We start from the raw sequence: 144,179 nt of genomic DNA, 5'->3' as shown, positions 1-144,179 counted from the left end.
CATACAAATTTGACAAGGTGCTCTGGCGCGCTAAAAATACATACCGCTTCCCTCTCATCGCCTGCAAACGTTAAGGGAAGACACCCCCCCCCCTCTCTCTCTCTCTCTCTCTTACTATTTCTCTGTTGCACTGAAAACGTCTTGTTTCCCCAGTGGTTTGTAAGCGACTCATGCGTGTTGTTTCAGTGAGGGCAGATATGTTTCACTCTAGAGAGCAGTGTATATTTCTTGCTCATGATACACGTGTATTTCCTGACGCAATGTCCGGGAAGTAAAGAACATCTTACCAATATTGAGCAAAATATACACTTATAACGACATCATTACAGTAGGTACAATATAGTTTAATCGTGTATATATTCTATATTCTATATATAATAAAGAATTCTACGTTTTTGCCTCGCTGTTGAAATATCAAAATCATCGGTCTCCCTGTCGGCACAATATTTTGTTGATTAACATATTCCATAATGACATCTCTAGGTTGGTCACTATCCTAGATATAGTATCTCATGGCGACATTTTAGCGTAATGTGTGTATATTCTCTGAAGATGAACTGGTGTACAATATCAAAATGATAAATTATATCATTGTTATAACTGCTTTATTATTATTATCAAGTATATGTATTATTAATAAGTAAAGTATAAGTCAGTTCAGGAATATAATATTCGACTCTCAAAAGTAACTCATAAAAGCAAATAAACGTGTGTTGAGTTTAGTAAACTGATATCGCAGTCAATTTCAAGTAAACTTTAAGTACGATTGAGCCTTTTCCATTTTATTCAAAGGGACGTTATCTAGATAAGATGTTAAGTTCTTAAGAAAAGAAGATATGATCAATAGTTCTTTAAACACGTGTAAGACCATGTCTATGTTTGCGGAATTGTTCAGACCAAGTAAAACAGATTATCATTCCCGAATCATTGAAAATACAATGTCAGAACTGCGTATTTCAGAAAGGTATAACACAACAGCGTTATGATTGGAAAAAGTGCACCATGGTTCTTGAATGAAAGAAAGAGATTTTTTAATTTAGAAGTATGAATACGTGTGTAACATAGTATTTTCCTGTTTGCATTTTCACCCTTTTTACCTGTTTATCAGAATAAAGATCAGCAGAGGGTGAAAATTGATTTAGAATTATGTCATACCACCCTATACGTTATTGCAGCTCCATCACAATAGCATTAAGTGCCCATTTCTTTCGATGATCTGTGGAATCTTTTCGGGCTTAAGATCCCTCCCTAAGATTTTGCACTCTCATTGTATTCCTTGAATGCAATAAGCATTGATTTTGTATGTCTATATAGATTCTTTCCCAGAATACTTCAAGAATCCTACAGGTTATGAAAAGAATTATGATGACAGAATCCGAGGAAAAGATCACATTAAGAAAAAAAAAAGATAGCGATATGATGCGTATTTTCCCCATGGCTAATACTAATTGTTTTCAGTTCCCATGCCGACTGAATGACGCGAGAGTTCCAAAGTGCCAGCAAAACCTTCTCTCCGGGACACAGTCAGAGCCAAATCTTCACCTTCCGAAGCTTGATTCAAACAAGAGACAAGATCACTATGAAGACAGACCCTGAAACCATGTTACGCCGCACGTCTACGCCGACTAATCGCATCAGACATTGAAGGTACGATAAGAGTCTTACGGCCAACCGGTGTCCAAGGTGCGCCCCAGGAAGTTCCCTTGGCGGGGAATATAGTGATGGGCGAAGGTGTTCGGTGAGCAGTCATCGATCGCGGACCCTCCCCTCAAGCACGGCTCTCCTTTCTCATCGCGGCCCTTGAAATTAATTTGAACCAGAGACCGAATTTCGCCATCAGCCGTCAGACATAAATGGAGGATAAGTGTTTGTTTCTATTTAATTGTTTTTGCTGTTGATGTGGGAAGCGGCTGGATGACGCACTCTTCTCATATCTTATCTGATGTTCCAGCGCACCGGCAGCCGTCAAAAATTACCCGAGAATTGTGACCTTTTTCGTCGCTGGCTGCAGTCGCTCCGAGCGACGACACTCAATAGTCACGTGCTAATTTCAAAATGGCGCATTTTCTTCCCTCCCGTTTCCCCGGTATCCTGGTCGGCAACAGGTGGCGTCAGATTCGTCTGTGTCATTAGCCGCTTAGGATGATCATAAACACACCAGAACTAAAGGGAAAGCAAAATTCTTCCCAGCCCTCACTCATCTTCTCCTTGTTTCCTATTCAAGTCTTCCCTCCCTCTTACTTTCTCTTCTTTGTCCCTACCGACGCTTTCACTGTTTGCTTTCTTTAACTCTTCACCCCTTCTTATTCACCATCTTCTTCCTCCTCCGTCTCTTCCTCCTCTTCCTGTCTTCATCTTCGCTGCCTGTCTCTTTCTCACTCTGTCTACCTAAACACGCCTAGTTCCATGAACCCGCGCGCTTCATCGAATTGCATGCACTTCGCACGTCCAGCTGTCGTTTGCCAACGCACTTCATTTTGTATTCGATTTCGCGCGCGGGATTAAACCCTTCCTCCCGAGAATTAAGAATTTCTAGTCGTGTGCTGGCCAGCAAAATGTGCATGAACTTTTATCAACCTTTCAAGCAGTATAGAGCACCTTACCCTTCCACCTTCGTAGACATACTTTTTATAATCTTTCTCTATCCCATTACATGCGAGTATAAATCATATTTACAAGGTATATAGAGTCTAGATGTAATATACAGTACAACAAGATATGAAGAACATAAACGTGAAATCTATGAAGATTTCCCAGATTCCTCTTGAATGAATGGCTATGTTCATAAACAAAAATAACTATAAAGGCATAAACCAAAGACAGCTCAAAAGAACTTTCAAGATCCTTTCCAAACATCGAGTTTCAGTTTCAAAGGACAAAAACAAATTCAGAATTACTTTTGGCATATCATTGCTCCCCTTGCCCCACACCATCTTATTCTATTTCAAATAATAATTAAGACAGAAAGTTACAATTCATTGTGATCTTTGTACTCAACACGTAGGTTCTATAAGTGATTTAGAAAACACATTTTGTTAACTTGTTGCTCCTAATCTTAAACGTGGTATCGAATGCATTTAGAAGTACGCAGCAATCCCCTCTCCCAACCCGAAATAAGATAGCTTACAGTCATACAACCCACCCACACATACACACATACCGCACACACATAGTCAAACGCACAATGTCAATACGTGTAATGCGAGATTGCGCGAAGGAGGATGATAATATGTTTCTATTCCCCGGGGTAAGAATGATCAAAATAGAGAGCATTCTTTGTTTTCTGCTTCCTCGATCACAAGAATACGAGCAGCTGTTTTTTGAATGAGAAATTGAATCCCTCAATCAATTCTTCCTGTCTCATTTACCTCTACTTCAATTCTTTTTCGTTTTGTCATCACCAAGCCGGTAATAATGCGTACGCGCTGCGGAAGTGTAAGAAACAGTGTTTTGATGTTCCTATAATTATGTTGTTGGTGGGTGAATCGTGAAGTAGCAAGCACATTGGCAAATCAATCGTTTGATTTCTGCGAAATGAGCACACCCAGCAGTTGCCCAGGATAAGTAAGACTGTTATTTTAACTGCGAATAAGAGGTGTCAACATGTAGCTCACTTCCTGCCCACAAAAAAAAAGTGCGAAATATAGCACCCAGTATTTAACCATGACAGATGTGTGTAGTGGATGCCTACAAGGATGTATAACACTGGCTCTCCGTAAGAAATGAGATATCCATACCAATTTTTACCACAATTACAGAGCCTGACCACAGTTCCCGTCCTTTGGAATAATACAATTAAGGATTAACATTGATAAGGACCATCATTAATATTATTTTGATTGATGTTGCTTCCAACAAGCAATATCCTTGATGTAACGAAAGTATACGATGTACAGTTGATGAGATCCTGGTTGGTTTGGAGAATCGCAATCATGTTACAGAGGGATGTTGCCTCTCTTTAAGTTTGCTATTCCAAGCTCTTAGTTTACCAGCTCATGCAGTGTTTATTCTGTGGAATTTACTGTATGCAGATTTACAAAGTGTCATGTGTGTTTGAGAAAATGTTTAGAAGTGCATTTTCCTCCCCTCTTTCCCCTTCCCATGCCGTCCTATCGTCTCTGTATGACTTTAACTACTGATTATTACGTTTTATACGAGAATATAGTAATAGTAGGTATGTGTGTGCGTGTGGCGTATGTGTGTGTGTGTGTGTGTGTGTGTGTGTGCGTGTGTGTGTGTGTGTGTGTGTGTGTGTCATATCATCCCGTTGCTTTCTTTGGACCTCCTCCTCTTCTTTCTTCTGAAGTGGAGTGCCTGGTATACATGCATGTTTTCTGAGCAGTACCTATAGTCACTATAGTCATACTGTATGAGTGACAAAATGAATGATACATTACAGAAAAAGAACACTCTCATAACATCATAAACAGGATATTCCTGAGAGATGTACCACGACTTAATTGTCTTCAGGCTTTTTATACAAAACAGTCCTCTATTTTATCACCTAATTCACCCCACCCCCCCCAAAAAAAAAAAAGAATAGTGCGAACCACATTGTTTAATTCCTGAGTAAATTATCATCTTGCGGTCCCTTATTGATTCATTAGAAATCATTTAAATTTGAAAAGGTCAAGGCATCCATGTATCCAAATATATGAGTAAAGAAACTTAAAAGAGAAGTACGTCTAGATTGCTGACGTTCATACTACCGCTTTTCCTCATGTATATGATATGCGGCTCGTTTGTCTGGGTGTAATTGCCAGCGCAGACTTTTATTGCATGTTTCCCCCATCGGTTTAACTGCAGAGGAAATTTGATTGCAACATCCATTCGCGGTGGAGCCCTCAGGTGAACTGGGGTGGGGGTGGGAGACGGATGTTGGTGATTCAATGCCATGGTATATTACAACAGATTACGACACCAACAACAACCACCGCAACGATAAAAAGTCGAGGAAACCTTTCCTATGAAGAGCAGTTGCGACATTGATATGAACAGCAGAAGTAATAAGGATTAATGAGGTTTGCTTTGCTAATGATCTAGTTTCGACGATGATGGCGCTTTCTTTCCTTCATTTCTCCTCTGTATTTTTCTTCCTAGCAGGTATTATTACATCATTAAGATATCGCCATTACAATGTCAGCGAAATGTGAATTGCTAGCCCTGGCACACAAAAAAAAAAAAAGCAAGCAAGCAAGCAAGCAAGAAAGAAAGATAGATAGAAAGAAAGAAAATAGATCACCCTTGTGTACACACGACCTATATACCACGAGTGAACTGGAGGGCAAATCTGAGGTATTGTTACATATATATCGCGTCTCGCCTCCTTCAGAATCATATCCTCAAGAAATAAGTTGGAATTACTTCTCCACCGATTGATAGCACGCACGCATGTATATATATCTCAAGCTTTCTTCCTTGTTCTAGATATATTCACGGAATCAAGGTTCGGAAGTTCATCAAATATATTAGATTTTATGAATGAATTCATTATTGTGTGCTTCTAATTGTAATTTTTTTTATTGCCTTCTTCCTCGAAATAATGTTATGGTATACTAAGTGAACTAATCTGTCTTAAAACTATTAGTTAGGGTTGAATAGGTGTTCAGAATGGGGTTAATGATCAGAACTTTTTGAACATGGTCAGTATCCTACTGATTCCGAAACATCCGCGAGGGTTTTGAAAGTGACTGGAGTAGTTCTAACTTTTATGCACAGGGTAAAGATGGCCCGACATTTAGCATGATCATGCAGGGAATCTATAACGCCCATTTCATTATGTAGACCCTCTTTCCGTGTAGGTGGACTTCACAATACTATACACTCTGAATAAACTGCAGGAAAGCTACCGACTACTGAGTACTATGCTTCAAAATGCTGCACACGTAGCAAAGCTTGGAATGAGAATAAGTCTTTTACGGCCCTCCTGATATAATCTTCAGCCCTCACAATGGTCCGTAATGGGTCTTGAACCCCTTAAAACAAAGACGATCATCTAGCTCAGAAATGAAGCGTCATGATTTATATCATTACCATCACATTGTGTGTGTGTGTGTGTTTGTGTGTAAAAGTCTCTCAAAGTATTTTCAAAATCTCGGCAGTTGTCCAGATTCTTTTTGGAACTTTGCACCGAGGAACGTCAGGAGCAAAGGAGAATCAGTGAACCGCTGACAAATGGGGTACAGGTTTAAACAGGCGCCAGTGTAGAGACTGGTGTACACCTCATGAATGAAACGGAGTATGAAAGCAGATACATACCAAGCGAGTCATTTCACTTCTGTAATTGATCCACTGCCACAAATGGAACGCCCCTCTTCATCCCGACTCATGCCCCCCCCCCCCCCACTCCCCCATCCTCCCTTCCCTTCAAAGTTTATCCCGAAGGAAATGATGATGATAATATTCCATGACAACAGCCCGATGCTCTGGCTAACTCCGCGGGAGACACAAAGTCTCGACCAAAATATACGGCGAGGCAGAATTGAGCGCGGGAAAAAGCGCCAACGGGCTGAAGCGGTATTACATTGCTGCAAAGACGGTAGACTGTTCAGCCAGAGGAGGTGGTATAACTTTTCCAAGCAACACCGCGAAATAACCAAAAAAAGAAAAGTAGGAGGAAGAAAGAGCAGAAAACGAACTCATAGAGAAAGAGAGAAAGAGAGAGAGAGAGAGAGAGAGAGAGTGGAAGGAAGGTGTGTGTGGGGGGGAGGGGGTGACAAAACAGCAATATTGAATGTTATTGTCATTACTCGTTTCATGATTCTTCGTACTTCCATGAACCGCCAGGGCGATGTCTTACGTCTTTCACCTGTAGGGCAGGAAAGCAGATGGGATGCTTGAGGGTCTGTGGGAAATGAAAACGCGTTTTCAACTCTCTATTGTATACATGGAGCATAATAAACCGTTTTACCGTTAAGCTTCGGGAATGCCTGCACGCTTCTCTTCATTCAATAATGATCGTGATTGCTATGTTGTGTATATCTTCTCCGTTTTTAGTGTGACTGACTTGTAAGAGTGACTAAGGCTTTCCAAATTTAGTCCAATGCCCATAGTTGCTAACAGCCATGAAACTTGATAGATAGTATCAAGGTATCATCCTTTGGTATCTACAAAATCACTATATGCATTATGTGCACGCATTGACGTCACAAGTTGGCTCTTCCCCCGGTTTCTCCTTGACCCTTCTAGTATTACATCCCATTTTTATTCTCAGTACTTTCGCTTAATCTTTGATGTTAGAGTTTTGGTCATAAATTTAACTGAATGAACACAAGAAACTTTACATATTCAAGCATATTAGTCTCTTCTCAAGGCCCATTCTCCACACACACAAAAATGACATTGACTCACAACGACAAGGAGTCATCCCTCTACATGCAAATGACTCACTTCCGCTATACCGCTCGAAGGAAAAATCTTTGGGCACTAAACATAACAAGTCTTAGTGGGGGCATGCTCTGTCGTATATAGAGCAAGTTTCGGGGTCTCAAACACGAGACCATTGGTTCGAATCCCCTGGTTGTGTATGTGCACATCCGTTATCAAAGTATTTTACCTATACGGTGTACAACTGGATACCCGACAATCCTTGGGCACTAACAACCACATGACAGTCTGTAGAAACTTAGAGAGTGTATTTTTTCGAGCATGCAGCAAGTTCGAGCAAGTGCGTCAAAACAGTTACATCAGTTTGTTCGTCATAATGCGAAATTGTTGCTGTGCAGACACTGTATTCAGGAAACAGCATTGTTTCATTCATGAGTCTGTAGATGCCTTTCCTTTTTTTTAAAATCCAAGCAACGCATTATGGAAGAAAAAGTCCTCCCATGTCCACCAAAGGTCTACCACATTTGCTATAATCCTGTAGTTGCAGGTCAATCAAGATCCGCACTACTGTATGTCTTCATATCTACCCCTGAAAGTGAAACACCGACATGACATGGTAAAGCCAGATGCGTGCGTGTGCGCCGCAGGCGAGACATACCAGCCAATCGTTCGTCTTTCCCTCGTCCGTACGTATTGCAGTGCATCTGTAAGATGTTTCGCGTCTGTATCGGAATACTCTTTATCCTTTTCTTCAAGGGATTATCAGTGAGATGTTCTTCAGGATAGCATCTAAACAATGTGGAGAATAGAGAAGACACTCTCCCAGTGTGCTAAAGCAAGCTATTTACAGGGTATATCAAGATACGAGAAACAGCTCTTAGATTACCAGCATGGATTTTAATTTATTTCAGTGCATTTCAATTAAACTTTATTTCCATCCAACAAAAGGTAATACATACAAAAGTATACATTGGACAAATTACATGTTACTTTACAAATTTGTAAGAAGTATAAATCATAAAGTATAATACAATATATATTTCTTAATCTAGATATAAAAAGGATGCGGCGACAACGGTACATTAGAGCACACAGCACGTGAGGGATATACTTCATCAGGATCAACTTCATAAGGTTACAGGTCACTGACCATAATTCTTTCTGACCACATTTCAGGGAAAACGAACACGACTTCACGTAATAGTCAGAATGACTATCCATTTAAACAGGAAGGAGAGGCTGAAATCAATTCTTAAAAGCAACTAACCATTGAAACAACAGTAAGCTCCTTCACATTATATGAAGATACGTCACGACTGTATTTTTGTGTGCAATAGAAACAAAGATTATCCTGTATCACTGTAGTGTTTGTTGTGTGTGTGTGTGTGTGTGTGTGTGTGTGTGTGTGTGTGTGTGTGTGTGTGTGTGTTGTCTTCATGAAAAATCAATAACAAGAAAGATCTCGCAGTGGGGGTGAGTCTTCCAGGGTTTGACCAATTGTGACTACGACGGATGAGGGGAGAGGAGGATTGGTTAAAGAAGAGCTTATCAAAGACGTTTTTCTCATCATGCTTGGGTGGTGCGAAGCCGCATCATTTCTGTCCGTTTCCGTGGTAACAGCTGAATTTGTCTTCAAACCCAGGACTTTCAATCAGAGTGCTTTGGGATGATTAAGAGTGTCTCCCTTTGGGCGACGCAACTTTGATTAGCGGAATGGAAGATTCGAAGAATAAATCGAGGCATGAATATATATATATATTTTTTTTACCCTCCATCTCTTTCCTTTGATGCTGATGGTATGCCAGCAGTCATCCAAAGACACCAGTTCTCTTTCATCCCTTCGACATAAGCATCATCCACATTTCAATCGTAAGCCACAAGGCAAGCCCTGGAAGTAATCCCCCGAGTTGAGATGCTGCGTGAGAAAGGAGGAGGAAGAGAAATGAACTGAGATGGAGTGGAAGAGGAGGGGGAAGGACGGGAGGAGATGTGAGGTCAAACAAAGGACATCGTGCTTCTCTATCAATGTAATACCCGGTATAAAGTGAAAGTTTGTGAGGTTGATTTTCATCCGACATACTGTTATACTTCTCCTCATGGGTAATCTTTGAGGGAAACAGGTGTTAGATTGGGATTAAGGTAAATGATCCTTTGTGGTCCTTTCACAAATTTGAAATGACTACAGATGTCGTGAATACTGTGATGTCAGCCCTCCATTTTATATCATAGAGGCTTGTGTCACCACCAGAATTATTTTCCTATATGTGTGTGGAAAGGCTATATACATGAATGTCGCCCGGCATGCCTGTATTTAAAACAAAGAGTTCTCAATATTCACATCCCCCTTAATCCCCCTCGAATTCCGCCTTTATTTAAGAGATGAATACACTTAGATGTTTCCTTGGTTATTATTCTGCCAAATTTTTGGACCTCGGTCTAAACTAACTATCCTTGTTTAGACTACTGTGGACTTTGTACAAGAGTGTCTGGTAGAAGAATATCCTTACTCGTTCTTCTTTTTTTTTCATGCAGCATCGCGTAATTTCTAGAGTAAGATTTGGTAATACAAAGTGCGCATTTGAACCCAGAAAATTATTTCTACACGACTTCTGGATACGGGACAATATCTCACGGGTGCATGGGACGCCTACACTTACAGGGGTGTCTTGTATGCGGGTGAGCAACCACCGTGTAAATGATCCCACTTCGTAGCTCCTAAAAAAAAAAAAAAAAAAAGATAAGAAGAAGAAGAAGAAGAGGCAAACGAAGTGAAGTGGTTAGTGAAGCACACAATGTTATCACGCGCCGGAAAACCGGTTTCAGATTACGAACTCTCGTGCCTCAAAAACCCCGGAGCGACTAGGGGTTTGGTATCAACCAGATGCGCTCTGACACGGGAGAAATAGAAAAGGACCGTACATCCTGGAAGTACATAGCAGAAGTGGGTTTGAAGTTGGCCCAGTATACATCAGTCTACATAGTTCATGTCCCAACATCGCTTGTCGTTTAACTTATATGTCATGTTCGTCCCTACTTTGAATACATGCTTTTTTATTCTTATGTATCCCTTGTGAAAGCTGGTTCTTATCTATTATGAAAGAGAGCAAAGATAAAAATGAAAAGAATTTAAAATCTGTCTGACTAGACCTACTCAGGAATAACAAGATGATTTTGTTCTCTTTTCTCGAGAACCCACTGTCCAGACTCTTCGTTTACTCCGCCACCATGAGTGATGCTAAGCTTTAGATTACACTTTAAGAACCCGTCGGCTAGTGGGTGTAAAAAAAGTCGGATCTTTCATCGCCACAGCCAACATGGTATTCTTCAAAGAATGCCACAATTCTAGAAGAATTCGACAATCGATTGGGCTGTATTCATTGCTTATTTTCCGTATATTCGACAATGCCGTAAGAAGGGAGGTAAAATGATAAACGAACGAACGAACAAACGAAGACAGAAACAAGGGAAAGCATATAATACTGTTGTAGGTGTCCTATGACTGTGCTACCTTTCTTTCTTCGCAAAACAAAAAACATGAAGAATTCCTAAACTCCGTTGCTGTTCTGACAATTGGTTCATTCATAAAGTGAATCTCCCTCCAGGCTTGCAAAAAGCCAATCCGTTTAAAGCCGGTGATAACCTCCGCATCATTTTCTCCCCGGCCCCACCCATCCCTCCAAAGGGGTTCCCTCTCCCTTTCTCTCTCCCCCTTCTTCCTGCCTCTCTACCCCCCCCCCTCCTCTTTCTCTCTTCCTCTCTCTCCCTCTCTCTGTCTGTGTGTCTTTCTCTTGGCTTCAGTGATCATTTCCGTGTTTCTTTGAGCGGATTACTCGAATGGGGATATTAAATGGTTTTCTCGAGTTCGACGCTCGCTATATTGAGAGTGAGTTATCAAACGATTCGCGAGACCGTTCCCATGATATTCTCTGGTTTTCGCGCGAGATTATCCATAATAGCGCATTGCTGAATCACGCGATAATAATATGCGGACTCTTGCATCTTAAACAAACGCCATCAGAAAATGGGAAAACCCCCAAAGGAAGGGGAGGGGATTAAAATCTCCTCAAAGAAAGGCAAAAATAAACTAACTAACAAAAAGCAGCAACAACCCAAATGTGATGTCATTAAATTTACCGGCGCCTCCTGTTCTACTGCCTTTGAGCGAATGTGCAGCAAGGAGGCATAAATATCGAGCACCCTGTAATCTAATATCCTCTATATAATTCAGCCGGTTGGAATCGGAGCGAGCTGCTAGCTATATTCTCATATCTGGAAGGCAAATTTGCTAATATCTCCATACTGATCATTAGTCCCACTTAAAGGTCTTTTCCCATTATTTGTTTAAAATTCTGTTCGGAAGAGACGGGGGGGGGGGGGGAGGGGTGAGGGAAGGAGTTAAGGGAGGGAAAGACCAAAAAGGGGCGAGGAAGCATGAAACCTTCGAGTTCAAACATAGAGGCACAAGTTCCTCGCAGCAAGATACTCGACGGCAAAACGATCAATAAAATCCGTTCCAGTACTTGCCTTTGCAGATAGCGCTGGGGATGGGTATCGAACCATCTTTCTTGATTTATGCCAACGAAAGACATGAAAGAAAAAGTTTGTTCAACGTTCGTCCAAGGCCCTATTATCATAAAGATGACAGGAAGTGACCAACAAATCTTGAATCTTGATTTGATTTTGACAGGTGTCTTTTTTTTTACATATTGACAGGCATTCGAAGCTTGCAGAATTTGACGTACATTTTGCGTAATGTATGAAGCACTGTAAAGGTAAACAGAAATCATTGGGTGTGCAGTCTTTAAACCCTTGTTGGTACGTCTTGTTTGTGCTTCACGTTTGTGTAGGAGGCACTGTGATTCACTCTATTTGTGACAGTAGCACAGCCTAACAATGAAAATGTGAGAAAACGAGAAAATCCACGAAGTAAAATCAAATTCGACAATGTCATGCTCTTTTTGAAATAGAAAAAAAAAACTGATATGAATGATAGATAAGTAAATTCATTTATCAAACCTAATAGGTTAACCGATTCTAATATCTTAAATTGGAATCTAGCCGTCTTTATAAAGTTAAAAACATGAGTTTCTACTTGTATAGAAAAAGTAGGAAAACTAAGTTGTGAAGTTGATAATCGCATAATCATCATAATGTTCTGGTGGCAAATGATTTTACTTCCCCTTCACGAGACAGAAAAAAAAAATCGTTTACTCCTTGCTAAGCCTTGGACAATAGATTTCGTTAAATGATATTGAAATGGCACGAACCAAAATGAAGAATGAGATACCCGGGCCACGCATTTTTCAATCACTGCAGCATTCTTCACCTCCATTTTTCGTCCGGGGAAAGAAAAATCTCCCTAACCACGTGTGCGTGTGTGTGTGTGTGTGTGTGTGTGTTTTAGAATACGCTTTGCAGTATCAAATTTAACCAATTCAACTGTTACATGATATGACATCATGATGAGTGTAATCACACAGTGGCAGACTATTAAGATATTGCTCTTCCTCGTGCCTCGCTGTGATATCGAGTTTCAAATCTAACATACGGTGTCCTTCTGTGTAGTCCACAAGGGCTCAATTCATCTAAAGTTGGTTGGGGACCTTCTTAAGGGCTTCTTCATTAACATTCAGGACACTGGTCAACACTACGGGGCACTCACTCGTTCCGGTCACTCACTAGTCTTAATGATATACTGTAGGGAGATAGAATGACAACTGTCCAGCAGTGAAACCAATGACAAGCTTTTACCTCGCGGCTCATCAAGATTTAAGGGGCGCACGTGACTTCAATGACGAATCCCAAAGTCTGTGGATGACTGCTCGTATCTTAGAGATGCTGAAAGGAATAAATATTCATCTGCCATTGCGTTCTTTATCTTGTTTTGTCGTTGTTGTTGTTTTTTAATCACGACTCAGTCGTGGATTTCGTGACTTTTAGAGCCAATTAGAATTCCACGCGCCAACTCGAATGGACCGTCGACGGAATAACTACAAACCCCGTGGCATAGTTAGGAAGGCAGTTTGGGTCATTGTCCGGCTGACGTGGAAAATCGTACGTAATGTCCAACGACATGCAACATGGCTTCACCGGGGGCATTCAGGTAACCGCATTCTACCAAAAAAAAAAGAAGAAGAAGAACAAAATCACCCCTCTCTTCTTTCATACGATAGGGTCATAGGCAAAAAAAAAAAAAAACAAAACAAAACAAACAAAGGAAAAAGTGGTGCCGGATTGGTGCAACCTGTAATGTCGCAAGTCTGGATGGCAGATAGACATATCATTATCAAATAGTACTTACATATCCAGTAACAGAATAGAGATGGTAAGGTTATGGTTGTAAATGGAGAATATACAAGTAGGAGGAAATTGTTGTCGAAACATTTGGGTTTCATTGACAGAGACAATAAGGCTGTGGAGAGGTGGTTTATATATGGATTTACGATTAGACTAGAAGGGGGAGAGAGATACAGACAGACAGACAGACAGACAGACAGAGAGAGGGGAGGACGGATAGAGAAAGAGATAGATGGGGAGAGAGGAGGAGATATAAAGGGAAGAGAAAGTGTGACAAACTAAATGGGCAGCGGGAAGGGGCGGGAGACTTGTCAAATTTCATCTTCTCCGATTGATTGGTCACCCGAGTGCGCAGCTCCCCGTGTACCATTAATGTTATATTGCATTCTTGTTGCAGCTCATCACTGAACTCAAAGTCCGCCGTAACGAAACGAATATTGACTTATAAGGCTCTCACTCTGCTCAGGGTATATGATTTTTCCTTCTGATGTGGATTGAATTGGCGTTGTAACGTGGAATGTTGAACTCGGCGGGGATCGATGGGGACATTCAGTTCTCATGTTTCCTACCCATAGCAATGCTCATTCTGAATGCACGCCATGCATCAGGTCAGTTATAACAAAAATGAAAAAAATGCACGCTGTGAACGACCCCATACCTTTCTGCTGGTTGTTAGTGTCTGTTTGTTCTTTTGTTGTTGTCGTTGTTCTTTACGCGGACGTGTCTTTCTTTTTTTCTGACAAGAGCGTCCCAAACAGATTTTCCATCTTGTTTCTTTATTTGATTTCGCTTATTGATAACATGTGTGCGTTGTCAGAAATTTTGATGTAACTTGTCTGGGCGATTCAAGGTCAAATGAGAAATCCTTCGGAATCATTAAAACACATCTTTTTCTTTCCTAAATTTCATCATCAACCAACTTATTGTATATCTCTCATAAAGTAGAATCTACAGTGCTCTATAAAGAGTAGTCTGTTATCATCATCAGTACTGAAGAATATGAAATATGCTGAGACGGTGCATGAAGTAAACATGTCAAACAAAGTATAGAATCAGCATATGTTGCTTTCCACAAAAGACAAAGATACAAAGCCTCTGTACTTTGTTTGAATCCAGGGATTGATCATCTCACCTCCAGATATTCTTGCTCAGAGAAGGAATACACGCGAGAGAAAAAAAATGATGGGGTTGTGTCCCATAACGGTCGACTCTTTACTATCTACCAATGAGTAGGCCTACTAGCAAGAGTTGAGTTGCAGAAGCATGTATGCACATACATGGACAAGACACTAATAAGGAAGCGGAATTTTACACAGAGAGCTTATAATGCGTCATAAAGAAGGGGAGTAGGAATTGGAGGAGGAGGAGGAGGAAGAAGAAGAAGAGGATTATCATATAGTTTAGTCATCACCATATTTGGCAAGTGAAGGCGATTTTTCTCAGAAGTCGATGATATTTCAATCATCCCTACAACAGACTGACGGGAGCCCCGAGTGATAAAATTTTGACGACGCAGTAAAGCACATAACGACACACGTAATTGGCCAACATTTTGAGAATATCTATTTGCCTAAAGTTTTTAGTTCATCACCCCGCCAACATATTAACTTGATATCAGCCCTTTAAAAAGTTCGATGACATTTAATATTTTTGAAAATTTAAAATAAAAAGCACATTTTTATACTGCCAACACTAGTGCCTTTTTTAAATTATTATTATTTTTTTTTTTTTTGGGGGGGGGGTTGTAAACATTATATAGGTTGTATCATCCACCAAAGATCGTTTACATGAGTATAATTATATATGGTTATATAAAATTTATTCATGTTCATCATTCTTCATTCGTATACATTAAACAAATTCTGAGAATTATCATACCATATACGGTTTAAAAAAGAACAATGTGAGTACTCATGGAGATATAAATATAGTAGAGATTACTAAGAAATGTTCGGTGAATTTTCATATATTATAAGGGGAGTTTATGTTGCAGTCAATAATGAACGCAAAAACCTTGCATCCATGAATCTCGTATTATATCTTCACGAGCTATATTCAAACTGTGTGATGTTGTATAAGACTTTCAACATTTCTAGCCTGAAAACGTGTTGGTTGACTTCTTTTCATGTCGGATTTGTGTTCGTGTGTGGATGCAGTGTGTATGTGTGTGTGTGTGTGTGTGTGTTTGCGTGTGTGTGTGTGTGTATGTGTGTGTGTGTGCCGCCAAATTTATAGTCTGCGGCTTTCGATCTTGTTTATCAAATTCGAAAAACGCCGTACCGTATTCCATGTCCCAGTGTAATAAAAGACAATAAACACGACCTTTTTTTCAATCAAGTCAACAATTTTCCAAGAGCCATGGTTGTCGTTCAAAACGCTGCCACTTCCCATTTGCCTCGTTTTTACTGCGGGAAAGAAAAAAATACAAAATTACATGCATATTGCAAACTGATCTGCGTCCAAAAATATTGCTTTTTTTCGATAAAGAAATTCTCCCTGTCCTCCTCCATGCACCCCACCCTCTCTCTCTTTCCCTCACTAGTTTTTCTTGAGAAATTGACGTTCTCCCCGGCGTTAGTGGTATGATGTGACTAACTCACAGGGTGAAACTTTCCTAAATTGGAGGGAAAATATACAGCGAACTCAGGTTTAGGGAAGTAAAAGCGGTTGCTGAAAAAAAAAAATAAAGAGGAAATTGAAACGGAGCTGGGCAGCTGAACAAGTATGGGACATAATGTCTGCCATAGTTGATGGTTAGCATGAAGAGGCAGTAATGAATTGCATGCATGTAAAGTATTTATATACGAGGGTGATGCATCTTTTCTTTGATAAAACAACAGCAACAACATCAGGACATCGAAAAAAGATGATCGATTAAATGTACGCCGAAACGAAAGCCTTCTATCAATAAACTATTTTAAAAGTAGCTGCCAGATGAAGCTCTATGCAGCTCTGAAACATAAAGAGCTTTTCCCTTCCATGCGTGCATGTGTCTTTAATACTGCAGACACACATTTAAATAATGGGACTACTGTTGATGATCATGTTGTTTACAAGGCTTCAAAAGCTCTTCATGCAAAAACAAAACAAATTTGCAATCCGCAGAGATACAATCATGACATAGACCGTAGCGTAGGCAAAATGTAAAAGTATAAGTCTCCCCGTTAAGTTTTCGTCTCTCCTTTTATGGGCGTAAAGAGTTTGATGGCAAAACGAATTCTTGTCAATTTGAGATATTTCCAATCAAGAATGCTAAAAAACAAGGAAAATTACAAGAAGATATGGGACTTTTTCGATCATAGCTTCAAAGATTCTTGTTTATTACACATACGTATAATGTGCAACAAGTGACGTATTATTGGAAAGGTTTTATTTTGTTTTATGTGATGGTGAGCTTTACTTGTTTATAAAAATGTTTATAAAAATGGTGGTTAAACCATTTTCTTAATAAACATTCACTCTTCATAATATACAGTACCACATAGGCATATATATATATATATATATATATATATATATATATATATGCATATATAATGTATTCAATAATGCATTCATATTTCCTTGAAGAAGCAGAAGTAGGGGCGCCGTTGTAATTCGTCATGTTGGTGAGAATATTCATTAGATGGAGCGGAAAAGCGATCCTCCGGGCATGGTATACGTTCTTTTACTTCTTCTTCTTCTTTCGCCCCCCATTGGTTAGTCTTCGATGAGAGCCCGGGGAATAGCGGCCGCGAAAGCGAGACGTAAGCGAGAATAAGGCGTATAAGATTTCTGACGTAATCGCATCTCGAGTGGCCAGCCCGGGAGAGCCGTGTCAATGGCAATGGCGGAAGAAAACTCCTCCTCCAACCCCCTTCTGCTGATTTTGCTATCCTGTAAAAATGTCACGATTGCGCGCAACCTGATATTCCGACTTTCATACGATATTTGACTCACGTCATATTCACAAATCTCGCTCACTCTCTCTCTCTCTTTCATTATATATCTCCCTCTCCCTCTCTATCTAATTTTCTCTCCCTTTCTATGTTTATTCTATAACAGTTTACGGTACTGTATTCATATGATTTTTTTTTTTCTCTTTAGGCTACCTATTTTTCTTATTTTGCTTGTTATTAATATTTTTATAATATCCAAATCTTTCTATTTGTTCTATGATTCATTCATGAGGGGTCCACAACTTAAACGACAAACTTTTTAGATGACCCCTCCATAATCATGAACTTGTACTTTACTTTCCTATATCACTTCTGTTGTTCTCAGTTCACGAAAAATACTGTTTTTATTTGTCTTCTGTGTGTCATTTTGTTAAATGCTTGTAAAAGAAGTAAAACAATGTTTTTAAATGGAAATTTATTAATGAAATTCATTTCAATTCTTATATCTGTCTATCTTTTATAATTATTATCTATTAATTTACACACACAAAATGCATATGAATATATAGCGTATAGGCAGCAGTGATAGCTAAACGATAATGGAAAATTGTGTGCTTGAATTACAAAGTAAAAACAAAAAGAATGTGTATATCTTTGGAGTCCCGATTAACTTAGAAATTTGCAAACGATGGCAATTTATCATCATTTGGGTCAAGCATCCAACAGACGCCAGAAAATTCGAAGGATGCTCGATGTGACTGTTGGATGGATTGCTCCGAAAGTGGACCACTTCAGCGATACTCAACCGTATCCCTCGAGTATAATGTCCGTATCCTTGCAAATGTTATAGTTCGATGTTTCATTTCAGTCTCTGAAATGTCAGTATCAGAGTATAGCGCAGGCCTAGAAGTAAGTAAAGTACAAGTACGGTACTAGATAGGTGACCATATAGCGCTGCGTTGAAGAGCCCAAAATATGGTTTCTGTCTAGCCGGAACTTGACTGTGTGATAGGACTAGAGCAGTCTTGGTCATTCTCTTGCTAAAATTAAAAAAAAGAGAAGAAATTGATGGCTTTGGAAAAGACAGGAGGGATGAACTGGAGCCGCTTTCAAAGCCACGAAATCAAATATGGCGGAAGCTTATAAGATTTCGACTGCAGAAAAAAAAAAACCACACAGAATGTGGTATGAGGTGTTTGGGAAAAAGTTAAACAAAAGGAAAGATTGATCAAAAATCGTTTATATGACATTTATGTATACAGGTTTAACCTGTCATGAAAAGGGCTAGGTAGGAGTCGTATCTTCAGTGGTTGTAGTACAGGCAGTTCTTGCCCCAGCCGTAGTTGTATCAAATGGCTGTATTCATCTTCCGTATGAATCTTTAATGAAGCTCCTTGCGACATACTCGCCACCAGCTGTTCGGCCATGCTTCCTTTGCCACTCGTTGCATGGCGCTCCTTGCGGAGCCATAACGGCGCGATTAGAACCCCGTGTATTACAGAAATCGAGCAGACGACGGATGAGGCGGATTCCCATCTAAATCCCACGCACGTTTGATATGGAGACGAGTGTCCTCTGATTCGAATTATGAATGTTTGATAAAGAAGAAGCCGTTAGCGAGGATGTTAGGAAACTATATAAGGGCGTGTATGACCGCCTGCCCTACAATGCGCGCCATTTAGTTATGAGCAAAACGTCACGGATCACAGGCTCATCATGAAAGGACCTCTCCCTGTGGAATATTTAGTTACCATATCTAGGACGTCCTTTTTCAACGTGTTTTTATATAAATAGACGTAACCCGTCCCCTTTTCTAAACCTAAGCAGTACTAGACTGGGCTATCTGTATTGGTTAAACATGCATTTAGAAAAACGATGAAAATGATGGCATGCAGATACCCTAATCTCACATACCACAAAGTTTAGGAAACCACTTTACATAAATATTGTGGTCCGGTTATTGTGGTCCAGTGATCGCATATATTCGCTGCATCTGTGACACACACACACACAAAAACCCAACAACAACAAACAAACAAAACGAAACAAAACAAATGGCAAACACCAGGTGAGAATGTCACAAACTGACAAAGATAACTATTTTACAGTAATCACTTGTGGAGATCGTTAGTTTTCAGAAGCAGCCTTAACGCTTCTCTGCACCTGTATTCTGTGCCTCAGATCAGCAGTCAAGGAGAAACACTGCCATCAACGGTGAGCATGTCAATTATTCCACGCATAGACTGACGCGGGGTAGAAAGTGGCACGTTCTCATCATTAAACCTGGAAATACACATTTACATTTTTTTGCATACTACCTGGAAATGCAGCAGTGCATTTCTGATAACACTATGGAAATTATTACGTAATGCACCATTTCTGAAGTTCTTCTGAGAACGGCTTGAGCGCTTAGCTAAAAAAAAGGACCACCAAGTTTTCAACAACTCTCTTTAAAGGGGAATGAAACACAAAAATATGTGAATTGAGTGAAGTTTGAGGAGAATCGGACAGTGAGTTCAAAAGTTCTGAAATGTTAAAGTTTTGGTGCAGCCACAGCTGCAAGGGAAGACCACAACACTCTGTGACGTCATGTATGAACAACGAATGAAAAGACAATATATATATTAAAAGCATTTCCCAGAATTTCGTGTTTTTTTTTTATGAAAGGCACTCATTCCATGGACTTGTTTCTGACATAATTATGTATTATGCTTAGTGTATTATTATTCCTCTGTTCCCTGCGTTATGAAAGAGGTCAGTTAAGTGCTTTTTTTCATCATGTCAGAAAAGTATATTTTGGTTTCATTTTCCTTTAATGTCTTCATTATATATGGAATAGGATCCAAGAGTGGTGATTGCTTGATTTGAATAGCATGATTTTGAAATGAGTCAACTGAACGGGAATTGTAAGCTTTGCGGATTCCAGATATTGTATTCAGACTTGCACTAATTAATTGGTTCCGAGTATCTACTCTCGGCTCCTACTCAGAACCATGATATCATGACCCATCCTGCCTGGATTATGCTGCTCATCATCGATCACGTGTTCTCATCACGTGATTGATTCACCACGTGGCGCACACGTCACAGCAATTTGCGGTTTCAGCAACCTGCATCGATTCTCCAGCAGAAGCTAAATATGTTCTCAACACCATGTTATTGCAATCAAGACTTTTTCCTTATTGCCTTATCATACAATGAGAGGTGAACGTTGCACGCACGGACCCCCTCACCCCTTCCCGGGCAATATCAATGGCAAAATGATTTTTATTTAATCCTAAGGGTGAAATAAACGGCTGCATACGCAATCAAAATTATAATCACTGACGTTACGCGAGAATGCGACTCATTGATTCATAATTAGTGACATGGACTCGGCATTTGAATTGAACACCGTACAACACTAATGAAAGTGATGTTTAATGACCTGTTTAGCACCAGTAAGGCTGCCAGAACAGTTGTAGCTGTGATAATATAAAAAGCTGGAATAAAAGAGCAGCAATAGAAGTGGAACAATTATCGCAACTGTAGTAGCAGCTGTGGTAGAAGTCGTATTAGGCCTAGAAGTAGCAGTAGTAGTAGGCGTAGTAATAGTAGTAGTAGTAGTAGAAGTAGTAGTAGTAATTGTGGTGGTGGTGGTGGTAGTAGTAGTAGTAGTAATTGTGGTGGTGGTAGTAGTAGTAGTAGTAGTAATTATGGTGGTGGTAGTAGTAGTAGTAATAATTGTGGTGATGGTAGTAGTAGTAGTAGTGGTGGTAGTAGTAGTAGTAGTGGTGGTAGTAGTAGTAGTAGTGGCGGTAGTAGTAGTAGTTGTAATTGTGGTGGTGGTAGTAGTAGTAGTAGTAGTGGTGGTAGTAGTAGTGGTGGTGGTAACAGTGGTGGTGGTAGTAGTAGTAGTAATTGTGGTGGTAGTAGTAGTAGTATAGTAGTAGTAGTAGTGGTGGTAGTAGTAGTAGTAGTAGTAGTAATTGTGGTGGTAGTAGTAGTAGTAGTAGTAGTAATTGTGGTGGTAGTAGAAGTAGTAGTAGTAGTAGTAATTGTGGTGGTGGTGGTGATAGTAGTAGTAGTAATTGTGGTGGTGGTAGTAGTAGTAGTAATTGTGGTGGTGGTGGTGGTGGTGGTAGTGGTAGTAGTAATTGTGGTGGTGGTACCAGTAGTAGTATTAGTAATTGTGGTGGTGGTGGTAGTAGTAGTAGTGGTAATTGTGGTGGTAGTAGTAGTAGTAATTGTGGTGGTGGAAGTAGTAGTAGTAATTGTGGTGGTGGTAGTAGTAGTAGTAGTAGTAATTGTGGTGGTGGTGGTAGTATTAGTACACGTAGTAGTAATTGTGGTGGCGGTAGTAGTAGTAGTAGTAATAATTGTGGTGGTGGTGGTGGTAGTAGTAGTACATGTAGTAGTAATTGTGGTGGTTGTAGTAGTAATAGTAGTAGTAATTGTGGTGGTAGTAGTAGTAGTAATAATTGTGGTGGTGGTAGTAGTAGTAGTAGTAGTAGTAATTGTGATGGTGGTGGTAGTAGTAATAGAAGTAGTAGTAATTGTGGTGGTGGTGGTGGTAGTAGTAGTAGTAATTGTGGTGGTAGTAGTAGTAGTATAGTAGTGGTGGAAGCAGCAGCAGGAGAAGTAAGGTGAGGAGCAATACAGGTAAACGGACATGAGTGCCGAAGTGCTGTAATTTGCTTGAAATGCGTTTATGAATCAACAGCCTATAGTTCATTTAGAAATTATTACCAGTGTAATAACGGTGTAATAACCGTTCATATATCTCGCTAGATTTTCACTCTTGACAGAGAGTGACTTTGTCACTTGCTGATGACGTCATCCGAGAGAAAAGAGCTACTCATGCAAATTGATATTAAAGGTCCAGTTTACCTTTGGGAGCAGTGATTTTAAAAATGTTCAAGATATCACATTTGATGCATACGTGTAGGTCTGTTGTATCACAAAACATCCTTCCATATAAAATTTTCGCAATAAAGCATAAAATATGAGGAGATATCAGTATTTTCCTCAATAAACCATAACTGTAGACGGTTCAGTCTGGAAGCATTCTTATTATAATTATTGTTCACATTTTGTGTATCTAACAATACTTAACAGCAATTATATGGATTAAAATTTTTACAGTGGTTGTTTCTCTCCCTAACTCACATTTTAGCACTATTTCAAAGCACTAATGGTGGTTTTTGTTTCATCTGCAAATGGTAAATTATGCCTTTAATGGGGACAGCTAGGCCAAGGAAACTTTTGCTTGCCTGTTTTTGTTTTGCTTTGTTTTGTTTTGTTTTGTTTGTTTGTTTTTTCTTTTTTGCTTAAAAACACATGTCAATAGAAATATCTATAGCATTGCAATGGTTTCTATGCAATGAAAAACCAAGAAATAATGACTGGCGTTTACGGAATTTGTCGAGTATATCTATATATTCTGTGCATGCGCAACCTGTGCATTGGTGCAATCAATTTAATAATATGCGTACAGGTTAAATGTTCATTGTTTCTATTACAATCGGGTCCACTGTAATAGAGATACAGTTCAGCGAGGTCTTGCTTGAGGATGGAAATGCAGCAGGACAAAGAGATTAGGCCACATTTAAGAGGTCGTGCTCGTTTACACCCCATCTGCTGTCTCATCTGTTATAAGCGCTTCTTCACCAACGATAGAGGCGAAAATGTTTAGCTCTATTCCCCTCGTTTGTTTTTCCTCAGACTTGCATCTGTGCTTATGTATGTGTAAATATGAGTTGTGCCATTTTGGCAGACCATCACAGTACATTGTTGTTATTGTTGATTACTGAGCCATCGCGACAGTTCTGAGGAACAGATACGGGATACAACGTGTGGGATTGCTTGCAATTTGCGATGAACAAAGTTTTACGTCAGAATTCCGAATTAAGGTTTGAAATCTACAGTTTTTCCTGCACTCACAACTCTGGTTCCAGCTTTTATAAAACTAAAAAAAAAAATGACTCTTAGAAGGCTATTTTGAATGGGTATGATCACTTACGAGTCTTTTCGAGTGCTTCCAGTCACACAGGGAATAATTTCTAGCAGCACGTTACAGATATAGTGCTTCAAAGCAATAAGCCACACAGCGCACAGACGCACGTATGCAAACTATCACGGATGGACGCGCGGTGGTTGGTGCGTGCAGGCCAAGCCGTATCTTTACCTATGTTAAATCCATTGCATGGAGTGATGTATCGTTGCGCAGCCTTAATCTGGCAAATGCTTGTCCTATTGCAGAGTCAATGGGAATTTTTGGGATGAAATAATTGTGACATATGTTCATGAGTTGTGTATCTGTCATAACGGCAACAAACAAGGTCCTTGCCTGGCCGTACCCTTAAGTTGGAAAAGTTGAAACGATATTATGTACCCCTTAGGTTGGACAAGTTGAAACGATAATCATGTACGATGTATGTGGCATTCAAGTTTTCTTTTTAAAAAGAAAAAGCTTTCGACATTATTTTCATCAATTAGACAGTTAATCTATAGTAAGTCACAAGACACACTAACTTTGTTGACTGCTGTATAGGGTAGTGATGAGAGATAGTCACCAGAAGAGGAGCTTGAAGAAGCGACAAAGTTTCGGAACTATCTCTTCTGCAACTAAGCCGACCTTCAAAAAAAAAAAGAAGAAAAGAACACACACACAGAAGAAAAAACAATAACAACAACTATATTAGACTATATTGAACATTATGGCGAGGGAAAGGGGTGGGATATGACAGTTATTCCAATTACATGCCGTCGCAAAGATGGGTCATAGGGCTTATCAAAACGTGTGAACCATTTCCCGATCTCGATCATGCGTAACAGCTTCATTCAACGAATAATAATGTTTTACCCGTGCTACAGACGGTTTGAGCACAATAATGATCCACTCCCACAGCCCATCCCATTGGATTGAGGGAGGTGAGCAAATTTATTGGTCTCATTTATCTTAAGCAAAGTGATAGAATTGGTAAATAGGTCCCACCATTTATCATGAAAAGATATAATGTACAGACAATAAAGCTGACTAAGACCATGTGTCAAAAGATTCAATTAATCAAGATGGCATCTTGCGACGTCCCTTGTCATTAGTTTTTACAATTATATCTATATGTATCTATTTATCTACCTATCTGTATATATACATAATATACACTTGCACATAATGATATATATAATTAGACATGTGTATGGAAAGAGAGAGAGAGAGAGAGAGAGAGAGAGAGTTATAGCCCTTAAATAGATATTCCTAGCGGATGATGATGGTAGACCTCCAATATGAAGAACAATATGAAGAACAATGGTATAAAAAATAATGACCGTTGAGATGTATACCAGTTCGAGGTCTGCCTATCGTTGTGTCTCCATAGTAACTGATTCCAACTCGTTACTGGTGTTCCACTTGTAGCAGCCCTTTGGGTAGTTTATATCTCTCTATGTTAAAGGGTGTCGATGAAATGAAAATTGAATGGGAAAAAACGGCAAAAGATGGAAAGCTCTTTTGATATATTGAGATGGGAAACTATAGGTAAATTGTTTTTAAAACGACAGTATCATTCAGGTGATGAGATATCAACAATCTCAACCTTTACGATGAAAATTTACTTTTATCATCTCACTCGTTGAAATATTCTCACGCACTCTGTCAGCAACAGCCGATGACATTTCTGAACGAAGGAACCCAGCGCATCCTATGTGGAGAAAAAAAAAACCCACCCAAACATCAAATCACACCTTTAATGCTATCCGCATCTTCTTTTCCTTTACAGCTCGTCGAGTATGTTTGACGCATGGTCGAAGAGGCTGTTAATGAGTCCCATTCACGAACGAGCCAATTTGCTGCGCACACACGCGAGAGCTATCTCCCCTATTTGTTTTCCGCCCTCTCACTTCGAAAGCAGAAAAGGGGAGTGATTTAGATCGCGCGGGGACTTTTCTTCTCGTCTTTCCATTCGACTTTCCTCAGCAACGTTCCTCTCCCATTCACCTAGCCTACTCCAAGGTTTATTCTGTCCCACTCTGTTTTCTTCATTCTCTTCTTTCTTCTATCTTTCTATCTTTTACCCGGATTCTTTCTTATTCTCACAATCCATCCCTCCGTGCTGCCAACTGGGCTCAGTTAACGAACTAACAACCAGCAGAGCGCGACAAGTTTGATGGGATTTGCATGTAATATGTCCGGCACGTTTTCGTCAATATTTATCGTGGAAAGTGGGACGATTGCGGGTGTGTTGGCGCGCTGCAGAGCATTCCTCCTCTCACACGGGGCCATCCTGTAATGCTGGTTTTTGGCGGGAACGTTGTTCCCTGAGCATACAACCGGCCGACAACCAAATGTCTCTGGGAGGTTTAGATTCATGGGAAATTAGTCCGTGTGTCTAACCGTCCCTGCGACAATCTAGCCATAATATACCACATCATAGCAGGTGGTGATGGTGGTAATGGTGATGGGGGTTGCTACATGTAGAACATCATCGAAATCACAACCGTTTAAACTTTCAAAGCGTAAAAATCATTTAAACGTGGGTGCATGTCAGTTCCGGTTAGCGAATAAATGGCGATAACAACTCATTACCAGTGATAGCTCATAATAAGCAAGTTTTGAGGTCTGTCTGAGAAGAAATGCCAAGGAACATCAGAGGGAATCGTTGAGAAGTTGTTTCACGACATGGCTGCAACATCGCATTTTGGATTTGGTTATTAAACCCTTCTCCTACGAGTTTTGAACCCTGCATAAGCTTTGCACAGGATCTACCAGGTTCCCGTTGGCGATGTATGGGTTAAACATTGACAATTATATCGAATAAACTGAGACTACGGTCGTCGTGATTTTAAAAAAAAAATCGCACTTTGTAAACTCACACTTAGAGAAGGTGGCCGATACACAACTATCATCTGTCACTGCATGCATTACGTTCGCTTCGTAACGCTGACAGAGCCGAATCTGTTCTTTGGTTACTCTCTTGTCAGTTCGCTGTTTGCTTGGTCAAACTGCGGCGTCAATCAAGAGCGAAAAACAAAAACAAAACCAGGGCGCTCATGCTCGAAACACCCCATAAAATAGTGGTGGGGAATTATACCGGCTTTATAATCTATTGGGGTATAATTCACGTCAGCTCATAAGCTTTTCAGCGCTGACATATACATCTGTGGGTTTTTTTTTTTCTTTCTTTTCTACGACACCTGAGTCACATGTAAACGCATCATGTCAGCGCGAGATGGAGACGCATAACTTCGGGGCGGGCAGCTGGATGCGGCGCGTATCGATGTCAAGAAACAACTATCCGAATAAAAGGACACGTTTCTCTGTCTTCGTTGCAACCATCAAAACACCTTTGCGCTTATTTTTCCCTCCCCCATTTTTCCCTCACAGGGATGGCTGGGGAGTTTCGAGCTGAACGCGCAGGTGGACGTATATTTTCTAAACTTGTGAGACATTCGATATGAAGAGAAAACAGTGTATATCTAGAAGCAAATCGAATATTGGTATCGGCATTGTGATGAAAAGGATTTTTTTCGTTCATGACGACATCAACTCATCTCTATGGGCCTAGAGGGATAAGCAAAAAATTCACACAAACAGAGAGACACCACACATTCATCATACATCATCAAATGTATGTATGTATTCATCTATCCCTCTCTCTCTATCTCTTTTCAAATATATATATATATAATATATATATATATATATATATATTTATATATATATAATATGTTATGTTAGTGTTGGAATATGAATTCGGTGGTGGGCTGGTACATCCATTGACGCACTTTAATCGCCATTCTTTCGACCATTTTGGTCTTGTTCCCAGATTTACATGTTTGACAACAAAAGGAATCATAATATGTGGGAATCTGAACATAGATTAATGATACATGAGTCATGATTTGAATTGCACATAATTATATGTATATATAAATGTATGAATATGTATGAATACATATGTAAGTATATATATATATATATATATATATATATATATACATATATATATATATATATATATATATATATATATATACATATATATATATATAGGCCTATGTACATACTTTGTGAATGTGTGTCTACGAAAAGAGGGGATTTTTGAGGTGCAGTGAAGGCAAAATGATCGATGAACAAACCACACACCGCGAGCAGAAGTTTTTTTCTTTTCTTTTTTGCTTGCACGGAACCTCTATGAAACACAAGAGACTCCTCAAAATCGTCAGAATCACAAATCCCCAATCTTTATGCAATGAGCCCTGCTTCGCTGCATCCATCACCAAACGTTAAGCTGGCTTCGAACTCGAGCCTCCCCGATAAGCTTTGGTGTGCTCTGGTGTATCCATCCCAACCCATCGCTTGTTTAATATCTAAAGTAGACGAACCACGTATATAGACGTGTTGGTGCCTTATCTCCGAGCTATTCCCCACAGGAAGATTTGGAAAGATGAACGAACGTTTCTCTTTCCTACCACAAATCCCCCTTTTACATGTAACTGCATGAATAATGTAAATTGTACGTAAGTCCCGAACTAAAAACCAACCTGATTAGATAAGCCAGAATTGATTTCTTTGCTCTGGTATAAACTCGGTAATTTAGATTGGACCCAGTATTCAAGGGGGTGTCGCCTTGCGAAGACGAATAAGGATGTACGATTTAGATTTTTTTTTTGGGGGGGGAGGGGGTGGTCATTTGAACCCTCCCCAAACAATATCTATCTATTTTATATCCCCCTTTAGGCTGAGATATTAGCTTCATTACATTATCATAATATCTGTTACGACTGCGTTTACTGCCGTTTATTTTGTCATTGTCGTTGAGCGCTTTGCACCTCCAGAGACTTAGTACACACTGAAGACACACAGGAGGAATAAGATGTGATACAGGGATACAACGATTTAGATTTAGCCAATCACACAGTCCCCGAATATTCATTAAACTTACTTTTTAGATTAAAAAATACATACATATATTCCACCAACAAGAGTGCACAAGCTATAGGGCCATCTTAAATATCAGGTCTCAAAATTGCAAAAGCTCTCTATAGAGTGAAGGGGGTGGTAACCCCTCTACATCCTGCCTGGAAACAACTGACGCCCACGAGCGACCGCTTGCGGAGTGTCTGCATCAAAAAGCTCACGATGGCTGTTCTGGTATTTATATGCATGGAAAAAGTGAATTGTGATTATAAGTGAAAAATCTGTGAACATGACCACGATGACGCAACACAAAACGTGCATGACGTTGAAAAAGAAAAACATAATTGAGCCACTATGATATGTTTTGAATCTCCTTAAAAAAGTGTCATCTATACCCCCCCCCCCCTCCATAACGCTCTCCTCCTGCGCATGCGTGGACTCTCACTCCCACTCCTCAGCCGTCGACGTACTGTTACAGTGTGTGCGTAACTTGCGTTGTTATGAAAGTAATGCATGTATACGGTGGATCCACAGCATCAAAGGTATACGCAAGCGTGGCTGTGACAGACTCATTTCACTGTGAGTTCGTTCATGGGAAATACGATGAGCGACTCTCTTCAGAAACCCTCAAGGTTTTGTTTTGTTTTGTTTTTTTCCCGATTATTTACCGCTGGTGATTTTGTGAAAACCTTTCTTGTTATGCATTCTTACCACACAGAGCTATATTGATTGATAAAGCAGTACTGGACAAGTGAACTGTTGCGCGCAATCGACTGTGATGTCTTTGAATTTTCTCGTGATAACTTCTTATAACATCGGCAGCGCGTTCATGGCTTCAGGACAACAGCAACAACAAAACTGACGAGAATATGAAACAATTTCTCTTTGTGATTGTGTAACATTGAAAGATACATTAATATCATTGATTATTGCATATTCGGACACTCGTGTAAACAAAATTGTTTTCGAAAAATAAAACTGAAATAGAGCTTCAGAGTTTGCAAGGAGAGAGAGTGTGTGGGGAGATAGACAGACAGAGACGGACAGACAGACAAACAGACATACAGAGAGACAGAGTCAGAGAGGGAGAGAGAGAGAAGGGGGAGAGATTGCAACATGTATATAGCCTCAATAAAAAATAGGAAGCGAGAAATCATGTGAAGTGATACTATCCCTTATTCTCTTGATTCCTGTTTCAAGGATAGAACAGGAGAATAAATCGATGGAAAATCAAAGTCCGACAAAAAACACGAAACGGCGGAGCGTAAGGCAAAGTTTAAGGGAAAAACTCATATCAATATCAGTTATCGGCGTGCAGCCTTAGATTTTTGATTTTTGCCCAGGGGCTTTGTTGACTTTGTTTCATTGGTATCGAACTGTGTTGTACTCGAATGACGTAGTTTGTGAGCATCCTTTAGGGGCTTCCAGTAAAGGGAGACGAACGAGCGCGATTTGCGAGGAAATAAAGTGTGGCAACGCAGAGAGTGAAAAAATGTCTACCTTTCTCCTCCGGCTGTGCGACCTTACGTAAACAACATTATCCGTTAAGCCGCCACTTGGTGTTTCATGCAAACACGACTGCAACAGTAATCTTAGTCGAAATGCACGTTGCCATCTTCGAGAGCAAAATGGGAGAAGAGTGGATGTTTTTTTTTTTCCTCTGTCGTCCAAAATAGAATCAAAATAAGAAGAACGCGGGGGGGGGGGAGAAAGTAAAACAAAGAGGAAATATAATAAATCCCTTTGTCTGCTTGGAAATTTAGCCGAGCACGACCCGTAATTGCTCGAGTTCGATTGTGCGGAAAGAGGCATTAGACTCAATTCGGCGAGGTTCCCATGCGCCACTACCCGTGGCTATTGGAGATGCGGCGAGTTCGGTTCAGCTGATGACCACCAAATCGGTCCGAACGTGGGGTGTCAAGATGATATAGCCAAAGGGGGGAAAATGTTGCTGTGCCTACTCCCCCCCCCCCCACCTCCATGTTCTCTATCTCTCTCGCTGTAGCTATACCTTTCTCTTCAGGCCACTGTAACAAAAGGATTGATTATTAAGGCACAATCGGGATCGTCTGTCTCACACTGTCTGTCTCTCTGTCTGTCTCTCTTATACATAACTAACACAAAAACACACATTATGTTTATTGGATTTAAATTTTCATCCTACCACGCCTTCTTCAGGAGTCTTGACAATAACCCGGTATTAAAACAAAGATGCCGTTTTGATACCGTTATTGTCAAGACTCCTGAAGGCGGCGTGGGACGCCAAAAATATGAGTCAAATAAACATGAACAGAAAATTATCATCTAATGGTCAAAATGAATTACCAGTATGTTTTTGTCTGTTGTTGTTTTTTTTTTATATGTCTCTCTAAATTATATAAGTATATGTATATAAATATACTAAATACATCGTTTTGTTGATATGAAACACACATGCACACGCACACGTACCTAGGGCCTATCAATATCAAAATGTCGATTAGCCTCTGGGAATATTCGAAACATAATTATGCAATACACTGACAAACACAAACGTGTATATTTGTGTATAATGCTTATATCCCCTATACAAATACCGGTCCTTCTGACATCATTTAGAAATGTGGCGTCTGAAAAAAAAAAAACAGACATAGGAGGCTAACCAAGGTCAGAAAATTATCTTAAAAGTGAATGTTTGAGTCAGGTGGGCGCTCAAGTTTGCGACCAAGGACTTACAGAAAGATGACTATATGGGATACCGCTCCAAGACGAGGTCACTGGAATGTATCTCTCGTCCGATGGAGACGCGTCACTGAGTCAGTTCCGGGGAGCATTTCTTGAGAAACGAGCTCATCCAGGCAAAGTAAGTTCGGCTTATAGGCTGACGAACCGAGAGAGGTTCGTACCCCAAAAATAGTTCCCTCCGATATTGTCTTAAACAGCTAAACGCGACGACATACCCAAACACCAAATCGAAACCCTGAGCCGGGCTTCAAAGATTGGATGTTTTCAATCTCTGGGAGAAGAAAACAAATACAAAGGGGCTATATCCGGAAATGTTCTCAATTCCTCAACCGTTCTGTTTATATCTACAAGTTGCGGAGCGCATATACTGTGGCAATTACGGGAATATCGTGTACGTGAGTAACATTGATATCACCGGTTTCAGATATGACAGTATACAAGAGAGCTGTTCGGATACTTCAGGCAAAAGCGCTTTACGGCTATGACGCATTAGAATTATTTACGCGTTATAAGTCTGATTCTACGATAAACTATTGACCTTTCGTCAGGTCGAGTTTGGCTGTGTTCTTAGAGAGAATTGCGTTTAAGGTTGAGCATGAAATCAATACCATGTTCAAACTCATAGCTTCGCTCAAAGTAATCTTAATGCAGAGGTTAAAATAGTCCAGATTACTGAAAAAAAAAAACAGCTTTTACTCCTGAAGATAATATATTGTATCTTTCTTTCTTTTTTTTTTTTGCAATACGACGGGCCAAAAATATATATAGGCTATATATCCTGAATGCGTGAGGTTTTCTCTGTATACGATCTCCCATGTGTTTTATAGCAATTAACTCTTTAGTCTGATTATATAGAATTTGGTTTTCAAATGGGTTATCACTCTTTTGGTTACCATCGTTACGAGAGTAATTCTATATTGCACTATGAACACTCTATTGACCAAACATGGGTGTCACATAATACGACTTACATGGGTATACAATAAGTAGTTCAAATGCAGAACATAAACAAAATCTACTCGGAACGTGTGGGTATCGTCACCCATACAGACCCGGAAGCTGTGGTCCTTAAACCATCGCTCTTGTGCCATTCGCGCCCCATTTCCCTCAAATAAAAAACAACAACAACAATAGATATGTCAAAGTTTCCCTGTTGCCAGATATAAACAAAACAAAACAAAACAAAAAATACTCGCTTATCTTAACCCCCTGTGAGAGAACTGTACTGAAAGTCTCCTCGTGTGTTCTTTCACTTAGCGCGCGCGCACGGTTAAATCGAATTAACCCCAACGACGAAATTGGAGTCGTTCCGTGAGATATAATTAGCCGGGACATACTGTATTCACGAATGTAAGATGGGCCGAGCCGGAATTTGAAATGTCAGTTGCATCGCATGCACAGACATTAGAAAAGGAAACAAAGACAAAGAGAAAAGACAGACAGACAGATAGATAGACAGACAGACAGACAGACCGGGAGAGAGAGAAGGGGTGGATAGAGATCATGATTAAACGAGAAAGAGAGGGAAAGCGCGCGAAAAGAAAAGCATCTCTCCACTGATTGATCAGAAGTTATATAGAGGGACAGTTGCCGATGGACTCACAGGTTTACAGTCAGACTGACAAGTTTAGAGATAGACAGACAGACAGAAACCATTCGTAGAAACCTCGTAGAAATGGGTTACCAGACAAGCAAGTGACAGCGGACTGTATGGTGCGAGTCACGAGCCATCAGCTGCAGCAGCTCACAGCTAAGGATATAGAGAAGCTTGGAAAACTGTGATCGGCAACATTCTGGTAGAACATAGGAAAGAGAGAGAGAGGGGGGGGGGGGAGGAGGGGGGTAGAGAAAGAAAGAGAGGAAGAACGGGAGAGAGGGAGCTCCTTTTATACGAGAGAAAACAAATTAACTAATGTGTCAAAGTACATTGTAGTTGCTTAAATCGATCTTTGCAGGAGTCGGTAGCACGCATGACGCTTCATTAGAAAAGACAGCAACGAGCATGTCAAAATAAAAACGCATAGCAGTCAATTAAATTGGAATACGTGTTCAGAACATTGTGCTTCCCCTGCATTTGCACACATTAATAAACATACCAAAATTGCAAATACAAAATGCAAACTGCATACATGCATGTGTATACACACATAGCATACATATATGTACATTTTATTTGCATTTCAAAAATGAATTAATGAAGTTACACATATATGCATATATATGTATATGCATATATACTTATTCACCTTTTTACTTAACAGTGTATTACATTCATTTTATTCGTAACATTCATACATCATGCATATAATAATAATGTACACAAAAATGCAGTTACATGAAGGTATTTTTAAAACTTAAAGGGGACTTAGTAGTTCAGCTGTTACGTCCATGTCAAAATTGAAAGACATTCAAATATAAAAAGACTGAAAAAAGAAACATCTTTTTATGAAGCATTCATTAACATGCATTTATTCATGCATTCATTCATGTTTACATGTTTCTCTTCGTAAAAATATATGCTTACCAGAGATTTCTGTTCCCAAGTAGATTCTTATCCTCAGATGAGTCGGCAAGAGTGAAAAAGTTGCTGAAGTTCTTGATTTTATAATGACAGGCCTACTTCACTCACAAAATTAGCCTGCAAGATTTTTTTTTTTGGTCATGTTCATACTCTGAACACTTGAGTAAAATTGTATTTCATACTAAGATTTATTGCAAATATCCTATGACAACCGTGAAATTATCTTACCAGATTTTTTTTTGTTTTGTTTTGTGTGTGTGGTAAAACACTGACTTTAAACAAAAACATAGTTCTCATATGCCTGCGAAACTGTTGATTTCTGCTCTAAAATGTACACAAATGCACAAGAAATGAGTGAAATAATGCTGTAATGACACAATTTCAGTTAGGAAGCGATGAAAATGCGAAATATTAGCCAAAAGGCTACGCCGGAAATACTACAATCTCAGAGCTTACCACCCGGTCGTGGTTGCTGCATGATGTTTTACATTCGATTGCATCGATTACAACATAATTGGGCCATAGCAATATCCATCGCAGGCGAGAGTGAATTGTATGCAGCTTGTTCTGCGTGCGATTCAACACGACTACTTGGCGTTCTACCATGCCCACTACGGAACGGAGAGGGCACATCAGAATTACAAGTCGGGTACATCGATATTTATCATTTCACACTTTTGATCTCAAAAAAAAAAAAACACTCTCAAACAAACAAACAAATAAACAAAACAAAACAAAAAAACAAACAAACAAACAGACAGACAAACAAACAAAATACAAAACAGATATCCTGGCAAATCGCATCAGCCAGACAAGATTCTTCATAGAGTTTTCTGGTAGAGATTGCGAGCAAATTCCAAATGGTGCAAGATGAATATTGAGTCCTTACAAGAATGTTTTAGCTTCACAGGAGACCTCCGGATGATTTTCAGACTTTTACATAATGAACAACTATAAATTGGTTATACTGGGTACAGAGTTTCAAAATTTATAGTGATTGGGATGAGGAATAAGAATGTTTCCAAAATTTATAACAAATCACAACGAACGAGGATGATGACATGTATCCTCATTATGAGAATGCATGAATTGGGGCTCAAGGAAGTCGAACAAAAGAAGAATGTCGAACAAAAGAAATACGCATGCATAATTCTACACAAGTGAACTTGTTAAGCACGTGGATATTGTAATGGTATTACATTGCTACATTTCTGAAATATGTGTGGCTCCTACCTCATCATCCCTGTCCAGTGTAATTTGTTTTGGGTTATTGATTTCTCTGCTCAAGGACCACAATAAATTCCACAAATCTGTACATGGAGCTGTTGGTTTATGTACTCCATGATGTCAAATTATGAAAATCGTCTGGAATGCCCCTTTAATTCTACAAATCTACACATGGAGCTCTTGATTTATGTACTCCAGGGTGTCAAATAATTATTATGAAAATCGTCTGGAATGCCCCTTTAACTTCCAACTTCAGTGATCCTAGTAAGAAGCGAGAGGAAACTTGAAAAAAAAACGCCACAAGCATTTTGAAGATTATTGAGGAAAATATGAAGGCCATTTTTTTACTGCGCTATTGTTGAATGAAGAGGATATTTGGAGAGAAATTCGACACGTGCTATTCAAATGCCACCGGTGGGTCACAGATAAGATTTCACTGAACTCATGATGGCCAAAAGACCATGATTTCTGCCTTTTCAACAAGATGTTTGCTCATTACTCTGCACTTGGAAGGTTCAGATTTCACAGGTTTATATATTTATATTCTGCGAAGTTTTTGCTATCAGCAGTGTCACTAACGGTCGTGAATTAATCTAAATTTTCTTCGGTAAAAGGTGCTGCATGTAGTAATGTGCCATTTTGCTGTGCCTTTTATTTGTTTCATATATTCTCCATATAGATATAGAATATGTAACTCCAATCCAAGATTCATTATAGTACACATTGATAAATAAGTATTTTTATATTTCGTCTTTGAATAAGTACTTTTATAGATTATTTTCAAATACTAATGATATGTTGAGCTATTTATCAAAGATAAAACAAGGAATTTTCTTTGTGTGTGTTCTTATATTGAATATCAAAGTGTGATACCCTTTTAAAAGGGCACGTGCAAAAGAAACCTTCATAAAAGACTTTGACAAAACTGAAAACAAAGCAACAAGTCCTCAAAAACTTGATATGTTTCAATTTGTACTGGTTTAATTATCTACGAGTTGTGGTACAAAATTGTGTTCTGAGAAATGCAAAATTCGAAGCAAAGGTGTCAGATTTTTTATTAAATGCTGGATTTTCAACAAGTATGTTGTATGTCAAAATTGTATTTATGATGAATGTCTTGTGATCTGAGAATATATTTTTGTTTAACATTGTGTTCAAAATGGAGAATAAAGACTGGAACGGAAATTTAAATGTGAAATTAACTGAAAAAAAGTAAGAAGTTACAGTCTAGACTTCTGCACAGCAACAAACTTTTAAGCACCTTTGACCTCAAAATGTCAAGCTTGTTTATATGCCTGTGATATCACTATTACAATGTACATGTATAGAGTTTCTCATTTGTCATTTGCAATACAAGACTGAAATCAAATTTCCTCGATTTTTTATGAAGAAATTGACTTTCCATTTAATTGCAAGGGAGGTTTATAGCCATGACGTAAATTACACAAAAAATGTAGAAAAGGGAAACATCTGCAGTGTATTCACATAGACAATTGTAAAACGATATGACCAATAAGTCTTTGTTATAGAAACATATACCAATAGAACACCAAAGAAAATGACCTATAGTCTTTTTAAACAGCCATGTATGTCTGTCTTGTGTTCAAATCTCTACAAATCTGCTACTTTACATTTCACCTTTGGACATGTATGTGATGTTTCCACTATCAGGTATTTTGGTTGTTGTTTTTGTTTATTTTTTGTGTTTTCTTTTTCTCTCTGTTGACATATGAGATTCTACACACACACACGCACACACACACACACACACACACACATATAAACACACACACACACACACACACACACACACACACACACACACATAAACACACATAAATTTCCTAAATTTGAGATTTCCTAAAATCACACAAACACATTACTCTCAGAAGAATGATAAGCAATCAACACAAGAATGAATTTACAAAACAGTTATTTATTGTCATATACTCATCATTAATGATCCTCATGGAAGTCTTTATAAAGTACAATGACACCTGAAAGAGGACCATTACACTGCTGCCCATACCAAAAAATATCTGAAAGTTACAAAATGGGAGTTGTTAAATCTACAGGACTTTTGTGCATCCTCTATAGATATGTCATTCTTAGAGAAGCACAAGAGTGTTTTTGTGTGTGTGTGTGTGTGTGTGTGTATTGCTACTTAGTACAGAGACAAGACTATTCTTGGTACAATGCTGCAAAAGTATTTGTTTGCTCTATGACCATTCTGTCTTTTTTTCTCTCTCTCTCTCTCTTTGGAAAACATACTTGGAGAAAAAATTGAGGAATGATTTTGTGGTGACAAATTTTCACTGACAATGAAGTTGGTGCAGGAAACAATGCCTCATAAAATGCTCCCATAAAAAGACAAAGAGCATCACAGAATTTCTCTTGCAGCTCATAAATTGCATTTCAATAGCATCAAGATTATGTTTCGTATAATAAATATAATGATTCCTATATACCCCCTTCAAACTTCGTTTGGCGGGGGTATAATGATAGCATTTAAAGATTAGATCTACACCACCTTGCAAACTCCACCTGTAAGCCTTCATGGAGGCAAGATCACATGATCTCATTCAAAATGCACCACCAACTCTGCAAGGCAGGGTCCTCACTCTGGCCCAGACAACAGGTGTCGATGCAGTTATCTCATTCGATACAAACTTCCAGCCCAGAAGCAGCGGACAAAAGTATTGATGTCTCGCATGGTCGAGTGGAGTATGCCGAGCACAAAAGATAATAAACAAAGGTAAAATCCTCCTGATATGCACAAGTGATTACTTACATCCTCAGAGTAACCTGAGATAGCCAATGTCGATTTCACCTGCTTTGATTTTTCTCTCGCAGAACGCTCCCAATTTGTTTCAGACAGAAATTGTCAACTAGAAAGATATTTCAAAGAGAGAGAAAAAATATATACACCTGCTTCAGATCAAGGAGGTTTTATACATGGAGTTCCAACTGGCTGTAATTTATTCAAACAGTTGTCAGATTTCTATTGATGTACAAAAGAATTCCACAGGTGCACTTGTGCCTTTGATGATCGATGTTCCAAGCTGCCGTCTTGCTGAGCAATCTGAAGATTCATTTTAAACGTTATCATAATGTTGGCCATATTTTGCTTATCTATTTATTAAATGAAATGAAATTTCACTTGATAATAAAGCATGTAAAACAAAAGTAAATTCCATTCAGAAATTTGCGCAAAAGTGTAAATCAGAGCTGTATTATGTGAAAATGTTTAAAACTGTACCATCCTGGAAAGCTGGTTTTATTACTTTTCGACTTAATTTCCCCAAATGAAACTAACATGTAATAATCTTGAAGTATAATTCTTTATTGATAGATATATCAGATTAGTGCCCGTGTATGCCCAGTCGAGTAATTTTCATTTTCATTTCAGCATTTTTTCTTCAATTTCTGTTCGCGCATCCTCGTGTCTGTACCACCTAGCTTTTATAAGAAAGGATAGCGAAAAGTAATTACCATCACAAAGACATATCTTCCTTTGAAAGTGGCTGGTGATTATGCAATGAGACACGAGTCAATTGTCTTCGTATCGGCGCGGCAGATCCTGTTTGGCACATGCTTCAAATATTTTTGAGCAGCAGCTTCAAACATAGATCAAAGGGAATAACTCTGTTGTTACTCCATCTCTTCAACCTCCTTGTTCAGATGTAGTAAAAACGTTAGATCCTATTTCACACTCTCTTTGAGATATTTTCAACTCATATTTTGGTGTTCAAAACAGATGGAAGGTTCTTTCAAAGGTAAATTGCTCTTGCATGATCAATGAGAGTATATGCAGCTGCAGACAAAATACCATTTTATGGATTTGCTAGAACCCCAAACTCGGGGGGAGGGGGCATTTCATGAGGAATTTAGTCAGATATTTTTCTGACAAACTGTTATAAGCTACTGAAATCCTTGCATCTGATTGGCTGAGAGCAAATTTGTCTGACCAACTTGTCAGACAAAACACTTCATAATGCCCCCCTGATATGTTGTTTGTTAATCTTGGTCACAACTTTTAACCCATTCATTATATGTATTCTACTCTTTTCAGTACAAATAGCCTATTCCTGGAGCAGTATTGCCCAATTCATTACAATAATTCTACTCTTTCCAGTACTAACAAACACTTACCGGAGTAGTTTTGCCCCCAACGTTTGCTTGGTACACCATTTCATTGGACCATATAGTTTTGTAGATAGCTCACTACTACCTATAGAATGAGTTTCCCAAATGTGACTTCAAATTGCCAAGCTCTGATTTATTATTCCACAAACAACATGTAATCTTTGACTTCAAGTTAGCATGTTTTCCAAGTGTAAGATGAGACAAATGAAATACCAGGAGAGAAAGATAAGGATAAGGTAGAGAGGCAACGAGGAAGAGAGAAATATGGAGGAAAGAGAGAGCAGATATCCTGCAGACAAGCAGACTACATGCAAGTCATCAGCATCACAAGGTTTTTTTTCAATGTCAACATATATCAACTGAAGGATGCAGTAGCATTCACACCTTGGCGTGGATTTGGACAAGTCAGTTGTGTATTTATATTGATTAACTTGCAGGGAAAGATGATACAGGGTTGATACAAACCATATCAGGAAAAACACACATTTCACACCTCTGCACCCGACACACATACATACAAACAGAAGGGCAGTCGTTGAGGGTTCGGTGATTTTCATGAGGAGGTGGCTGCGGGCACGTTTTCAGTGATTTTTGGGAGGGGTAGCCACAGGCAGATTGGGTGATAAAGGGTAACAAACATTGACGATCTCGCATCTCCAAGGCACTAGGGTATTCTTCCGAGATTGCTCCATCTGAGCAACCTCCATCCACTTAATCTGATGACTCCATTTCTCTGCATCTTATTCCACATAAACTCTAGAAGAGGACGTTCCGCGGTTTAGGGGAGGGCGGCAGAGATTGATGGTGCTTCACAGAAATCAGGCCAGACCAATCTGCACGTGTCCATGCGGAGTTTGGAAGAAACTGTTGTGGATCAACAGACGATGGGGGTTGCATCATCCATAGCTAGTGCAGTGTCCTCAGTCCTTCGCAAACATCTCAGTATATCAGCCAAGACAGAGAGGGTTGACATCATAAAAGGGGAGCGATCTCCGTCTCAGAGTCATCGCTGTCGACGAGAGCTGCCGAATCCCTGAGGAGGACCATCTCGTCTCCGTCATCCCCTTCATCCTCTCCCACATCCCGAGGCCGACCATCGCCTTCCTCATCTTCCCCATCCCCATTTTCTACCTCGTCTGCCCTCATGCCCAGAGGCTCCCGTTCTCGTTTCCTCGACTTGATCCTGGCGAGCGTTTGGAGATACCGGAGGGTATACTTGTTGTTGTCACATCTGTAAACAAACAAACAAACAAACAACAGGAAAATAAACATGTAAAATGAAACCTGCAACTTTTTCTGAGAAAGTCAATATAAGTATTTCACACATCTGCAGAGTACAGAATTGAGTATTAGCTCATGCTACCACTGATTAATCAAAACCCATCACTCTTTTTCTATGGCTGCAAAAAGAGATGCAGTTTGATGTTCACAGCAGCCAACCAACCTACTGCTTCCTACATGACAAACAAACAAACAAACAAACAAAAATCCCCACTGTGAACATAACAATCCCATACTGAGTTCTCTAAGCCATTCAACATGTATGACTGTGTCCTGAAAAGAGTCACAGAATCACATCTTCTCTTGATTTTTTTTTTGTCTCTACGTCAAGGAGATCAGGAGATCTGCCTGAACATTTCACGGTCATGGCATCGAAGAGGAATTGATCCTCCTTGCTCACAACTTGCTGTCACATCCATCTTGCATCTTGGACTCCTTAAAATGCCACGAAACTGCATAAATTCAGGAGTAATCTACAGATGTAGGAGTGATTAAAGGGTAATGATGTGATACAAGCAACAAAATAGCAGAGTGAGCTCACATCAGAGCTACAACGTGACAAGCTTACTCATTAGATTTCAGACTACCATCCTGGGAATTAATGTTAAAAAAAGAGACAAAAAAAAGAAAAGAAAAGACATGGACTTTGCCAACACTGATCAGGTGCGGAGTAAGACTGAATCTTTTCACACAGGCCCTGTCCACCTATGTACACCTTGACAAGTCTACGAGAAGAATCGCAAATTGCCACTGATGGCAATTTGTCCTGCGCTACGTACGGGCCACTTCCACGAATGTGGGCATGTCAGGGTGGATACGGAGAAATGGGGTCGCATAAATCATGCCTGTCTGCACCAAGCGCTGGCAGTGTTTGATTGCGGGAGAAAAGGGCAAATAAACTGATCGACCTCCTTTGAAAGGGACAAATGCATACAAACACTAACTATTCCAGTCTGGTGTGTGTGTGTGTGTTTGCATGTGTGTGTGTGTGTGTGCATGGAGGAGGGGCAGTGGAGGAGTAGGGAAGAAGGACAAATTTTCCCTGAGGCACCATACTCTGTGGCTGGATGAAGACGAATTGAACCATTCAACATCAAGTGCATCAGCGGAGCAATTTATTTTTCATGGGATTAATGTTGTGGTGGTGACAGGGGGATGCAGTGATACTCTTGGTCCCTCTTACACCCCCCCCCCTTTCTAGCAAAAAAAAAGAAGAAAAAAAAAGAAAAAAGGGGGAGATAAATCAGCCACAGTATATGCTTGTAATGTCATACCATGAAACTTTTTTTTTTTTTTTTTTTTGCAAGTTTCAGTAATGTTCTTTGCATTGTACAAAAAGGTGTAGTCCAAATGCAGAGGTTTTGTAGCCCCAACAGCAAATGGAGGCTATTTGCTGTTAGGGCAACAAAACCTCTATCTCAATAATGTCAAAAATGTTCAGGAGAAAAAAAAAAAAAAAAAACATGGTGGCTAAAGCACCATAACAAATGGGATCACCTTTCCTTTGACATGCCGTGGCAGCATCAGCTTGGGGGTAAGACAGCTAGGTTTTGGACAGGACATCACTTAACTCATTATCTGACAATTAAGCCAAGAAAGTAAAGTTCACCAAAATTTGAGATACAAGGTTTCGTCACTCCAGTGGCACATGAGTGCCGTATTGCTCCAGGGTTCAATGTACAAATTGGGCACTTTGAATGATTTATAACCAAAACAGCAAGACAGTAAAATTGATCCCCTTCACAAATTCTTCTTCTGCAATCCTTTCTTTAAGCCTCTCACATTTGCCAATCTGTCCATCTGTATACATGTGACTGTGCATCGCTAAATCAACAAAAAGTTGAACCCTTTCATTTTACGAGAGGACTCAAAAAAGGTGAAATGGGTCAACCAAGTCAATCTTAAATTTTTCATATTTCCTGAAAGAGTTATTCTTCATCAACATTATACTTAAGTCTGGGATCATAAAATGAATGGGAAAGTGTGCTTCCAGAAGTTTTTCTATAACCCTTTTTGTAGAGTAGTGTAATCAGGTGTGTCTTTATAGAGGCCCCTTTTCATTTTTTGAAAATTCTTTGCACACTCTTCCCTTTCAACTCTAGTAACTTTTGAAAAGATAATGCTACTGCATTGAAAGTTGGCACTAATCATGGAATAATGTGTTAATAATGAATGCTCAATTTCAGCTGAATCTGATAATCCCTTCATTGTTGTTGCTACTCTGGTTTACATCCTGCTTTTTGTCTCATTCACTGCACAGCTACCGCTGCTGTGTAAAGATCAAGTGCTTGAGTAGACCCTATACTTCAGAGCCTCTTTTCTCAGTTCACACTATGTGTGCTTTCTTTCCAATATTTAGGTAGGTCAGGAGAGTCCATTCCAATTGAGTTATACATAATTTTAAAGCTTAGAGTCTGCAGTTTCAGAATCTGCCCTTAGCTAGAAACCCACGTCTTGCGACTTTTTGTTGGTTTTGTAATCCAGGGTCACTGATGTATGTCTGTGTGTCTGCCTGCCTGTGTGTCTGTCTCTCTCTTTCATGTGGTAAGATCTAGGTTAGATGTGAAATCCTCCTGCTGTTTGGAACGTATCCAAACCGTATCAGAATGTATCAAAATATCGGAATCTTATCAGAATAGAAGACATCACTTCCCATCACAATTCCTTGCCTGCAATGTATCTCGTCTTTGCTCAAATCATGGACTCCATTCCGGTCTGTCCCCTAGAGAGGAAATTAATCAATCCAGACTGTCTCCAGCATCATGCACACCATACGACTCACAAAATTTGTTCATTCTCTTGACACTCAAAAGTTTTTTTTCCCTTAATCTATCTCTTTCTATTTTTCCATCTCCCAATCCTCTGAATACTTTTGTCAGAAAGAGACATAAAACCCATCCCAACATCCACAGCCTCTTGAAATCTGGAATAGGGGGAAAAAAAGTCTTCTGTTTCGCTTAATCAAATTAAGAGCCAAGTGCAGGATCTGCTATGAAAGTCTCAACCATGATTACTCCAACACTTCAATCTGTCGATGACCCTTTGGCACAGGGGGCGTTTTCTAATCACTGTTGCAACGGAGAAAGTCCGCGGGTCTCCATCCCCTCCGTCGCAGCGTAATCCAATGTGAGGGCCTACGAACCGAGGCGACGCACTAACGAGGAATTAATGGAGACAGATTAGCGGCGCAAAGAGGCCGTGACAGGTGAGATTAAAATCTAGATGACAAACAGCGGCACCTGATGTTGTTATGCAACAACGATGGCATTAAAACACAACTTGATGGTTTGGAAACAGTAATTGGAATGTCATCAGTAACAGCACTCTTATGTTGCTTCTTTTTTTTTAGGGAGGCTGCATTCTGCACTACAACAGCTGACAGCATCAACCTTGGACTGACTTTAGTGTCCTCTCTTTTTCTTGATAAAAAGGACTTCTTATGTGAATCCTCGCTGGTAATCAGAAAGGGCAAATAGTCATAAAGATGATTGATATAACTTTAAATGAATGTTGGAGCACTGTGTCAAAGTAGATCAAACTCTGGAACCTAGAGTCTGGACTCATCTGAGGCTGTTTGGCCTTCAAGTTACCAATGGCAAGTGATTCATGTGTGGTGGTGATTAAAACTCAGGCACAATTCCTGGAAAACCTTTGCATTCTCTTTTACTAAGGCTCAACATTCAGGCTAGTTTACCTTCCGGAAAGGTAATTACAAGCAACTGACTGCATTCTGACATGAATGTATCTCATTCCAATAACATACACACAAACACACACACACACACACACACACACACACACACACACACACCAGACAAGAACACAATCTTTGAATCACTGCTACACCTTTTTTCTTATCAAAATGTTCAAGTAAAATAATGCTCGACAATATTCTGGACTGACAAATTAAAGGCACTTTTCAGTATGCTGCAATTTACAAAAAAGAAAAAGAAAAAAAAAAGAAAGAAAAACCTTTGCTGCATGGTTCTAAATGCTACTATGGAAGGATGAAGATGCCTATCTTGTTGCACTTTTTGGTGGGCATACAAGTCTGTAGAATGCCAACAACAGAAAAAAAAGGGCTGAGTGGAGTGTGGGTTTCATTTGATTTGATGGACCAAATAGGGGTTTTATTTGGTCTCATTTAATGACGGATTAGGGTTAAGATTTGATTACACATGTCTCCCTGTATTCATGACCTTACCATGAGTCTGACATTTATGTGGACTGCCCATAAAGGCCACACACTCGCATAAAGGAGGATAAGAATCATGTGTGTACATGTGCGTGTATGTGTTAGTGTGTATAACTTGTAACCATGGCAACTCAAGAAAATTCTGGCAGGCACAAAGTTCATACAGCTAACCTACTTTTTTTTTATGTCTGCAGATTCAGACTTAAAAATGATGTTGGAAAAAACAAGAAAAGAACCACAAGCAAGCATTACATATCTGACTACCAATGTTGTATGAACCATACAACTTAAAAGCCTTTGCATGATATCCTTCCTAGCTGGGAGCAATTTGTCTCACGTCTTTGGATGATGCACGATTGTGAAGATGTGGAAGCACTTTAATGCCTTTTCAATTTCCCCTCCCACTCGTAAACTCATACATACTGACTCATGCCCAAACCACTGAAAGTCTCAATTATGCAAATTTTTGTCAAATACACGCAAGAGGCACGCATATAGTTTCAAGTACAAGCATCAAACGGTAAAAAGATAACAGAGAGACAGTCATGGAAACATACTTTACTTTTTCAAATCAAAGGTCATGTCCTACAATAAGATGGTCCTTAATGTAATCCTGATTGATTTTCAGTGTTTGTGTAACAGCAGAGCCCTTATATTTTTTCCAGAGTTGCTCACTGTGAAAGACTACAGCAACCACTTGATGCCAACGATGCACTGTGCATAAATCCATCACCGTTCAAATTCATCACAGAGATACAGAGACATCTTGAATCCCCCAAACACCCGTTACTCCAAACCTCCATCCTACCCCTCACCCCTCTATCCAAACCCTCACCCCTCTACCCAAACCCTCACCCCAACCAAAGTGACTCATTACACCATATCAAGCACAGCGATGCATCAAGATGTCTTCATCTCCCTCCACCTGCCAAATGTGCTCCAAGACTCCTCTTCGAGCCGAAAACCCACCGGTACACTCGAGACGCATCCTCATCTCCGCTTCCCTTTAAGAGAAATAACAGCAACCACAAAACAAAACATGCCACTACATTAATTCCCACCGGCTGAGATCTATCGCAGTCTCTAACCCCCGCTCTGCTCCCGCGGAGAAAAAACAGAAAAAGAAAAAGAAAGAAAAGCTGGATGAAATCAAATCTTGTCGGCGCAAGCCTGGCATTTGCAGAGAAGAAGCTGATGAAATGAAAACTTTCCCGGTCCCGGCTAAATTCCCAGGCAGTTAAAGCCGAGCTCTCCAGCCATGAGTGCCTGACGAGTGGGGAAAGCCTGGGAGAGGATTCAGACACACTTGTGGATGGTCCCACGGGGAAAAGGTTTTGAGGCAGGGATGCACCTTGAAATGAAAGGTGGTATGTTTGAACAAGAGCAGTTTCACATTGGATTTAAAACTTGTTTTTAATCACGTTGCTACAATGTCATACATATTGAAGTAACGCTGTGCGCAGACACTGCATTGAGGCTCCTTGCCTACAGCAAACTGCTGATGTTCCATGTACAAGCTGCGCATCAAACTCCATGCCCTGTCATTGATTAATCACACAGCTCCAGGAGAACATGCTCGCAAGAGTACAGGTGTACATAATTATACACACTATACACATCTACCTAAAGAATGTGCAGTCTATCAGCGGAAGCAAGTGAAGATTTAGCTTATCTAAACCAATTCCTCAGATGTGTTTTAAAGGAAACCAAAGCCCAATTATAATGTGGATTGAGTGAAAGCAGCAAAATTAGAAGAATGCATCAGTGAAGTTTTGAGGAAACTTGGACAATCAATTAAAAAGTTATGATACAAGAGCATGATACAAGAGCACCTGACTTTCCTCTTTCAGAGAGCGAGGGAAATTATATTACCTTTAACAGGTCAGTGACAAAAGCGTGCAAATTAAATCTGTTCGACTGGACGTACTTGTGAAAATCGTGGAGAGAACGGTTTCGTGACTCATCTGAGTCACTTCTTCAGCTCTATCTATTCTCTCCGTGATTTTCACAAGTAAGTGCAGTTGAACAGATTTAATTTGCACGCTTTTAGCATACTACCTGGAGGAATCAAAATCTACAGCGATATGTCGATGACAAGTTGATAGAATGTGTACTTTTCATGAAGAAATTTCATGGACTTCTCTTATTTTCTTAAAATGTTGTCCAAAATGACATCATGAAGTGTGGTAATCTCCTTATCCAGCAGAAAAATACCAAAAAAAAAAATAAAAAAGAATCATAACTTTTAAATGGACTCTCCAATCTTTCTCAAACTTTCACTGATGTGTTCTACTAATACTGCCGCCTTCACTATATCCAAACTTACATTTGGGTTGTGGTTTCCTTTAAAGGTCACACCATTCAGATACTAGTAACAAACATGCTCCAACAATCACACAAACCTTAATTGGCAAACACATTCAGATCAAGACAGGTCAAATTCGATTTGAGAAGCATCTCTGAGGAACGAGACTATTCAACAAGAAACACACTTCTGAACTGGTTTACATGCAAGCGCTGTAATCAGTCTGAAAGGTTCAAAGCATTTTACTAGGATGTCCCTTGAAATGGCAGGTGGTATAATGAATAGAGACAATAGACAAGGCTAGGATGAGGATCTATTTCCTCGTTCAACAAGGGTCCACTCCTTAAAAAAGACAAGGAAGGAGGAGGAAAAGTGGAACAAGAATGCAATGTAGAGAAGCAACAGGTTTAAGCGATGGCAATAAATGGGTCTATTCTCTTTAAGATGGTTTTAATAAGGCTTTTAATGGCATTTTTATCTCCTTTGGGAAACCATTTCATATTTAGCATCCAGCTAATCTTGCAATCTTAGCATGATGTTAAACTACTGAAAGAATTACTGCAAACATTTAACTTCAAGACATTGCAATTGCATCAGAAGGTGAGAAAAGAAAATGGCAACTACGAAAGATAGATAGTATAGAAAAGGAGAGAGAGATGAAATACAAGGATAGGAGGAAAGAGAAACATTAACAAGTTATTGATGGAATGGCAAATGTTGAAAAAGAGAATGTAAGGCACAAGAATGAAGACTATTGCAAACAAGCTGATACAAAGATAAAAAGATAAACACTGATTATCATCACTCTTTTTCCTTTCTGCAGGATAATGCCAAAATCTGGTAATTTGAGGAGGAGGAGGAGGAGGAGGAGGAGAAGGAAAGGAGGAAGAGGAGGAGGAGGAGGAGGAGGAGGAATAGGAGGAGGAAGAGGAGGAGGAGAAGAAGGAGAAAGAGGAGGAGGAGGAGGAGGAGAAGGAGGAATTACAAGAGGAGCTGCTCTTAGAGGTGCATCTGTTTGCCAACAATGGCACAAGGAGATTGTGTTTCATCGATTAGTACTGCACCCTAGACAGCTTCTTAAGCTTTCAAGATGGAGGAGACAGCTCTCTAGCAAAGATGAAGGGCCAGCCGGCTGGCCTACCTTTTCGACAGGTTGCTTGAGGCGGGTCAGAGTCGGAAAAGTGTGTGTGTGTGTGTGTGTGTGTGTGTGTGACAGAGTGGGGGAGGGGGGTGAAGTGGAGGACCAGAGAATGGCCAAGCTGTTTTACGATGATAATGTAAAGTGTTTATACACAAATCCTAAAATAGACCAGTTTGCTATCAACAATCTCAAATTGCATGCACACCTTAAAAACAAAGACTTGTCCTGACAACCACTATGTGTACAGGTGGGTGAAATAAGTAGTCACTGGGTCCTGAACAGAGGAAATACATCCATAGATGTAAATATACTCACAAACTGGCCCATTGCCTCCACTATGAATGTGCATTCAACTAGTTATGTCTGGCTCCATTTCACTCACGTGAACACTGGATGCTTGCTGTCTAGTCATTGCACAGAAGTAAACAGATAGCGAGACCCTTTGCACTATAGGTGCCTTCCTCTGTTTTGTTTCTCTGAACACAGAATGGTATCTATCATCATCCTCATCCACTGTAAGATATCAAGAAAATTATCATATGGAATCACACAAAACAAATTTATCAAGAACTGATGATCGTTCTAAGACAAGGATATTCTTAGTCTCATGGTCGGATATATGCATATCTATGTGACTCAGGGTCAGGGAGAGCGGTGGCAGGAGTAAACTAGAAATGTCGCTACGGCGACTGATGCCTCCGCCATAATGCGTGATTCTCCCAATAGGTGTATAGTACAATGTCTTGACAATGTGTGATGACAGTTTCACATAACTGGCAAAATATCGAAATAACAGGTTTGTCAGAAATATCTTGAATGTTCACTTTCCACGAACTGGGTTTGCTATAATTGTCTATTAAAGAGTGCAGGTACACATATTTGGGGAATTGAAAATTTTTACTTGACTTCTGACCGACCTTATTATAAGTTTATAATGCATTGAGTATAATTTTCAAGGTATGAAGAAAGAGTGTAATTACAGTACAAAATATTTTTTTTTCATTTAAACCTGACCTTTGACCCTTAACCTTTGACCTTCTGGCTGGAAATTTCCAAGAGAATCTCCATCAAGTAATACATGTACATATATTAAACACTTTTAAAACTAATAATGCAATCATTGCATATACTAGTATACATGTATGAGGGAAATACAGTAATAACATTTTGAGGAGTTGACCTTGACCTTTGAACCCCTGACTATTGACCCATGACCCCTAAATTCCCTACATAATCCCTGCCAGTCAGTACATGCATATGTACCATGTTCCATGAAGATACATTGAACCATTTGCGAGAAAAGTGATATTGCAACATTTTCACCTAACCTTTGACCTTTTGACCTTTGACCTTATGACATGAAACTCTCTCTGGAGAATCCCTATGCAGTAGTACATGTCTACACTAAGTTTCAAGAAAATAACTGCGGGCATTGCATAGATATGGGGGAAATAGCAACATTTTTAGCATTTGACCTTGACCTTTTGACCTTTGACCTCTTGTCAATGTCACTAGAATCTACTCAACTAATTGTCCCATCATACATCATCCTTGGACGAACTTTTGGTAAAAGCTGCTTCATCCAGTTTTGAGTTATCACATAAACAGATAAATTTTAGGATTTGACCTTGATCTTTGACCTTTGACCTCTGTCCGATTTCACTGAAAAACTGGTCAAGTAATTGTCCCATCATACATCATCCTCCAACAAAGTTTGGTGAAATTTGCTCCATACAGTCTTGAGTTATCGCGTAAACCGATACAATTTCATGATTTGACCTTGACCTTTGACCTTTGACCTTTAGCCGATTTCACCCAAAATCTTATCAAATCGTTGCCCCATCATACTTCATACTTGGACCAAGTTTGGTAAAATTCCAGTAAATATTACTCAAGTTATCGCGTAAACAAAAGCGGACGGACGTACGGACGTACGGACGTACGGACGTACGGACGTACGGACGTACGGACGGACAACCCGAAAACATAATGCCTCCGGCACCACTTCGTGGCAGAGGCATAAAAACATAGATATGACAACATTTCATTGAAGAAATGACTGATTGCGTCACGAAATAGGCCTTGTGACACTTGGCGCTCCATACACATTGTCCATGGTTTAAACTATGGTTTCAATTGTACCACCTTCGTGAATTCGAGCCATACAGTTGATCAATCGTCATACTTTAGCGACAACATTGTCCACTTTTCTTCTGTAATTGGCTTTGAATTTCCAGGAAACCGTCAGATATGATCCATCCTAACATTTCTCATAGCCAAAACAATTGTATTGATATAGTACAGAAAAAAATAGTAAATTGAAGATCCTGAATGCCGACATTCCAAGTTTGTGAACGCTGTACTATGTGGTCAGTGTCACCATGTACATTCAATATACTGAATTCTTGCTCTAGCTCCGCTATGTACAGGTGAGCTGTCTGGTTTCACTCCAGCTACCAGAAGTGACATGTACCCGACCATGAGAATACCTTAATTTACTTAAATTACTGCAAACTCAATGATTTTGTGCAGATAATCTGAACCTTCAGCACCAACCACATACCACCATCCCCACCCAAACTCTTCCAGTGAAACAACTTGAAAATCAGCAGAGTTATGAACTGGAGGCACTTTGGAAGTGGAACACCCAATCTACGATGCACAGATGACAGATGCTATAGAACAGCTAAGCTCACCAGGCTTAGTCGTCGCTTGATTTAGAAATTGCACATGGTAGAATCAAAGATACCAGTACATGAGCATCCGTTTCACTCAATTATTAAGGATGCTTTACAAAGATGAAATTGCCCAAACTCTAGCTAAGATACCAGAACATGAGCATCCATTTCACTCAATTATTAAGGATGCTTTACAAAGATGAAAAGATGAAATTGCCCGAACTCTAGCTAAATTTGCTCATCGTAGTGCCCTGTTTCTCTCTCCCTCCCTCCATAGCTCTCTTTCATCCTCTCACTCTTTCTGCCTATCTCTATATATACATTCACAAATAACAATTCAACAACAGTAAGAATTGTTCTGTAACCCTAGCTCACCAGAGTGTGCCAGTCTAGCTAATAGAAAAAGAGGGAAGCCCGGTGGGGAATTGCCGCCCGTGCACCGAGACGCTATAACGTGACGGATCGAGCGCGCGAGATCTGGGTCGGAGCGTATTGCCTCCCAACAATTACCCCAGAAACACGCATCGCCGCAAAAACTGCAGCCCCCCCCCCCCCAATATGACCACGCAGAAGGCCTCGATGACTTTGCTAATAATCACATGATCCCGGCAGGCGGGAAACTGTGGCTATATCAAAACCATGGATGGAGAGAAGGTTGAAGAATAGACGGATCGAGGGAAGGTACAGAATGCAAAGATGAAGAATGAAAAACAAAAGAAGAGAAGACTGGTAGTAGTATGAGACAGAGAATGGTAATAACATTGTATAGCAAAGCAAACAGTTCCACAGTCTCACGCGAGCATATGCCTGGAGTTTGCTCCATGAGTTTTCTCTGAAAAGTTATTACTCAAACTCGACAGACGAGTCCATTTAAAACTAAAAGTTACAAAAGACATGAAAAACTAAACAACGGCTATAAGCTGATCTAGAACGTGCAATTTCAAATTGCTCATGTCACTACCACTTATATAATAGTGATGGTTTTCTCAGGGGACCATCAGGCCAGCATGCTGACAGCTCAAAAAAGTCTATTTGTACTCAACAAACAACACATCAACTGTTCTAGAAGGTTTTTTTTTTTCATCAATTATAACCAACTTTATTTACAACAGCAATCTCTCGCCGGGGAGGAGAGTTAAAAGTGCTCTGAAAGGAATTCACAGTATTTGTAGGTCTGAGGGGATTGCTAATGAAGAGTAACATAATAAAGGAATTATTTTATTATTTAAGGAAAACACAGAACAGTGGGAGGCTTGTGAGAATGGGACATCAATATCCATCTAATTTGAATAGATGGCTGCGACCAAAATCACTGTTCCATCCATTTGACATTTCATCTCTTCATAAACTGACGTTTGATTCTAATGGAATGACTATCATCCTGTTTCTTTGGATTCTACTCTAATCATCACAGTCCATGGTGGGGAATTGTACTTGATGGAATAAAGTAAAGGTATCAAAACTGATAGAAGTTTGAGTAAGATATGTCTTTATATGATTACTCCATGTAACCACTGCAAATTCCTCTGGTTCTAGGTATTCATTAAAAAAAGAAAGAAGAAGTGATAATTGAGATTCCGCTCCAGACACCTCAGCAATAGTATGCCCGTCCATTGATTCAATGATGATGAATCCTTGTCTCTAACTTTGTCCTGTTTGTTGATAATGGAAATTTGGATGTTACCCCAGCAACAGACGACAACATGAGCAAGAAAGCTATGTGAGGAACATGCTGAAAGTTGCATTTCAATTAGAGTGGAACTCTTACGCAATCATTGAACTCACCTTGATGTATTTTTTCTAGATGTGTATCTTCTAGATGTGTATCTTTGAACATATATGTGTATTTTTACAATACTGCAGAGATTTAAGGTGATTAAGTTTGATTAGCCCTAATTCAAAAATTAAACATAATTAAGACTTAAAACTTTCAGGATATGTAGCCCACATATATGAGAGATAGTGGAGATAAAATCATATGAAACCTTACATTTTTCATGTATATTTTAAACAATATGCCTTAAAAATTGGCCATTTTAGGACACCAAATTTGTGACATGATTAGTACCCCTAAGATCAAATGCATCATACTCAACTAAATTATATATTTCTATAAGTGTTTTTGACTGATCTTATTCCAGAACGTGCCTATTTGGAATGACATGTAAAGAAAATCCTGTTAATAAACCTTTTTCATTCCTAAAATGCCATTATAAACAGTGCGTAACGCGTGTTACGCTTGGTGTCCACGCGACAACCGTTACACAGAGATCCTCGAAAAGGTTGATCGGAATTCTGAAAATCAATGCATTTTTGCTGTTTTAATGAGCTCAATGGGGGATGAAAAATATATGACTTTTGTTCCAAAATATTTACATCTTTATGTCAAAAGTAACAATGGTAAATCAGCAATTTTTTGGTGTCCAATGTAACCACCGTTACACATGAAGATTTGATCTTTTATTTTGTACATTTCCAATACTATTTACTGGCCTTTCTGATTTTTCTGAGTTCCTTTCCAGGATAGGTATCCAAAAGAAAAGAATATAAATTATATAAAATATTTGGGAAGAAACTATTTGCCTCTTTCTCTTTAGTGTCCAATCGCGACGCGCGTTGCGACACGCGTTATGCATATTTGGAAAATGCCTAAATAAGTACAAACAGTAAAATTCTGCACTGTTATCACAATACATTAGTTACATTATTAACAAATCAAGTTTATAAATATTTTGTGATCAACAATATGTGTTTAAAATCATTTTCAACATTCTATGTAACGGATGTTACATAGGACACCAAGCATTTTCAATGGATTTCCCTATAGGAATGTACACAAAATAACATTTTTCTGATTTAATTTTTTACAGAGCTTTTTTGTGCACTATCTCTCTGTACAACCCTGAATATCAAGAAGTCACTATTCATTAAAATGAAGCTTATATTGAGGTCATTCTAGTGGAATTTAATTTGTAGTACAATGTCACACTTTTGGTTGCAGTATTGTAAAAATACACATATATGAATGCGTCCTCAAAATATATGCACATAAACGTTTTGGCACCCGTGCTGTGGACCACAAAATCTCCCTAATATTTCTATGCTGTGAAATATCTCACTGTCACAGTAGATGATCTGACATTTGAAAGTCACAAATCTGTGGTCACTGGTCACATTCCCTCAAATTTTCATAAATATTTGTTGTTTTCTTTTGTCAATACTTTGAAGAAAAGACATTTTCCTTTATACAGAAAACACTTGCAAGTTGCATTCCTTGGCAACATTGTCATTCACACCAAACAATTTGAAACTAATTGAATTTCCTGCAAAACAAGAAAGGGGCAATCAAGTTTTGAAGAAACAGGGTCAATTTGCCAATCAAGGGCACTGAAAATCGAGTGGCGTTTAAAACGTCGCCAAATTTCTGGCGAGTAGGGCAAATGGTCCTCGAGAAATTGATCCCGCATCGCTCGACGTCAATGAAGAGAAAGTAGTGGAGGGGTCAGTAAATTGGATGCACTTTGGCCTGTATGCTAATCGCTTCTGGTGTGTGTGTATATGTGTGTGGGGGGGGGGGGATGAGGATGGAGAAGGGGGACAGAGGCCCCCTAAAGAGTGCAAGGATGAAGTACTGAAAGCTCTTTGATAGTGAAGGAGGAGTTGGGATGAGGGGATGGCAAGATAATGGATAGAGCTTTCTGGAGCTAATGGATGAACAACACAAAACTAGACAAGCCGGGGCAGAAAAAAAAATGCAGTTGACCCTCCCTCTCCTTCCCCCCCCCCCCCCCAAAAAAAAAGAAAAAAAAAAGAAAAAGAGAGGAACACACAAAAATCAAATCTAACGCCCTCTGGCTATACTTACTGACTAGCCTATTAGCCTCTGCCCCATTACTACGTACCACTTCAAGCAATTTCGTGCCTGCCTGGTTTTGTTCCATCTCAATTTTTGCCATCTTTCGAGAAGTAATCAATCACACCACTGGCTGCCAACAATCAATTTCCCATTCTCAAGAAAATTATTGGAGAGGTTCGGAATTGTTTCAGATTTTCAGTGGCGACTTGTGTGGTTGGAGTTAAAGAACTTGACCCAATTATCACCTGCTTCAAATTGTAGTTGATCTGGACTTTTGAGCCACCAATCAATAATGTCAGGCTTCACAAGGGGCAGTTGCTCTGAACCCCCCCCCCCCCCCCCGAGTTTCTGGGTCAAATTTTCACAGGCACTTGTAGTAAAATAATAATGAGTATTAAAAAATTAAGTGATCGAAAATTATGTCCTGAAATTCAAATACTGTTCACATATACCAATAGAGGGATGGTATAGTTTTGGTTGAGATGGGGCTTCAGGTTTCTAACCTTTTTTTTTTGTGAGATAATGTGAAACCTCTTATGAAATAACAAAGGGCATACAATTCCAAGAGGAATTCAAAGTTTATGTGATGAAAATTGGTTTTGAAATGGTTGAGATATCACAATATATATAACAAATACAATCCTTCCTACAAAATGACTGCCAAGTAGAGAGGAGACTTTTCCAAAACTACACAGAGGCACTGAAATTTCACTATGCTGAAAGTGTTGTAAATTTGAGACTCTGAACTACAATTTGATAGAGCAACAACAGATGAACAAAACAACAAAACAACAATGTGCAACAAGCAAAGTGGATTGTTCAGTATGCATAAAGTAAGCAGTGGACTGGATTTTGCTGCAATTTTATTTTGTATCCATTGCTTGAACACATATTTACTTGTATGTTTCAAATAGCTATTATGTCCAATGTAGGTTTAATACTGGCTAGTCATATACAGTAGTAAATGGAAGAGAACAAGGAAAAGTAGAAATTATGCGGTGCGTAATATATGTCCCCGCCGGAAGTAGCATTTTGTAGCAAAATGTGCAATATAGGTAAAAAATCAAGGTCAAAGGTCAAAGAAGTCAAAGGTCAAAATTCTGTGTAGAAGTTTTGAAGCCCTCACCTAGTGCCATCACATAAAGTAAACGGAATCGAAATCGGGTTAGAAATGGCGAAGGAGTAGCATTTTGTAGCCAATGTACAAGACAGGTCAAAAATCAAGACCAAAGGTCAAAGAAGGCAAAGGTCAAAATTCTGGGTAAAGTTTTGAAGCCCTCACCTAGTGCCATCACATAAAGCAAACGGAATCGAAATCGGGTTAGAAATGGCGAAGGAGTAGCATTTTGTAGCCAATGTACAATACAGGTCAAAAATCAAGGTCAAAGGTCAAAATTCTGTGTGGAAGTTTTGAAGCCCTCACCTAGTGACATCACATAAAGCAAATGGAATCGAAATCGGGTTAGAAATGGCGAAGGAGTAGCATTTTGTAGCAAAATGTGCAATATAGGTAAAAAATCAAGGTCAAAGGTCAAAGAAGTCAAAGGTCAAAATTCTGTGTAGAAGTTTTGAAGCCCTCACCTAGTGCCATCCCATAAAGCAAACGGAATCGAAATTGGGTTAGAAATGGCGAAGGAGTAGCATTTTGTAGCAAAATGTACAATATAGGTCAAAAATCAAGGTCAAAGGTCAAAGAAGGCAAAGGTCAAAATTCTGTGTACAAGTTTTGAAGCCCTCACCTAGTGCCATCACATAAAGCAAACGGAATCAAAATCGGGTTAGAAATGGCGAAGGAGTAGCATTTGTAGCAAAATGTGCAATATAGGTCAAAAATCAAGGTCAAAGGTCAAAGAAGTCAAAGGTCAAAATTCTGTGTAGAAGTTTTGAAGCCCTCACCTAGTGCCATCACATAAAGCAAATGGAATCGAAATCGGGTTAGAAATGGCGAAGGAGTAGCATTTTGTAGCAAAATGTGCAATATAGGTCAAAAATCAAGGTCAAAGGTCAAAGAAGTCAAAGGTCAAAATTCTGTTTACAAGTTTTGAAGCCCTCAACTAGTGCCATCACATAAAGTAAACGGAATCGAAATTGGGTTAGAAATGGCGAAGGAGGAGCATTTTGTAGCAAAATGTACATTATAGGTCAAAGGTCAAGGTCAAAGGTCACAACTGAAATTCTGTGTAGAAGTTTCAAAGCTCCCATGTAGTGCTATCATATAAAGCAAACAGAATCAAAATTGGCTCATAAATGACAGAGAAGTAGCAAATTGAACATTTTGATCACACACGGACGCACACACGGACGGACGCACGGACGGACGGACGCACAGACACACACACGTACGGAGCCCGTTTCATAGTCCCCTGCTCGAACTCGTTCGGCGGGGACAACAAATCAATTTAATACCCAACTTTGGGGGCAAAGTGCAAATACTTCAAAAAAAAAAAAAAAGAGAGAGAACAATCAGATTAAAGAAAAAGACACTTGCTTTCATTCTAACATCAATTAGCTCTGGAACAGTATGATGGATTCATACATATGGCAATATTATCCTTATATCAAGGATACCGCCTACTCAAAAATAAATTAATTACGTGTCCTCTCCTTTTTTTTTCTTCGAAGTAAGATGAAATGGACACATACCCATTTGAATTTGTCCTCTAACCCCAAAGATAAGATCATCAAACCTGAAGATATGGACAGTTGGTTTATAATTTAAATCATCTTAACATCATCACACTATTCTGTCAGGAGGGGCTAAAAAAGCAAACGAAGTTAACAACAGATAAGGATCCACAAATTTGTCAGCATAGAAGCAGGAAGGGCATGATCAGTTATCTAAAGCTTTAACACCCTTTTGCTTCTGATATGACAACTTCTTATGCAGTCTCAGTCATGGGGGGGGGGGGGGGCAGTTGCCTCTTCATGCATGTAAGACAGGCTATATGGACAGCCACAGCTTCGTCGTTGCTGTTGTTATTTTCTTGCTTTTACAGCTCCTGCAGTGATACTAAAAGGGTGTTTATCCTTTCATCAGGTGCTGAGACTTAAAAGGATTGTCACTGGACAAAAACAATGCATCACTTTGGTGATGCTCTGAATGCCTCATGCACATTTCTATCAAATTCACTGTGATGCTGACCAGACAGCTTGAAGGAAGTTAGAGCTTCCTTATTTTTCTTAATGAACCCAGTGTTCCCTGTAACCGGAGACTGAGAGCCGTTTAAGTTTCCGTCACAACAGAGCCATTATATCGCCCACGGCTAATTGCAATTCTGAGAATCTGCCCACGAGAATTAGTCTCACGTAACGGCGACTCAGACTGGAACGCATATCACAAGCACATTTATTGGTATTCAATCCTTCTGCAGCCATGTGGAACAGTCTCTTCCCTCCATTTTTGTTGTTGTTGTAAGTTTCATGTCTGCTACTGTTCCCTTGTATTAGACTGATGAGGCTGATGAGGCAGATGTGTGGATAAAAGAACTACTGCCGCTCATGTTAAAGTGACCAATACCCTGTCCTGAGTATTACGTTTGCTATATTTGTAGAATATACTTGAGACATGCCCTCTGCCAAAGAAATAATTTTTGTCATTCCAATTTTTATTTCTTGGTGTCTAAATGTAACTTTTAGAGATAAACAAAAACAAAAACGACTTGAAATAGACTAGTCAATCACCAAATTCCTTCAATTGAACAATCGCACTATTGATATTTTTTCCTAAAACGTCTTCAGTGATAGTGATACGCAATGGGTGTGCATGATCAGCTAAATGATCAACATGGAATCTCTATATTATTCATAAAAACGTGTGCGCATAGGTAGAACCTGCACACATCAGTACCGGCGCTTACGGAGCAGAACTTAAACATGGAGCACACGTGCCAAATTGCTATAGAGATATGATCTGATTTATTGAAATATGTATACTTTCAGGGGCTATCACAGGTGAATTATGGCTGGTTTTGTGTGTGTGTGTGTGTTCCAACTGTACACATATCTGATTTGCTGGGTATTGGTACACCTTAAAGACCCGGGTCATGTTGTAAGAGACAGTGATGATTATGTATGTATTTCAACACACCAGTTGAATTATGATACATTTGCTCTGGCAATTCTTATCACTAAAATGAAAAATATTCACTGAACAAAAAGATATAAAACAATTAATATGTGGTTCACTTCATTTCATTTGAATAACAACCATCAACAAGAAATGATGACACTTTTGGTGGTCACAAAGTGATCAAAAGGATGTGATCACGGTGTCAAGTACATCAAATGATATTTACATATTGGTCTGAAAAAGAAAATGCGCATACATTACGGCTCAGAGATATGATTAACAAATTGCCTTTTTTTAAAGTAATGTTTGAGCAGATTTTTTTTTTTGGCTAATGTTATTGCGACAATGAAATACTCTGAGAGAAATTTGGTTGGAAGTCCGAGAGTCTGCTTGTCAAAGCGAAATTTGCAGTAAAATGGTTTATTCTGGGTAGATACTGTCTTAGAGTTGTTTTAAAAGACTCCTTGTACATTATAAAAAAAAAATTCTCTCACACCGTAGATGAGTAAAAATATCATATAGACACATTTTTATCAAATCATGAAGACCTGGGGGGTGTTTCATCAACGAGTTCGTCGCAGATTTCACCGACAAATTTGCTATCAGCCAATCAGACCAAGGATTTCATTAGCTTTTAACAGTTGTCAGTGTAAATCCTTGCGTCTGATTGGCAGATAGCAAATTCGTCGGTGAAAACCTCCGACGAACTCGTTGATGAAACGCCCCCCTGATTAAGACCAAGTGCTCACAAAAATATGGCAAGTACTACCCAATCAAGTAAATGGGATCAGTTTGCAATAAACTAAGTTTATCAAAATATCACTCTCTTAGTACTTGGTAATCACTATACCAGCAATTTTGTTCATGTACAACTTAATTTTTGCAGTGACATCTTCTGAATGGCCATAGCGAGGCAGAAAGGGAAACCTTTGTAATATATTCGTATATATATTTTGAATGTATTTCTGGGAATTCCCCCGAAGCCAGAACCATACTCAGGCTCCAAATGACATCATTTGGCATACTGTGAATCCATTGACGTAAAGGAGAATTCCAGAGAAAGTGACAAAATGTTTGACAATGTTTCAAATGAGTGAAGGGTGAGCCTAGAAAAAAAAACAAGCAAAAAACAGGAGGAAACAGTCACTCAAGCACAATAATGTTTGGAGAGTGAATCGCCAGTGTTTTCATTTGACGGAGACTGAGTGGGATCCGAGTATTTGCTGACAGGACGGAACCCTCTTGTATGGAAGAGGTAATCGACGTTCAGAAAGGCTTGTGTCTCTTGAGGCACTTGGCTCATGCATACATCACGCTAGAAAAAACAAAACAACGTAAAGTAATAGTCTGTCTTGCCAATACCCACATTGTCGACCACGCGTGACACCTACTGGTGATAGAGACCGTGAATATCATGTTCCGCCAGTCTGACTTAAAGCCTGCTTTGCATTGAGCATTTTTTTTTAAGGTAAACCGCGGTCACAAAGTCAGATGATGACAATGAAGATTACTCCACAGGGTTTTTACACCACAGGAAGTGAATCCATCTCTCTATACTTCAAGGTAACTCGGTGATTTATTGCCGAGACTGCAAGGTTGCGTTGAGGAAAATCATCAATTACTCTCCAGGGCATGGACATTTTACGCAGGGACAGGAGGATGGAAAAAGAAATGAGTACGAAGAAAATAGGCCAAGAGCCAGTGGGTAGGGGAAGGGGGAGAATCCTTGGCGATAATTGGCCCATGCTTTACCCACGACGATTCATCATTTATCCTCTCTAATTTCATGCCAACAGTGGCAGCCCAAACAATTCAAGGCCAGAATAGTCTCCTCTAGAAATACCGAATGTCAGCAAAGTAGACGCACCCATCCTTCTCCCTATGTTGCCCTCCATCTCTGTTTTTGTCCATTCACTCTTTTTACTCCATCTCTCCTCCTTTATGTTTCTATGCCTCTTCATCTCTCTCCTGTATATCCCTCCCCAAAATCTCTCTCCCTCTATATGTTCACCCCCACCAAACCAGAAGTCTTAAGTTGCAACCATCTTTTCCCCTGTATGCCTCCTTTTGTATGTCTCTACCTTTATGTGTCTTTCTCCAATATGTCTCTCTCCTGTCTTTCTCCCTGTAATATCTCTCCCCCAAATATCTCTCCCCCATATGTCTCTTTCCCATATATCTCCCCATGTCTCTCCCTTATATATCTCTCCTCTTATATATCTCTCTCCCATATGTCTCTTCTTGTCCTTCCCTATATGTCTCCCCTTCACCTATGTCATTCTCTTATATGTCTCCCAATGTCTGTTTACTTCCCCTATTTTCCCTTTTATATCTCCCCCAATGTGTTTATCCCCCATGTTTCTCTCTCATGTCACTACACTGTCTCTCTCCTTTATAACTCTTCCACCCACCACCCCCTCCCCCATCTCTCTCTATCCTGTCTTTCCCTTCCGTGTCACTTCTCTGTCTCTCTCCCTATATGTCTCCCCTATGTCTCCTTCTATGTCTCTCCCCCATTCTTAAACTATGTCTTGTTATAACCATCTCTTCCATAATCCATTTAATGTTGTTTTCCTAATCTGAAACACAAGAGCAGCTAAATTGCCTTTCTATTATATCTGCCAGGTTCAATTTCCTATGGTAGGAAAAAAAAAAAAACAAGAAACCCAGACAAACAAAAAACCAGAACAAATAGGGCTGGATTCCTTCAGATCGCCTTGAGTGTTTCGGACCCCTGCAAAACATACCTCAAGTGGAGCCTCAATCCTGTTGCTACAGAAACAGCAACCACAACATGGCCTGAAAATGAGTCCACTTTTTCCATACAGTCCCCAGCTATAATGACAGAGGTGAGGTGTTGCTATAGACTTGGCTTTTTCCAATAATTGTAGTTGCATTCCAGATAGCCATCCCATAGCTGATTAAATCTTCATTTTTTTTTTATTAATAAGGCTGACCTTTTAAAACTCACTTTTCCATCTCAAGCAACAAGTCCTCAATCTTACAAATAGATTAAAATCATTCGTTCACTTACGAGAACTTCCCCAAGTCAGTTAAGTTTTTATATTCACTGTTTGAATAGTAACCCTCCTGCACCCAACTAAAAAGAAAAAAAAAAAAAAAACGTTTAAGCTCAAAAATTAGTAAATTTCATAGATTTAGTTTTTCTTATCACACATCCTACAGCTTCGCTGATTAAAAACACAGATAGCGTGCCCAATTTTCTTGCTGTTTTCACTGACTGATCCAGTTATCTTTTGTTGCTGACTGACTAAAATATAGAAGAATTACTTGAAATGTTGTTTTTCAAAGAGTTTGATATTAAGGCATCATGTCACTTCACCCTTCTCTAAACAGCTCAATCAAAAATTCTCCATCTGCAGAGACTTTAAGGCATAAGAAGAGTCTTAATTTTTCATCACTGATGTTTTGGTATAGGTGTGATTACATTTATACAAGAAGCGATTTCATTGCCCCATGGGCATACTTCCTATCACGAAAGCACCATGATGATCTAAAAAAAACCACACAAACAGTTCAACCTGTTCTGAATGGAGTTTTGTCCTGTTTTTGGATGCAGCCTTCATTCATCTGGTCTGTGTGGCTGTTTGTTTCATCTCTTTCCCTACAGCCACCATTAGTCAAATTATGTTTTGTTTTACAATTTGATTGCTAAGCCACGGGATGACATTTAAATCCTTGACTGTGTGAAAGATTTTCATCTTATATCTCATGACAATAATAAAAATATACCGACAGCAAGACTTCTATTTTCTTTTATACATAAGTATAAATATAAAACTATGTACTAAGGCTACTTATAGTGAAGATCTTGGGAAGATATGAAGTTGTTATTGTATGTGCACATACATGTATGTGCACATACATGTATGTGCACATGGTGAATATACACACCATTTTATATAGAACACACACATTAAATCACATCCTCAAGCATAAAGCAACAGCAACCTTGAGCAGATAAACACTAGTCTGGTATCAAGGCTGTCTTGTAGATTCCATGAAAACATTCATCATGAACCAAATCAGATGGATTAAGAGCATTTATTAAATCATTTTCATTAAAAAAAAAAGCATGATTCTGTAAAGCTAATACAGTAAAAGCAGTCAGCCAATTCCTCTTGTATTGGTGCAATTTAGAGCTAAGTGTAAGTAGCTATGTTATGTACAATGGAGGTGCACTATCGATTTATGTACTGCAAGATGTACAACTACATAAATCATCTGGAATGTCCCTTTAAAGGTGATGAAAGGTTGTGCCCCTCTACCTCCTTTCTGCAGCTCACTGACAATAAAGTTTTCAGAAACTCTTGACTCTTTGGATGAATTATTTCATGCCATGCATGCCCGCAAGGGCAGGGGGTGGGTGTAGTTTGACCTTCCTGGGTCTCGGGGTAAGCCGCTCTAAACAGAAGCATCAAATATCAACGACAGCGCGCAAGTTGCCGTAACAATTGGATCTCAATTGCATCAAAGAGGGGATACGGCAGGTCCCTCACGCCCGCGGACCTTGCCAGCCGATTGGCCTCTGCTCTCCCCCGACGAGATTTAAGAGGGATATTCGCTCTCCCCACTAAAGGGGGGCAAAAGGGAAGCTCGCCAAATTGTCACATGGAATGCCTAATCTCATCACCGGAAATCTACGGCGAATGCACTGCCATCAGAGATCCGCTTGCAATATCTTCACACGAACTGTACGAGAGGGCTTTCCTTTAACAAATGCAACCTTGCAATAGATTTTCTAACTCTCTCTCTCTTTCTCGCTCTTTTTCCTTTGCACTAGTTTCTTTATTTCAAGGTGAATGCTTTGCCCCTAAAACTAAATGGATAATGGAAGCTGGCAAGACATTTGTCTCCTCTGTCAATTTCAGGATTGCTTTGTGGAAAAAGCAAAAGTCTCAAATGCATGTTTGCATATTTGTTGCAGCCTCCTCTATATAACAAAAGTAATACAATATCTCCTTCTCAGAAAGCTCCCATTTAATCATTCCAAAGTTTCCTGCACTCAATAATAATGATTTTTACTTCAAGATGCAAGAATCTAATTTTCTGTCAAGCTTGAGGCAAATTTGTCTACTTCATGACAGAATGCAGCTCTCTACCAAATGTGATCATCCCAAAACTAATAGGAAATACTTAAAGGGGGCTTGTTTTTTGCCATGCTGGCAAAATAATGCTGGAGGGGTGATAAACTTTTCTGACTTGGACTGGGTACTTTTGTGATGGCATAACAAAACTGGAAAGATTTCAAACTATCCAACCATTCACTGACACTTAATTGTATACATCCCTAGCAGAAATCTCAGATCCTCAAATCCCAACCTTCAACCCAGCTACCCAATAACTTGAAGCCTAGCCCATGCTTCGACCTTCAGTTACAGCATTTGAGCTTTGAAATTATCGCCCCTAGATCATTAGGCAGTCTGTATCCACAAACTACAATGTTCTTAGAAAAAAGCTCTGAAAATTTGTTTCAATCAAATCTCCAGCTCTACACAAAGATGTGTGTATGTGCATGTGTATATGGGCAATTCCTCGGTTAGTAACGTTACATTTAAACAAATTTAGATATTTATTTTTACTACTAAATCACCATTTATTCATTTCAAGTCAAAATCATGTTAAAAACATGTTCATCCTTCCCAGGTTTATGATATAGAAAAGAATGAATACAATCCAGTAAATATTAGAATTGCTATGGCAACTAAAAGGGCTGGTTAGTAACGTTACGAAAAAAGGACATGACAAAAAAATCATTGTCTTGTAACAAAAAGTGTGCAAAAATTCAAGTTACTTCAAACAAAGTGTTGCATTAATTTCAATTATTGCATCATGACAAGTGTTCACACAAATATTTTTAGCAGTTCGACTGATACTTTATTAGCTAGACCCCCAAAAGCATGGTTAGTAACGTTACGGTTAGTAACGTTACATTTGTCCGGAGTAATTCCGCAGGTCATTTCACCCTTTTGTAATTGACAAAATGTCACATGACTTCTTGAGTATTTAAATGTATTCATCTTTTACCCTTTAGCAAAACTTTGAGGAAAAATTTTCAAAGGAACCCACTGTAATTTGCATTTAAGTGAATTTCAGCACCCCCAGTCCCACATGTACATTTTAAGTGATGGTTTTAGATCTCGGAAAATCAATAAATACGAAAAATAAAATCTACTGAATTTGAAAGACCTTAATGATTGGTGAACATCCATGGTATTAGTTGATACCTAAATTAAAGAGTAAGATAAAGAGACACATTTCTTTTATCCATGTCATGTCCACCTAACTGCGGAATTGCCCATATGTACATGTATGTATAATTATACCAATATGCATACGCATATTAAAAATGCCTGCATGGGCCTACTGTGTGATGTCCATGGCTGGATTAAAGCTGGTCAAAATGTTTTACTCTACTTTTCTGAATAGTGTTTATTTATAAATACTCCATTTCTGTGATTTTGAAGATGCTCTGAGCCTTTAGGATGGAGCACATCAAACACTAATTCTATTTTATTGCATAGACAGTTATGATTATTATGCCCTTATTCTCGTTCATCTGAATTCCATTGACCCAGATAGTTGTGGGCCATCAAGAGGTTGTAGGTCAATGAAAGCATGCAATCATATCTTGAATGATTTGACAAAGACCTTTATAATGTCTAACAGGATAATGTTCGCTGCCTCTCCTTAAGTGAGAATTTTGCAATCAATTTCAACACTCAAAACAAGACACAATTTTTTACTCACATAAAAATGTATGAGCAGGACTGTGTTGTGAACGATCACACAATGAAGCAAAGATTTTATGCATTCTTCCTACGGACTATGTAGCACAAACTCACTCTTGCTTCTTTCAAAAACTCTCGCTCCAAACTATTATAAATCATTCTGACGGAAAGCACAATTTCAAGAAATGTCAGAACATCTACAACACCTGCACGACTTTTTGTTCTGACAGAAGCTCAACATTGTTCCACATTACATCGTCTGGCAGTCATAGCATCTGGAGGGCACAAAATTTCTTCTTCCTGGCTTACTGCGGATCGGTGCAAGGAGTAGCGAAACCTATCCCATCATCCTCTGGGATAATGGGCCAGTATTTCGTGGTGTTTTTTTCAAATCTGTGGATGTTTCTGGGCCAAATGCCTTGAGATGAGCTCACTCTTCCACCTGCTTCTTTCATTTTCTGCATTTGAAATTTGAGTTGACTGCTTTCGGTGCAGCTAGGTGACCCCAAGGCAAAGTTGCTGTCGATGATTTCGGTTGTCATGGATAGAGTTTATGGAAAAATTATCCATCAAAAATGCCAGGAAACTGGAATTTTATTGGAATGTGCACTGGAATTGAAGAAATGTGGGTGCAATAGCCTGGATATGCAATGGAGTAGGTAATGCTAATACGTTACAAAATAACAACTACAGCAACGTTGCAACATTGAATTCCAGTAAAGCGGTAGATTCTAAAAGGCAGGCATCGGGTGAGATTTCAGCAGCAAAATTGATGGACGTTTATTGTCCTTTGCTTACTACACCTGAAAAACTCATTCTCTGTCCCATTTTTCATGCCTGGACTTTTTCCCCACTTCCAGTATGGACAACACTAGGTTCTCCACAAACTCCACTGAACTGCACACAGAACAGTAGAGGGAGTTTTGCGATATTTGCGCATCGCCGTGTTTGTATATGCATGTGTGAGCCTTCACAAGTTACTTCCAGTGGTGTTACTTACTGTTCAATGTTTAACATTGATAAGTGATCACATCATCCCACCCAAATCCCCCCCCCCCCTTGCTATAAGGAATAGTGGAGCACATAATCAAGTTGCCTCTATCTCTCTCTATTTATCTCTCTTTATATATCTCTCTTTATATATCTCTCTATATATATCTCTCTCTCATTCTCCTCTCCTCGGCTGAGGAGAAAACGAGGATCTCAGCGCACAAACACTTGTGAAACGGGGCGATTGGGGACATACAATAGCTTGCAGCCATCCAACACATTTGACGTCGCATGCGCGGCTGCAAAACACGCCCCGCCGGAAAATGAGAGCATTTTCAAAGTTCAACGACACCGCTGGGGCCCATTCCTAATGAATGGGCGAACAAAAGAGCAAATGAACGAACGAATGAATGAATAAATGAATGAATGAATAAGAGAATGAAAGAGCCGGGCTGTCCAGGGAGAAAAGTCAAGGTTGCTTCCACCACAAAGCAAGAATCTGCCTACTTCTCGTACTAGCCACCCTGGAAATGATTTTGTATGATGCTTTTTCAGTCATCACCGCTTGCCTTGCTATGGATGATTTTCTTTCTTTATACTGTGACAATTTCACAAGGGGTTAAATTCATAATTGTGGAAAACAGCAATGGATATAGAAATGTATGTGTGCATGTCGCATTCATGTCAGGATCAGAGTTAATATTTTCCTACACTGTTAAATTTGTGAATAGCATCCAACTCGTGGAATTCCCAAAACTTAAAAACCCTGTGAAAAATATTGTGTATAAATGGGGCCCTGGAAATAAAGTACCTAACTGATAATGGAAGTTTATTCAAACCATGAACCAGATGCAGAAATAAACATTACCAGACACTTTTGTTGCATGGAAAAAAAAATTATTGATTATGTATGAAACCACATAAGGATGCTTGCACATTTTAATAAAAGTGGTGGAACCTAAATAAGAAGCAAAGGTTCTATCGCAACGAGTGGGAGGAAACCTAAATCATTTTTATTACAACAAATGGTAATAAACCAAGATGAAAGAGAAAAGACGTAATAATTAGGGCATGGGACAAAGAGAATATTGAAGACAGAAACAGACAAGATGAGACTAAGGAAGAGAGGAAACATGAGGAGGGAAGAAGATTTGTTGGGATGAGTGTCATTTCAAGAAAAAAAGAAGAATTTAAAAAAAAAAAAAAAACTTGTGATGGTTCAAAAGTGACATTAAGCTTGCACTTTCAATTCCCAGCGATGTTCCCGAAAGCATCTAGCAGTATGGAGTTTTGGATAGCAGGCTGGAGCCCTGCCGTCATGTTCGGCCACACTCCAATTTGTCAGGTGACATTCGATCTCTGTCACATGACACTTGATCGGAGGCGCCTGTGCAATGTTGCACAAGTATGTCGCTGATTCATCCTTTCATCCTGCTTTGGAATGCAGAGAAATAACAGTCCCAATTGACAGTTTTAAAGGCAGTATCCCTAATTTGCAAGGGGGAAGGCATGTTAGAGTCCTCTAGAACAAAAATCCTTTATTCACCAAATAACAGTATTCATTACATTTCACTGCGGTTATATGTGACTTTCAAAAGTCAATGGATACAACATGCTCAAGTATCACCCCCAATACATGATGCCATGCAAGCAGTTCACACAACACGCAAATGGTACCACATAGTCAGAAACTCTAGTATAATAGTCAGGCACTGCTTTTATAAGTCTAACAATTTATGAAATCCTCTCACACGAATTATAACTAGAAATTATGCCCACAAAATATGGTGTAGAAAGTAAACTAACTGCAACTTAGAGTGACAATTTTAGGACAATGGTGAAACAACATCCCAATTGGTAGTTATGATATATTTTTTCTTTTAGGAGAGATTTTTATCACACAGTGACTGAAAAAACAGGAAGCTTTTGAAGATGATTAAAAAAAAAAATCTCCGAGCACTTTTTCTCATTCACATGGAATGTACAAGTTGCAGAGGTAGAATGCTACATCTGGAAGTGTATGTTACAACTTTCACACAAGCTTGATGGACTTTTTAAAACTTGTATTTTTACACATCTTCAGATAAACTACTGATGTGACTTACTCTAACCGTACCAATTAGTACCACTCTCAACTAGTCACCCATGGGGTAGTTACACTTTAAATACTTTACTTGATATCTGAAAATGATAACATAGTATCTTCAGTCTTATAAGATAATATGTACAGTACCTGCCTTTTTAAGAAAGGAGACAGCCATGAAATGTGACAAAAAAAAAATAGTGTTGAATCTTTATCTGTGATTCAACAGTTAAATCTCCTCTTTCTGCAAGTCCTCGTAATTACAAAGGCAACCATGATGTACCTTATATGGGGTCGCCAACAGTCACTGATTCACTGAACTCAGCAAAGCTCGAACAAGCAATCAGGAAGATACTGTGCTTGACCCTTACATGCATGTCAATGGGCCAAAGTAATTCCAGAATTGGCAAGATTCTTACATTTTCTCATCAAAACACAAAGACACATCTTAAAATTTCAGAAAGCTGGCTGCAGAATTGTGAAGATTTGCTGGCTCTGCTTACAAATTTTCAGGTCAACCTTTTTTCAAATAAATAGTGAGTATTCTTTCACTTCACACCTTCGCATTCAGCTCTTGATTACCTTCCACACATTTCAGTTACAACTTGGCGGGGTATTGCCTAACCCAGATGCCGGGGGGTCGAAACGACCGCTTTCCCTGTTTTCTCGTCAACACACTGTTTACAAAGGCCCGCCATTAATTCTCAATTTAAACACCCGCCCTGATCCCGACACGGGACGAGCCGGGGCGTTTGTAAACAGTGTAATTGGTCGCAGGCAGTGCAGATCACGGTCGAAGGTGGACGCTTGATAACAATGCGGTCAACGTCGGGGTCTCACCCCTAATATTTGCGGGCATACTGAGAGAGTGAGTGGCACTGGGGCAAAGGGCCAGCATGGTAGCAAACATTCAATGAACCCAGGAAAGCCTTGCATATGACAGAGAGATAGAGACAGACATGCGCGTGCAATTTAATCAAATCTGCCCGAGGCATTCTCAAGTTTCACTGTTTTTGTCTTCTTGACACTTAGCTCTAGGATCCCTCTTGAACAGCCACTGTTTCTGTGCAAAAGCCTCCTTTAAAATACCACTTTAGATCAGATGGGTGCTTGCCCGATAATAGAATGTAATCTTCACTGAGGGATAGGGCCAGAGAATGGGGGGGGGGGTACAGTTATCATTGTTCTAGATGGTTGCAATATAACTATGATTGATACAAAAATTGGCAGCTAAAGCATGCTCTATTGGAGCAGGGAACATAAATTCATCAGGTAGTTACACACTTGCACCCTCTTATTTGTCTCCATACTGCAAGCTACCATGCTGTGTTAATATCTTCATTAGATCGATAAAGCTTATGCCATCACTATTTACACCCTCATATTAAATGGGTTTGATCACAGAAATTTTTAGTGTCGAGAGGTTCATGTTTTCCTTCACACTGAAACCTTGGTAAAAACTACAGTAATTCTGGATGAAATAATCCCTTTTAACCTAGACATTAAAGGAAAACAAAAGAAAGAAAACAGCAACTCTGCTTGGAGCAAATCAAAATCACTCCCTTACCTAGCAAACGTTGCCAAACATATTTGCCATGACTAAATGAAACAGACTACTTGTACGAAGAAATTTCAAAGCTCCTCAGGAAAAGATGTAAATACAGGTAGGCCTTTTTTGTGTCATACAAAAATAAATGGATGCTTCTTTCCTATAGTCTTTTATCGAACAAAATATTTCATTCACCTGCTCCCAGCAATTAAGTTTCATCAGGCAGGAATTCGCACAGTATTCATCAGTTGTTACTCTGTAGGGAAAGCCTCTGGCAAGCTTTGTGGTTGTTAAGTCAATCTTTTGTGAACCAAGGTATGCATAGAATTCAAATATTTTACAGAAGCAGCAGAAGTAACATACATACAGCCTTTACAACCCCTGCATTCCTAGCCACAATTGATTAATGATAAACAGCTGGGAGCATTCCTAAGAACATTTCTATGTGTTAGGTGTAGGCCTAGAAGAAATTAACACAATACAAACGCTGGGGGAATTCTTTCAAACATTCCAGTCACTGATTGAAAGATGCCAGGTGTTACGACAAAAGCCCAGGGTCCTGCTTTGTCAAAGCAGTTCACAACAAAATACCTCTTCACACACACACACACACATTCCATTTCACACACATAATCAATTTTTATTTATTCCTTGAATGCTGTTCCTAACCAGCAGAAAGCTGGCACCTTTGAGCCTGTATGGCATAGCAAGAACTGAGCACGCAAGCTGGATTCTAAGAAAGACGCTTTACTAATGTATTCAATCTGAAGTTAAAAGGATATCTTTTTCTACACAGAATCTAGTAACACGCTACCCCATCTACCCGTACATACTTGAAAGCATTTAAATGCTTAGAATGCATTTTGTACGTATTAGTTTTTTCTATGTGTGGCAAACCTCAGTCAAGCCTAAGGCAAGCTTTTTGACTGGCAGGAAAAGTCTTAGTCATGGAGATATGCATAAGACTTGAAAACATCAGTGAACTGGTCTAAAGATACTTGTCTTTAGGAGGAATAGGGGAATTAGAAAATTAAGTTCTCTGTGAAAATTATATCCAGAATTCATACATTAACAGCTGCTGTTTCCATGGCAACAACCATTCAGTACTTTAGCAGTCACTGCATTAAACATTATCATTTAGCCACAGTCACACCGGCAAAACTACAAAAAATCGAGAACACTTAATGTTAAGAGAATACTTAAAGTTTGCTCGTCAGTTCACAATGGTGGCCAAACTTCTCGAAGTTTCAGTTCTTGAAGTTTGAAGTCAAGAATGCGCATGCGCAACAAAGAGGAAAGCATACACCGTTTGACAGCTGCAAGGCATCGCAAACAGGAATTAGACCAGTCACATGACAAACTTTGTGAAGTTTCAGCTGCATGATGTGTTTAGACTGCACAAACTTCAAGAAGATTTGCGGGGGGTTTGGAAATTTCCCCAGTTACACTACTAGTAAGAAGTTTTGCGAGCAGTTTTCAGGAAGTTTGTGGTCACACTGGCAAACCTTTGAGGACTTTAATTTCAAGAACTTCGACATTTTGCCAGTGTGAACGTGGCTATTGAAATTGTCAAGCAATTCTAAGCATCTCTGTGAGAATCAAGCTATGTCAGAAACCTACTAGGTATATCAAATACAGCAATAACACATGCAATAAAATGGGCAGATCTGTGACTTATCACACTTTTCTCAGTCTTTCCTCTCTTCTTTTACCACCTCTTCCTCATAAAAGGAAATGACATGGAGAATTTCAGATACCTGACACACGGACAGTAATACAATGACGTCTTAGGCATGTTGATCAATTGAAATACAAAACAATACAAATAGATAAAGACATGTAAATATATATAGTTTGATAGATGAGGAATAGAAAAATAGGCTGAACCAAAATAGAAGTTGTAACAAACACATGCTAGATCAATTAATTAGGCATCAAGAGATAGAGACGAAGAGTCTGTACAGCACACCAAAATAAACAGAAAAGAGAGAAGAAAGAAAAAGGAGAGAAAGTCTCATACCTTAAATACCCTGCAGAGGGTATTACATGGAATCTTCACGAGTGGTCAGAAAAGCCAACTCACTAATGAAGAGAAATCTTTAAAACGCCTGTCCCTCATAAAGTAAAAATAGAGAGACAACCTTAGTTGAGATTACAATCCTGCTAATAGCCTGTTCTCTCTCTCCGCAAACCATCTCAATATTCGGTAATTGATCTCCCAAACACTTGTCATCGTAAATGGCAATTTTGTTTAATCCGTACGTCTCGGGGGTCCCAAAGGAGTGGAAGGCGAGGTATGTCTTGCGGACAGGAAGTTGATTGCACCGTTAGTGGAGCTTCAATTAATTGACTCTCCTCAAAATGTTTCCACAAGCCCACTTAATTTACTTCCGACGGACGGCCACAGGGTGCCGGTGGAAAAGCGACTAACACTCTCAGGGATCAATATCAGCCATTGCGAAAAGGAACAAAAAGACCGACCTTTTATCTTCAATTTAGCACCCTTTTTAGAGGCACAAGCAAAGACTTTTAGGGTGTTATCTCCTTTACTAACATTCTAAACTTGAAAAGCAACAACATTACAAGCAGAAATATAAGACAAAGAACTTTCATTCATTCTATCTAATTTACAAACAAATTCAAGGTCATAGGCTGCTCTCTTTTCCTCATTTTTTACGAAATCTTACCAGCTGAGGACTTTTGGCATTGGGTAAAAAAATTCATAAAACTTTGCACCAAAGTTTTGAAAGGACAATACGTAACTAAAGGCAGTCACACAGAGCATATAAGTGGTACACTGATGATAGCTGATTTTGCTTTATGCATCATGAAAAGGGAATTTTTCTGATTCAACACATTAGCTGGAAGACATACAAAATGAGTTCAATGAACTGCCTCCAGAGAAGCAGGATACTTAACCCGTTGAGGACGAGTCCTACTCGGGCAAGTGTCAATGGGAAATGTGTGTTGTAGCAAAATCAGTCTGTCCTCAACGGGTTAACTATTAAAAGGTTTGGTCCTCACCTGTATAACTATCATCGTTGCATTCCAGCTGCAATTGTATCTGATTCTGCTTCCACCTTTGTAGATCATTATCCTATATCCTAGCAGCTCAAATCAACAAAAACACAAGTATCTATAGGACTGGGAGCATGAGATATTTCTTGTTCTCTTTCATCACTGGTGGTTTCCAAGGCCAGCTAGTCTTGCGTCACAAGTTTGCTGGTCTGTAGAATTCATTGCCTATGCGGCGGCGCCGCACATACCATCTCCCATCGCATCGTGTCTACCTTCTTCTCTCACCACAATCAATACACTACTGTAGGGTGCCACTGTGACTACTGTATACTGCAGACACTTTGGTAGTCAACTGATTGTTGCCATGGATATTAACCCTTTGAGGATGAGCTGATTTTGCTAAATGACACGTTTTCCCAATAGACACCTGGCGAGTATACTCCAGACTAGTCTTCAAACGGGTTAACCACATGCCAAAATATTGCCTTCCACAACACAAATGAAATGAATATCATCCCTGAGGTAGAAAGTGGCTAATATTAGTGCCTGAATATGGATCATATATATTTCTCATGATGTTGCTTTGATTTTCAATAGTGAACTTTACTACTTGCAACATTACCTTGCATGTCCAGATTCCTGAAATATTATGCCTGAAGATATGAAGCATACACAGTACGAGAGTATCACATGGAAAGTTGAGGAGAATCAGATAGAGAAGTAAGCTGACTAGAGAGAGACTACAAGAAGAAAAAAGGAAGGTAAAGAAATATAGATTTCAAATGGAAAACACAAAAGGTAGAGAAAGATATCTTGGCAGCAGGTTGGAAAGAAGGAGAGAAGAAGGGAGGAAAGGAAGAGATAGAAAGAGAGATAGAGAGATGAAGATTGATAAGAAGGAATAGATGCAGACATAATGCTCTAGAGATGAGAGTAAATGAATACAGGGAACTGTGTGTGTCTGATCTTGTATATCTCGCATAAAATTGAAAAAAAAAGAAAAATAAACATAACTATATGGCCGTAATATGAAACTTACAGTCACACACACAAACACACACACACACACACAGACAGACAAACTACAGGTGCTCATCTCACGTCAACACATCATGAAGCAGGAGACAGCAAATGAGCAAAGTTGAATTTTTTCATCATGGTGTGCTGAGCTCAGGAGAAGAAATCACCACCATGTACAACACACAAATCTTACCAATTCTGTATCAATTTATCTCTGTCCTGTGCTCCATGGGGGGGGGGGGGGGGGGGGAGGGATGAAACCCAAAGTAAGGCAGTTATACAAGTGGCATACTCCCACAAGAGGGCAGCATACATGCACACACGGGGTACAAAATCCACGCCTGGTGGTCCATACCCACATGTCTCAACCTTTTTGCAACCCGAGGCCCACTTTGGCTCCTACAAATTATTTTGAGCTCCATAGTTAGATCAAATATGAATCTTTTTTTAGTTCACTTTTGATCGACATCGCAGTCCACCGACGAGTGCTTCAGGGGTCTGCAGCACATCTTCCTTCGCCTGGTTTTACTATTGTCTGGGACATTCTCAAGGAGACGTGCTTGCAGTGTCAAAAACAGAGCAAGAAGAGTCAATTTCACACTTCAGTCAGTAATTTACACTTCAGTTTTCTGGAGGAGGAAAGGGATTTTCCCCTCTGAATAGCAAAACCATCGTGCAAGAGCATGGAATGTTAACTTCAAAAAAATATATATCTTCTAAACCTAAACAAGCAGATGAAAAATCACATATGACAAGGAATGGTGAAACGTAAACTATTTCAAAGTCAGCAGCATCAAACAGTTTTGCAGTTTCCACTTCCATTTTGAGCTAATTAAAAGAATTGCCCGCACTACAATGTATTCCTAAAATCATTCCAAGATCATTCAAATGAAGCAGACATTCTCAGCACTTGTACTACCAGTACTCACTAAGTAATAAACACAAAAACATGATTTAAACACATGCAAGTATAATGTCAGTGTGCTATACATGTGTTTTACTGGTACTGCTATGTAAACGTTTCAGGATCAGTGTTAATATTTTTGCTGGTTGTTATATTCACGAATAGCACCCGACTAGCAAAAATTAACGAAAATAAAAACCCTGCAAAATATATGCCATACAAAGTATTCATATTGGCCCGTGTCCCTGAGATATTGCTCTAAAGCCAACTGTTCATGTGGATAAATGGCTCGTTTAATGAATATTGCCTTCAGCCCTTGTTCAATTCTGCCTTGATCGAGAAGGGCGGGCGAGAGGGGGGGGGGTGGAGGAAAGCGCGCACTTACATTTTGCCAAGGCTCTGCACTTTGGTGACCAGCGACTTCTGAAGGGCAGTGAGCATGGCCTGATGGCTGGACGACCCCTGCCTCAGCTTCAGCCGCGTCCCATGGAGGGTCAGCAGTCGCTCGGCCCACCTCAGGTAGTACTCCAGGTGGGGGGAGGCGGCAAGTTGCCCAGCAACGTAGCTCAGCATCTTCTCCACGTAGGTGTCCGGCAGGCTGGCACAGACCAGGTCAACTGGATGGGGGAAGCACAGGAAAGCAATATACCTTAAATAAAATATTCTAGACCGTATTCTTCTTGGGGTACATGTAATACCAAAACTAATTTCTGGACATGTGACCTGGAAAAAACCAATATCTACAGAGAAAATTGAATTGCTCCGAATTTTGCAGAATGATTAAAGTTCATTGCAATGTCATTATTGGGGTCTTCTAATTTTCCTGCAAAACTTGTACAGTCAACCCTGCTTTGGCAGCCACCTGCCGTATGTGGCTCCTAAAAAAATTTCCCTCCAAAGAAAAGTTTGTTACAGACCCTGTCTAAAGCGGCCACCTGCCTATAACAAACACTTTTTACATCTCCCTTGGTTTACCACTGAAGACAGCTTTCATTGTATTTCTTTTCCCAGCCTGCTACATTTACTGTAGAGTCAAACCTGCCCATGGCAAACATGTGTCCATGGGGACTGTATAATTCTTTTTGTTCCTTTGAAAGCCTTTCACAAGTTAACGAACCCATCTTTTGATTACCACTTGCCCTCAATGGCCATTTTACATTAATATCACTTTATACAGAAAGTGTACAATGATTTTTTTTTAAATTACTTATCAAAATTTACTGAAGAAAATCAATCCTTAAAGACAGGTAATTCACAGCAGAGCCCCTCCCCCTATTAAGAGAAAGGAAAAATATGCCAGAGGAGAGAAAATAATCAGTCAAATATAAATAAAGCATTCTTGAGTAGTATTCCTATATCATTGCAGCATTACACACATACTGAAATTTGAGGAATATGGTAATGTCTGCAAAGAAGCTACCCCTTTACTCCAGAGGGCTGCAAGAATGATACATTGCAAGGCACAAACAATTGCTGCATCAACTTGCTCCAGCATGAAAAAAAAGAAAAGAAAGATACCACACAAACAAATTTCATCTTGGCCCCTGCGAACTCTCGCAGAAGTCATATCACCCGGATCGGCGGAGGTTTCAAGATATGGCCAATATTGTCCCGGCTTAATGCGCAGGCAATAAAATTAACTGTAGCATGAAATTACATTCAATTACACTAAAATGGGCCGTGCCCTGCAGAGAGGAAACCAACAAACAAACAAAAGAAACAAAGTATCTCTCCGTCTCTCTTCTGCTCTCTCCTGTTCTATTACCAGGTAATCTCAGCTACATCCCTCCTCCTCCACGAATGGAGTCGGTACCTGGAGGGGTCTAGTTTCGAGTGATACTCTCTGTAATCGAGGTCTCATCTTAATTGAAACAGGTGGTTTTGATGTTGGGAATTGTTGCCTGCTACACAGCTAACATCAATTAGGGCGGAAAGTTAAAAAAAGAAAGAAAAAGAAAAGACGTGAGGGAAAAATGCATTGTACAGCAGGAGCATGTGGCGTACATCTACTAGATTTCTCTGTATATGTCATCTGCCACATTCGCAATGAACATTTTTCCTGTCTCGACATCATCAGCTGCAAAATGCAATACCCTGTCTCCTGCTCAGAAGGTGTAAAGTGAGAAAAAACAAACAAACAAACTTCGGAATGTTTCTGGTTGACAGTTGATGAAAGAAAAGCGAGGAGCAACAATTTATTCAAAGGACTTCTGAATAAAAAGAAAACTGAACTGAATATTTGTGCGTGTGTGTGTGTTTGCGTGTGTGTTCACAAGTCTATCATATTGGAAGCTATAAAAAAGAATTTAAAAAAAGGGCCCCCCCCCCCCCCTCAAAAAAAAAAAAAAAATTAGTAAAAATTAATAAAAATTCTGGCAAATTATGAGAAAGCTGTGGCCATTTCAGCAATGGCAGATATTCAAACCTGGAGACTTGTAGATGTTTTGATGTATCGGTCCCACTACTACGGCACCAATATGGGTGACCTTTTTTTCTTTAAATTCATTTATTATTATCTTTTTTCTTTTACAAATCATAATTCTTTTTTGTGTGTTTTTTTTTTCTCTGTGATCATCATTCACAGATTACCTTCTACTGTCATGGATGACAAAGCTGACATGTGCTCTGTATACAAAAAATGTGATTTCTTTGTCTAGCCAGGGAGGCTTGTGGTATTCGAATAAAAGGAAAGAGGGCAAAAAGAAGGAAAGCAATGTGCAACCTGTCACATAACCAATTATCACTGCTTGACATCACAGGTGAAAACAAGTCTTTGGCTACAAACTTTGTTGCGGAGAGGGAAAACATAAGAAGCTTGGTGTCCTAACATCAACTAATGTCATCCCCCACCTCAATTGTGAAAGTAATTAGGCAGCAGCAATAACTTGAGACATTTAATGGTCTAATGATACTAAATCAGTGTAACAGCCTTGCCCTTTTATACACATGCATGCTTCCCTAATCTTCTTTTGCTTTTTGTCATCTACATGCCACCATTGCTTCACTGTACAACGGGTGCTTTGCTCACGGTGTGTGCCAATGATTGACTGATCGAGAGAGAGAGCTCAAGAGCTCAGAAAAAACGGTGCGCAGACGCTACGCACAATTTGTCACTCCTCATTCCCTAATTAGGCTCGTCGCCAAGGTGGTCCGACAAGTTGAGATTCAAGGTTGCGGCAGGAGGTTGCGCTCCTTCTGAAGGCACTTCAAAATCAGATAACGAAGGTATCCAACTGCCACATCAGACTTGACATACAGTACCTTCCCTTAATGAAAAGTGCTCGGCGCCAGGCCACACCTTAATACAATTTCTCTGGCAATACAGGAGGAGAGTCTTTGCAACTTACGCCAGGAACTTCTTTAGCTTGCTGCAACATCTTCTCAGTAAAAGGCTGTTGAGTGTTTTCTTGAGATGAACAGTAATGAAATGGGTAAAACTTAACTCTGAAAGGCTGTCATTTAAATTGTCCATTGCCAAATGCATGAAAATGATGACCCCTTTACATCTGACATCATGTAATTATTATCTGGTTGAACGTAATCCTTAAACCATTATGTGCAATTTCTAAAAAAAAAAGAAGAAGAAGAAATAATCTTCAATGTAAATACACTTCTAGTTGTAAGGACAACGAGTATGTGAAGTGTGAGTAATTCAGGCTGTGATTACATACTTGTATATAATGAAGTCCTCATGACCAATTCTTAATCCAATCTATACAGAAAATTTTGATTGAGTATCAGAAACGATGACAATTCTTTATTTTTTTATTTCGTGAAAAAACAACAACATACACAATTCACACACAACCAAAAAAAAAAAAAATGAGGAAAAGTAAATGCAAGTTCTAAGAACGATAATCACTGGGCCATCATAAATGATACAAATTTGTTTTCTTGAGTCACTGTGCAGCTAGTGTCATATCGGTCCATTCCAATGCTCCATGCTTGTTCTTGCGCAAGTATGATGGAAATGATGCAAAATGATAATGTACGATGTGTAAATTATGTACAATTGATTACTTAATAATATTCATTAATTTTGCTTCATTTTTCAAGCCATTACCAGACTTCCCAATCTTTCTGACTGAAAAATAAGGATGGTTTGGTTCAAAAGTAGGAAAGAAAGAGCAGTTCCTCTACGAGTGTGTAGTAAAATTATCAAGAAAAATAGGAAACTCCTATTCAAACAAGGGCTGGGAATGGATCAAAATTCAATGTCTTTCCTTCAAATTCAGAATGGTTGGGAGATATGCATTACTGTCCAATTAGAATCCTTCGTTTTAATTGCACAAGTCCTAAGCAGTAGCTCGAAGTCAGACAAAGTTGTTCATTTCTGACAAAACAAATCTGACAGGGAAAGATATCAGAGTATCCCCCCTCCCATTGCTGTCAAAGAAAGAGATAAAACATTAATCAAAGAGAATGACTGGTTTCGCTAACACTCATCATGGATACACAGTTTAATTTCTTTGTCGCCATCGTGATGTACCAAACACACCTTACGTACTTAAAAACTCCACATGTGTGGAACACCAGAATTTGGGTGTGGCAAAACCATCACTCCTGTCATTTCCTCTCACGGAGAAAAACAAAAACAAAAACAAAACAAAACAAGACAACACTACACAAAACATACAAACACACTCAAACAAACAAAGCCTGGAATACAGATTTATCTGGTGTGTAAGATTAAGACTCGCTGAAATAGATTGCCCCTATCTCGGTACGACATCTTCATCTGGAGGTGTGAGAATGCTATCAGCTCACGGATGTTTTCCAGCCGTGAATGCCCAGGTGAGAAATTGAGTAACATCCTCGTCTCATCCTCCTCCTCCTCCCTGCCCCCCCCCCCCCCCACCACCACCACTCCAGCTCCTCTCCTACTGAAAGGCAGAATAAAGGCTGTTGTTGTTGTTTTTTTCTTTATTGGGGGAGGGGTAGGAGAAAGGGAGGAGAATATTGCAACATCCTTGCCTCCTTACCTACCCCGCTCCAAATCTTATTCCCCTCTCTGAGAATTGCTGGATGAAGTATCCTCCAGTGGAAGGGTATGGGGGGGGGGGGGGGAACCAACAAATAATATTTAGGCTTCATAACCTCTTCAGCTTTTTCCTCTTTGCAGGTTAAAATGTGTAAAAGTGTGTGGGGGTGGGGGGTGGGTGGGTGCGAGAGTGATTCTGTGTCAAAGATTATGCTGTATTTGCTGTCTATTCCACTCCAAGTTTTTTTTTTTTTTTTCTCTCCTCTCTATGAAAATGCATGATGAAGTTCTACAGAAGGGGTGTTGGAAATATAAAGTGGCATCTGTACTACATGACCTATCCCACCCCATCCATCTTCTTCCCCCCTCTCCAAAAGGATTGCTGGATAAAGTTTTTGAAAGTCTGTATGTGTGTGAGTGTGTGTATGTGTGGAGGGTAGGGTAATTTGAAGAACATCTAACTTCATAGCATATATATGTCACTTCTTAGTTTATTCCCTTCTCTATAGGGTATGCTAGATGAAGTTTCCAAAAGTGGAAGGGGGGGGGGGCATAAGGAGGAGTTAAGTGACTGCCTTGCTTCATAGCCAACCCCACCAATAACTTTTCTCCCTCTCCTGTGGAAACCCTGGATTAAGTACTTCAGGTTGATGAGCGTGGGGTGGGATGCCTCCTCCCCCCCTACACACACACAACAGTGCCGGCTGATCGGTTGCCTGCTCCCATCACGCAGGATATTGCCATATTTTTTCGCTGGTCCCGCATCCCGCTTTCTAATTTTTAATTTCACCTGATGCAAATATGATACTTGGTACACATGACAGGGAAAGCAATAAACTCCAAGGAGATGGAGAGAATGAAAGGAGGAAAGACAAAAACAACAACAACAACCAGAAAATAGTCTAGACACTGAGACGGAAGAACAGACAGACTAAGAACTATGAGATGAAGATGAACAGAAATAGACACAAAAAAAGAAGTAGCTCCCCAGAGGCAGAGACAGAGACAGAGCAGAAAAAGAGAGGTAGATGGATATATAAAGAGAGAGAATAAAAAGAGAGGTAGATGGATATATAAAGAGAGAGAATAAAAAGAGAGGTAGATGGATATAGAGAGACAGAGAAAAAAAGAGAGGTAGATGGACATATATAGAGAGAGAATAAAAAGAGAGGTAGATGGACATATAGAGAGAGAGAATAAAAAGAGAGGTAGATGGATATATAGAGACAGAGAATAAAAAGAGAGGTAGATGGATATATAGAGACAGAGAATAAAAAGAGAGGTAGATGGATATTTAGAGACAGAGAATAAAAAGAGAGGTATGGATATATAGAGACAGAGAATAAAAAGAGAGGTAGTTGGATATATAGAGACAGAGGAAAAAAAAAGAGAGGTAGATGGATATAAAGAGAGAGAATAAAAAGAGAGGTAGATGAATATAGATACAGAGAATAAAAAGAGAGGTAGATGGATATAGAGAGACAGAGAATAAAAAGAGAGGTAGATGAATGTACAGAGACAGAGAATAAAAAGAGAGGTAGATGAATGTACAGAGACAGAGAATAAAAAGAGAGGTAGATGGATATAGAGATATAGAATAAAAAGAGAGGTAGATGGATATATAGAGACAGAGAATAAAAAGAGAGGTAGATGGATATATAGAGACAGAAAATAAAAAGAGAGGTAGATGAATATATAGAGAAATATATATATAGAGAGAGAAGGAGAGAGAGAGAAAGATGGTTATACCATGCATGCTGAAAAAGTGACATTGAGAAATGGATGGAAACATGCAAGAAAATACTGAAGCACAACTTACTTTTTAATCAGGGAATCCTATATAAAGAACACTACTAACAAAAGAAGACAGAAGTAGGTTTGTGTCATATCTTCCATGTGTTGTTTTTGCTAGGTGTCCACAACTGCATTCATTTCATGTTTGGCTTTTTTTTAACTCCCTTTATACAAGATATCATGCATTCCAAAGAAATATCTTCCAGAAGAAAAGCTACATCAGTGAACTTGCCAATCATGCTTTTTTTTTTTCTCTCCCTGTAATTAGTGTCTAGTACACATAAGCTTTGTGAAAGACTGTGATACTAAGCTAACCAAGCATGTCACAAGCAGGTACGCATACCACTAAACAAAGAACAAAAACAGCATGCAGGCATTTTCTTTTAATACTCACTAGTACATTGACCGCCATCACTGTTTTACATTTGATATGACATATTACCTCTATATACACACATGGCAGTTTTTTCCCTTAGTGCATGTAGCAAGCTTTTCCTCTCTTATCAGGCTCTGTTCACTTTTCATCCCTCCAAAAAATAAATAAATGAAACGTTAAAAAAAATCACTTAATTATCAATTACATCTGTAATTTGTAATACAATATCTGACGTATGTCACAAGTAAATTGGAATTCTTTACTTGGGTAACAAAAGATACATATATCAATTCTTAGTAAATTTCTAATAAATTTTCACACAGCTTGAAATTATAGAGTGCCATGTATTGTGCAGTGCAAGTCATTACAATTTCTGAAAAAAAGGAAAAATATATAAGAACTAAAAGCAAAGCAAAGCAAAGCAAAGCAAGAAAAAAAAAAAAGAATCACATATGCTTGCTGAAGAATAGGAAGGATAGGAAAGAGCATATATCCCCGTCTCTGATGAGTCCCATTCGTGGCCTTCGTCAAGTGGTATCCGTCTCCTGTGGGATAGTATATGTTGCCATGGCAACATGTGAGATGCAGATGTGGCAAATGAAGGAGACAAGAGACATTTTATCATCAATCATGATGGTGCTACCATGCCCCTTCAGGAGCCCTGCTACCGTTCGATATTCCGGCGTTCCCGTCTACGGGTGCTCACGCGGTTCTTCTCCCCCATCATCAGCTGGGGCCGGCTTCGGTTACCCATCCAAGGAAATTACCTGCGCAACGAGATCGCCCCCTAAAATTTCCCGAGTCTTCACTCTGCAGCGATGGGATTGCTCTCATCAAATTCAAAAATAGCAGTAGCTGTTTCACGTCAAAACCCCAACAATCGCCACAAGCTGAGACATTTGTCTGACTACTGGCTGGAGGTGATTTTTCTTTCTTTCTTTTTTTCCTCCCTTTTCTTGTCTTTTCCCATTACTGCTCTGCTCATGACTTGTCTTGGACACTCATGACTTACTGTTCTCAACCATCTGTAGATTGTGAATTGAAGTATATGAATTCTATTTTGATGTATTAGTGAGCACTGAACATCTACTCAGCTTGAAAAAAAAAAAAGTTTAAGTCTGGAATATTCTTATTTCTTGCACTCATCTGTTGTCAGTATAGCATTGCAATTCCTTTTCTTTGTACTGTATTTTCAAACAGATATGTGACCTCTGGGGCTGAAGTTGAGGAGAAGGGCTCTTGGTTTATTACATTTGCTGAAAAAAAAAATGGTCTGCAAATGCACACAGCCAGCCTATCCAAGGCCTTTGGGTTTCAAACATGCAATGGCTATAAAGGTGATGAGAAGTCTCTAGTATGTGTGCCAGGGGGTGCTAATCAAAAGGTATCATGGGCAAAACTCTCCACATAATTTGTGTTCAATTCAATCTACATATGCATGCACTTGCAATTGCAAGGCCACTAGAAGACAGGGAAAATAAAAAGGAAAGAAAGCTTCTCTTCGGAACTGCGAGTCCAGAGGCTGATGATTCCACAGAGACAAATTTTGCCCCAGTAAAAATCGTCAAATGGGCGCGATGTGTGTCATCACATTCGTTCAATTTTGTCATTATAATGCATAATTGGCATATTTCACACACATTTGTGAAGATACCTCAGATGGCATGATCATGACCAAAAATAACAAAGTTCCAAATATAGCAATGAATAGCTGTTACCATGCCAACTTCCTTACTGGAATATGTGCAGGTTTTTTTTTTTTTTTTTCATTTCTACTTATATTCATTAAACTCCCACGTACCTGCATGCAGTTGTTTCAAGGACAGACAAGAATTATAGGCTGTTGACTTTTTCTCTTTTTTTGTAAATTGTAATTGATCATTTCTATTTCAAATATTAAATAGTTAGGAAACAGCATGTTTTCAGTCACTGTTGTAATCTATTACATAAACTTCCTACTTCCTTGCTGTTGTAATCTATTACATAAACTTCCTACTTCCTTGGGGAATGTGGATGGTTTTATTTGCATATCTATTCATAAAACTTTAAGGTACATGTACCAGCATAGCATATATATGAGCACAGTCTGAAATTAGAGATTGTTCATTTTTCTTTCTTTAACATTTACATCTAAATAGACGTACACTGTATACTGCATTCGCATAGTAAATTTCATGAATTTGTGAGCCAACCGATACTGGCAATATAAACAACTTATACAAATATTGCTTCCTGTTATACAAATGCACTGTATATCATTTCCAAGGAAGGAAAAACTCTTTTCCCAAAAAGAGGTAATACTTATTTCTCATGCCAACACTACAGTTCTGGAACATAAATTCAATCATTCCTGAAATTGTACTATGAGATCCAGTTTGTGATTCAAGAAGTACACGGAACACTCAGCACAAAATCGAAATTGCTGAGTCTGCTAGAACAGAGGGCTATGAACCCATGTTAATCTGATCTCCACTCTGATCACTCATGCTTCCAGAAATATGACAGGCTGATACTTTCTTCACTAGTTATTAACTTGCCATAAAACCATAAAATGAAGAAAGACAAATGCTCTGATATCAATTCACAAAGAATTCAACTTGCTGAATCCCCCTGTCATGCAACTTTCTGACAGTATGAATTGTGGCTATGCCTTTCCCATTGGTCTGGATCTACACTGTAGACATCTGAATGGGTTAACGAGGTACATGTATGCACTGTTTCCATAGAGTATATCACATAAAAAGTGACAAACGACCTGCACAACTTTTGTGTGTCAAGATCAGAACAAATTAAATGTGAAACCAAAGTTAACCAACCACTTTTGCGGATATATAAGGGCTTGCAACAAAGAACAATGCACAGTATATACATAAAACTGAATACATTTGCATACAAGTACATACACACAAGCATAAAAAGTAACATACACATATTCATCCACAAAAATACCTTTATGAAATACATTCATACATACATGCACACTTGTACATGTATTCATACATAAATGTATAGTATATACACAGACAAACATGAGGTATGTAGATAGATAGGTTTTGAGATAGTGCTATCAATGATGATATCAAGGAAATTTTACATTTTAAAAGATAGTCCCATAAAGACACTCAAATGACCATTCATTTGACACAAATATTCTCAAAATATCTAATTCTTTTCAGAGTATCTCTATTTGGGCTGGGGGAAGGGAGACAGTAAGAGACAGGCTTGTGAGAAAAAAGTTGAAACTCACCTTGTTGCCACGGTATCGTCTCCACCACCTCCTGCGTGAGGGCGTCCTCATTCATGCGGAACGCCATCATCAGGGCCTGGGCCCACTCCTCCTTGGCCAGGGTGCTGCGGACCACCGCCGGGGTCAGGCTGAGGGTCAGGTCGTAAGGGTCAAAGGTCATGTTGGTGTCCAGGGAGTAGACAAGGAGCCCCTCTGTGGTCGTGGCCGCCCACTGTCGACCTGTGAAAAGTCATGCAGGTGCAGGTATGTTACAACAAAGTTTGAAAGAGAAAATCCGCAACATACACACCTGAGTGTACACTGTAGATGATATTGCATCATAGAATGCATGTGAAAATGGAATATGGACTATAAAGAAAGCAATGAAAAATCAAACCTAACATATTGCGAGACCACAAAAAGTAAAATCTAGATAACTTATCATGAATATGAAAATATTTTACTTGTGCAGCACATTCATTCTATCTAATTTCTTAAGGACTGCAAATAAAACATATCTCATATTCTCTTTCTTTCTCTCTCGTTTTCTTCTTATTTCATTATTCTTGTTCTTGTTCTTGTTCTTCTTGTTCTTTTTCTGTATGAGAAAAAATTCTTCTCTGGAATCATTACCAAACAAAACTGTCAAATATCTAGTAGCAAAGGCTTATTACATTCAAAGGGGAACAAAGGCCTCTCACTGACAGCTACCAATTTTTCTTGTTTTGGGGTTTAGATTATGGTATTCAACTTTAAAAAATCACTTTCTGGCTAGATTATGAATGCTTAAAGTTCTCTCTTCCTTTTTATCATCACTCATATTATGTACTATTTATGTAGGGGAGAGATGTGACAAGGGGAAAGGGGTCCTATTAATATTTGCTACAGTACATCATATGAGCCCTACCCCATATTTTCCCTCACAGGGAAATTTCTCCGATGAACAGCAACTGAAGGGTACTGTACTTTTTATGGGTCTTACCATCATTCTTTCAGGCCTTAATGTCAAACGAATGATGTAATTTCATCACATGTACATATCCTTTGCCATGTGCAATTAGTTTTTTGGGAATAGACCCCCCCCCCCTCACACTTACACACACACAAAAAAGAAGAAGTTATAAATATCTTATAATAAACCAAAATCATTAGGTAAAGCACAACAGATTAAATGTCTGTGCACTTTGAATGAAAGCAGGCACATTGCAGTTGCCAATCTAGGGAGTGGCACATGAGCGAGAGTCATTCTTTTTTCTCTCAAATAATTTTTATTCACTTCCACTCAAATGATACAAGAAACATCAATTCACTTTTGAATTACTGTACAACATAACAGAATAATTCCTTAAAGATAACAACTGAAATATACATTATCACTTTTCAATATAACAAATAAAATGGCAACAGTACAGCAATTAACAAAGAAACAAAAATGTATATCGGAGCCTACATTGTACATCTAGAATAAAACCAATCCTCAAAAACAATTCTCCCTAGCTAACCTAACTACCTTTCCTCACCACTACTATAACTACCCCACCTCCCCCCCCCCCCAAAAAAAAAAAAAAACCCACACACACAAACACAATTTAACATAATCTCTTCAGAGGATTGTCTAAATATTCCTACACTCAAACTGATAAGCTTCCCATTTCAGTCAACGGACTTAGACATTACCTCGGAATTTTCCTCGCAGCACTTTTTGCATCATACACATCATTACAACATGTATGCTTCAACTCACTATGTTTCCCTATTAGAATTTCAGTGGATGCTCTAGCGCATTATTTGTTCGCCTTTACAATCTATGCAGTTGTCATGTCAATGAAGAGCATCCCATTCCGGAGCATTACTACACTAGCGACAAAAAAATCATCTATCTTCCTCATCGTGAATGCGTGGGGGCCAGTAGTTATGGCCATACCAACCACCTACAAGAGACACCCTGGCTAGCTATGCACCCAGCAGAAAAGGGAAAGGATATTATTAAAGCTCACCTGTGGCAGAGAACCGCACACAGGACACATCCACCTCCGTCCGATGTCGCCTGGTGCTGCGATGTACCCTGGTGGACCCCGGACCAGCCACTCCCGGCATCCCTGCTCCCGTCTATGAGACACAAATAAATGAGCCAGTCAACAGACCAAAATTGATGCTATTTCAAGCTTTCAAGCTTTTTGAAACTTAGACTTCCATGATAGTAAAACATTCTCAGTCTTCCTGTTGTGAATATGGCTGCCTCACCACAATATAGGTAGCTTTTTGGTAAATGACTCATTTTCAACAATATACGTAGATAGCATTCCTCAGTGGAGAGCAGCAGATCAGGTGCACTGACCTGCTTAATGGTAACAAGATGACAAGAGTCTGATGGGATTTGAACCCACAACTCTCTTACCGACAGTCAACACATACACGCTAATAATCATAACACCTCCCATTAGTATCTATAAATGCTAAATTTGAACTGTTTCATTCTAATTTTAGTGGTTTCCACAAAGAAATGGTAATTTCTGAAAAAACCTGCTATATATCTGGAACAATATAAGTCATATAAAATGAATTTTACAATCAAACCCCAAATGTGCACGTATGTCTTCATGTAATTATTTGCTGATCTTATCTGTTTATCTGTATACGCTGCATTAACATATTTTAACATAGAATGTAACATGTTATAGGTCAAATCAAATCAAAATCTGTAATGCTATTGGAAACAATCTCCATCACAAAATTTATTCCACAAAGACCTGAACGCAGCCTGCACAATTGATGCAAATCTCTTCACTATTAAGAGCATCTTACAGACCTAATCAGGTCTCAATTTCCTCTCAAAAACATTGTAATCAAATGCTGCATATCCCTTACAGTTAAAACAAGATTACTTCCTCCAGCTTTCAGAGCCTTATTACACCAAGTAAAGTCAAACACAAAGTAAGGAAAAAAAAAAACAGCATCAAGAAAATAAGATATTGCTATCACGTCTCAGGCATGCTTTTCCCCCAGGAGAGATAAAAATAAAGATGAAAAAGCCTGAGAGCAGGAGCAATTTCATATGTCAAAACAAGCAAACTTTAACAGCCGATGCCCACGCAAATAAAACTATGAGATGAAAAAAAAAAGCAAAAACTAATAAAGGGAAAATTGGGGGAAGTAGCATGACCCACATAACAATGGTAACCCCTGATGTGCAGCGGGCGAATAACAGAATATATTGTGATTGACACACTAAAAAAGGAGAGAAAAAGAGGATACACTGCGATATATTTAGTACGGTAGGGCTACATACTCATATATCAAACTTCCAAAACATTCCCTGCAAGAAATGATATTGATACCAATGGCCCAATTCGAAATCTGCATTTATGGCGGACAAGCTGAATTAACACGGAAAATGTTTCTAATTACGCATGTGACTGTTAGAAAGAATGACGATATTTAACTCTCAGTGGGAATAAGGACATATTTACAGGAATAGAATTTTTACCCAGATGCAGTAACATCATGCATGTTCTTATGACTCTAGCTGGTTTTAAACAACTTCAGGAATCTCTGTCGTCTACTCGTACAGCAAATATGTCAATGCCAGATGAGTTGAAGTTCTGTTTAGTAGTGAAGCAACATGAATTACATCCCTCTCTTCTGTCAAGAAAGCTGGATTTTAGAATCAAACATTCACATCAGATTTCTGCCATTAGAAACAGTGGGAGATATGATGAGAACAGACCTTTATTCCTGCCAAAGCAAGAAGTCTTTGTGCAGGCTTTTTTTTATTTTAACCCGTTGAGGACGGCCTGCTTTAATTTACTACAACAAGCATTTCCCATAGACACTTGCCCAAGTATACTCGGGACTCGTCCTCAGCGGGTTAAAGAAAATGCAATCTAGCTCCCGGTCAGTTAAAAGGAAATCAATGGCACTGGAGGATGCGATGAAATTTGAAGAGTGCTCGGTTCACATAATTTCTTGCAAAATACTGTCTGCTGATGAAATTCTGTCTCCTCGCTGAAGTTCACAAAATTTTAATCTTGGTGACTCCCACGCCAATCTTCTGAATTTGAAAATTTGCTTAAAGGAATTGTATGTCAAGTGCTTACTTCTACTGATACCCCATTTATACTAAAGCAAAAAGGGGGGTTATGAAGCCTCCTATAGCATCCTCAAAAAGTCTTAATTACAGTAAAAATGCTACGGGGGTTTGATAAGCTGCTTTTTTGCTGATCTGGGGCCCGTTTCATAAAACTTGTCATCAGTGACAACTGCCACATTTCTATGACAAATTTGCTCTCAGCCAATCAGATGCAAAGATTTCAGTAGCTTGTCACATCTATGACAATTTGTCACTTATGACAAGTTTTATGAAACGGGCCCCTGGAAGTTATCACTGAAGGTCATTGCCAGTTTACATTATAAACAAACCAGGCATTGTGACCAACTGCCGCTGATCGATGCCGCACAACTTGCACACTTTTGCGCTTAATCACGTTTGCACTTACATATTTAAGAAATTCAGAAGTCTGCGCCGTGTATCAGACAGGAACTTGGTTACCATGGGAACAAAGCCAGACAGGCCTGCTTGGGCGAAACCAACCCAAGCAGTATTAACAGACAAGAGACCGCTTTTTTTTTTAGCAGGTTTTCGAACCTCCTTGAGGAGGCTCTGAAACTCACACTGTGTGCAGTATAAACAGGGTAAGAGTGACTACTGCCATGGTAGCATACATGAAACTGCCTATTAAAATAGAAAACACAACTCAAAACAAACCTTGTAGCCACATCATCCCATCTGCTGAGAGGATGTTTTTGAACATAATTGGCTTATATAAGTCCTCATAATGCCATGAGGACTTTTTAGGGAGATTTTTATACTTTTGATGTGTTCTATTAAAGTGCTATGCCACTCCATGAAATCAAACACACAAAATGGTAGTAATTTCCTTAACTTCTGAAGGTAAAATGAAATTGGAAAAAAAAATGTGTCAAAATAAAGAAAAATTTATTACACAACTACCCATCCTTTGGGCCCAGTAATTTTTTGTTTTCTCTCTCCATTTTACATGGATTGTGTGAATGCATTCCCAAGGTGATGAAAAAACACTTTTAAATATTATGAGGAATGTGCAATTTATAGGATCTGTACCTTTAAATTGAGACATGGAACAACTTCTTTTTCTTTCTTTTTTTTAACTGGAGGGGTGCTCACTGTACATGGAAAGGAAAGACAATCTACAAATAATTTAAAACCATGTTCAGTCTAATTCTAAAATATCATAGAACAATGACACAGATGTCTCATCAAAATTACACATTATAAAAAGCGGCAGAATTCTAGTTTCACAAGTTTTCATCAAATACACACAAACTGAAAGAGGTGATGATGTCGTGACTTTACAACTATTCCAATAGATTGTACAAAATAATATCACAAAAGTGCTAACTGTTGATGGTTCCACTGCTACTACAGTAGGACTTGGTTATCAAACAACAGTGAAATAATAAAAACTAAGTTCCATCTCTTTTATAGCCAATTGTTTCATTTGGCAATGGTCTTTGTATCAATGTCTCTGGCTTTATCAGGGCAACAAGAAGAATTTCATACTCTGGCAGGAAATTGAGTCCACAGTATTACCGCGATGTTCAGTGAGTTCAAGGATTATCAAAATTCATGAAATTCTTCCGTCGAGATGTTTATTTACATCGATGTAGGGCAATTTGTCAATCAGAGTTTAAGGATTGCTGGTACACTGTATCTGCATATAAATTTGTTATGTTTGCAATTTTTCTCTCTTAAATTTCCACATGTAAACTTGATTGTACAGCATTCAAAGCTTATAAACTTGCTGAAATCTAGACCAAATTTCATCTTTTATAGCCTCTTTGAACCTTATAATGTGTTTTCCCCGATCCCGTAATCACTTCACTCCATTCTACAAATCTCATGATCGCACGCGGTGAAATCTGGCTGTCGGTCGGGTAAGGGCCCCGGCCTAGGGTGGATGAATTAGCCTACTTTGCAGCAGAGAGGATAAGATCAGTGCAGCGACGGGTGCGGGGATGACAGAGCAAATCGCGATGGTTAAACAACTAGAATTTCCCGCTAACATAAACATTGCGCTCCACCCGTGTGGAAGAGGAAAAAAAAAAAATCGATTAGAGTTCCCCCGCTTTTCTCTCTCTCCCTTCTCTTCCCGACTTGCCTGTCTGTTTTCACAATGAGCTCTTTCACTTGCGATTGCCCAATCTGATTTCGCCCCAAACATTCTGTGTAATTTCAGATCCAGTCTGATGGGATTTGCCCATCTATTTGAGTCAATCAATTCATTGGCTCAGAAAATGTTCCTTTCTCCTCTTCCCCTCCCTCTCTCATGTTTTTCTTTGTTAGTCTGAACTATTACAAACAATATTCCAAGAGAATTGCCTCCTATGTGGGATATCATCTAAAAATCTATGCTGATTTATAAATCAGCGTCAATTTTTCAGGTCATTAGAAGCATATGGCATTTCAGACTTTCCATTTCCCTTCATTTGCTCTAAAAATATTGAGTAAGTTAAGTAGATCATCTTGAATACAATAACAATTTAGTCCAGCTCTGGGGTAAACTGATTGTTACTATTGTTATTGCTTTTCTTTTTCGTTTTCTTTTCTTTTTCCAAGGAGCATTTTGATTATGATTCAGCTCTGTTGCCATATTGCTGTAATTTGCTAGATAAGCTTTATCGAGCAAGATGAATTAGGATTACTTGGAAACAAAATGACAGGCACACAGCATGACATGCCGTATTACATATGTTAGCTAAAATACATCATATCCCTGAAGAGTTACAATTTTGTAGAGCAAGCTTGTTCTCTTCACAAACACAACTCTTTATATTTTCTTCTCTTGATTAGCAAGTCCACTCAGGTGTAGCAATGTACTGTAAGACAATATTTTCGCGGTATGAAATTTTCACGAATTGGAGTCTACAACCTTTTTTGCAGCATGAAATTTTCATGAGTTGCTGCTAACATTCAATGCGTATAGTGTAGACAAGAACTTTCACATACATTTTAATTTCACCAATCTTGGCTCTCGCGAAAGTTGTGAAATTAAAATGCATATAAAGCATTCCTCGTTTTACAGTACCACAGTCAAAACATGCTGACTGGCAAACAAAGCACAGTAAGACTTAAACTACCTTTGTGAATTCACACCAATATTTCCTGTGTTACTGTATGGGACAGGCATTACTAGGACAGGATGACTAATTGGCCTATGGCAATTTAATGCAACCATTGCATAACACTTACATTTTATACATTATTCAACATTCATATAAGATAAAAACTCTATATACTCAGCCACTTGCAATCTCTGCATATATACACTCTAAAACATACTCTCTAGACATACACACACACACCTTACATTGAGTGTGCATCTTCTTAGAACTGTGGCTAACTACACAGCTTAATTTACTCTTCAGCAGGTACAACCAGAGCTTGAACATTGCCAGTAGCCCAGCAGTCCAGGACCACTAAAATTTGGTGTCGTGCTATCAAACTTTCAAAAAGCATATACTTTGGGTGACCCGATCAGGCAACTACTATCTAAAAGAAGTTGTTTTGCTTCCTTTTATTTAGCAATGCTTCTACAGATAAATGGCACTATATAAATGCTGTTTCATCATCATCATCATCATCACTACTACATTTCATCTTCTGGTAACCAACATTTCAAATTTAATAAATGTAATGGTCTGAATAGGACACCAGAGAAAAATAAAATTAGTGTCAAGCCATTGTACAATACTAACACAGCTTCTGTGCTAAGTGTGGTTATCCCACCAGGTGTGACTGTTCATGTTCCTCTTTTATTATCTTGGCACCTTGAGATGAGACTATCCTCCACCATAAGCAAGGCTTCCATGCTGAAGTTGCTTCCCCCAGCTAATAAAAGCTCACTTAAAACATTTGAAGTTTCTAGCTGTACCATTTTTTTCCATGCATTCTCCCTGGTACTATTCATGCTCCTTTTTTAACATCATCGCATCTTGAGTTGAGACTAACCCTCCTACATCAGCATGGCTTCCAATGCTAAAAGTGGCTTCCCTGACAAACAGAGAGACTGTTCATGCTCCCCTGTCAACGTCTTGACTTCTTGAGCAGAGACTAATCCTCCTAGATAAAGTACAAGGATGCTGGAAAACTGGCGAAAGAATGGCCAATCCCTGAACAGAGACCAACATTGAAAGTCATACACAGTTTACTGCACATGGAAGATATCAAAAGCGATCCTGTCATGCACATGCTGCAGATGTTATCACATGACATCATTCTGATCATTGCTGGGTAATACGAAGTATTTTGATCTACATTTATCCAACACAATCCAGCTTTGGATTCTCTCCCGTTCACCCACTATCATGTCGAGTATGCCACTCCTCACAAGTATATCTTCTTCTTCCCTTCTGATTGATTAAACATACCACAATATTCCTCCAAGATTTTCCTTTGAAGCAACTTCTCGCTTGGGAAGACTGGAAGGTTCTGGCAATATTAATTACACCACATATTCTTCCTCTGATATCATGTTTTGCTTTGTTCTGTTTTGATCTCTCATGTTATACTTGTGTTTGGCACATGCTTTCATAGATTACATTTTGCGGGATATATTGATTGTGGTATATATTACAGATTGTGGTATATTCATCACAGATTGTGGTGTATATATATGACAGATTGTGGTATATATGACAGATTGTGGTATATATCACAGATTGTGGTATATATCACAGATTGTGGTATATATCACAACTTGTGGTATATATCACAGATTGTAAGAATATATTACAGATTGTGGTATATATTGCATATTGTGGTATATATTACGGATTGTGGTATATATTGCAGACTGCAGTATATATTACAGAGTTTGGTATGTAATATCAGAGATCATACTCTGCTTTCTGCCATGTGGGAGATTGATACATAGAAACAAAAACAACATATTTTCATACCATTCCCACTTAAATATCCTTTCTCTGGAATTATGAAACAGTCTTTCAACGATAGATAACTGGATTTAAAGAATCTAGACAAACATATAAATATATCAAATCTAGAAACAAACAAGAATGATTAATGTACTGTATACACTGTTATTTTCGCGTACAGATATTTTCATGAATGAGGAGGTCATAGACATTTTCGCGAAATGTTGTTTTCGCGAACTGATGTCGACGCTAACGTAAATGCCCTATTACCCTAGCGCCTGGAGATATTTTCGCGTGTTGTTAAATTCGCGATCCAACTAAGATTCGTGAAATTCACAAAAATTAAACCCTGGCAAAAATAACAGCTTATACAGTAACACATGTACTGTATTATGCTCCAGGAACAAGCATAATATATACAGTCCTTAATCAGTAATCTTCATATGACATACAATCTGCAGAGTACAATCTATATAAATGACATTTACAACACTAATGAATTTATACTACATTATCACGCATACTTCACTCAAATTGTGGCCACCTATCTGCCTTTAAATAGCAGCAGAAATGAATGATCTATATCTCAGCATTTCTATCTCCTTTGGGTACAAAACTCATAGGTCATTTTTTAGTCATATACAATGTACGTCTTTGCCTCTTTTCAATGAAAAGTTTGAGGAACAGTGCATACATCTTTAAAAGAAAAATACAATCTAATTTGAAATACATATGTTCCTGCTCTGACTATACGCATTACCTATCTCTCCTCACACACAAACCTATATGCATGTATACATACATACATACACACACACACACACACACACACACACACACACACACATACATGAACAAACACACATACCAATAGATGAACTCATAGCTTGAGATGTCAAGTGTCTTGTAATTGACAGATGCCCTCACTAACTGGCTTTATGATCATAACACAAAATCAACATTTAAAGATATTTTCATGAGAATTCCAGGCCAGCAACATCAATGTGTCCAAGGACAGACATTTGCTTGAATAACATCAGTAAGACTGGTAGGAGTCCAAATTGTGATTTATTGCCTCAGATATTGATTGATCTGTGGCCCAAGGGAACTCTTCAGATATTAAATTAATAACCCCTCCCCCTCGACTCCACTGCCTACCTCAAATTTCCTAGCTTCATTTGGCTAAATGGGACAGTACCAGGAAAAATTCATTACAAGCAAAAAGGGGGGGGGGGAAGGGACAGGGAGAGTCAGAGAAAATAACTACACTGCTCAAACAAACAGTTGTAGTTTCTACTTTCAAATATAAGTGACTTGCTGTGGTGAAGAAGGCAACAACCACAAAAACATCCAATTATAAAGTCCTATTGCTTTTTATTTCTGGTCAAATATCCCCTCCCATGATATTGACAAGTTTTAATCCAATCTTGGCAGAAAGGATGAGGACAATCTCAGCTTTCTCGCATTATTACATCGCTCTTGACCTTTAAATCGGGGGGGGGGGGGGGAAATTAATGTTCTGTTATATTTCCGCACTTTATCCTGCAAAGTTGCACTACTATAAAGATCACAGTAGATAATGTACTGGTGATTTTATCTACATGTACAAGTCCTCAAGGGGAAAGGGGAATGTTCTATTTTACTAGTTTGAATGTGGATATTTTGTGAAACAAGCGGTTAAATTCACCTCTTCCTGTTTAATATACTTCAGTACTTTGAGTCTACTGTACATTAGGGATTTAACACAAGCCTCAGTTAAGCTTTTTGGTAAACAAGTCATAAACAATTCTTGTTTCTTTTTTTTTAAATGTAAAAATTGAATGTGAACATGTCAGTACACTGGTGTAATGAGAATTATTCTATCATGTCATTGGTAAGCAAGTCTCACATGACCTGCTTTTGATTATGCGATTACTGCTCACATGCATTCCTCATTAACTCTGCAAAAGAGCTGGCATGGGAGGACTTGCTCAGCCACAACACAAGAGGGGGTACTTCCACTACCAGCAGCTACCTAATCAAATGTGACTGGTGTCATATCTCTACACATTACTCAAATATATAATACAAAATGTAAGAAGTTTTTTGAAATATATGACTGAAACAGAACACTGCAATTCAAATTCAGTTCAACCTGTGCACACCAACCACTCAATGGAAACAAAAGTGGCCTTCATAGGCAGCTGGACATTGTAGGCAGTGCTTCTTTTTTCCTGCTCTGCAGAAACCTACAGCGAGTACATTTACTCACTAAATTGGCAGCATATTTGACTTCAACCCACAGTATTAGTCAGAAAAAAACATAAATGCATCCATACACATCTGAATGCAAAAGGTCTCAAGATATCACCGATTGTTTCGCCCAAGGAAAAACAACAATGCATAAATGTGCATTTCAATTTATCCGTCTTAAACCTGGTTAAACTTTTGTTTGACAAAAAGAATGAAAGACAGAGAGGGGGGGGGGGGGGGAGAGGTACAAATTGCTGGCAGCATGAAGAGTAACTGACACACTGGCACATAGGTCTCAACCTGAAGTTTGTGGTTACTACTTTAAAGGTACATGGTCCCGGTGTTTTAGTCAAATGTGTACACGGGCGCACGGCGCAAGTTTCCTATAGAGACCTACGCTATGGACTCCTCTTTGGCGCTTACGCTTTGGCCCACTTCCCCGAGTCCGGAGGAGTCCGATTCACTGTAGTCAGTGGTCCGATCACAGTTCGGCTCATGATTCGGCTGAGGGGGATGACAGCTTAAGCAAACTTCTTTTGTGATGTCATAATAGCAAGCACATATGCACGCACCCTGGCATTACTACAGACTGCGCGATGCGCACAGAAGACAACGAAGGCAACGTTACTTAGCAACACCTACGCACTTTACTCTTGATGACAGCTTAACTTCGGTAATCTTCGTATCAATGCTAACGGTGATCGGCAGTATCATCAACAGCGCCCTCTACACTACCGGGACTATGCACCTTTAATATGAAGTACTGACCACAGGAGTAAAATGAGGTGGATACAGGCTGCATTAGACACGTGGTTGCTACAAGAAGCTTGACTGTAGATTTTGCTGTAATGAGCAGTTCATTGCACACGTTCGGCAACCAACCATCTCTACTTAAGCTCAAAATTTCACAAACAAGCAATACAAAGGAACAATATCCCCAGTGTTGAAAAATGAATAATGGAGATAGTAATACCATAATAATGACATTCATCAGAAGAAAAATATTGAATCATTGTACCTGTAAAGTGATATCACTACTTAATTTTTTGCTCATATAATAAGTGGAGGCGTTTACCTAAAGCATGTTGCAATAATTCTAGTGTCTCTACCTTACTTTCTTACTGTGCCTCGAGTGCACTCCATGCTTGTCTGCACACCTCAAATACACATAGCTTGTATGCCTTCATTTGTTGGCTCATTTTCCAATGATAAAGCAACCTTCAAAAAATCTATTTAAGAATCATTGATCCATACGGAGATCCAGATCACTACCAAATTTCAATCATCTATTCCTTGTGTCATTATCAACTTCTCCTGAAAATTTCATTCAAATCCATTCATAACTTTTTGAGTTATTTTGCAAACAGACAAACAAACAAACCAATGCAAACCTCTTTGATGGAGGTAATAACAATGACAAGAGAAAAGAAAATATCTAAACATATCCAAGAAAAAAGAAAGAATGTGGGAAAATACTGCAGGGGAAAACAAACAAGTCAGGACCTGGGGTACAAGCTTTCTATATTTTATCTGCCCTCTGTACAAATGAAATTTGTAAGTTCACAACTGCCGATCTACATTTTTAACAAACATGTCGTCAAAAGAAACCAGCAGGAATCGTACCTGTCATCTACTACTTTCCGTGCAGCGGCACTACCACCAGGCTATCCCTGGTTACCGGCAGTGGCATGATGAACTTGGCACAAATACCAAAGCTCTGAAATTCTGACATTGTCATGTTAAAATAGTCCAAGGCAGACAAGGCATATCAATGAAAGCAAGTGACGCAGGACCTGTTTCCAAGGCAGAGAAAGTGTAAAACTCACCTTCATCCCATCCAGTGATGTGTTGGCCGTAATTTCAAACTTCTTGACCAGGAGCTGCTCGGCCACGTGGTAGATGCAGACATGTTTGGACTCTCCCGCCGCCAGCACACACGACCCGTCGGCTGAGTAGCACAACGTCCGGAAGCACCTTTGGTGGTTGTGAGATTCCAGAGGCCAGGGGATCAATTGTTGTTCTTGTTGTTTTTAGTCACACTTTGTGATAATAACCATGGAGGCTCCAGACTACCCAAAACCCAGCCCTGGAGTTTACTTGCACACTCATCTTTTTACTGTATATTCAACTGCTTTCTGCTGTCACTTAAATACTCTGCTTTAAACACTCTCACCTACTGTTATGTCAGATAATCATCCCAGTTTAGCTTCATGGACAAGCTGCTATAGGGACTAGGGCTTCAAGGTTAAAAATTCAACTGAGAATCTATTCACCTCCTGCAGGCTTTCATATAATTTTTTTGGCTTTAAGTATTTAACTCATGCAGACTGCACCCATCAACTGTTATTTTTTTTAATAAATAAGCAGCACTCTAGCAATTATAAAACAAAGTATCATGCATTATGGATATAATTTGTGAACATAGAAACCAAGCATTCCTTCTTCATCACAAAACCAACTTTAATATTAAAGTCTACAGGCCACAAGTGAGATTCACTCTTGGGGGATTTGGTCTACCGTTCCTGGGACAGAGACAGTTAGAAATTGCATTACGTGTTCTGAATCGTAGAGGAAAATGTATGCCATAGGGCCCACTACTACAATTTACTCTCCTACAACACCACTTACACACAACAACATTCAAATCAATTGCAGTGATGCAAATAAAGTATTTTATCTTATGCTGCAGTTATACTAGTTACAATGCCACTGATGTTTTATTTTTACACAGGATGTCTCATCAACTGTGATTATTTCTGATTACATATCTACCAGGATATCTGGAAAGATATCAATTCTGGAAAGATATCAATTCAAAAAGGAAATCTAGACCACGCTTATCACCACACACTGTGAATACAGTGCTGACAAGGCTGACTATATTTGACGATAAGAAATCAGACATGTCTATCAGCACGATAAGATGAAATGAAGGTTGAATATTCCAAATCACATGACTCTAACACTGTACCTGTATTCCATGAAATGTCACATTATTTCCCTATCAATCCAGCCCTCCATAACCTAGGAAATAATTTTCCTGGTACTGCATCACAATTGGCTGTGCATTTTTTTTTTTCTTGGTACATCTGTTACACAAACTTGTGCTGCAATTCTCTTCCATGGTAAAGTGCAGGATACCATTTTAAAATATTATTCATCAGCTGAAATTGGCAAACAAATTCATGATCGCAAAATTATTCCCTGCTAGCCTGAACAAACATTTAACCTAGTGGTGAAGGGAGGGGTGCAATTTTGGGGGGGGGGGGTCTCTGAGCATATTGGGGAAGTGGTGATTTCTTTACTGCCACTTAAGTACAGGCTATGATGTCACACATTGCCAATTTAAGGAGAATTGAGCATGCAAACAGGGAGGGAATGTTGCATTTATGCATGCTCGTTATCAAAAACAGTTTGAAGTGAAGCGCAAATCCATGTTCACATTAACTTAAATAAAACAAGTCCAATCTAACGAACAGAAAGATGAAGTTTTCAGTAAAATTAGAAATTAGATGGAGTTATGGAATTTTGAAATTTCATGCATTTAGAAAACAGGACTCTTCATTACTACCACTGATGCAACCAGATGCAGTGATGGGGACCATTACTTTGTGACTGTACTACTGGTTCGCACTCAAGATATATCATGAAAATCATTTTTTTTGCTCAATAACTTAGCAATTACTAACTGCCTGTGATACTTGGCAAGTAATCACTGCTAAGTTATTAACATCACTGCCAAGTTATTAACAGTAATGTAATGGATTGCATATCCTAATATAATTTTTCACTTCATACTTCCAGCTTGTACATTTAGTGAAGATTCCTGTGCAGGTGATTGGGATATCGCAAAGCCATGACCATCATTACCTTAGCCAAATAGCAAATGTTTTGTGAAAATATAAGACAACTTTTTTATTCTATGTTTGCCAGCAATGAAACTTAATCTGCTGTTCTGTTTCTTAGAGTTAACTTAAACAGGTCTTATTTCCATAAGCACTGGAATATTTTCCACTTTGAGTGTTGATTTTTCCTGTCAGATTGAAAACTTGGTTTAGTTCTTTAAGTACAGGAACATTTTATCAATTGAAAATTCCATAAACTGCAATTATCTTTAATATCTTGCATGGATTAGATGGAACTTACTTTGTTGATGAGGCAGTCTTTGCAGTGACAAGATCCGATTTGCCCCCAGCACTTCCAAGGTCGTGCCGACCCTCGACTGACCCGGTCTGGGTGGCTGTGGCCACATCCCAGAAGGTGATCTGGAAGTCCAGTGTAGCTACAGCCAGCTGCTGACCGTCAGGTCTGAAGGCCACACACAAAGCTGATTGAGACAAAAAAAAAAGAAAAAGAAAAAAAAGAGGGATGTGGTGGAAATGGCAAAGCAAAAGTAGCTTTTGGTAAGAAATACAGTCAAACCTGTGGACAAAAGGTGGACACTATAGACATGGTTGTTAGCATGGCTCTTCTCTTGGGGAAAATTGTGTTTAGTGGTCGCATATGGCAGATGGCTGCTATAGAAGGTGGTCGCCATAGACAGGTTTGACTGTAGTACAAGAGTACATTTTTGCAAAGTTCTGAATTCACATCTGTGTCACACCAAACACATTTTACAATACAATAATTGACATGGAGTACTGTTCATACATTGTACATACAGTTCCCCATGTTGACAGAACACACTTACTCTCGCACAGAAGTACGGGAGCTGGTAGGGGTTCCTGTTTCCTTTGTCTCTTTCGACAATCTATGTGTTTTTTGTAATGGTGCATCAATTTTGATAAGTTGTACTTGGTTTTAGATTTGAAATTGTTTTGGGTATATACAACTGAAGAGAATTCAAATAGATATAGAGTGTATGTGTACATAGCAGTTGTGCTATAGGGTAGATGTGATGATGCAAAGCACTGTGAAACCATGCAATAGTTTGTAAAAGCTCTGTACAAGTGTAATTTAATTACCTTTATATGTAAACACACTTTACCCACCAATAGCAGACAATGCTTTGATTACTAAATCAATCTTGATCACTTGCAGTAAAACATCCATACATGCACTGCACATTTTTCTCTACTGAACATCTCTTTAAGTAAAGTATAACAATTTGATAAGGTAAAGCAGAGAGTTCAGGCAAATTGCAACAATTTGTTGATGACAAGGTATTGGTCGTGGGTTTATTTCTCACCATCCGACGTGAGTCGCAGCGTCTCTCTCGCCCCCTTGCCCTCAAAGACCTCCCACAGGCGGACCGTCTTGTCCCATGATGCACTGGCCAGCTGGGAGCCGCTGGGAGAGAAGCTGAGGTCTGCGACTGGCCCTTCATGACCAGCCAGGATCTGGACACAGCAGGGGATTTGCAACAGTGGGAGTGGGTTAATTCATATTTTGTCCACAGACCTAATTCTCCCCTCCCCCACCCCCTTTTTCAATAGCTGTGTTCTACAGAGTATCGAAGTGACGATGTCACAGTCTTTTGTTATAGCTTGGGTTGGAGCCAGGTGCACGCACGAACACATGGGCCAGGAGAGGTTGTTTAGAACAAGTCTCCATGGCGATGAATGGCTATAACATCACACTTTGGTACTCTATTGCTATTTTGGGAACAAGTGTTGCTACTTTCCTTGAATGCTGGTATGTCTCAACCCCCTTCATTCAGACTACAGAGTGGAGGTTCTTTTTGCAAAATACACTGGGCATTGAAGCAAAATTATATTATGCCATGTTTAAGACCACTCTCTGGCCCGTATTCTGCTAAAAACTTAGACCCGAGTTTAAACGCACGCCTGGGTCTAAAGTGGGTTTTGGGGGTTTAAACCTGGGTTTAAACCACCAGTTTAGACCCAGGTTTAAACCCAGGTTTAATTGGTATTCTGCTAAGTCCAGCTGTGGTCTAAATAGGGTTTGAATTAAACCTACCCAGGAGGAGGTTTATTTCGAGTTTAAATCGAGTCTACGATGACTGGTAAAGGTACCAGCACGCAGATCAATGCCAATGGCACAAAACGAGTGGCTGGCTGGATTCAGCAGCAGCTGCCTGCAGCTAGCTTGCCGGCCACACGCTTGTACACACGAGATACGCCTAAGACTTAGACTACGTACTAACGTTAGATCTAGTACTTGTACACTTAGAAGAGACTCGAGATCTAAATGTTAGAAATACTAGTCCTAGTACTCCCTGTACTAATAAGTATACGTTATAGTCTAGACTTTACGATGAAAATAACCTGAAGACTGGACCAAGAACTCAATGTAGGACTAACGTTAGAGGGTAGAGCCCGAGGTCGATTTGGCATAACGTTAACGTTAGATAGACTAGATCGAGAACCTAGATCGTAGGACTAACGTTAGGACTAGGAGTAGGGTCCTACTAATGTTAGTAGAACCTATTCGTAAAGCTAGAGTACATTATTGTAACGTTAGGACTAACGTTAGATCTATTAAAAGTTAGGTTAGTGTGGTACGGTAGGTAAAATCTACTTCTAATAATAATAATAATATCGAGACAGGGTTGATATAGGCCTAGATCTATTTCTAAATTTTAGAATGGTTTCCATTTTTATAAACTGACAATCTTAAGAGAAAAGCTTTTATTCAATTTCCTACCTCAAAGTCCTGGTTTGATCAATCGCCAATCCATTCCGAACTCACGATTCAATCGACATATAAAGCCATGTCCCATCCAGCGCACACAGCAACCGTGCCGCCGGCCGGCGCGGCGTGATGGCTCTGCTGGTCACGTCTTTAATTCAAAGCGCTACGCTTATACCACGTATCCTGTGATGTGCGCCGCACACGTACACACAAGCAATTAAGGAGGTACAGTATACATGTACTAGTACTAATGTACAGTGCGTTACGAGTCGTCGCAAGCAAAAATACGGCATGCCCTTATTCGATATAAATACCCGTAAAAACTATTCATCCCAGAAAGTCACACTCATGTGGCTGATACACTGCCAATAATAAATTTAAGTGGATTTGTGGAACGAAAAGTACTCAGAGAGGGTGGGTTTCTTCTTTCCATGGTGGCTTGACCCAAGACTATTTCGGGTTTAATTTAAACCCCAAATAGACTTGGGTTTAACTAAACTTCGCTAGCAGAATACAAAATTAAACCTCGGGTCTAGCTAAACCATAGGTGAGTCTAAAATGGGTTTAAACCTTGGTCTACAGTAGAATACGGGCCTCTGTGTCTAAATCAAATGCTCATAATTATTGTGGATACATATCACATACTGAAACAGTGGTTTAAGCATCGATTTGAATGGTAGACATTGATAAATCACATCATACTATAAAGGCATGTTTCTGCCCAGTGCTGGGTATCTTCTATAGAAGAACTAACTCACAAATAACTAATAGTGGAAGGCACAGTATTTCTAAAGGGGGAGAATTGTGCAAAGGCTTTATTAGTGCAACACCACTGGACACATACCTCAAGCAATCTGCCTGTTTTCATGGACCACATGAATATCTCGAAGACATCCTGCCCCGCGGCACACACGATGTCGCCACTTGAATCCACGGCCACGCAAGAGAACTGGACCGGCTGGGGGGAGGTGAAGGTCCGGAAATTGCGGTATCTAGCGGAAAAATGAGTCGACAGGAGAGTGTCATGAATATGTACATACGCAAATCAATGTATGCATGATTCCTTCTAGAGAAAGAGAGATCGTACAAATGGCACTCGAGGGAATTAAGTTGTGTTTTGTCATTTCCTCCTAGATGACTGGTGGTTTTGTGGCTTTATTATCATTGAATGACAGAGATATGATGCCTGTGCGATCTATCGCGTCAATCTCATCTTCAAGGTTTTAATGAAAGTGAAAGGAATATCAATGAGAGAGGAGTACTACAGCTGTAGTCTGCATTGCATTTGATCTATTTCTGATTTTCACAATGTGACCTTGTTGACTTTTCAAATAGCATAATGTATATGCCATACATTTTGCAGTGTGTTGTTGTTGGGTGGTTTTTTGTGTGTGCGTATTTCATGAGTTGGGTGCTATTTGCAATTTGAACAACTTGCAAAAAATATCAACTCTGACCCAAATATGAATGCAATGTGCACGCATACATGTACAAGTACTTGGTACATGAACCAGGTGCATGATAACACTATACTCTATGATCGTAAATCTAACCACTCACACAATTGTTGGGAAGTCCCCATTCGAAAAGAAAAAAAAAATTAGTCTTGCTAAAAGATATGACGTATAAAGTATATCACAGCAGCTTGTTGACAATTCTGCATGAAGTAATACAACCCCTGCTAAAAAACACAATGCAATCATGCATGCACACTGAAATAAAGGGCCCGCCACAGAGACAGGACTAACAGAAGTCACATGTTTTAGAGGGCGGCAACCACAGAAAACAAGTACCACGCTACACTTTCTGTAACAGGCAGGGATATAAATGTGGCAAAGTGGCAAAGTTGGTGCACAGATCCTAATATGAATGACAGACACATGGAAACCATCCTGTTCTTGTTCCACAAAGGAAACAAGTAACACTTGTGGAAATAATATCACCATAGAATATGGCGCACAATCATCTAGGAATGGTGTCAAAGCAAACGTTTCCCCATACCTGTGAAGGTCAAACGCCCGGACTGTTCCGTCCAGCGACGAGGACACGACCACTTTCCCTGCCTGGTTGAAGGTCACACCCGTCACCCCTGACGTGTGTTCGCTGAAGGTCACAAAGCAGAAGCCACTGGATGTGTTCCATAGTTTGACCTTTGACATAACAAAAACAAATCAATGTGCAACTTCATGACATATTTCCTCTTAACCCTTTGAGGACGAGTCCCGAGTATACTCAGGCAGGTGTCTATGGGAAATGCGTGCTGTAGCAAAATCAGCTCGTCCTCACTGGGTTCGGGGAGTTTTGACTTAATGAGAGCGTTTTGAATAACGCATGTGACTTTACATAGCATGAGATTTTAATTGCCGAATTAGTACTTTATCCAAGGTGAAATTCTGCTGGTTGGATTATTGCAAAGCTATCATAACTATACATATCAATAATCAAAATCACTACTACTTTACAGAAGTTTTTCTTTGCAGCACACATAGACATATACAGGTTTTCTTCTACTATTCATGTCACAAGTCTGCACAACACTCTGGGTTATGGTATGTCTAGGGTATTGTGAGATATTACTGCCAACCTCTTTTCTCTTTTTCAAAATCTTTCTCTATCTTTTCTTTCTCTCTCTTTTCTTCCACTTGATCTCTTCCTTTCTTCTTCCAGTCTCTTCATTATTTCTCTCTCTTCTTCACTCTTTCTTTCCCTCTTCCAAACTCATTTCCTCTCACTTTTTTCACTCCTCCTCCTCCTCCTCCTCCTCGTCCTCCTCCTCCTCCTCCTCCTCCTCCTCCTCCTCCTCCTCATCCTCATCCTCATCCTCATCCTCATCATCATCATCATCATCATCATCATCATCATCATCATCATGATCATCATGATCATCATCATGATCATGATCATCATCATGATCATGATCATCATCATGATCATCATGATCATCATGATCATCATGATCATCTTCATCATCATCATGATCATCATCATCATCATGATCATCATCATCATCATGATCATCATGATCATGATCATCATCATGATCATCATCATCATCATGATCATCATGATCATGATCATCATCATGATCATGATCATCATCATGATCATCATGATCATCTTCATCATCATCATGATCATCATCATCATCTCCTGTACCTTCCCGTCATCACCCCCGGTAACAATGAGCATGCCGTCCCGCGAGTAGTCCAGGCAGCTCATGTTGTTGAAGTGACCCTGCTGCTTCAGGACGTAGCTCTCACTCTGCCATTCCCACACCAGCAGCTGACCGATGCCTGTACAGCCAAAGGCGATCCAGTCCCCTGGTGAGTTGAAGACCACTGATGCCACCTTCTGGCTGGAAATGCTGTGGTATGGTAGAGGTTACAAAAAAAAAAAATCTACATAATTTTATATCAAAACAAAATGTAGCATATCACACTTAATAGAACATTTCTGTTTTAAATGAATTCAAATTTATGCGTTTCTTTTCCTACAGTCTAGTAACAAACCTGTTTTTTCATCACATGATCCCTCAAATGAAATTTCTATGCAGGAATTCACTTTGTTGCTAGGTGGGGCAAGTCTCTGGCAAGATTTGTTGTTGTTAAGGCAATCTTTTGTGAACAAAAGCATGCATGGAATTTGAATGCAGTACAGAACAGTTTGTGGGAAGCTGTGGAATGCTGACTTACTTTGTGCTACCAACTGAATTTCAACACAGTTTCAGTAATTCAATTACACATGGGAAGTGCAGTGGTCTAAAGGCCTAACTTGGGTTGGAAAGTAATGTATTCAAGTTTAGTGCACTGATTGTTGAAAATGGTTTGTCTTTAGTGGTTGTCTCTTCATGGTTTGTTGCATCCACAAACCAAAATGCACTCTAGATTAACTCATTAGCTTCTAATAGCTCAACAATTAGTTGCTGATGTTTACACCTATTCATTTCAGTATAGATGTCACATTGGTGAACTACAAGTACTTGTTCCCACACAATCAGCTGAGAAGGGTGCCCTGGCAAAGGATGTATGATAAGGCAAAGCACTGTTGCCCTTCAATTTGACTTTCATGGAGGCTTACGACAGAGACATAACTCTGTGCGGCATACCTGAGTGTGTGGATGAGGTTGAAGTCTGGCATCTCGTGGATGTGGAAGAGACCAGACGCAAACCCAACGACAAGTATGTGGTTCTTCTTGTGGTAGTCGGCGCACGTCAGGTTGTTGAAGTGGCCCTCCTTGTTGAAGAAATGCCTGCAATATGTGGACAAGACTACGATTACAGACGGCGATCACAGCATTGCCATTCACAACTGGCTTACCTCAAAAGCATCCACCATATTCAAACAAGACTCAAGTGTCAGGAATAATTCTTGGAGAAATCCTATCAGGTTTCACAAATTGCATACGCAGACGGCTGTTGGCACAAAAAATTACCCTCTTCCATACTGAAACCTGGTATACCTGGTTCCGAAAATGTAGACAGGAGTGTCTGCATTCGTGCCATAAATTCATGTTTATTTGAATTATTTTATGCTGACCAGAAAGTTGACTTCAATCGAAAGATTATAGTTTCTTCTATCAATATCTGTTGTTTTTCTGTATCAAAACTGCATTGCAGGGACAAAAAAGCATTGACTGCTTTCACACAGGGTAATTACCAACCTGTCCATTCATTGCTGACGGGCAGAAAGAAACTCTTTCAAGGGCAATGAAGGCTTTTGGGGAATTGCCGGAGGAACAGGTTTACAGATTTCAACAAAATTCATATCAAACCTGGTAAAAGTAAGTATAATTAAATTTTGCAAAGACAAAGCAATTATATATACCACCACTACAAAAATTGTTCTCTTACTTTGCAACTCTTGTGTATGTCATCTTGTTCTTCCTTCCTCCTTTTGCCTCCTCCTTCTTCTCTGGTCCTTCATCTTCATCTTCTTCTTCATCATCTTCTCCATCTTCCCTCTCCACTCTCATTCTCTTCCTGGGATGGCGGGGGCGATATCTCTCCTGCGCTGGCCGCAGGTCCTCGAGGTCGATATCGCTCTCCCAGACGTTCAGCCTGCCCTTCCGACACATCGTGAAGAGCTGACAATCAGCGAGTTAAGGAGAAGTCATGACAGACACTCTTATTTGAGACTACTGTCTTTGAAATTGCACTGCTCTTGCACATGATAATCACGCCTTTAAATTAAATTTTGGTTGATACATGCACAGCAAGACAAATACAGTTTATCAGTATCGTCTGATTTAGAAGTGAGAGAAAAAGATGTAACAAAAGGATCTTCATTTCAATGAAACAGAGATCGATAATAAGCCGGCCATGATGTTGACACCATTACACTTAGCCTACTGGAGTTCCTCCTGTACAGAGGTAACAAACAGTAATTTTGAAAACTTGTGTGGACTGATTTTTTTCTGCTGTCATGCACTTCTAATTTTTTGCTTTACATTCCTACACAGTGTCACAAGGAAGGCACTGTTTGTTTTGTCTGACAGTAGCTTGTCTGATAAAGAATACTGAAATTTGTCTAATCGCAGTAACCATGATGTTTCAATCACACAATTACTGTCATCTGAACACTGCAACTGTGTGTATCTGATGGTAGTCCAAGCTCTACCTAGTATGCAGATAGTGTGGTATGATAACTGTTGGACACCATATAATGGAAGAGAAAAGCTGTAAACAACCAAAGAGCTGTTCAAGAGTTCACATTCTTATCTCACAGTACTCTGCACACAAGACAGCTCAAGCCTGTATAAAGAATGACTATGCATAAAAATATGACAATTTGAAATGTGGCCATTGGCTTGAAAGGATACATCCAGTGAGTTTTCCTCAAAGAAACAGGCGACAATCTTGTCCTGATGACCACCCAGGCCGTAGATGACCAGCTGGTCTTTGTCCGTCACGGCGTAAACACGTGTACTCATATCCTTTGATCCCACGGCAAGGACTCTGAAGTAGGATGGGTACAGAAGAAGCGTAAGCATGCAAAAATCATGCCAGTCTTTGCTCCTAGGTCAACAATCTCCCATGCACATTTTTTTTGTTTGTTTCTTTTTGAGCATTTCAATATTACTTCCTACAGATATCTGTCATATAAGATGCATATCACCTAGCTCTCATATCACATCCTGTCAAAGACTGACAAAATCTTATGAAACAAAATACACTAAAGACGGACTTGCTGTTTGAAGAGAGAGCACTTAAAAACACTGGAAAGAAAAGAAGTTCAAGCAAAATTGGTCATAGAGTGAGAACACTATGACCTGTCAACTGCCATTTAATTGTCATTTGACTCGTATCATTCTTTCTCAACAGAAAATGTCCCCCCCCCCCATGCCTCCTAATAAAGACACATAAACATTCAAACAAACATTTTCATTACACACCTTCCAGGAGAGAAATCAATATAAAAATGCACAGTCATGAGAATTACAGCTCTGGTCATTCTTAGCCCAAAGTGGACTTCAAGCAAGAGGGCTATGATTCAGGAAACCCATCTATTTGCTGTAATTGAAATGGCTTGTCAGCATGAAATATCAGACGCTGACACTCATATCCATTACGGTCATACTTTTCTTGAATACATTTTGGTCTGATTTACACAGATCTTTTACTCACTTCCTGCTCTAATTTATCAATTTTGTTCCACACAGTCTCAACTACTTCCATGCTGTTCTAATTCCCAATCAGGTGACTATCTTTAGATTCACTGTCCATAAAATTTGTCAACCAGACGATAAACCTATTTGTGACATCAACACTTTATCCTGCTTGGAGGAATTCATACTCATCTAAATCTTAGTGTCAGCTTGACAATATGATAGCACGTCATTCCCCTAAATCAAATTCTATAAGAAAAACAAAATAAAACCCTACTCTGAATCTGATGTCCAGTCAATACAGGTGGTCTTGTCGTATGCTCCTTTAAGTGTCCGGCTGAGCCTCAGGGGGTTAAACTCTCTGCTGCCACTAGATGGCGCATCGTAGACGAGGATCACATCTTTCTTGGTGGCGGCAATTCTCCTGTGGACACAAAAAAGGTCATGCTTTAATTTTGACGAAAGTTCAAGGTTAATTGAGATATGCATACATACACCAGGGCTTGATACTAACTTTTTTTTTCTGGTGGCCTGTTTGGGCAACTACAATCCTTTCAATTTGTAATTTTGGTGGCCCAAGATGAAAGGAATTAATATAAAAATCTATTCTGAATCTTAGTTGCCCAATTGGGCCACCAAAAGATGACCATTTTGGAAATTTGGTGGCCCGACATCACGTTTAATGGTCCCTGGCCACTAGACCACCACTAAAGTTGAGCCCTGCATACACTGATGCTTCATATTAGACAAAAATTGAAAGAGATTTTTTTTTTTTTTTTTTTGGGGGGGGGGGGGGAATACCACTAATGATTTACATTGCATGTAAGGAATGGCGGATGCAGACATTTTTAGGAAGGGATGTAGTTTCTGTGAGAGAAATGCCTATAAATGTGTAACATCACCTTGCAGAACTGAATAATTTGTAATGAAAAAGAGAATCTAGAAAGGAAGTTTTTCCATGGCAGATTACTCTGTGCTTCAAATGAAACAACTGATATACAACTCAGGGAAATTCTACCATCTTTTTATTTCCTTTCATTCACTGCTACAAGATTTGGACATGTTTATCTCCATCTCTGGTTCATATTACTGCATTGTGTCTGACAGATCTCCAAAATAATTTCAAGCAGTATATAAAAGGTTCTGAAGATGTGACTTTATGTGCTGCTCAAAGTCATTCTAGCACAAGAGCCCGATAGTGAGATTACTAACCATCCCCCTATATCAGTGATCTTTCTCTCTCCTGACACAAAGCAGAACCAAAAGAAAACTATCGTCTTGTAATTACATCTCACCATTGGCATTGGATAGATGTAAGGATGGGTTGATCAACCTAATGATCAATCTGTGTATCTATTTCATATGTTGCTTTCTAATATGAGACGTTTTTATTTGCCATGGGTCATTGGATAGGGTTTGCTATGTAACTCAATGTTCTGTATCCATAGAGGTTGATCTTATTTTACAGAGTACGGAGAAGGGCACTAGCTTTAATCACTAATGATCAGTCAATCAAATGCAAAAACTCCCCCACCAAATGTTACATTTGAACTTCTGTACATCAATAAACTTCAACTTCCATTGATCCATGAGTCACATAGATTCCGCTTCCTCACTTTGTTTCTATGAAGACAAGCTGCAACATATCACTATTCATATCTGTATCTCCAGTCATAGCATACCTCCCACCAATGAGCTGTCACCGTTACCCTAACCACACACTTCCCTTTGGCACAAACACACACAAACATGAACCATGATATAAATATACATTCAACACAGAGCCACAAACAACAACGACAACACTGAACAGCGCATCACCCTTAAAGTAATCAATTTTACATTAAGGAAACAAAAACACACAACACACAACAAAATGAAATCAGTGCAGGAGGAAGAGAACGCTTCCTCCATCGACCTCTGCAAGCACGAGGAACGGAGCTGACCCCTCCACGTATCCTGTCATGATTCTAATCACGCTTCCTGCATGACGGAATGCTGTACTACAGCTTGTAACACTGCAAGTGACGGTGGAAGTGGTACCAGTGGAAAATGAACCAAATGCCTAATCACCTTGCACAGGCTTGGCAGCAGGTATTTTTGCCAATATGATATGAACATCTTTTTTCCCCAAGTGTGAGTTTTAGTGCATATTCAAGTACAATACCAACTTTTGTGTCCCTGCATTGTATACTATTGTACAAATACAGATGCACTTGAATATTGCCCCCCCCAAAAAAAAAAAAAAATTAAAAATAAAAACCCACAGTAAAACAAACACAACAACAAACAAACACAACAACAGCGAACAAACAACATAAATTCGAGCTTCATGCTATATATATATATATTTTATCATTTTTTTAATATTTTTTTTTACTAAAAGTGAATTAAAGAATTTGGTCCCTCATAGACCTGGTTGAGGCTGGAGTCAGTTATTGTTTCTTTGCACTCATACCTGCTTTCCACAGCACAAAGAATATTTGACAAGGATCTCTGTTAACCTGTGTGTTTGATATGTCTGTGAATCTGATTAGCCACTCTATAAAGGCCAAATCAGAAAAATGCCCTTAAGGTAGCCAAGATTCAAAATATCTAAACACTAATGAAACTTTTGAATTTCAGAATCTTATATCAAATACTTCTATATTAAATTGTAAAAAGTTGAGTCTGCATGAAAACAAACAAACAAACAAAGAAACAAACAAACAAACAAACAGAGAAAAGGCCACTGACATTAAAATTACAAGGGTAAAGCAAGACAAAAAGGGTCAAAGCTACCTGTACTGCAAACTAATTTGTATTAAGCATCTGCAGTATCAATCTGGTAGTCTAAGGTTTTTTAAGCAATGAGTTTAAATTGCACGGAACCTGAACTCCGGTTTCATAAAGGAAGTACAGCTCTAAAACTTTGTTTAACACTCCTCAGCTCACTTTACTGTGGATTTGTATTGGTACCATCAAAGGTTCCACAGGATCCTCTACAGTTCTTTTCAATGCACAACTAATACTGACTTCCATTTCTGTACACACATACATCAGGCATACATACACACTAAACATCATGCTAAATGCTAGCATACCTATGCAAACTCCCATGGAAATTGCAGAATAATTTCATCAACAAAAGTGAATATTGAAGCAATCTAACTTACAGAAATGCATTACTCAAATAGCGGATGAACTGTCTTAGCTATGTAATGTTTGTATTTAGGGTAACCCCTTAGTGAACTGCCCCCCCCCCCAAAAAAAAAAAAAACGGTCACATTCAAAAGGGACTCACTTTCCATTGGGACTGTATTTGACACTCTCCACCCGTCCATTGAAGTTGAAATGATGCAGGACAGACTTACTAATAAGACTACACAAGAGGGCTTCTCCTTCTGTGAAATGAAACATGAGCATGGTCAAGGTTAGACATTCATTAACTGAATCATGGGAGAATTCTGCTGTAGAAAGTACCATCCCACCACCTGTAAATTTCACAAGCTACCTTAATTTGGAGAAATATTAAAAGGAACAGATTAAACACATAAAAATCTGCAAATTTAAAAAAAAATTACAAAAATTATCTAATTTGCAAGAGAATCAGGAACAGTAATCTTTTGAACTAATGAAGGATCCTTCAAAGTTTACTAGCAAAAGGCTTTTGAAATTCTGTCACTGAAACAAACACTCAGGCATGAGCTAAAAAGGCCTTGAACAAAAGAGGAGCTTTCACTCTCTCCCTAAAGAAAGGCTAACAATAAGTATCAGAGATCAAAACAAAAAAGACAGAGCACAAAACCACACAAGTGTGGCTTCTGGGACTTCACAGGTCAAACATCATGTGCAGTCATGAAGCAATATTCAGCACACACAGATAGTATGGCGGCGTCAGTACAAACACACAACGTAATCACGATACACCAAGAGCCTTGCAGTTACAGTACAACTGGAACAAAATTTCAAATTTTTTCCATCACTTTGAAAAGTTGTTTGCATTTTTTTTTTACTTTCTAAACAAGCAAATGTGTGGGACTCTAGTAAGAATGACCAACTTGCACCATACGTTCAACTTATACAGGTGTACCTCTTTTGAGGACACAGGCTTGAATAATAAATATGAGCACTTGGTAACAAGAGCATGGAATCATATATTTCTAAAGCAGATATTCAAGATGAACAAACCTGTATCCACAAGAACAGCTGTATGTCCATCTGGTGAAAGGGCCACACAGGCAATGTTCCGCTTCAACTCTATTTCAAATGTTTCGGACTTGTTGCTAAACAGAAAAAGAAAAAAATTACAAAATAATCCTCAGAAAAATTAACCAGTGCTACAAAAAGAGAATTCATCCTGATGAAATAATGGGCATTTACAATTCTAAAAGGTGATGCACATGAAGTATTGACATCAAAATCTGAGTAGAATTGTAGAAATGGTAAAGAATGTATGACTTCTGAAATCACCTAATTAGATTCAATTGGAAGCTGAACTTAAAATGCATTAACCCTTTACTGACTGTAACATGGGTAATTGCATGACATTGCTTTGTTTGTTATGCACACTACCTTATGTGCATGAACTGACTAAGATAGAGTTTTGTTTGTATTTGTATGAAAGAAATTCCTCTGTCCACTACAGAGCTCTGGACAAATGGAATGACCATATCATAAGCTGAGTATCTAAAGGCCACTTACATCAATATTTTCCTTCAGAAAATGAGACATTTGAGAAACTTCCTGCACACAATAAAACAAATACCATCTCAAATGCAAGAGCAATAACAAGGTATAAGAACTGCAACCATTATATAGCACATCTATGCAGTATGCAGATGATGCCATTTTATATGGCTATAATCTAAAATTTACACTTTTCCCCAAGTTCAAACTTTCAACTGATGTCCTAGCTTTTTACTCCTTAATCTATTCACAGCAACTTTTATTTATAATATCTTTTAGGTATAATTATCATACAAATGTACATAAGCAGCAAACATCACATATATAGAAATGAAACACACAAGATATTTTGCAAGAATACAACCTCCTTTGAGAATCACATAGATGAACAAACATGGTCTGCTATCACAAATGTTTGAACAAATTAAAGTCTACTGCATAATTTCCTGAGTATGGGAATTGGGACTGTAAAACAATTTTGCGAGGGGCTGAATTCATGATCACGATCCTCATACATGGAATGAGAAAGAAGATTCAGTCCTTTTCCGACCCTGGGGATAAAACACAAGATGTATGCAAAAAAATATACAAAGTATTTGTGTCATGACAGGCAATATTTTTGCAAGTTGTTAATTTTGCAATTGTATCCAGTCAATTGACAAATTGGCCAAAAAAAAAAAAAAAACCGCCATGAAACATACTGTACTAAGTTTACAGCACTTCAGACACGAGCATCATATTTGCTTTTGTTGTTGTTGTTGTTGTTGTTATTGTTGGGAAATTACAAGTTTAAACAGTTGACAGTTAATCAAACTCTAATGCTGAACTAGGAACGAACATTGTAGAGTATCCTACTACAGTGAATAATTGCTTTCCACTATTTCTCCATTAATTCCCACATGTACATGTTTGGAACCTGGTGTACAAAATATATACCGGTAAAATCAAACTCATCAGTGCCTAGGATCAAGCATCATATGATACAGTTGTCAATTTAAAGATAAACACCATTCCAAATGGCTTAGAAAGAAAGATGATATAAAAAATAAAAGCAGTATTCACACAAGTGATGCATTTGTAATAATGCACAAGACTAGAATAATTAGGCCATGTACTACTGTATAAGCTGTTAGTTTTGTGTGGATTTGATTTTCAAAAATTTTGTAAAATTGTTGGGCCATATTGCATTAAAACTAGCAGTTGCTTGTGCTAGCCTTTTGCTTGATTCCAAAAACAAGCAAAAAGCTCTTGCTAGCAAGCACAACCTGCAAGCAATTGCTTAGAGACCAAGCATTTGCTTAAAAATAGTATGAATAAAATGGACGTTTTGCTTGTTCTTGCTAGCAATTGCTTACAATTTTTCAAGCTCTGTAAAACAAGTTGACATTTTGCTTAACAGGGACTTTTGTTTTTAAGCATCATTTTCACATTCATTAAAGAAAGGGTACAGTTGTGTAGAAGTGATATAAATCTACAAAAAATTTATTTTAAGATGTAAAACAAACTTTTTCGTTTCACCAAGGGGAATGTCCAGTGGTTAGCATGCAAGATGTGCTAAGAAACAGGCAGGATGTTTGACATCTGCAGGATGTTTGACATCTGTTGAGACCTCCCTCCATGTGCGACCTGGCAGATCCGGGCTACTTTAAGCAGCAGTTTGGGAAGTGATGGGAATCAGCCAGTATGTACAGTGTGTGCATATGTGTGCATTTATGAGTGCCATCTATAGCATTTTATAGCTATGTCAGGAAATGTTTCCACACACACACACCATTTCAAATACATCCTATCAAACTCGCCTTTGTCCTTGTGTTTGCACAAGCATGACACCCCTTTTGTTGAAATCACAAGCAATTGCTTGTGCAGGGTAAGCAAAAATTAAAGTACAAGCAAAAGTTATAAATGTATTGGGATTTAAGTAATAGCTTGAGCTTGATCTTTTGCTTTACGAGCTTGTGATTGAAGCAATTGCTTGCAAGCAATTGCTACCTTTTATGCATACAGCCCAAATTTGGACCGCGAATATAACAACACGCGAAATGTCACCATGTGCAAGGGTGACAGTGCACTTATGACAGCCTTGTGTCAATTCGCGAAAACAACATCGCGTGAAAATGTCAATGAGCCCCTAATCCACAAAAATATCTTTATGCGAAAAATATAGCTTATACAGTAGTTGCAGTGCATTTACACAGGTTTTATGTTTTCCTCTCAACACACTTACTTCTTCAGGTCAAATCTTGTCACTCGGTTGCCAACAGGACTGATGACACTGTCTCCGTCATTGGTAAAAGTCAGGTTCCCTCGCCGGTAGACAGACCCCAACAGGTTTGAAAACTGAGTGCCATTTGTGAAGGAATGACAAATGCATATACTCAACAATAAATCTGAGGCTGGTTAGACTTAAATAACTAATGTGTTATTACAGACAAAATGGCATCAAACCATTATAGTCAAACCTGTGTATAGTGGCCATCCCAAGGGAGACATAAAAAGTGGTCATTATAGACAAGTGGCTGCAATATACAGGGTCTTTAACATGTTTTTTTTTTCTCTATGGAGGAATCATTATTAGTGGTCTGCAATATCTCAATATAGATACCACTGCATCAAACTGTAATTTTCAACAATTTATCAAATGCAGACCTACCAAGTCTCAGGCCTATAGCATGAGCCTCACTACCCAGTTTAACCCATTGCATGCTCATCTGCCCAGCAATCATTTTCTCACACCTCACATGAAGATGAAGAAAAAAATATGCAGAAGGTACATGTAGATCAACAATAAACATTAGATATATGCCCGATTGTATGCTTAGCTGAGTGAGGTAAACTCTTTCCTTATTATCCTTTTTGTTGGTTAAAGGAAGATAAATAATATATGGGCTGTATCTAACTGAAATATGAATAAAGTTCAAGGGGGGCGCATCCATTTTAAAGCTGCCTCCCTTCAGTTGTGCTGCTAAACTGCAGTTTCTCACTCCCAGCCAGTTGAGAAACTTGGCATCAATGCAAATGTAGGTTTACTTTTCTAATTCAAATCACCAGGTTGCGTGATGAAAAGGAATTTTAAGTCTTTCAAGATGACCTAGATTACAACATAACATTAGAGTAAATGTCCCAGTTCGCGGCCAGGCACCGGTTCATGGCCACTACAGCATATTTGGTAATATAACGCTGAACACAGCGACACACTTCATACATGTATGTATACCACACATTCACTAACACACTGCCATCCTACAAAATTCAACCGATGACATGGAAAAAATCTCCACCAAAAATGAAATTTTCTCACTTAAATGATGACATCTTGCATCAAAAAACTTCATTTTTCGGTGCTTCTTAACATCATAATTGAGGATCAAGGGTCTAAGAAACTGGATATCTTGTCGTTTTCCTGATGCTTGTGGATTTTGAATACATGTCCTCTCGTAGAAATAGAACTTTCCCAAGCCGATGTGGGCCGCCATTTTTTCCCGGAAGTGGATGTTACGATCGAAAAAATTGGAAAAACATGAGAAAGGCAACAATAACACCGCCATGCCTGTTCGCGGTCGGTGCAAGCGCGAGAGCCCTTTTCACGTGCTTTCGCAATGGGACTTGGCGCTTACGCAACGTTCGCGAGCCAAATGAAGGCATTCAGCAGAAGATCGCACAGCATGTGCGTATTGCATAGGAATTGTACATCAGGCCGCGAATCGAACTACCATGGTCGCGAACCATCAGACGTTGTACCGGATTGCGGTTGTGGTCATTATTTACTATCGCGATGGACATTGGTCTTGCGATTTTGACAATATCATAAATTGATAAGTAGTCAACCTTTATGTTATAACCTGGGTTAAAGCAATTAGCAAGTTTGCATTTCAGAGTGGAAAAACCCATATGCGGCGGCGAACTGGGACTTTTACTCTAGATCGTAGATGAATAGGGTAGGAGGAAACCTAGAAGGTTATACATACTAGTCTCTAAGGAACATATCCCCGACGACAAGAATAAGATACAGACCGATCTTTCGGTCAAATGTCAATAACTGATGGTAGGGTAACTGTGACCAGCCCAACGCTACTCTCACAGTAAACTGTGTACAAGGAGCACCCCAAGGTTAATGGTACATGTAGGGTATCCCCTCATTTACCAGGGATACACAAACACTTCTATACAGTATACAGTAACATAACAGGACTTGAACAATAACATAAAATAGAGAATCTGTAACTTAGTGTAAGAATATTGCACAGTGCACATGCCTATACTATAGAGTTCTAGTGATAGATAAGTTGTCTCTCTGTCTACATTCCAGGTGAATTGATCTAGATATCAAGTGGGTCTAGCCCGATTGTCTAGACCTAGAGACTGTACTCTGTCTAGACTAAATTTAAACAAAAATGAAGTGAAGCCCACAAACAACTCACAAGACAACATAGCCCGACCAGACGCTGTTAATACGCTACGCGCTACGTATGTACAGCGGCGACTGGGCTGTGTATAGTTAAAGACAACACAACTCAAGTCTCTCACTGCACAGTCGAGTCACAGGGTTGCGGTTGCCCTGTAGAAACCTGATGGTAACAAACTGGTTATAATTTTACTAATGTTTATCATGGATAACTTTAATGTTTATCAGATGTTGCTTCCAACATGTCCAAGGAGCTGCGTTTGGTATTACTAAGTATTGCATAACGGACCGTTGTAAGAACAACAAAATAATGAGCACGTGGGACTACAGTTCTACCGTGAAACACGAATGTAATGTCCCGTTTGGTGTACATACCACAGCACTGAAACCCCTAGTTCGTAACTCACCTTATACGAAAATTTCATATTGTGATTCTTTTAATATTCTGTCCCTTCCAAGGTATGACAGATGTTCCACTTTCATCGACGAGAAGAATAGATAAGGTCTTCGGGCCGGGTTAAGCAAATTTGTCATAGATTATGCACAGATGTACAGGTGGGACTTAGACCACATGGTAAAAAGTAGCGTGTGTTATGTGTTTATAAACCTCACATGTGTGTACGAGTGTGTAGATTTCTAGCTAGACTTCTACCAGACTCACAGAATATTAAATTCTAGCAGCACGCTTGCGACGGCAGTACGCATTTGTCCATACTGCATGGTTGTAAAATCATTTTTATCAAAATCGAGGCTATTAGTATAGGTGATTTAAGAATAGCCCTTTGACCCCACTGAAAGACAAGGCTGTAAATCGGAAATATAAATTCTACATCTAAGTCCGTACTATATAAATTGAACTTCCCTACCAATACACTATAGGCGAAAAAAAAAAAAGTTTAAACAAACTCTGAATCGTTGGAGCCGAAAAAGACTTTAATTGATAGGGAAATAACTGTTATCTAACCGTTATTGTTACCAAAGCACTTGTTCTTATTTACACATTTGTGTAGACCTATTGATATCCCCCCACACACACACACAAAAAAAAAAAACTAAACTAAAAAAAAAAAAAAAGAAATTGAATAGCTTATTTGTTGCTTCGTTTGATTTGGAATAATGGTAATGACCGAGTCAAATGAGGTGCATTGTGTAATCAATATGAAAAAGGTGGTCTGAAAATGATTGACCCATTTCCTACTCAAAAGCCCAATGGTGTGGGTTAAACACTTTTTTTTTTTTCAATGAGAGTTATTCTAGAACAAGTGTTGAAATTGTTGATATTGTTCCAACAAATTATCTCCAAATTGGTTAGAGTAATCAAAATACCTAAATAATTTATGTTCAACTGTAATAAAAAGATACCCTCGGAGAACAAATGGGAAGAGTGGTTAGCTTTAAACATTATTGAGATAGACGGTCGGGTCAACCATAAGCGTATAACTTTCAGTGTAGGCTATATCCTATAGAAACGCAAATTAAATCATTCTACTAAACTTCAATGCAATTGGTTTAAACTCCTTTCTGTATAAGATTGATAGAAGGGAATCATCTTTGTGTACTTTTTGCGAAAATTACTCTAATTGTTCCTTGATTGTGAAATGCTATCACAACTGTGGGAAAAACTCTTTGAGTGCTATGTACGAACTAATACAATAAATTAAACATCTTTATTATGATACTTTTAATTAGTTTGGTATTGATAATGATAGTGAACACTGTATGAGCATAAACCTTTTGTTTTTGTCTTTCAAATGTTTTATACGTAATTAGTTGTAATCAGCAAATAGAATTGAATTATCAAGCATTTCTTCCATTTTTTAATTCCGAAAGGTCAGTTGATAAGATTGCAGAAAAAAAAATACAATGAGCTCCCACTGCATTTTAAGAAATGGTCTAGTTTAGGACATTGATAGCTGAGGTGTGTTTAGTTTTAAACTTTTGGGAATACTCGTGTGTTTTTGTTTTGTTTTTTTACATAGGAGCCTATAATTTGGTAAGAAATGGAGAGATACACTTATTAGCATTATCATTTTTCTTTCATTATATTAGTTTATATTTATAACGCTGTTATATCGGTATATTATATAAGCAGTAGTGATGTTTTTATTATGAAGGATTTTGGTTTCAATAAAACAAAAATAAACAAAACAAAAACGGAATTGCGGTAAGTCATTTTGTTATCAAACTGTTCAAGTGTTGTATATAATGCAATCAGCATTCAAGCATTGAAGACCAGTATGATAAAAAAAAAAAAAAAAAAAAAAACTGGCCAGAAAATAGTGTACTGTCTACATCACATTACAGCGGACATAGAGTCACCGAATATCTTGGCTATGTTGGTTCATTAACTAACTAAACAATCTTATTCAAGAATACAAGAAATTTTCATAATTTTCTTCATAACTATATACTAAAAAAAAAAAAATTAGAAGTATTCATTGAAACCTTCCACCATTATTATTTGCAACAACCTTTTTTTTCCATGCATTGGATTAGCGAGCTGCCAAATTATCTTCATGTTTGTTTGTTTTGTTGTTTCGGTTTTTTTTGCTTTTTTTGTTTTTTTTTTTCCTGCCAGAAAATTGAGTCTTTAGATTTTTTATTTCATTGCATTTTACTTACTGCCAGAAGTGCACGGCCAAGCCGTGGCCAGTTCAAACAGCACAGGTGCATGAATTTTAAACCAAATTATAGTAGGCTTGAAATATACATGACAGCGGCGGATCTATATCGGTGGTGTATGTGCGTGTGTGGGGGGGGGGGGGGGGGTAACGAGGCGGCTTAAACCCCCTTCACTCCTTTTTCCCATTTGCTTTGGGATTTAGGGGTTTGACCCCTCCCCCATAGTTGTTTGTTTGTTTGCTTGTTTGTTTGTTTGTTTGCTTGTTTGTTTGTTTGTTTGTTTGGTTGGTTGTTTTTGTTTTTGTTTTTTTGCTTGTCACCTCATTTCTAAAGAGAAGTGGCAGCAAAATAATGTGAAGACATTATTTTTTTCCCCTGACCCATCGTCATTGGGTCAATCTCCCATGCATCTTCAGCATCAGTATTTTTTTATGTGAACTTGTGAAGTTTGTGAAATTGTAAAGTATCATGTTGTAATCCATGCATGTTTTAATTGAGGGCTGCTTTTTTTTTCAGAGATGGCACAATCATTTACATTTTTACCCAGTGCCCCTCTCCAACCCCGCCCATTGATCACTCCACCTTATAAAGGGATTGTACAGTTTTCATTGAGATGGGTCTTCAGGTTTCCAACATTTTTGTGAGATAATAAGAAGCCTCTTATGAACATAACATAATTCTATTAAAAAAAGGAATTCACAGCTTATAATTTGATTAAAATTGGTTTTGAAGTAGCTTAGATATCCAGAAACAACAAAAAATTCCTAATAAAAGGTGGAACCCTTTTATTAGGACCACTTTGCTGTACTCTGTTTTGGGAAATTTCAGTAACTTCAAGCTTGATTTTCATTAAATAAACTTTGAATACCTCTTAGAATGTCTATATGCTCTGCAATATTTCATAAGCGATTTCTAATTATCCCACAAAAAGTTAATGTCTGAATCCCCCAATTTTAATAACCAAAACTGTGCATCTCTTTAAAGAACAAAACAAAACAAACAAAAAGCAAGAGAGAGAGATGGGGAAGAATAACAACAACACTAACAACCAACAAACAAATAGGAAAAGGAAACATTTTCATTCAGAGTCGCTAATCACCTTATACGCACGGGTCCGCGTCAAAAACAAACAAACAAACAACAACAACAACAACAACAACAACAACAACAACAACAACAACAACAACAACAACAACAACAACAAAATGATACACTCTGTACTAGGCGGCGCCATTTGACGTGCTGTACATAGGCCTATAGGGTCTCTGCATGCTTTATGAGCCACGATGGAGTGTATGGACGTGGGACCGGTGCCATGGGTATAGAAGTCCATATAATAACTGCTAAAATCTTTCAAATTTGTCCTAATATGCACTGGTTATAATCATACTGCATTAGACTGCCTTCTGTTATTTTTTTCCTCTCTCTCCTCCGGACAACCTCATGCAGACTCCCTCCACCGTCACCCCCCCCCCCCCCAAGGTTTTAATGTGAATTCTAAAAATGCAGGTTCATAGATAGTGGAGGGCAAGGGAGCATTTGCCCCCCCCCCCCCCCCCGGCCATGAAAATATTCGGGGGAGGGGCAAACAGTATGTCATTTGTCACAAAATAATTCCCAGGATGCGGATAATTTTCTTGCTTTTTTTCTAATAATAATAATAATAAAAAAACTGCCCAAATAGTTTACCTATATAGGCCTATAATGCATGTATAATATTTGTGCACCAGCTGAAAATGCAAAATCTCTTTAGCGGCTTGGAGGGGGATTCCTCCTCCAACACCGTCCCCCGTCCTCTTCCATATACTCTTTTGAGATTGACAAAGTTCGAATATTACCTATTTCATCAAAAAGTGTAAGATCATAAGTTTATTATAGGACCCATATACCTTGGAAGTAACATAAGTACCTTATGGAAGTGGGCGTGTTAGGCTAAAGCAAAACCAAACTTATGTGCTCCTCGATGTCGCCTCATGAAATTGTTAATACAATAGTAGTAGGTCGGCCGCCTAATTGGTTGGCGCGTGCATGGTGCAGAAAATGTATCACACGGACATTCAGTTCAGTTCAGTTTCAGTTTATTTTATTTCGACACGGTCACTCACTTCAGCCAATGGCTGTTCTTCAGTGAGTCCGTGAAGAGGTAAAAACAGATCAAAGTAACATGATACAACATTTTATACTTAGTACACATAACATGAGAGATAAAAACAAACACAATTATTATACACTGTAAAATCTACGACACATCAAAGAATACTACAATTTATACTGAAATAATACCATAAAATCACTTAACGCATTAAAAGAAAAAAAAATGCATTTGTATATACAAACATGTGATAAATGAAAAAGAAACGACAAAATAACAGAAAATAAAGTGGGACCATTCAAATTAAAAAATCTATCTCTTCGGGTTTATATTTGTTCTGGTTTTGACAGCAAAACCTCTCTAAATCAGACTCTTGAAATTGTCCACTGATGGGCTGCCAACTATTTAATGATGGCAACTGATTCATTCCCACTCGTTGATTACTCTTTGAGAGAAGCATTGTCTCACTTAAGATTTCTTCAATATCTAGAATTTGTGTCGTCGCATGTCCTTCCTCCAGATGAGAACTCAAAAAACTCGGGAGACTTTATATCGTCAATCCCACCTATAATCTTAAAAAGCTGTATCATATCAGCTCTATGTTGTCTATAGGCCACAAGTGAAGACAATTTTAAACTTTGTGCATTGTCTTCACTTGTGGAGCTGCCAGACTGATACGTCCACTCCGACCTCTGCAGAGGTCGTGGAGTGGACGTACAATTTTGTATAAGTCTGGTAGCTCGACGCTGTACTCTTTCTGCTTTTACAGCAGTCTTTTTTCCAATATGGACGCCACACAGGATAACAATGGTGTATTCTAATGTCGGTCTTTTTGTAGTTGAATAAATCCTTAGGCCCTATCTACGGTTAATGATTTCAATCTTACGGTTTGCTGTAGCATACAGATAGTGTCCACATGATGGGTAAAATCGAACTTCCCGTCAAAATTTACTCCAAATTTACTACAATGTCTATCGGATACTGTCAACGTAATTACCGCTTAATTGTGCATGTCTCTTTTCCCCAATTTAAATGCCTTTAAGTTCCTTTTGGCATGAATGTCTATAGGCCTAATAATATATCATGATAAAAATAAGTTATATGCACGGGTACGTTTCTGCTACCTCGTCATTGTTATTGGATGTTACGAGATTATTAGTAGCTTTAGGTGCCGATACCTATGAATTCATGATCAAGGACAAGCCAAGTCATTTATTAATAGTCCAATATGTCTGTTCGTCTCAGTGCACTTAATTTTACACAATAGTTTATTGTTATGACGTGCTTTTTTTCCTTTGTCGTTTTCGTATTACTAATACCAGCAGATGGAGCTGTCCCATCCATGATGTAATTGTACGTAAAATCACAACTGAGCTGACCCTCCTCCTCCTCAATTCTGTACGTGGTAAGACTTTGTCAGTACCTAGTACTGCGTTTCTCATTGGCCTAATTTTCAGTATTGGCCCTAATCGTTGGATTTTGTCCAATCGGAGCTCGCAACCTTTCCTTGCGCCTGCGAGTGTATGTCACATGATATTGGTAATGTGACTCAACCTATGCGGCCTTTCCAGCGCTAGAGCCATATTGCGATTATAAGACACCCAACGAAGTAACAATTGTCCACATTACGCCGAGATTTAACTGGATCTAGTTCGCCTGTTGGCATTTTATAGAGTTTCCATTTGTATTTTGTGTATTTTGTAGTAACTTATAAACCAACAATGACTGACACCTCTCCAGCTTACACGCCTTTCTTCGGTGTCATGGGCGCCTCATCAGCAATGGTATTCAGTGGTAAGTGTTCGCCGTCAGTGCTCGCATTGTGCACGGGTGCCCTGGCACCGCTGCGCTTACCGCTGCCTTTACTACGTAACTGTGGCGGTGCAGCGGTGTCTAACTAGCGTTGCACTTTACGCTAAGCCAACTTTGCCATATATAACCCGTCGCAGTTGGCACGCATGGTCGTAGAATATTTTATTTTGTTACACATAAGAGGTTAACGAAAAACTAACGTATACCTGTCACTGAAACTTGAACTATATGAGTGTATGATGCAAGTAATTCTGTAGACTTTATCACTTATCAAGCAAGAGACTGAGTTGTCTGAGTAGGGTTCTCTAATGTGGAGGATAATTTTTCGTTCTTGACCTAACTGCTAAACTAACGTCAGTTTAGTAGTAACGTTAGAGCTCACTGTTAGCAGTGTTGCTATAATACTAGTGTTAGAGCCATAAGGGAATGCAATGAATGATGAATGGGTTGAGTGAGTATGAATGAATCGTACTCTTTAGCCATTTTAGGCAGGCCTAACGTGTTACTGTTAGTAGCAGTAGGGTCGTGTGATGTGAATGCGCCCTGTCATTGCTGTGTGAATGTAGAATGGTGGATTTGATCTAAGAGTCTAGATCCCCAATCTAACTTTTTAGAAATAAAATGGCGGATTTGGTCTAGATTCCCAAGTTGTCTGATCAAAAATTGCCGAGTGTGCAGCGCCAGGAATTCCGTAAAGGGGAGGCGCCTTTACAAAATGAGAGGGGGGCACAAGCGCCCCTAATATTTTCTTTTTCTTTCATTTGTTTTAGGAAAAAAATAAAGAGGGGGCACGTGCGCCCCCACTGATCCGCCACTGCTGCACTGGTGCATGGTGTGTAATTTTTGAGCTAGAGTAAGCTGACCAGAATCTGGCCACTTTAAAGCTTTTTTGCAATATTTATTCAACTAAAAGATTAAATCTCTAAAATGATTCATACACTGTATAAAAATCATGGCAATCCTGGAGTTGAGGGGCAGAAGTTAGTTATGACCCCTACCAAAATCATATCTACAGTACAATATTTAAGCGAGCTGCCCATAATTTGACCATCCAGCGCCATCCAAGATTCGACCACCAGCTGCATGTAGAAACTATGCTTTACGTTCGATTTTTGCTTGGGAAGTCCAAACAATGTTGCAGGTTTTTATGTTGAATGTAGGGTCTGTAGGTTCCATCTACACTGTATTAAACTACAGTCAAACCTGTCTATAGCGGCCACCCAAGGGAAATGAAAAAAGTGGCCGTTATAGACAGGTGGCCGCTATAGACAGGTAATCCAACTTAATGTGCATTGCCTATACATGTACATACATCATCGTTGGATACGTCGATAAGTATTTAATGTACATAATGTACTATGCGTAAGTATACACACGTGTATTTCATGCATTGAACAATGCCGGTGTTTATGAAATTGTTGCACAGTAGCATGTGTACAGTCGTGAAGAAAGCTTTACACTAGTGCATTGGTATGACTGAATAAGTGATGAATGCAGCGGTGGTGATCACTGAACGTTGCCCATGAATGTCTGGCACGGCCACAAATCAGAAAAACATGCTGAATTATCTGCTCTGTGGCCGCTATAGACAGGTTAAAATCTACCGCGGGAAACGAAATTTGTGGCCGCTGGCCGCGTCAGACAGGTGGCCGCTATACACAGGGTCTTTAACAGGGCTTTTCTCTCGGGGGATTTTTCAGTGGCCGCTGTAGACAAGTGGCCGCTATAGACAGATGTGGCCGCTAAGGCAGGTTTGACTGTACTTTTATTACAGTGTTGTTTTTTTTTAAATACATCATAGAATTTCAGAAAATCCAAGAATATATCGTTACGATAACTGACCAGAATCCATCCGCCCCAGCCAGAATTCAGACGAGCGCTATGCATGTTCAATGCATGTACGGGGCAGCTGGAAGTGCGCGGCAGCATACCCTGTTGCCGCAAGTTTGTACATATATCTGGGATGTTTCGGTACCCATTGGTGGCAGAATTCTGGCAAGTCGGCACTTGCATTCAACCCCTGTATTCTGTACATTTAGTCATTGCATATCGGCATGTATATGGAGGTTTTGCTGTTCTTTTGCGTTCTTGCTGATACCATCACACTCTGACTCTGAGCGTGCAATTTAAAAAGCAAAAAAACTTGAACACGGTGACAACTCTTTAGATCCATATCTGACACTGGGTGATTTCAAGTTCGGTGCTAGTGCTAGTGCTAGTGCTATCTCAGTACTAGCACCGGCGATAAAACCGAACTTGAAATCACGTCGGTGTTGGGAGTTGACCTCAAAATTATGACGTATTTCCGGTTGCTGGTGCTGGGCTCGGTGTTGAATGTCGTCTGCTGAACCGAGCTCCGCCGATTGTGTTAGCGATTTACGTGCTTTTTCGCCATTGACTAACACTAGCCCCTAGGGATTATCATTTCCTTCATTTCAAGTTCGGTGCTGGTGTTAGCGTTGCCGTGCGAGACTCATATTCACGTCCATAATAGATGCACGTTTTACGTGCAAAGTCTATGCTAATGCAGTGGTCGCCCACATAACGTACACGAACACTCTCGACATGGCTTTATAAATCTGAGCCTGGGAGCAAAATTAAGATAGTTGTATTTTGGGGAGTGGATGAAATTTGTGGCATTTTAATCTGTCTTCCTCACTATGTCCCTAAAACTAAGCAATTTTGGCTACGTCTTTTAATATTTGACTGTAATCACGCGCAATCACTTTTTTCGGCGCGCAATTCCCGCGGAGCTCGCGGTGCTGTGATTCCAACACCTAGTGCTGGTGATCGATAATTTTGATCGGTATCACCTCGTTAATCTGACCGTCGGTGTTGGAGCTCGATTTAGCGCTGTTATTCGGGGGCTAGCACTAGCACTAGCACCGAACTTGAAATCACCCATTCTGTGGGCAGTGGGAAAAATGTAAGGGAAATTAAACATATTCCAAACAACATTGGCAGTGTGAGGTGCATGTACTCGTTGTATGTGTACAATACATGCACATGTACATGTATGTGTATGCCCCTAAACACTCATAATTGTATGTATTTATGATGTAGTTCCTGTTAATCCTCATGAGTTTTTGGGAGCTGCACATTGCTTTTCCTTCTGCCTTCAGTACATTATTTCTTGAAGTGTTTCTTCATTTAACTAGCCTATATCTATGACAGCCCAACAGACTCATGTGACTGCGTACAAATAAACATGATGTCATGACCTCATGATTGACTCTCTGCAAAATTCAAGAACTGAAACAAAAGGCACAAAGCCATTGTGCACCCTTGCCATTAATTTCTTGCCAGGTATTTTTGTCAAACTGTTCATAGTGGGTAAAGGCTTACAGAGAAATAGATTTCATGTAGCCCTTTGAGTGGAACTGCCGAGACCTTCAGTCTTGAGACCATTAACAGGTACTGTACATGTGCTGTACATGTACTTTGTTGACCACCTGTAGGCTGTACCACTAATTTCATCAAGAAGCAAAAGTCTACTTTCATGAGGAATGATACATCACATTCCATTGATAAATCATATTGTCAAAAATAAGGTTCAGGAATGAATGATATGATACGCTTTAGTTGTGTTTATTTAGTACACTCCTTTACAATTGGGATGGTAGAATACATAGAGACTACACAGATTGTGATGTAATGTGTAGCAGTCATATTGTAGTTATGTCAGTAGAAAAGTTCACATGCCTTGTTTAAAACTTGCTACTATGTGCTCCTCTCATCTAATGTATCACACACACTTTTTCTGAATTAAAGTACTGTACGAGCTGAAATTTTCGCGTACAGATATTTTCGCGAATTGCTACTTGGAGGACATTTTCGCGTGTTGTTAATTTCGCGGTTGCGAGGGTCTAACTGAACTTAGCTGTTAGCGCGTTGTTATTTTCGCGGTTCAAAGGCGATTCGCGAAATTCGCGAAAATAAAACCACCGCGAAAATTTCAGCTCGTACAGTACATCGTAGAAGGTTTTTTTGTTTGTGGGAATTAATACAGTGTATATTACAATTGTATGTGTAACGGACGTAAACTGTAGGTACAATGTACATGTAACATCATGCATGTTCAAACAGTTTCACAAGGCTTAGGTACATACATACAGTATAGCCTACAATGTACTGTACCCGATTCCATCAAGAAAATAGGTTGGCATGTGTACTCTCAACAACGTGTATTGTGCAATTGTATCTACTTTAAAGACAGAAAAACAGTGACTACAACAACAAAGCCAACACAGGATAGCAAAGGTTGATTGCAGTAGATAATGTATTACAGTGTATGTGTACAGTACTGTACACACATACTGTACAACCTATGTACATGATTACCGGGTATACTGTCGTCAGTCAATCAGTACCAGCAACCCTTGTAAGCCTATTCATGTGTAGTCAACAAGATACCGGTAGAATTTGATGAAGCTTATCGACGGCAGCTACTGTCAAGCATACAATGCATTAAGTTTTAGGCTCTGTGACAAGTGATTTGATAGCATTATCATAATTGCAGTGTCAATTGCTAGCATGTGCTTGTATTATTTCTTGCATTTGAAGGCTTGAAGTAAAAATTATTCAAGATCAATTAGCCCTCAGCTTGAAACTTTGACAGAATGCTAGATTAATATTAATGAGGATACAATACAATGCTTGCAGTATTTGACTCATATACAACATAGTTGTTGCTAAATGTTACTGATACAAGTGCCAGTAGTCTGAGTGATATTTAACTTCATCATGCTCTATTGTTCATTGCGTACGTGTACATGGAAGTACAATATAATATGTCTGTTGCCTTCTCTTTCCATATATTCAATGACAAGGATCATGAACTGTAAATACATACATGTGTATGTACCAGTACTTCAACAACAGGGCGACTGATTATGATGGCATTCTGTTAGTTAGTAAAAACAATGTATTTACAGATGTATCTGGTATTACTAGGTACACATGTACATGTACATGTAAGGCTATAGATTACAAGATACACATGTACAAGTAGTATTTGCACCTTAGAGTAGCACATGTTAGAAGAAATGCTTTAAATGTAATTTGAAAATGTGTTAATTGCAGGCTAAAAGTGTGCTTGTATACACTCACTTGTACAGTATCATGCAGTTCCCGACTGGCCACTTTCTATCAGTGCAGGATTTAATCATTTCCTAAGCAGTATCCTGCTGCCTCGTCAGAATGGAAGCTGTTGCAGGAAATGTTATTCAGTCCGAGGGAAACGATGACGAGTCTAAGCACTCCAGGAATCACACATTGTATCCCCCAGAACCGAATGCATTGTTTTAACTGGAAAGGTTAAAGGTCATCTAATTTAAGCTAGGTCATCACATTTCTGAATGGAGATGCAACCTCGTACCCATTTTGACCTTTTTCAAAAATGAGTGTAATGATATCGTACATCTGTAATAAACTCAGATTTGTTCCTGATGCAAAGAACAGTCTTGTTAAGTGTTTTAACTGTAAGTAGTCTACTATTAAAACACTAGCCATAATTAGCAAGCCTTCTGTTTCCTATCAGAATATAATCAACAAGGATATTACACATACCAGTGGCCAAAGAATCAGAAAATTTTTATCTGTTTCCGACCAAATACATTGTACCCCCTGCCCCCTTTTTTTTATAGGAACTGAAATTAATTTGTGAAGATTGAAGTTGGGTTTTTTTTCATAATTTTGTGGGCTTTGCCTATTGACATACCGGGTACATCTCTGTGCAGTATCACATTTATGTACAAGTACATGTACAAATGTGCCGTACATGTGTAGTTTTAAATTCTAAAAGTCATGGGGACCTGCATGTAGCATCCAAATCTAAAATCTTTTGACTCATTTATTAATTAGCCATTGCTTAAAGTTGTAATGAATGCAACAGAGATCATATGAATGATTTGCGACTGAGATTTAACATACAGCTGTACAGTTCATGCACAGGAGTTCTACAAATTTAAATTATTTCATTTCATTTTCCACCTGTACCACAATGTAGCTTATTCCTGTCACAGAACAAGAGATAATTTTGGTTCATATGATTCATAGATTTGCATCTCATTTTAAGTTCTTTGAAACGAATCATATTTCACTGCAAATGTTTCATGTGTGCACATTTTTTTTTTAAAGAGCTGGCATTTACAGAGGGAGAAGAGAGCATTTACAGTATACATCGTTATAACCTGGTTATAACACAGATTTTTTCTTTCTTTCTGAATTTTGAAGCGATGCTTTGTATGATATTCCCAGAAAAGAACCGGTTCCTGAATAGAGTTTGTCAATTCAATGAGATTGCATGTCATTGTCACTATCCACCAGTGAGTGGGTCACCCGGTTCACTACTTACAAATTTGTACATGTACTGTACGGTTGGTATTATGTACAATGTAAATAGTAAAAAATATCAACTGCAGTACCTTGAAAGCTGTTAAAAAGCCTAGAGGTACAAGTATTTGCTGACTACATAATCCATTGTAGGTTCCAGAGTTGTTATGTAAGTTCAGATGCTATGCATTTGACTTTGGTTAACATTTTCTCTGTTGTGACACTACATTAGAGTTGGCACAAAATGCATTTTGCTTCTAAACTGAGTGAAAAAGTGTAAGTTGTGTAGATACACATACATACTGTACACACATGTACGTGTACAGTGTAGAAAAACAGAAGTGATGATCTGTGCATTTACAAATATCATGCACACTGCTAGATATTGAACAAGAGATGTATTCCGTAGGTGGATAAAAATAACAGCCATGTGAATTTTAGTACATCTGTGCATACGTATTCAGCTCTTCTCACCCAACTGGGTCTTGGTTTAGTGAGTGGAGACAATTAAATGGGTAGTAAAGCTATAGACTGCATGCTTGTAGATTGAGTGTAAGGTACACTGCATATTGCATGGATCACTGTACACTGTACAGGTGCATTGGGGTGGTTAGTGTACGTGTGCATGCTCAGTATAGTGTGGTGCGCCGTGGTCTATTAGATATGCAGGCTTTGCCAAGCTGTGTGTGCACCTTTGTATGGTGTGTGCACAGAATGCAGGGAGAACCCTGTGTGTCGCTGCACTGGCAGGGGTCTGGCCGATTACTATTGATCGTCCAGCTTGGTAAAGAAGTGACTGAAGCGGCGAATTATCATAATCACTTTACCCCCCCCCCCCCCCATATGTCAAGACACATGTACACATGAAGCATTGTTTGAATGTACTTATTGTCACAGATGTAGGCTTATGAAAAATTATGCATATAAAAATGCTATGGATGTGGATTTTACTGGTTGTGTGGGTACAAATTCAGTGATGACAGTACAGATCCTATGGCAATGGAATAGGGTTAGGATATTTGAGAATGGGTACATTGTGTATAGTGGGTATGGTCTTGTCCTGTACATACAATGTAGCTTCTATACATACCCCAAGCAGATGGGATTTGTATGTCAAGCACATTGAATAATTTTAAATGCTGGTTGGGGGGGGGGGGGGGGGGGGTTGGTAAGTGATGAGCATTAAAAAAAAAACCAAAGATACACTGGCTAGCTTGGAGTTGGGGCCTGTTTTATCAATGTTACCAGTTAAAATTGATCATACAATAGATTCTGTTCATACTTGTAAGTCTGTGACTGTCTATGTATGTTGTAAGGAAAGCTGAAATCAAAATTAATTCAAGTATCAGTTTGACAAAAAATAATTAATACCCTAGGGCTAGACATTGTACATGTTAGTGATTGGTTGGGGGATGGGGATGGGGATAAGAAATCACAGATACAGCTCTGTGGTGATACAATTAAAAATATGTATTCCAGTTTAAATTGTTTAGAACACATTATTAAACAATTGTCTTCTGCACAGTTTTCACGGTATACCCAGACATACAATGTATAATGGGACTGAATAAAATGCAAGTACTACACACCATGTCATTTTGCACAGTACATACTGTACTTGTAATACAGATGGATCCATGTAGATGCCTTACACTGCATTTTTTTTTCTTTCAAATTTGCATTCATATACATTTCTTTTATAACAAAGCTGTGTCCTATTGACCAGAGTTTTTCCTGTCCAAATATTAACAACTACCAGGTAAAGAATAAACTGGATTTTGATGTTTTAGAAGGGTATTTTGTAGAAACAGGTGTACTGAAAGCTTGTAACAAAAGTTTTCTTGTTAACAGAAATATGACGGTTACAAACATTCAATACAGTGATGTGGAACTGTCTACAGTATCCAATATTCACTCTGTAGACTTCAAATGTGCTATAAGGCCTGCTATTTAGCAAAAGCTTTTATTTTCGCATGTATATTTTTGCAAATAAGGAGGTAGTGGACATTTTTGTAAGATGTTGTTTTCATGAGTTAGTATTATTAGCTAAATGATACAAAAAAAGCTGTAGATGTGCAGTGTTATCTGGACAACTCTGAATATTAGCAAGTCCCCATTCAACTCTGATTTGTGTGTAGAGGTGTGTTTTGGTCAAACAAGTCCAAAAAAGGGGATGATTACTGCTGGTTTATATCCAATCCTCTAAAATATAGTAGTCAGGGGCATTTTCTTTTTTTCTTTTTAATTCACAATGTGCTCATTGTATTCACATGTGTGAGGGGTCAAAGTACTAGTAAGCAACATGCAGGTGTTGAATACTGCAGGTTCAAAGTGCACTACAGCAGTCAACCATCTGTGTGGCATTGTATGTCGGTATGTGTGTGACACCTGGTGCGTGTTCATTGACATCATCATGTGACTGCACGACCCTGACCTTTGAAATTCACAAGTACCAGTTTGGTGTACTCTGAACAATGCTGTGCATTGCTTATCACTGATTACAATTCTATTTGATTAGGTTCATAGTAAGTTAATAGTTAATTTTAATAGGCAGGCTTATGTATCACAAAAGTAAATCTGTAGATGTTATATAGTGTTAGACATGTCTTCCCTCACTTTAAATGCTAAAGGAAATACTCCCCCTCTTTCTTTTCAGAAATTTTACAAAATATCATTCTATCAATGAACCCTATCAACTTGAATATGAATTCTTAAAGTCGCATATTGTAGTTGATGCACCATGCTTATCATACAGTATGTGTGCACATACATTTTGAGTATACTGAAACCACAGATATACTTACAAGTGGACTCTCAACGAAACCAACCACTTTGAAGTAAGAGACCTGCCACTACCTGATTATGTGTGGCAATGAGTACATACAGATGTTATTCATAAAATACCTAGATGTTAATTCATAGAATTATGATTGCATAATCATGCATCATGACTTAACACTCAAAAACATGCTATACATGTACATATTGTGGAGAGTTAGTTACAGCATGGACCTACTACACATGGATATTCATCATTTTGTTAAAGGACAAGTCCACCTTCATAGACATGTGGATTGAGTGAATGCAGCAATATTAGTAGAACACATCAGTGAGAGTTTGAGGAAAATTGGACAGCCCATTCAAAAGTTATGAATTTTTGAAGTTTCGCTCGGTCACTGCTGGATGAGAAGACTATTACAGCTTGTGATGTCACATGTGTACAACGACATAAAGAAAACAAAGAAAATTCAACATATTTTCACTTTTCTGGCATGATAAAATAACGCTTGACTTGCCTCTTTCAGAAGGCAGGGGGAATAATATTATCCTTAACATACATCAGTGACAAGTCGAGGAAATGTGCACTTTTTTCAAAAAATAAAAATATGTGAAATTCTCTTTGTTTTTTTTTTTTTGTATTGTTGTACATATGTGACATCATACACTGCAGTAGTCTTCTCATCCAGCAGTGACTGAGCACTTTAAAAATTCATAACTTGTGAAAGGGTTGTCCAATTTTCCCCAAACTTTCACTGATGTGTTCTAATAATATTGCTGCATTCACTCATTCCATATGTACATATGAAGATGAACTTAACCTTTGATTAATGCATGTCTCTGTCTATGTCAGAAGTGTCACAAAAGCATTCTAAACATTCTTCCCTGCTTTGATCTTATGTCTTGTTTCATCTTTTTTTTTTTGATGAGTTTGGTATTTACTGCCGAAGCATTTTTCATTGTAATTAATTTTACGTGAAATTGTTGTGGCTTGAGGGTATTTAGAGGACAGAGACCTTTATACAGTGGTTCATTGCATGTGCTTTTGACTTTTTTTTTTTCCTTTCTCTTCCACCAGCCCTGGGTGCAGCCTATGGCACAGCCAAGAGTGGCACAGGTGTGGCCGCCATGAGCATCATGAGGCCCGAACTCATCATGAAGTCCATCATCCCCGTTGTCATGGCTGGTATCGTCGGTATCTACGGACTGGTTGTTGCCGCTGTCATCGCCAATGGAATCCCCACCGAGGGCACTACATATACACTATACAAGTACGTGACTGAATATGGATGTGATGCTGTGAAAGAATGCTGTTGATGCTTTCATTTGTGCTTGCAATCTGGTTTTTTTTTTTTTTTTTTTTACGGAATCTGTGTTTATTGCAACTGATTGATGAATTGCCTGTTAATGACATATCAATGACATAAAGCACTCAGTACCCACTGCTATTAGGGACCAGAACTATCACTGGCTATTGGGCGAAAGCTCAGTAGTCTAATGGATATTATGCCTGTCTAGCAGTCAGGAGGTTGTGGATTCAAACCCCAAATGAGTGTGTACAATAATCAGTGTTAATTTACATCGATGAAGGGTTATTTGTCACTCAGTTGCAATAAAAGCAACTCAAGGTAAGAATCATTAATTTGGAGAAGCTGTATTTCTGCCGAACGTGACCTGGTGTGTGCCTACATGATTTGTGGATATAAGCAGGAAGTGCACATTTATGTTCTTGTCATTCAGTTGGATATAACAGCACAGATAATGGTGTCAGACCCGTCTGGTATGACCACACTGTAATTTTGTGGATGTTTTTACTGTATAAGCAATAAGCCAGTCATCCCCATACACTCTTTTCTCCAACCTCCCCCTCCTCTCTTCCTACTTCCAGGAGCTTCATGCATTTGGGTGCAGGTCTCAGCGTTGGACTGAGTGGAATGGCGGCAGGGTTTGCAATCGGTATTGTCGGAGACGCGGGCGTTAGAGGGATGGCGCAACAACCAAGGCTTTTCGTGGGAATGATCGTCATCCTTATCTTTGCAGAAGTTCTAGGTCTATACGGTCTCATCGTGGCCCTGGTGTTGTCAACCAAGTAGGCATTAAGGGGTGTAGAGTATGTATGGGAAAGGAATAAAAAAATCTTGTCTGTCCAGGTCAGAATTCGAAATGAAGCAAAACAACAGCTTAGCGAAGTAAATAAATATCCTATGTACCACCCCTCCCGAGACTTTTCTTCCTGCCAAACAACCACAGATCTACGTACTAGACTAGAAAGCCGGTTAACCCCTGACCCCTACTCTGGGGGGCGGGTGCCTGATGGATCCTCCACAAGCTGGAGAGATGGCTCGACAAGTGTCGGGAGCAAGTGAGCCTAGCTTGACGGGAGAGAAAAGAATTTGTGCCATCGTTTGGAGTAGGACATGACCAAGTTCTTGTCAGTGGCTTTCTCTCCCTCTCTCTCTCTCACTTTCCCTCTCTCTCTCTCTCTCTCTCTCTCTCTTTATCTCTCACAAGAAAAAAACAACAACAATAAATCATTGAACATTTCACTCCTCTGGCTTGGTAATTGATATCTTGACAGCAGATCCAAGCATCTGTAGTGTATAATGCAAGCTCTTTTCGATAAGAGTAATGAGTCATAGGTACTATTGGTTTTGAACCCAGTTATATTTGTGGATGTAATGTTGTTCTGTTTTCCCTATGTTAGTTTGTTTTTGTTTTGTTTTTGTTTTATAGATCAATATTTTACATGGCGAAAGTTGTGAGCAAGGTATTTGGTGGTGGATAGTGCTGCAGAGCTTGAACAGCGTTGGTATAAAGTTGGTGTACATGCCAGACAAAAATGTGCTCTCACTTTCAATAACTAACTGCTTGATTCATACCTGTAGCTTGTACTATACTCAACTGAAGACAAGCCCGTATTCTTTTGTCTTCTGTTGATTTGTCGCCCATCCTAGCTTTCAACAGTTAGTGAAGAAAAAAATGGTCAATACTAAATTGTTCGTTACCAAATGTGTGGCTCACGCAATGAATGTGGTTCCCACAACGTCAAATGGGCATTCCCCCCCCCCCCCCCCCCTTGATTAGTCAACCCTCAGTTAGAGTGTGCATGCATATTAAGAGGATTTTCTACCACCTGTATTGTTTGGTTCTCATCAAAGGCTATATATTTCCTATGTATCTTTAAATTCAAGTTTGTCTGTATATTGGGTAGCAAAGAGTCGCTCTGATGGTATTTGTGATTATGTGGGTGATTTTCTGTAGCAGTGTGCCGCTCTGTATTATCATTTTACCAACTCTGCATGGCAAGGGAAGAGCAGTTTGCTCACAAAAGGAGGGAAATTGGAATTCCAGGAAACGTTTGTGTCTGCGTAAGTAAGATGGAAAAACAGGCTTCACAATTTTTCCTTTTCGTTTATAGAAATGGAATGTATATACTCCTCAGAGAATATTGAAGGTGAACAAAGCCCATTTCATTTGCATTTTTAGTAGTTAACATAGGATGTGTTACTATGGTGACAGAATTATGCACGACCCCCTGCCAAAAAACAAAAACAAAAAAAATTATATGTAAATCCTGTGTGTTTCACAGTACTCCTTGAATGATAAATGCCTGATCCACTTACTTCTCGACTGTTGTTCGCAGTGTCCATCATGTATATTATAAGTATGAGAGATTTCAGAGCGTGATTATTTCTGTATCATACGTTATCATATGCATCCTTTCCCGCCCCCAGCTCGGGATGGCTTGTATTATACATCAGTTTGTATTATCGATCCTTTCTTCTTTTCTTTTGTAGTTAGGAAGTCGGAATTATGATACACACATTCTCTACTTGTGCGCTTCATTATCTTCACGATCATTTACAACTGTGCCCAATTTTTAAGAAAAATAACAAAGAAATAAAAATGATTGAAATCAATATGATGTAGGGCAGCGTACTTTAGTGGGAGACCCACATATACCAATACAAGTAGTCACCCATATAATTTATCGCTGATTTCTGCTGAATATTGCTAATTCTTAGCCACCTCCACTGTGACAGTGTAAGCTTTTCAATACCCATCCAATTCAAGAAAAAAAAAAAAATATCAGCCTTGAGAGAGACTAAGTCTCAGATGTCCAGCACTGTGCCAGGTACCTGGACTGATCAGACATTAAGTTTCACCGATATAGATGTTTGACGAAAAAGGGGCATGCAATTTTTTGTTACGGGAAGCAGAGTTGCTCAACGTTTTAATTCAAGCTGGAAAAATTCTCTGCTTGCGTGGACGCTCTGCTTATGTACATGTACACCATGTAAGATTGCACGGTGATTACACTGCCAAAGCATAATAATACACAGACACATGTGGTTTCGTGGCTACCTTTTACACCCTCTGAAAGAGAATACAGATAAAGGCTGGGATCACAGGTGTTACGGGGCAAATGCTTTCTATGGACGTTACACAACCTCACCATATATCAAACATTTTCAATCCTAGCCATACTAGAGTCTGTGTAAGCTGTCAGTGAACTGCTGCGAGTCTCATAGAGCCTGGCATTTGAAACTTTTTCCTTTCGTCATGCATGATCAGATGAGTAATGAATATGATTTGCTTTGGCATTGCATAGTTTGAATCTTTGGTACATGAACTTGTATTATTTTCCTTAATTTGTGGGCTTATGTATGGTATGATTTCTTGGGTAACAGAAATATCATGTCAACATGCAGAACGTTGATTAGAAGAAGAAAAAAAAAGTCATTCCATTGTGTATGTAGTTTTCTTATGTTGTATGGTTATAATGTGTATCATGGTTTTTATTCATGTGCAAAGTATGGACAAATGAGCCACTATGTATGAAATGTGCAAAAGAGTTGAGTTGGTAGAGGAGATATTGTTACTTCTCATAGACCTATGTAGGATGATATTCGAGAATGAATCTAGATAAAGTGTTTTCTAGCTTGAGTGTTGCATTTGCCTAAGTAGGACATGTAGGCAAACATAAAAAGAAAACAACCAAAAAGAAATCCCTCATTTTGTGACCCCAAGTCAAAGTTCAAAATGTATGTTGCAAACATAAAAAAATTATATATATCACTATGGAATGTATGTACTAATGAATGTTATATATACTTGAAAATGCATTTGCTGTTCCTCTGTTTTTTTTTTTTCTTTTCTTTGCGTACTTGTCAGTTGGAGTTCATGGTTTTGAAGGTGATAGTGATGGTAGTTGTGTTGATGATATTATACAGTTAAGCGAGATGATGGTGATGACAAAGATGATTTTATGTATTTTATTTATTTATTTCTATTTTTTTTTTTCAGGGTAGCCCATTTGTCAATAAGTAGTGGTCTTCCATGGGGCCCTGAATAATATTAATTAACATAATGATTATGTACATTAAATAGCAAAACCTATATACAGAAGAAAACATAAGATATGATTCATATACAGTACTGTAGTAGTACATTGCAAAGTAACATAAATTACAGTATATATTGATACGCCACAACATGAGTTCACCAAAATGCCGAAATATGAAATCACCATTCTGTGCAGGAATGATTAAATATCACAGGATAAATTTGTATGTGTTACTTAAAAATTATAACCTTGCTTAATCTTTGAAATGAATATATTGGAGAAGCCGATCTGATTGAGTTATCTATATAGCATATTCTATTCAAGTAAAGAAGATATGATTGGGCTACACTTGTGACAATCAGAGTAAAATCTTGGCACACATAAACTTGATTGTTATGGTAATGTTGACAGTGTTGATGGTGATGAATGTCAACAAGGGGGATAATGAAGACGGTAATGACGAGATGAGTAAAAGAGGTTATCTCATTTGAACTATTGTCTGTCCTTTCTCTGTAAGGGATTTAAAAAAAAAAAAATGTGTTATCACCATGTGGTATTACTGATTCTCACAGATAAGGGATTCCATGTATACAGATTCCATCGATTCAGTTAGTTTTAGTTTTGTTCAGCCATAACCTGAAATCTTATTGACCTCTGGAGACGGAGCTCCTGCTACGTAGTATATGTAGGGTTTTTTTAATGCTTTGTGTGTGTGTGTGTGTGTGCGTGTGTGTGCGTGCATGTGTGGGTGAGGGTGGGGAGCTGTGAGTGTGCTCCCCCTCCGTTTATCCATATCATCCATACACATACTGTTCTTGGTAATTCTTAAGTGATCTTGCTAAGCAAACTAATGATGAAAGGTTTCAATGTCACAATAACTGAACATTGTCCTATTTTTATTTTTAAGCCGTCACATCATAGAATAGCGACGACGCCGAATATCAAAGCCGAAGTCGGCACTTCCAGTAATCTGACGTGGTTCAACTTACCCACGTTGAGTCAATTGATATACAGTACTTTGGAAAACAGTTTGCTTATATCATTCTCTACGCAGTTGGTCGAGCTAAACTTACGATTTCCGCTTGAAAGCGAAACTGCATCGGCGGGAGACTTTGACGACCGAGTTGTGAGTTGATTCATTCTCAACGACTGATTGAATATTCTCTCCCGAGGAAGGCTGCCGAGCGATACTAGAGTATGCCGAAGAAGATGGTAAGAGCACCGTGTAGACGTAGGCTGCCAATGAGAAAAAACAGGACAAAACCATTCATTCATTCAATAACAATCAATCAATCAATCAATCAATCAATCAATCAATCAATCAGTCAATCAATCAATCAGTCAGTCAATCAATCAATCAGTCAGTCAATCAATCAGTCAATCAATCAGTCAATCAATCAATCAGTCAGTCAATCAATCAATCAGTCAGTCAATCAATCAGTCAATCAATCAATCAATCAATCAATCAGTCAGTCAGTCAATCAATCAATCAATCAATCAGTCAATCAATCAATCAATCAGTCGATCAATCAATCAATCAATCAATCAGTCAATCAATCAATCAATCAATCAGTCAATCAATCAATCACTCAATCAATCAGTCAGTCAGTCAGTCAGTCAATCAATCTATCAATCCGGTTTTGTACTATTAAAATCCGAAGACTGACAGTGAGTTTACATAAAATCGTAATGACTTGAAATAAAACCAAAGAATGAAATTGATAGCAGTATTGCAAACTTGCAAAGCATATTATATACTTACAATTAAAACAAAACAAACAAAACCAAACAAAAACCCTCATTGGGTCACTGAGAGAGGTGTCTAGGAAGATTTGTTGATAGCGCGCCCCTGCGCTCCTCGACACCATGGGGGTGGAAGTCTGCGCGCCGTCTCCCTGCATGTTGTCGGCGGCAATGGTGCGTGGCGTGGATGCTCTGCACCCGATGATGAGCCTTCCAGACGCTGAATGAGATTGTCAACCTCATTGAGGTTAAACTGCTAACAGATAATCTTTTCTAAATTTCTTTTCAGACGGGAATTTGATAAATATCAGACCTATATTTTTTTCATCAACTTTCTGCAATAGCACAAAAGCCTTGCAGCAATGACATGGATGGGGAGGGGGAGAGGTTGAAGTCGTCAATATAAATCGATCAAAATCATGTCCTAGTTTGGGGTGATGACGTCGCCTATTGAACTTTTGCTTTTGTAATTGTGACCAATATCAATTTTGGGTGAAAACATTTGAAACCTGCATATTACGTAGCATTCATATTTTACGTCCAATATCAGAAAGTCTCTACCATTGCATTTGTCTGACTTTAGTTTATTTAAAGTCCACTGACTCAACACGATGTGGAATTTCACTTTACATGTTCGAATGACTATCTTCTTGTGCGTAGCTTGATAACGACCCAACCTGACTCCCCCCCCCCCCGCCAGAAACAAAACGTTTACAAAAAGCGAGTGGAAAATCGACAGCGCCTCGTCGTACAGGCTTAGACCAAGGAGGTGGGAAGACTGCTTAGACACCGTACCCCTCGCACCAGGCTGTATATCTTATACCTGCCTTTGACTTATTGCAAGAGCTTGATACATCCATTTCTGTGATTCATATAGGCCTAATCATCTGCTTTCTCTTTGAATGAACAGTAGTGTTTCGCAACTATGTTCTAGCTGGCCTAAAAAGATAGAGAAATGTAGTCAAGAATTTCGCATTTCCAACCGTATCATAACGTGTGTTATACTGACCTATGACACTCCTTAACCACGAGAAAGAAAAGATGAGTGATGGAATGTCTTCTTGTGGTTTGAAATTGTTGAGGAAGACTTCACAACAGCCTTTCAAGAACAAAAAACGAAAACCCCAAAACACGCATGCCAACCAATTAAAAAAAAAAATCGTATTGTCCCCACATGAACTAAACCACGAATCGAGAAGTAGGCCTACGTTAGAAGCTGTCTCGAATTGGTAATTGTGAAACCACTTCCAGAGCGAATGTTCTTCAGATTGCGCAAGACCACGGAGTCTCGGTAAGGTTCGGTATCGTGTATTGCATGCCCCGAGACTGGAGAGCTCTCTCCCCACTTGAAATATTTCCGCGGACTTGTGAAAGGAGCAAGCAGATTCCGTATTTAAAGGCGAAAACGCGAACATTCTTTGGTCCATGATCAACATGGCAGATCGATAAGACCATACAACATCAATAACAAATGGACATAAACCATGTTGGTAAATATCTGTAAAGCATTGTGATACTTCGGATGCAATTTTGCGTTAGCTAAGCAGTCAGATAACGAAAATCTAAACCCCTTTGTGCTATAAAGGAAGTTTCATGGTACTGTATATCGAGACATGCTGGCACTGTCCAGAATTTTCATTTTTGTTAATACATTGCCAAGTTTTAAGACATTCCAAAGTAGGGAAACTTGGTGTCCATGTAGTATTGTCAGACAGATGTCCATCAAACACGTTTTCCTTTGGCACTGTTTGGTTTGAATGCAAATTTATGTAATTATTGATTTGTGTCCGAAAGAAAAAAAAAAAACTTGTGATCTATTCCACTTTACAGTGATTTAAAATCATTTGCTATCAGTAAAAGGAAATTAAAATGTTCGATCACAAAATGACCAAAAAGATGTTTTATTCTTCAATTCTCATACAAGGAACAAAGTGACGAAGAGAGGCTTGTCCAAGTAAGAACGTTGAATTTCACCATTCCATGCAGGATGTACAAGTATATTCTGTCCGAGCAATCGGGATATCTTCTTTCAGTCTTTTATCGATTGTATAAATCTATCTATCTATCTATCTATCTATCTATCTATCTATCTATCTATCTATCTATCTATCTATCTCGTCAACCCGACAGAGACTAACCCCCACCTAAAGTTGATTTGATGTCTTCAAGGTTCTGGCGATAACCCGAGAGTGACGTCACTCAAGAGAATCACACTGTTTATATAGAAATATGTGCATCATGAGCAGACAACCTCAAAAACATCAATAAAACAATATGAAAATATTCTCAAGGCGTTGTGTATGTTAGTATTCGAAGTCTACATTATGTATTTGATGTGAAATGAATATTCAGTATAAATTTGTGAGTATATTATGTGAAGCATGTATAGCTGCCATATAACATCCTTGTTTATGATTATTTGAATTATGCAGTGTCGTCACCGCAGGTAGGGAATCCCATTTGCATGCCTTAAATGAAGAGTTGTATAAACACATTGGTATGTTGAAAAGAGTATCATTTTAGAAACTCCCATAAAGTATTGAAAGTGGAAGGTAACATTTAGTACATTTTCATTGACCGTTAGATTTTGAATTGAATTCTTTTCGGGGCTCACCGTAAATTCCAGTACATTACTAGGCTACCTTCGCAGACCCATGCACTGCATGTGTGTCCATCATGTATATTTTGTGAAGAAAGTTCATCAAAACTTACAAACATTTCTATATACATTCTTGCCACACA

The 144,179-nt window shown here is 39.0% G+C and overlaps 2 protein-coding genes across 2 annotated transcripts; one reads left to right on the top strand and one right to left on the bottom strand.

Moving 5' to 3' along the window:
• Window positions 1-39,991: 39,991 nt before the first annotated feature.
• Window positions 39,992-119,250, bottom strand: LOC140235452 (periodic tryptophan protein 2 homolog). The gene is made up of 18 exons (XM_072315479.1): window positions 119,118-119,250; window positions 116,533-116,645; window positions 113,811-113,905; window positions 112,924-113,023; window positions 109,918-110,064; window positions 108,855-108,990; window positions 107,887-108,119; window positions 107,142-107,285; window positions 106,193-106,400; window positions 105,038-105,186; window positions 103,881-104,028; window positions 101,631-101,781; window positions 100,589-100,769; window positions 98,269-98,416; window positions 87,235-87,346; window positions 85,259-85,477; window positions 75,246-75,477; window positions 39,992-40,250 (listed from the first exon to the last, which is right to left on the bottom strand). The coding sequence occupies exons 1-18, from the start codon at window positions 119,133-119,135 to the stop codon at window positions 39,992-39,994; spliced, it is 2,793 nt and encodes a 930-aa protein (XP_072171580.1). The 5' UTR covers window positions 119,136-119,250.
• A 5,722-nt stretch (window positions 119,251-124,972) lies between these two features.
• LOC140234571 (V-type proton ATPase 16 kDa proteolipid subunit c-like) lies at window positions 124,973-136,812 on the top strand. The gene is made up of 3 exons (XM_072314588.1): window positions 124,973-125,218; window positions 135,426-135,618; window positions 136,236-136,812. The coding sequence occupies exons 1-3, from the start codon at window positions 125,146-125,148 to the stop codon at window positions 136,438-136,440; spliced, it is 471 nt and encodes a 156-aa protein (XP_072170689.1). The 5' UTR covers window positions 124,973-125,145; the 3' UTR covers window positions 136,441-136,812.
• The last annotated feature ends 7,367 nt before the right edge of the window (window positions 136,813-144,179 follow it).

This window comes from Diadema setosum, chromosome 11 (assembly GCF_964275005.1).
Source record: "Diadema setosum chromosome 11, eeDiaSeto1, whole genome shotgun sequence".
Lineage (NCBI taxonomy): Eukaryota > Metazoa > Echinodermata > Echinoidea > Diadematoida > Diadematidae > Diadema > Diadema setosum.
The sequence above is the reverse complement of the archived record's forward strand: the minus strand, read 5'-3'. Positions and strand labels throughout refer to the sequence as shown.

Excerpts from the sequence above, each read along its gene's own strand:
- LOC140234571 (XM_072314588.1), top strand. The coding sequence starts at position 125,146 with ATGACTGACACCTCTCCAGCTTACACGCCTTTCTTCGGTGTCATGGGC. Across the intron at positions 125,219-135,425 it reads ATCAGCAATGGTATTCAGTG|CCCTGGGTGCAGCCTATGGC; the intron begins GTAAGTGTTCGC and ends CTCTTCCACCAG. Across the intron at positions 135,619-136,235 it reads ACTACATATACACTATACAA|GAGCTTCATGCATTTGGGTG; the intron begins GTACGTGACTGA and ends TCCTACTTCCAG.
- LOC140235452 (XM_072315479.1), bottom strand. Across the intron at positions 105,187-106,192 it reads CCGGGGGTGATGACGGGAAG|GTCAAACTATGGAACACATC; the intron begins GTACAGGAGATG and ends GTTATGTCAAAG. Across the intron at positions 100,770-101,630 it reads GCTGCGACTCACGTCGGATG|CTTTGTGTGTGGCCTTCAGA; the intron begins GTGAGAAATAAA and ends TGTCTCAATCAG.